The sequence below is a fragment of the Lactuca sativa genome, chromosome 4 (genome assembly GCF_002870075.4).
Source record: "Lactuca sativa cultivar Salinas chromosome 4, Lsat_Salinas_v11, whole genome shotgun sequence".
NCBI classification, from domain to species: domain Eukaryota; kingdom Viridiplantae; phylum Streptophyta; class Magnoliopsida; order Asterales; family Asteraceae; genus Lactuca; species Lactuca sativa.
The window spans coordinates 223,156,111-223,300,289 of NC_056626.2; the positions used below are offsets into that span (position 1 = coordinate 223,156,111).

General features: G+C 38.8%; 1 protein-coding gene across 1 annotated transcript; it reads right to left on the reverse strand.

Moving 5' to 3' along the window:
• Positions 1-119,327: 119,327 nt before the first annotated feature.
• LOC111912390 (uncharacterized) lies at positions 119,328-120,113 on the reverse strand. The gene has a single exon (XM_023908124.1). The coding sequence runs from the start codon at positions 120,111-120,113 to the stop codon at positions 119,328-119,330; it is 786 nt and encodes a 261-aa protein (XP_023763892.1).
• Between the last annotated feature and the right edge of the window lie 24,066 nt (positions 120,114-144,179).

Here is a 144,179-nt window from a genome sequence, read left to right on the forward strand (position 1 = left end):
AGCACTTAACCAAAGTGTTTTCCGCACTTTAGGATGTGTATACATTTTTAATTAGTATTATATTTACTAATTGTATGTAAACATATGTCATCATATGTTAATAGGTCACTAAGTGTGCTCAAGTCTTGATTTGACACCTAGCACCCAACCGGCACCTTCACCCGACCCACTTACAACAGGTGAGTTCATACCCCTGAATTAACCTTTTAAATGTTTTTACATGCTTTTATGGGGGGGGGGGGGGCGAATACAAGTTAAAACATGCCAGTTATCATATCAATCACATGTGATTGATAACCCGCATGTACAAGGATTTATTACACTGTCAGTTGTTTTACCAATAATGGTACTATAAATGGTTTTCCAAAACGTCTTTACTTGACCCTTGCGCTGTATGTTTTGCTTCAAATTCAGTTACAACGGTATTTTCAACAAATGTTTTCTTTACTCATATTGTTTTATCAAAGTTATATTCAAAAATTGTTTTATGAAAGATTGTCAAGGATTTCTAAAGGTCTTCAAACTTATTTTACAAAAGGTTACAAAGTCATGATTTTATTAAGTGTAAAGGTTTTCCAAAGTTTTCATCAAAGTTTCCTTCCATGTTTTTATACTTCTACTTCGTTAGATACTACTACTTTCTTATGCCTCTACTTCGTTAGATGGTCCTACTTAGTTAAATGCTACTACTTCGTTAGACGCTTCTACTTTATTAATGCTTCTACTTTATTAATGCTTATACTTCGTGAAATCCTCCTACTTCATTAACACTACTAATTCGTTAAACGCTTCTACTTAGTTAAATGCTTCTACGTCGTTAAATGCATGTTTGTACCTGTATAGTTATATAAATGATGTTTAAAGGACTTAGCAAGTCTAGTTCGCCCTATTTCCTTCTCCTCGTTTGGATGTGGTCTGGTGGGATCAGATATTCGTCCGAAGGTCGTTTAAACATTAATTATATATCATGTATACATGTATAGACATGAAGGTTTACATCGGTCGAGTTCTTCGATCTTAAAATTTATATTCACGTCCATCTTGTTGAGTCCTCTTCTAGACTCAACCAGATCGATCAAAAATAGAAAAGGTTAGGGAACCATAACCCGACTCGTTGAGTCCCATAAATGACTCTTCGAGTCCCCCAAAGTCCATGTGCATAAAGTTTATTTTAGTCGGCCTTAATTCTTCCAAAACCTAATTCTGAACTCCTAGGATCGATATAGCTGTTGGGTTTTGAGCATTCTAACACTTCCTAAGTGTACATGCAACCCTAAATACCTTGGATCTATGTTTTCTCTATTATACATGCAAATAAGAACTTCCAAGGTATTATTCTAATCTAGCATACAAAACAATAACTATAGCAAGATAGAATACATACCTCTTTGGTGTAGACAATCTTCATGTAGCTTGAGTGCCTAGTGCCCCAAGTGTGACACCTCAAATGGAATCACAATCATCAAAACACTTGGAATGACTTGAGAGAATTCTACATTCTTCAAAATCGGCTAGCCCTTTCTTCACTATCTCTAGTGGCCGATTTTTCCTCAATAATAAGATGCTTATATAGTTACACAATTAGGGTAAACTCTTAATTGTCATGGCTTTCCATTTCCTTGGATCCATGGGTACAAATACACCATGGAGCATCCATGGACCATCCTATGGATTTTAGCCCAACTTGATTATCCATGGAGCATTAGCCCACTATACAAGTATGGATGATTTACACAATCAACACATATATTTAATTAGTCTTCTTTTGATCACTTAATTAATCCTAGATTAATTCTTGATCAATACTAATTAAATAATCTTATTATTCTTATTATTAATATACTAGAACTTATAATATATTAATAACCATAAGTGTCTTATTTCTCTCATTCAAGTGCATGATGGTATGCAACCCAAATGGACCATGCCGGGTCGGGTCAAGTCTTACCAAATATAGTTATGGACTTAGACATTAATCCAACAGTCTCCCACTTGGATAAGTCTAAAACTATTATTGCGTATGACTTCAGGAACCAACCGGCAATCGTAGCTCTCAAAAGCTTCTGTCGAACTCTGACCTTGTAGATGAACTCTGACCTTTGTCAGTGACTTGTCCATTAGATAAGGGATCATATATTCCTCCATTCTAGATATCATATGGACTGAGACATGGATTATAATCATTCTCTCTGTCCATTTGTTGTTTCCCGATTTCCGATTTATGACAACTGACTAATTGAACAAATCAAATCAGTCCTGGCCCGGCCGAGCACTTCCATTTGTCATCATCAAATCATCGAGGGGCCCACATATATCGCTTTTATCCCGAAGGTAAAAGGAACGGATAAACTTCGACTCATATGGCTTGTTCTACTACTTGTTGAATCATACACAAAGGCACGTTTTATAGCACAGAGTTACCAAATGCGGTTTCGTGCAATCAATGTACTATCAACTCATAGTAACAACTCATATCTCTAGGTTTGAAGAATATAAGATATTATCGTCTCATGATCACTCGTGATAAAATCCATGAAGTGATTCCAATGAGCGCGGGTTGAATCCAATACTCAGAACTTATGAGCACTCATGATTGTTGTAGCCTTGTCCAACACCTTAGACCTCTACAACCCATCATGACAGTCTTAATTCATATCTACTTCCAAAATATGACCGACTGTGGATGGTTTGAATAACTTAGTCATTCCGGAAGAATAACCCAGTTTATTCGGGAAGTCAAAACATGCAAAGTGAAACACAATAATAATTGAATCCAATATGGTATCAACCCTTTGAACATAAATAAAACACCTTTTATTTATCACCATATGATTACACATTATTCATTGTACACTGTTTCAGCTATCAACTTTATTCTTGAATTTAAAACAATAGTTGTCCCATGCTCCAAGCATGTACACTATGTTTTTTTCAAAACACTAGTCATGCCACACACCAAGTATGCATACTATGTTTTTCTATGATCTTTACTTTGTGAACTAGATCAATTGAACATAACTTCAATGATTCTCTTTTCACACCCCCAAATCCTTACTGCAAATGCAAGAATTCCAAATTCATGCCATTTACTGAAATCTGTTAGATTCTAAACTTATATGCATTGATCCTCTTGTAATGATTATGTACAAAGTCATAAAGACTTGACAACAACCATTACAGAGTATTCCAAAGGAGATCAACTCCTTGGAAACATCCTTCTTGCATTAAGTTTCCTAATCTTAAACAGATTGAAAATTCTAACTTTGAAACATTTCCAGATTCCATTTTGACTATCACTTCTGAACAAGAGTTGCCTCCTTACAGACTATGTCAATATGGTCCTTCCAGAATTATCACTATACTTCCAATTGTCCTTGAGCAACCAATCTTTGGTAAACCTTAGATTGTCCTCGACAATTGTTTAATCCTTTTAGTCATATCCAGTTCTAAACCTTTTCCCTTCTTAATGCCCCAGGCATTTGGAAAATTTTAGAACGGATGAATATAGCACATGTAATCGATCCTATATCCGAAGCATATGGGACACGATTCATGATGTCTTACATAAAGACTAAACCAGTCTTTTGCTATAATATTTCCATTTCAATTTGCCAAGTTCTCATAATTCAGATTATGAAAAGGGATGCCGTAATCATAATCGAATTTTAGAACGCAAATAATGGACCCATATACAAAATTTCCTTATGTTGAGCCATTCCAACATGAAATTCATATATATCCTTGACTAAATGATTAAAACCTCACGATCTAAGCTTATAGATTTGAGATGAAGTATAATTTCCTCTCCCTTAATTATAGCAAAACAACTCTTTCCCAATTGAAACTTTTGTTTTCTATAATTAACATTGCTAACTTGCAATACTTATCATAATTATCATGCTCCCACTAACATGATGATTATTAGCATAACACTTATGCTCCCACTAGCTTTGACATGTACCCAGAAATCAGCTGGACTTCTAGAAATCAATACTTCATTGACTTTCTTACCAAAGTTCAGATTTCTGATACTAGATTATTTTGATAAGACTTTATCAAAATCATACACCTTCCCTTAGATAGCACACTTGTGGGTCTAAACAATTATGAAGAGGTATGCCGTAATCATAATGGCTAGACCTTTTTTGCCACTTCTCACAAGTCCATATTAGTGTGCCGGTTAACCACACGCGCTCCACTAACGACTTTGAGAATGCAAATATCACAATTGCTATCTAGCTAAAATCTACTTAGTGAAAGTGTTTCCTTACCATCATTTTCATGAATCAGAGAGAAACCTTATGACACTTAGATTTAATGGTGTATGAGTTCCTACCCATATGAACTGTCAAAATCATAATCATAAGACAAAGATAATGACAAATCCAAAACCATATGGATTGAACTCAATCTTAACTTCTTGCCACCTGGCAGCTCAAGGGCCTACCATTGCTTCCAAGTTGTTGTGCAACAAATTGAGAACTCTAAGAACTCATATGCAAAGCCAACTTTAACTGGAATGGGCACAGATATGTCAACACGATAGGTTATAAACCTCAAGTCGTGTGCTAGTGAAGAGCTTCAGGTTTTACTCTTGATTAGTTCTTAAGACTCCCACTGTCCTCTTGACATATAAGACTCCCTTGTCAAACATCCAAGAGATAGTGCGGATTCTAATCAAGAAAAACACTTTACCCAATTGGCCTAAGTTGGTCTTTGTTTTATCCAAAACATCACAACTTACCAATTTCAAATGTACAAGAGTAGAAAACTTTTACTCTTACATTTGACAAGTGTTTTAAACCTTCTTTTGAGACATGTCACTCAAGTTACAATCTTGGAGTATGACTCTAAGACTTGTATTGGAACCAAGTATGACTCATCTTCTTGATTTAACCATTTCAACAATTCAAGTTCCTCTTCTTAGTCATAAGAATGCACTAAGATTTCCTTAGAGAACTAATTTTGATATGGTTTCTTAATCATTAAGATGATCACAAAGCTGATACTAAAGTACTCTCCCATCTTTTCAGATTTGAGAAACTTTTATCCTTCTGCCTTATTTGATTCTTCTTATCGATCTTTTGTGGTGGACTTAATCAGTGCACAAGAATGTGTACTCGATCCCTAAGTCCTTTACTTGACTCACACATCCATGTGAACAAGTAATTAGTCTTAATTTTCCAAAACTTGAAAGTTCTCATTCATCATGCTATACAACTTACATGATTCCAAGTTCCGGTCCACTTGAAACTTGGATGATGAGAATCTTTCCTTATTTGGTAAATTTAGACATTACCACAAATGAAAGAATCAATTTCATATTTCCACTCTTGCTGTTAATGGAATCTTATAAGCAACAATTTTCTTTCCAAATGCCATTGTAAGGATATTTTAAAATAAATAAAATCAAAAATTTTCTTTTTATTTTAAAACTTTGCGGAAAAACTTATCCTTACAATCCATATGAAAACTTGTTGTTATCTATTCCTTAAGCAATATCTCATAACTCCTAAGAAGTAGCTCAAGAATCCGATTTTTCAAACTATGCGATAGAAATCCATCTACGCCATCAGATTCAGCATATTCTTTCTTTAAGTTTCTTCACTTTTTCTTTGATTCTTAAAACATCACCATGTGACCCAGTCACATCATGTATCAAGAATCTCAGAATAGAAACTTAACAGAGTTAGATAGTGGACTTTACCTGAAGTAGAGTCAAACTTATTGACTTTAACATCCTTAGGTAAATTTGGCAGCTTCGCAACCAATGCCCCTTCCTTTGGCAATATAAACATATGGACCCTTTGATAATGGTACACAGGACTATCACAGACTTAGCTTTTCTCTTTACCATTTGGTCAACCGAGTTGACTATGGCCGATCCCTATCCACTGGGAAGAGAATACTTTACTGGATAACCAATGTCATCATTATCAATGTCCATAAAGTTTTAGGAAGTTGATCTTAGCAAATAGATAAGATCATTAAGGGTCTTGTCATAGTCTGTTTCATAGGTGTCCCAAAGGAACTCACTATGTGACTTAGAAAGTGATTGAACCACCAACTTTCTCAAGACTTTGACACCCAACTCTCCCGGCTTGTCAATATGTGACTACATCTCCAAGATGTGATCACACCTAGACCTTGCCTTGCCAATAGGGCTTGAGTGACCTTAAACTTTTCAAGAACTTGTGGGTTGGGGAGAATAATTGGAGGAGGTGAAAGAAGTATGATTTCCAAAGGACATCATCTTCATTTAGGAAATCTTGTTTCACTAGATTTGGGAAGATCATAGGTGTCCAAACCAGACATCTTTTGGGAGATATTCAAGATAGTTGATTTAAAGTCCTTAATATGACACCCAATATGAAATATTAAGGCTAGGACCCAACAAACTATTTTATAACCTAGAAGAGGTATGCCGTAATCCAAGCTATAAAATATTTGAAGGTAGGTGAATGACGATTCACCAATTTCCACCAAGATAAATGAAATGCATTATTAGGTTTTAATTGGTTTTGAAACTCCTAGATCTTTGAGATTCATTGAACTTTTCAAAGGCATGTTTCAATCTCGAGTGTGCCCTTCAGGTTTTGTGACTGGGATGCCGAGGATCACAAAACAAGGTGTGAAGTAACCATGCAAATCACTTGGTACCCTTAATAAATTACCCCTCAATCGATGTGCCGGTTAACCACACACGCTCCATCGATACTATGATAAATATTAAGTCACCCTTTACCTACCTTGTTAAGTCCAAGTTAGTGTGCCGGTTAACCACACACGCTCCACTAACGACTTAGACAAAGTGTAAAGTGTAATTTCATGGATTAGCACCTTATTCACATTTTTCCTAAGTAACTAAGATTGGGTATTATTAAGAGTTTAGTTACTTATTATTTTTCATTAATACTTTTAATGAAGGGAGAATTCTAGTCCTGTCAAACCCGTTCGGCTAACGACCCTCCACCAGTCAAGCAAGCGGTGGGTGAGAGTGGACACCCATTAAGTTGCCATTTTATAGGCAACAACCTTATACCCACCTTATAGACCGGCTTCGTGAATGAGGCGTACTAGCGGTAAGACTGGCTTTACTCTTATACATATATATATATTATAAACTTATAATATTATAAAGTATAAGGTTTGAATTTTAACTCTTTAAAATTCTAAGGGCTAACTTGGAATTAAAGTATTCATTAGAGAAAACTTTACAAATTCCAAAACTTGAGGGCAAGTTTTGAAACTATTCAAAACTAATTAATTCCATAACTTATGTGTTTAAAGTAGTTTTAATCCAAAAACTCTTCAAGTTCCATAACTTGAGGACAAGTTATGGAAGACTTTAAACTAATAAAAGAATTAACTTTTCTTTATTTTATAACTTATGGAATTAATTAAGGTTACACCTTTTTTTTATTTTATTTTATTTTATTAAATGAAGAGACTCTTGGTCCTCCATAACTTGAGGACAAGTTATGGAGTCATAAAACCATTTAATTAGAACTAGACTCTTCATTTTTGTAACCTTTGCCAATTTTTATGAGTTTTATGATTCTTAAATGTGACTTTTCATATAACTTGAGGACAAGTTACAAAAACACATTTTAGAATCAATTCTTAGATTAATTTGGATTAAAACCAACTATCACATAATTTTATTCATTAATCTAAATTCACTCATAAAACAAGCTAACACAAAAAACTTTTGGTGATCCATAACTTATGGAGGTTTCAAAAAAAAATAAAACTCTTTAGATCAAACTTTTAAAACTAATAAAATAATCATATTATTTTATCTTTTATTAAATTTGACCTAATTCAACTCATAAAGCAAATTATTCAAATTTTACAAATAATTAGTTTTTCACAAGAACAAGTAATTATCTTAAAATTTGACAAACTTCATGTGTTTTTTTTTTCCAACTTTGAAAATAAAATATTTGCATCAATATAACAAAAAAAAACAACCTGGCTCTGATACCACTGTTGGGTTTTGAGCATTCTAACACTTCCTAAGTGTACATGCAACCCTAAATACCTTGGATCTATGTTTTCTCTATTATACATGCAAATAAGAACTTCCAAGGTATTATTCTAATCTAGCATACAAAACAATAACTATAGCAAGATAGAATACATACCTCTTTGGTGTAGACAATCTTCATGTAGCTTGAGTGCCTAGTGCCCCAAGTGTGACACCTCAAATGGAATCACAATCATCAAAACACTTGGAATGACTTGAGAGAATTCTACATTCTTCAAAATCGGCTAGCCCTTTCTTCACTATCTCTAGTGGCCGATTTTTCCTCAATAATAAGATGCTTATATAGTTACACAATTAGGGTAAACTCTTAATTGTCATGGCTTTCCATTTCCTTGGATCCATGGGTACAAATACACCATGGAGCATCCATGGACCATCCTATGGATTTTAGCCCAACTTGATTATCCATGGAGCATTAGCCCACTATACAAGTATGGATGATTTACACAATCAACACATATATTTAATTAGTCTTCTTTTGATCACTTAATTAATCCTAGATTAATTCTTGATCAATACTAATTAAATAATCTTATTATTCTTATTATTAATATACTAGAACTTATAATATATTAATAACCATAAGTGTCTTATTTCTCTCATTCAAGTGCATGATGGTATGCAACCCAAATGGACCATGCCGGGTCGGGTCAAGTCTTACCAAATATAGTTATGGACTTAGACATTAATCCAACAATAGCATGTAAAGTTACAAAGTTTATGTACATGCATGGATTAAATAGCTCATAAGGACCTGAAATGGAGTCTACATGGTGCATGGGACTCCCATGGCCATAAAGTTGGGACCTTTATGCCATGGGAGCCCTTAAAGGTTCAAGATCTGAGTGTATAACCCCAAAGAAGCACACAATCCCGAAAATGGTTTCATTATGACTTAGAAAAGGTAGAAACTAGCCCTAAATAGAGATCTAAGAAATAAATGGTTAAGGTTTCAACATTATACCTTTGGATCTACAGGCTTTCTCTTGATCTCTCAAGCCTCCTCTTTCTTCTCAAGCTTCAAAGACACACACAAATGGCACAAAAGCTCATGAACACACAATAATCAATTAGGGTTTCATGAAGAGAGTCTGAGGGTAATGGAGGTTGGGATGGAGACCCTATAAGTTGTTTAAATATGGCAGAAACCCTAAAATTTTAAGGTTTCATCCAGACAGGTCTACTCGTCGAGTTGGGGCTTCCGATTTGGCGAGTAGATCCTTCCACCCGTTTCTAAGTTTTGCCTTGATTCGATGAGTTAGGGCCTCCAACTCGTCGAGTCCCAGAGTAAAAGTGCAAGACTTCATATATAAAATACATATCAGGAATTGGGTGCTACAAATCTCCACCACTTATTTTAGACTTCATCCCCGAAGTCTGCTGTTGTATCTCGAAAATGCTCGGGGTAGTGCTGTCTCATATCATCCTCCGGTTCCCAGGTCCATTTGAGCCCTTGCAGTGCTACCATTGCGCCTTCACCAACTCGAACCTCTTGTTCCTCAGATCCTTTGACTTCCTGTCGAGGATAGCTACTGGTCGCTCGATGTAGTTTAGGTTGTCGTGCACCTGAATATCATCTAGAGGCACCACTACTGAATCGTCTACCAAACACTTCTGCAACTGGGAGAGAAAGGTGATGTGCATATGACTAAGCTTGGCTGGCAGATCTAGCCTATACGCCAGCTTGCCCACCTGGGCTGTAACCCTGAAAGGTTCAATGCACCTGGGGCCCAACTTACCCCGCTTCCTGAACCGGATGCCACCTATCCAAGGTGACACCTTTACGAGTACCATATCTCCGACCTGGAACTCCAGGTCCGAACGGCGCTTGTCAGCATAAGTTTTCTGCCGACTCTGAGCAGTCTGAAGCCTGCTCCGGACCTGCTGGATCCTCTCCGTCGTCTTGAGTACCACTTCGGTACTCCCCCATGACCCTTTGCCCAACCTCACCCCAACATATTAGGGTTCTGCACTTCCTCCCGTATAGCATCTCGAAGGGAGGACGATCAATACTCATGTGGTAGCTATTATTGTAGGAGAACTCTGCCAAGGGAAGGTAGGTATCCCATGCTCCCAGCTACCACAAAAGTCTTAAAAGCATGCTCGCAACATATCTTCCAAAGTCTGGATGGTCCGCTCGCTCTGACCTTCCGTCTGTGGGTGGAAAGCGGTGCTGAAATGTAGACGAGTACCCAACTCGTCGTGAAACTTCTTCCAGAATCATGAAGTGAACCACACGTCTCTATTAGAAATCACGGAGAATGGAACTCCGTGTCGAGCTACTACCTCTCGAATGTAGATGTCAGCCAACATCTCAGCCGAAATGCTCTCCTGGATCAGAATGAAATGGGTGCTCTTGGTCTATCGATCCACGATGACCCAAATCGAATCAAATCCACGTGCGGTCCTGGTAAGCTTTGTGATGAAATCTATAGTAACATCTTCCCATTTCCACGTGCGGATAACCAACGGTTGTGTCTTGCCATGAGGCCTCTAGTGCTTGGCCTTGACCTTCCTGCAGGTCAGGCATCTCTCGACATATCAGGCTACATCCCGCTTCATGCAGGGCCACCAGTAATCAGGACGAAGATCTTTGTACATCTTCGTCACCTTGGGATGGATAGAAAAACTGGATTTATGGGCCTCATCCATCAAAAATTTTCGTACTCCTCCTCAGTATGGAATCTAGACCCTCCTGTGCAGGGTTAGCAGCCCACAACTGTCATAGTCAAACGAGGCCACCTGCCTATGATTCGCTCGCACTTCCGACGCTCTTCCTTCATACCCTCAACTTGCGCCTCTCGGATCCGCTCCAAAAGTGGATTCACCACTGTCATCCTCAAACAAACATCTCTGATCAGGGTTGCCTAGTGACTAAGTGCATCGACCATTACATTGGCCTTCCCTGGGTGGTAGAGGATCTCACAATCGTAATCCTTCAACACATCTAGCCACCGACGCTGCCTCATGTTCAGATTCGACTGATCCATGAGGTACTTCAAACTCTTATGGTCCATGTATATGGTACATCGGAACCCATAGAGGTAGTGTCGCTAAATCTTGAGGGCGAAGACAACCGTCCCAACTCCAGATCATGCGTCGGGTAGTTCGCCTAGTGAGGCTTCAGCTGCCTCGAGGCATAGGCGATAACATGCCCCCACTGCATCAATACAGCGCCCAAACTCGAAATGGATGCATCGTAGTATACTACAAAATCCTCCACAACCTATGGCAGGGCTAGGATCGGCGCCTCGCATAACCTCTATCTCAATGTCTCAAACGTTGCCTGCTGCTCAGCCCCCCAATGAAAGACCATGACTTTCCTCGTCAACCGGGTCAATGGTACGACTATCTTGGAGAAGTCCTGAATGAATCTCCGATAATTGCCTGCCAATCCCAGGAAACTCCGAATCTCAGATGGAGACTTCGGAACCTCCCATCTCATCAAGACCTCTACTTTGGTTGGGTCGACCAGGAGATCGTTTTGGTTGACAAGGTGCCCAAGAAACTGCACCCCGCACAACCAGAACTCGCACTTGCAGAACTTAGCATAAAATCTCTCCCTCCTCAAGGTATCCAACACCTCCTGCAAGTGCTCCTCGTGCTGCTCCTCCGTCTTGGAATAGACCAAAAGGTCATCGATGAAATCCAGCATCGGTCTGCATACCCGGTTCATGAGATCCATGAACACGGCAGGAGCATTGGTGAGCCCGAAGGGCATCACCACGAACTTGTAGTGGCCATAGCGAGTCCGGAAAGTAGTCTTCTGTACATCCTCGTCTCAAACCCTCATCTGATGGTAGCGTGAGCGTAAATTTATCTTAGAAAACCAAGATGCCCCTGTATCTAGTCGAAGAGATCATGAATCCTCGGGAGTGGGTAACGGTTCTTCTCCGTTACCTTGTTCATCTCCCGGTAATCTATACACATCCGGTGCGACCTGTCCTTCTTCTTCACAAACTGGATCAGGAATCCGTAGGGTGAACTGCTCGGCCTAATTAATCCTTTGTCTAACAGCTCTTGTAGCTAGGTAGACAACACATACATCTCAGGAAGAGGAAACCGATATGGTACCTTGGCTATGGGAGCCGTACCAGGGACCAAGTCGATCCTGAACTCTACCTGCCTCTATGGAGGTATCCCAGGCAGCTCCTACGGGAATACTTACGCGTACTCTCGCACCACTAGTATACCACTCAAAATCGCCTTGCCCGTCTCCCGAGTATCCATAACGTAAGCGGCATACCTTGCGCAACCCTAATGTGGGTAGCACCTAGCCCTCGCTGCTAAGTATAACGTTGGTCCACGTTGTGGCCTCTCACCCTAAATCACCAGCTCTCCCCCACTTGGGGTCCTGACCCGTACCAACTGTTGCGTAAGGTCGATCACTGCCCCATTGGGGATCAACCAATCCATGCCTATGATAACCTTGTTAACACGCAACGAAATGGGAACCAAGTCTACTAGGTAGCGCTCCTTATACAGTCTCAAAAAACAATCCATGAAAACCTTTACTGCTTGTACTGATTGGTCGTCAGCAATCTCGACCTCTAAAGGGCAATCCAACATGCTCAAAGACTCAGGAAACCTCTTGCTAAGTGCGAGAGAGGCAAATGATCGGGTAGCCCCCGAATCTTATAACACCTGGACTGGGATACCATTCACATGGAACGATCCTAAACAACACATAAAACATACACATAAATATCATAAACGACATATAATAAGAGCTATGGAGAAGAAAACATACCCATTACCACATCGGGCGCAGCACACGCTTCCTCAGCAGTCAACTGGAAGGGACGACTCTGTTGGATTAGTGTCTAAGCCCGTAACTATATTTGGTATGTACTTAACCTGGTTGTGCATGGTCCTTTTGGGTTGCCTTCACCAAAGCAACTTGAAAAGGTAATTTGATGAGAAAGTGAGGATATTATGATTTACTAATATAATATATTATAAGAATAATATATTAAAGGAGAAATCATATTTATTTAGTTAGTATTAGTCATAAATTAATTAGGAATTAATTTGGTGACTAAAAGAGACTAATTGAATAAAGGGACATAAACTGTCAAATGTGTGATAGTTGAGTTTTGGGTTGGGAAACCAAATGGACTAAGGGGAAACGAAATTATGATGAAGGATCATCATATTTTCGTCCAACACCTTATTCCAGAAGGTTCCTTGGGCTGCTTGGTGACTAAGTTGTCCATCAGGGTTTAGACTGAAACCCTAGCAGCCTACAGTATAAATAAGACCCCTAGCCTTCAATTTTCGGCCACTTGCTTCCTAAGAGAGACCCTAGGCCGAAATTTAGCATCCTCCCTCCTCTCTCAAAGTTTCTTTCTTGCTTGTGGTGTTTGTAAGCTATTAGAGGAGTTACACTTGTGACTCTAAGCTCAAGAATAAGAAGATCCAAAGGATTTCAAGCCAATTGAAAGAGGTAATCTCTTAGATCTGTTCTTATAGTGTTAGTTTCGAATTATGTATGCTAGATTAGGGTTTGCAAGTATTGGATTCATTGCATGTTCAATAGAGAAACCTAGATCCAATCATTAGGGTTTGTATGAGCACATAGGATTGATATTATGCATAAAACCCATCAGTGGTATTAGAGCCTTGATTGGTTTCTGTTGTATGTGATGCAATTGTCATTTTTATGCTAAAAATCGTTTTTCTTGCCTCTGCCCGACTCCACTCGGCGAGTCAGTATCTGGACTCGGCGAGTTGGCCCTACTCGACGAGCCCGGGAGTCAGACAGAGTATGTTTCGGGATATACTTGCTGTTTTGATGTAGGATTGATGCCAAAATCGTTTTTTGAGAATAAAATCTGAATTTTATTGTATGCAAATGATTATCCATACCAAAGCAAAAGATAATTTCAAATCTTTTGAATAATAGTTTCTTTATATGATAAATATGGATTATTTAATTTATTTGGTAATTATCTTCTAACTAAAATTGGATTAGGTCAAATATAGATAATCATAAAATTAATTGTTTAATTTATCTTGTTTGTTATTTGATCCATTGTGTTTTGAAAAGTTCAAAACTTGTCCTCAAGTTTTGGAATTTAAATTTTATGATTAAAAGTTTAATCTTGAATGATTTAAATTTCAAACCCTTAGAATCTTACAAGTTTAAAATTCAACTCTATACTATTATATTATTACAAGATTAATTAATATATATGTATAAGAATAGGCTAGTCTTATCACTATTAGGCCTCATTCACGAAGCCAGTCTATAAGGTCGGCATAAGGTTACTGCCTATAAAATGGCGCTTAATGGGTGTACACTCACACCCGCCGCTTGCTTGACTGGTGGAGGGTCGTTAGCCGAATGGATAGGATAGGCCACTTTAATTCCTCGTTATAAGTATAATGAATTTACAAAGTAACTATAATGTTTTACAAATTCCCAATCTTTGTTACTTTGTGAAAATGATGCTATTCCATGGAATTACACTTTGCACCTTTGTCAATAGTTAGTGGAGCGTGCGTGGTTAATTGACACATTAATTTGGGATTGACATTAGTGGCGAAGGGTGGCTCGAAGTTTTTCATAGATCAATGGAGTGTGTGTGGTTTACCGGCACATTGATTAGGTGATAGAGACATTGGGTGCACCATGTTGATTCGTATGGTTCTTCACGACTTGTTTGCGATCCTCGGTATCCCAATCGAAAAGTTAAAGTGCATATCGAGATTTAAAGATGCCATTGAAAAATTCAATGAATCTAAAAGATGTAGGAGTTTTCAAATAGATTTAAAACATAATTTCATTTCGTTCTTCATGGTGGAAATTAGTGAATCGTCATTCACTTACCTTCAAATTATTTACTTTTAGAGTACGACATCCCTTTCTAAGTTTTAAATAATGTTGTTGGATCGTAGCCCTAATTTTTCATTTGGGGTGTTTAATTGGGGATTCTTTCTAATCAAAGTTGTCCTTTCCTATTTTCAGATGTCGAACGCAAACAACAACACTCCTGCAGCTACTGGTTGATTCTCACTCATGAATTTGTGTAGGAAAGTGATCTTTAATGGCAACAACTTCAACGAGTGGATCCAAAACATCCGAATGATCACTTGATACGAGGACAAAGAGTATGTCCTCGATGAGAATCTTGAAAAGATCAATCCAGAAACTGCCATTGCTAAAGAAATCGTTGCCTTTGAGGCTCATGAACGTAATGCAACGAAGGTTCATTGCATCATGCTCGCGACTATGAACGCAAAACTCCAGAAGTCCTATGAGGACATGCATCCATTCAAGATGCATCAATATTTAATGGATAGGTAGCACCAAAGCGTGAGGCAAGAGTGCTATGAGATCATCACTAACATGATCACTGCTAAGATGGGGAGCGGAGAATCCTTGACCTCGCATCTGGAGAAGATGCAGAGGTATGTTGATCTACTTCTAAAGTTGAATGTTAACTTTGATGAGTATTTGGATATCGACATCATTCTCCATTCCTTGCCTCCATGCTACAACTAGTTCAGAATGACCTACCACATGAACAAAAAGGAGGTCACCTTGAGCAAGCTTCAAGGGTTGTTGAGAACTGTTGAGTGCAACCTAAAGGATAAATTTATTGCATCAACTCCTACTGATTCGGCCCCTGTGTTGGCAATAGGGCAAGGAAGAGGTAAGAAGAGAAAGGCTCCGTCTAAGAGTCACCAAAAGGGAAAGTCTCAAGATGGTTCCTCTTCTAGCGGAACCAAAGCAGGTCCTGCTAAACCCTCCTTCGACCCTAAGCAAGCAGAGTGTTTTTAGTGCCACGAGAAGGGCAACTAGAAACGAACTTGCCCCAAATATCTGCAGGATATTAGAGATAGGAAGATAAAGCCGACCTATGCAGGTATGTATTCTATTAAATCTAACAACTCATCACTTGCTACTTCATGGGTTCTTGATATAGGATGTGGTTTCCACATTTGTTCTGATTTGCAGGGCCTAAAAAGAAGTAGATAGGTGGAACATGGGAAAATAAACTTGATAATCAGATACAGAAGATCGTCGCCTGTGACCAAAGTCGGAGTTTATTCTTCAGTGTTGAGTAATGGGTTAGGATTAGATTTAAACAAGTGTTGCTATTCGCCAGATATGGCAAGAAACATCATTTCTTTTCATGGATTATATAGACAAGGTTTCAGATATTCATTTGATAATAGTGATGGTTCTATTAATGTTTGTTTGAATGGTGTTTTTTATTTCAATGCATTTCCTTGTAATGGAATATATGAATCTATGTTGGTTGTACACAATTTAGGAAATGATGTGTTTAATGTTGATTTGTCTAATAGTTGAGACAAAGCATGCTTGTGGCATTGTCGCCTTGGCCATGTGAACAACAAAACGCATAGCCCAACTCCAAAAGGATGGAGTGTTGGAGTCATTCAACCTTAGGGACGATGATGTGTGTGAATCTCGTTTTCTTGGGAAGATGACCAAGTCACCCTTTACTGGCACTAGTGAAAGGGGTGAGGGTCTATTGGATCTCATACACACCGATGTGTGTGGGCCCTTTTGATCCACCACAAGGGATGCTTGCTGCTTCTACATGACTTTTACGGATGATTATAGCAGATATGGATATATCTACTTAATCAAACAAAAGTCAGAAACCTTTGAAAAATTCAAATAGTTTAAGAATGAAGTGGAGAATCAGCTGGGCAGGAAAATCAAGATGCTTCGGTCAGACTGAGGAGGAGAGTACCTAAGTCTTGAATTTCACGACTATCTAAAAGAATGCAGAATCGTTTCGCGATTGACGCCTCCGAGAATGCCACAAATGAATGGTGTGGCTGAGAGACATAATCGGACCTTGTTGGACATGGTTCGTTCTATGATGAGTCGGGCTTCATTACCAATAGCTTTCTGAGGGTACGCCTTAGAGAGGCCGCCCATATCCTGAATTTAGTTCCCACCAAGAAAGTTGCCAAAACACCTCACGAGATGTGGACAGGGAAAGCTCCCTCATTGGCACACATCAAGGTTTGGGGTTGCGAGGCTTTCGTAAGACAAGAGACTCACGACAAGCTCGAACCTCATAGTGAGAAGTGTTATTTAATCAGCTATCCACAAAAGTCTTTTGGCTATCTCTTCTATAGACTGAGTAACAATGTTGTCTTCATTGCGAGGAGAGGGGTTTTCCGAGAAGGAGAACTCATAAGCCAAGAGGAAAGTGGGAGGCAAATTGATCTTGAAGAGATTCAAGAACAAAGAGATGCAGGAGCTTCTAACACTGGCACTCAACCTGAGGAGGAAACTCCTGTTGAACCTGTTGACGAATCCTTACCTCTTCGACGTTCCAGTAGGGCTAGTGTTCCACCCCAGTTGTATGGATTCCATATTACTACTGAAGGGGATAGATTTATTAGTGATAGTACACTAGTAAATTTGGACGTACCTAGCAGCTACAAGGAAGCTATGGCATGCCCAGAGTCTACTAAATGGAAGGAGGCAATGGACAGCGAAATTCAGTGAATGTACGACAACCAAGTTTGGAATTTGGTTGATAATGTGCCGGGTCGTAAGACAGTCGGGTGCAAATGGATCTTCAAGAAGAAGATACACATGGATGGGAATGTGCACAGTTATAAAGCACGATTGGTTGCGAAGGGCTTTACTCAAACTCCTGGAGTTGACTATGATGAGACCTTCTCACCAGTTGCGAAGATAAATTCTATTAGGGTAATGCTCGCAATAGCTGCATTTCATGATTATGAAATATGGCAGATGGACATGAAAACTGCTTTTCTTAATGGAAAGTTGGATAAGCATGTTTCATGAATTAGCCAGAGGGTTATGTTGATGCGAAGCATCCAAATAGAATGTGTAAGCTTGAGAAATCCATTTATGGATTAAAGCAAGCGTCTCGCAGATGGAATCTTTGTTTTGACGAGAAGGTCAAAGAGTTTGGCTTTTTGCGAAGCGAAGATGAGTCATGTGTGTATGTCAAGGCCAGTGGGAGTATAGTAAGCTCACTTGTATTGTATGTCGATGACATACTACTCATAGGAAATGACGTCCCGACCTTACAGGAGGTCAAGTCCCTGCTAGGGAAGTGTTTCGCTATGAAGGACCTCGGAGAGGCTACATATATTCTGGGAATAAGGATAGTAAGAAACATAAGTAAAAGACTGATAGGACTCAGTCAGGATACATACATGGATAAGGTACTAAAGCGTTTTAGTATGAAAAATTCCAAGAAGGGGGAGTTGCCAATCCAAAGCAATACCAAGTTGAGTAAGACTCAATGCCCGAGTACAGAGGCAGAAATAGCTGATATGAACCGAGTACCTTACGCTTCCGCAGTTGGGTCTATCATGTACACTATGACTTGTACTCGCCCTGATGTGGCCTTCGCTTTAAGCATGGTCAGCAGATATCAAGGGAAGCGTGGTAGATGTGACAACCCGAAATTTCTATTCTGTACAAACAATATCAAGTCAATAGAAGTTAGAACAGTTGCACTAAAATTTCAGACTTTTAGTAGAAGTTTGAGTATTTCAGGATTTACACTTAAAGAGATATCAGGAGAGAGGATGCACTAGGGTTTTGTGCAACTCTATTATTCTAAAACTCTATGATATTAGAGTTTTCCGCCTGAATAAAATATTTTCTGCCAAAAACCCCAGGGGTATATATATGGTCCTTAGCCATATTTATTCATTTGTTCCATTTCAAACTAGAGAAAAATCCAAATTCTCTCTCACGGATCTTCGGCCTTTCGTCCCAAATCGTGAGTGCTTCTATCTAAGTGTATTATAGAGCTTTTTATGTGTCTAATAACCTAGAAATCATATGGAGACATGACGATCAAAGAGTTTACGGCCCAAGAACATCTTGGACCGTAAATCCTTCTTGAAGGGACAAATGAGTGCGCTAGTCCCTTCCCTTTGCAATGAAACTAGCCTAGACTCATATCTTAATGTATGTAGGACTAGAAAACACCCCAAGAACATCAAGAGTAAGGTGTTCACATCCAAAGAAGTTCTTGGACCGTGAACCCCAATCAAGAGTGCCAAAGTGTGCTTTAAACTCTTCATAAGCCTTGGACACTAGCCTAGATTCATTCTTAGTTAAGTTACGGACTTGAAAACACCAAAAACACCCTTTCCATGAGAGATTACGGCCGTAATCTATAAGGGATTTGGTTTTAGTGCTGTGAACTCCTCAAAGAAGTTAAAGAGTGCCCAAATTTCTTCCAAAGACTTTTCCATCAAGTAGAAATGATTCTTAGGGTCTTGTAAATCCTGAAAACATCAATATGTCAAGGAAGTATGAGCTTACGACCGTAAACCCATGAGTTTACGACTGTAAACTCATTTGTTGATGACCTTAGGGCCGTGAACTCCATTAGGGAGTTTTCCTTGAACCCTACACACACTAGCCTTTCCCTATAACACTTAGATGCAATCCTCGAGACTTATAACACTTGTTTAAGGTGTTTAGCATGTCCTAGGGTGTCTTGATTTTGTTTATTAGTTGTTTAAAGACTAATTTGATCCATATGTGATATTATATGTTAACTAGGATCATAGAGTGTGTTCAAGACTTCACTTGACACCTAACAATCCTACATCTTCAGTTCATCCGTACCACTCACTACAGGTGATTTCATACCCCTTAATCAATGATTTAAATGTTTTATGTGTGGGGATACAAGTTGAATCATGCTGGTTATTATATTAATCACATGTGATTAATAACTAGCATATAAAAGGATTTATTACTTCATTGTCTCTTTTACCAGACAGTTTATTTCAAACGGTTTTACAAAACTTATTTTATGCTTTTACAATGTCAATTGCATGCCTATATATGTGTATATATATATATATATATATATATATATATATATATATATAAATAAGTAATGTTTAAAGGACATAGGAAGGTTAGCCCGCTTCATTTCCTTTTCCCCGTTGGGATGTGGTCTAGTAAGTTATCGGGTATACGTCCGAAGATCGTATAAATATTAGTTATATATCATGTGTACATATATAGTCATTAAGGCGCTTCGAGTCAGTTCAATACCCTTGGGTAGCAAGGGTATACTTCCATGTTCGTACGTACCAGTTACATTACTAGTAAGCTACCATATGGGTAGTTTAGGAAGATGCTAATACGTTTACTAGAATGCGGAATCATACCACGAGTTAGTTCATTCATGAGTCTATACATGCTAGATAGAGAGAGAACACACATTAAAACTAGTACTCACAGTACATTACTATACATGCTAGATAGAGAGAGAATACACGTTACAGCTAGTACACGCAGAAAATTACAGTACATTACTATACATGCTAGATAGAGAGAGAACACACGTTACAGCTACTACACGTAGAACATTACAGTACATTAGTATACTATTACCTAGATACGTTTACATGATTCCATTTACATGAGTACATTTACATGAGTACATTTACGTGAGTACATTTACATGAGTACATTTACATGAGTACATTTACACGAGTACATTTACACGAGTACATTTAAATGAGTACATTTACATAGATACGTTTACATAGAGACTCTATACGTATAGTTATATAAGTAATGTTTAAAGGACTTAGGAAGCTTAGCCCGCTTTATTTCCTTTTCCCCGTTGGAATGTGGTCTGGTAAGATATCGGGTATCCGTCCGAAGGTCGTATAAATATTAGTTATATATCATGTGTACATATATAGTCATCAAGGTTCTTCCAGTCAGTTCAATACCCTTGGGTAGCAAGGGTATACTTCCATGTTCGTACGTACCAGTTACATTACTAGTAAGCTACCATATGGGTAGTTTAGGAAGATACTAATACGTTTACTAGAATGCGGAATCATACCACGAGTCAGTGCATTCATGAGTCTATACATGCTAGATAGAGAGAGAACACACGTTAAAACTAGTACTCACAGTACATTACTATACATGCTAGATAGAGAGAGAATACACGTTACAGCTAGTACACACAAAAAATTATAGTACATTACTATACATGCTAGATAGAGAGAGAACACACGTTACAGCTAGTACACGCAGAACATTACAGTACATTACTATACTATTACCTAGATACGTTTACATGATTCCATTTACATGAGTACATTTACATGAGTACATTTACGTGAGTACATTTACATGAGTACATTTACATGAGTACATTTACACGAGTACATTTACACAAGTACATTTACTTGAGTACATTTACATAGATACGTTTACATAGAGACTCTATACGTATAGTTATATAAGTAATGTTTAAAGGACTTAGGAAGCTTAGCCCGCTTTATTTCCTTTTCCCCTTTGGGATGTGGTCTGGTAAGATATCGGGTATCCGTCCGAAGGTCGTATAAATATTAGTTATATATCATGTGTACATATATAGTCATAAAGGTTCTTCCAGTCAGTTCAATACCCTTGGGTAGCAAGGGTATACTTTCATATACTTTTACATAGATCATATACGATGATAGGATAGACATAACTAGGTGCTATAGCATGGAACGATTTCAGGATCTAACTATACCAATCAATCACAACACATTGTGATAATTATATTGGGTATACATGATCATAGTAATATGGATGTTCACGGCTTGCAAACATGCAGGGGTCGTGTTTGGGTCCCAAAATCCCTTTGCCAGGGGAGCGTCTAGCCTGGGATCTAGCCATCACATTATGCATTATCCCTCAAATAAGGAAATATCAGTACAAAAGTAGTCACTTATTACAAATACTACAATACTTATGAGATTACAATAGGTTAAAGGTAGTTAGTATGGTTGTAGTTATTTGATACTACACCATAGTACAATTTCATTCTCCTATTACATTCACTTCGTGAACATTCACACGATGTACGGTAATGTAGAAGCTATATTTTGAATAATGATACTTGGATTTGGGAAAATACACACTCTTACAAAAGACACACACACACAGATACTAGATGCCTTGGTAGAAGGATACTTTTAGTAGGAAACATATGGTTTTCTAGGATGTTCAAAATGTTTCATACTTACGGTTCATATACATACAAATACTTACATTTCACATACATACCAATACTTACATACAAATTAAGACACTAAATAATTATGATCTCACCAGCTTTAAAGTTGATACTCGCTTTCAAAATAACTTGTATCCTCAGGTCAACAGTAGGCAGGTACTGATGCAAAGGTTTAGAGAAGATGGTGCTCGTTCAAGACTCATCTTTCAATTTTGATTTATACTTTAGTCATTATCATAATTTGACAGAACACAGTTGTATTAAAATTGTATTATTAATGCAATGGATGATGTTGTTGCTTGTTTACTACTTTTCATTGTTGTCATACTGTACATGACGTCCTCCGCCCCCAGAACGTTTCCGCCGTTCATCGTTTTGGGGTGTGATAGTAGAGCGCATTGGATTGTTGTCAAGAATATTCTTAAGTACCTTCGGAGGACTAAGGAATGGTTTCTAGTCCTCAATGGGAGTGATGAATTGAGGGTACGAGGGTACAGTGACGCTCGTTTCCAGACGGATCGGGAAAATTACCGTTCGCAGCCAGGCTGGGTCTTTACCCTTAACGGAGGAGCAGTGACTTGGAAAAGTTCCAAGCAGAAGACTGTGGCTGATTCAACGTGTGAATTAGAGTACATCGCAGCAAGTGAAGCGTCGAAAGAGGCAATATGGTTGAAGAACTTCATTGGAGACCTTGGAGTTGTGCCATCCATAAAGGAGCCCATGGAGATTTTCTGTGATAATGAAGGAGCAGTTGCCTTAACCATGGAACCAAGGGATCATGGTAGATCCAGACATGTCGACAGAAAATACCATTTCATCAGACATCGAGTAGTAGAGGGACTCCTCGTAGTGAAGAGGGTATCATCAGAAGATAACCCAGCAGATCCCCTTACGAAGGGACTGGGCAGGATTAAGCACTTACAGCACGCTAGGAGCATTGGGCTGAAGGAGGATAAAAGTTTAGATTAGATACGAAACGTGTAATGGATAAATTTGTACTTGACATTTGATGAATAAATAAAGGTGTTTTATTTATAAGCAAAGACACTATCTTGTGTTGATTATTTATCTATTGGTTTAATTTTGCATCTTTTGACTTCCTGGATAATAAGATTATTCAAACAGTCCACAGTCGCTCATATGTTGGAAGTAGATTTGAAAGAAGATTGTCATGAATTTGTTTGTAGATTGTCTAAAAGGTTTTAGACATGGAAAAGGTTTGCTTCAAAGTTCATAAGTGCTTATGAATTGTGATTTGAGCATTAGTATAAACCCGTGCTTGCTTGTATCAGTTCATGGAATTTATCACGAGTGATCGCAAGACAATAATATCCTATAATCTTTATACCTAGAGATATGTTTATTATTTATTGGTTAGTTGTGCATTGACAATGCGTAACGCATTAGTAACTGGATGTTATAAAACACATTGATGTGTATGATTTAGCCAGTGAATAATAAGTGCATATAAGTCAAAGTTTATCTGTTCCTTTTATTCTAAGAGGATAAAAGTGATGTCTGGCCACTTGATGATTTGGTTTGACTTATGTGTTGGTCCCGGTCAGGACAAAGGTGATGTGTTCAACTATGTTCTATGTCAAAAAAATCAGAGATCGAGGAACAATATGCCGAACAATAAGTATGACTATGTTCAATGTGATTGTCAGCATGATATGTAGAACAGAGGATTAGTTGATCCCTTATCTAAAGGACAAGATTTTGATCAGAGTTGATAGCAGCGTATAAGAGCTACGATTGCTAAACCAGATTCTGAATTCATATGTGAGATATAGTTACTACACTTATCCAAGTGGGAGACTGTTGGATTAATGTCTAAGCCAGTAACTATATTTTGTATGTACATGACCCGGTTGTGCATGGTCCTTTTAGGTTGCCTTCACTAAAGCAACTTGACAAGGTAATTTGATGAGAAAGAGAGGATATTATGATTTATTAATATATTATAAGAATAATATATTAAAGGAGAAATCATATTTATTTAGTTAGTATTAGTCATAAATTAATTAGGAATTAATTTGGTGACTAAAAAAGACTAATTGAATAAAGGGGCATAAAATGTCAAATGTGTGATAGTTGAGTTTTGGGCTGGGAAACCTAATGGACTAAGGGGGAACAAAATTATGATCAAGGATCATCATATTTTCATCCAAGACCTTATTCCAGAAGGTTCCTTGGGCTGCTTGGTGACTAAGCTGTCCATTAGGGTTTAGACTGAAACCCTAGCAGCCTACAATATAAATAAGTGTTGGATATAGTATAACTATATTTGGTATGTACTTGACCCGACCCGGCATGGTCCATTTGGGTTGCACTTCACCCAAACAATTTATGGATAATCCTTTGAGAATAGTATAAGTTATGATTTATTAATATGTTATAAGTTCTAATATATTAATATAAAATCATATTATTTAATTAGTATTTATCTATAATTAATCTAGAATTAATTTAGAGATCAAAAGTATTACTAATTAAATATGGTCTCTTGTATTTATATAGTGTGGGCTAATGCTTATTCGGAATGGGCTAGGCTTGCATGGAAAGTCCACGGATACTCCATGGAGATTTAACCCATGGATCTCATGGAAATGAAAATACATGCGTATTAGGGTTTACATGGATGTAACCCAAATCCACCACACTATATAAAGGAGGCTTTGGTTCTTGAAATGACACTAGTTGTGGTGAGTAAAGCAAGAGGGCCGATTTCAAGAAAGGTGATTACTATTCTCTCAAAGTTCCAAGTTTGTGGTGATTTGTGATTTCCATTTGAGACATCCACATTATTGGTGCTAGGCTCTAAAACTCCAAGCAATCAACTACAACTACAAGGTATGTAATTCTACTAGCTTTATTTGATTCAAGTTCCCCATGTCATGCTAGATAGGATAAGAACCTTGGAAAAATAAATATTTGCATGTATCTTAGTCAAACATAGATCCAAGGTTTCTAAGGTTGCATGTACACCATAGGAGTGTTAGAATGCTCAAAACCCATCAGCGATATCAGAGCCTAGGCTTGTTTACTTGATACTTGATGCAAATAGCTTAAAAATCGATTTTTTTGTTCACTGCCTTATGAACTCGCCGAGTCCATCGGGGGACTCAACGAGTCCATGAAGAAATGCATGCTACTCATCGAGTCTGCTCATGCACTCGACGAGTAGAGGCTGCAGTGTCCAATTTTTCGAGTTTAGCTGTTGGAAATGGACTAGAAACATTACCCTAAACTATTTTGGTGTTATAAAAACTTGTTTTTGATGGTGTAATGTTTATGCTAATCCATTTACAATGGCTATTATCAAAAATTACAAGTTTTATGAGGAATTTATGATTCTTGAAATGTTCATATTCATGTTCTTGAACTTATGAAGATTAGATGATCATAGGAATTGTTTGTAACCTACTTGGTAGTTTAATTTATGGTCATTATGTCTTTTAATGGAGTCCATAACTTGTCCTCAAGTTATGGAAAACCACAGGTCACACTTTAATAAAATCCATTAAAAGAACACAAGATTTAGAAAAATGAAAAGTCTTCAGTTTAATACTCAATTAAATTCATAAGTTATAAGAAATGAAAAGTTTTGAAAGTTTACAAAACTTGACCGCAAGTTTTGGAACAAGTAAATTCATAATTAAAACTTTAGTTCCAACCATTAGAATTTTAAAAGTTAAAATTCAACCCTTATACTTTATAATATTTTAAGTTAATAATATATATATGTATACGATCAAGTCGTCTTACCGCTAGTAAGCCTCATTCACGAAGCCAGTCTATAAGGGGGTATAAGGTTGTTGCCTATAAAATGGCAACTTAATGGGTGTCCACTATCACCACCGCTTCCTTGATCGGTGGAGGGACGTTAGCTGAACGAGTAGGACAAGCACTTATAAATTCTCATTACAAGTATAATGATAATACTAAAGTAACTAAATTTTATTGAATTCCCAATCTTAGTTATTTTAGGAAAATGTGAATAAGGTGCTAATCCATGAAATTACACTTTACACTTTGTTTAAGTCGTTAGTGGAGCGTGTGTGGTTAACCGGCACACAAACTTGAACTTAACAAGGTAGGTAAAGGGTGACTTAATGTTTATCAAAGTATCGATGGAGCGTGTGTGGTTAACCGGCACATCGATTGAGGGTAATACATTAAGCATACCAAGTAATTTGCATGGTTACTTCACACCTTGTTTTGTGATCCTCGGCATCCCAGTCATAAAACTTGAAGGTCACACCCGAGATTGAAACATGCCATTGAAGAAAGTTCAATGAATCTCAAAGAATCTAGGAGTTTCTAAACCAACTAGAAATTAATTAAATATTTCGTTTTTTATGGTGGAAATTGGTGAATCGTCGTTCACCTACCTTCAAATATCTTATAGCTTAGATTACGACATCCCTCTTCTAAGTTATAAAATATTGTGTTGGGTCCTAGCCTTAATATTACATTTTGGTGTCTTATTAAGGACTATCTCTAAATCTAATCAAATCTATTCCTTCTTCTTTTCAGATGTCCTCCAATAACAATGCTTTCGGCTCAAACCCTACTAGCTCCTTCTCTCTGATGAATGTTTGTGGGAGAGTCATCTTTGACGGGTCCAACTTTACAGATTGGATAAAAAACATCAGGATGGTCACTCGGTATGAGAACAAAGAATATGTTCTCGAAAAGGAGCTGAAGGTATCCGAGCCAACTGCTACTCCTAAAGAGCTTGTTGAATATGAGGTACATGAAAGAGTTGCTACAGAAGTGGCATGCATCATGACGGCCACCATGACAGCTGAGCTCCAAAAGTCCTATGAGGACTATTATCCTTCTGAGATGCACCAGGACTTGATGGACCGCTACCATCGAAGTGCTCATGAAGAGCGATATGAAATAGTCTCCTCCATGATAACAACCCGAATGAAGGATGGTGAACCCATCACGGGCTACATACAGAAAATGCAAAGGTATGTGGACCATTTACTGAAGCTAAATGTGAACTTCCCCGAGGAGTTAGCAATAGCCATCATTTTGCACTGCTTACCAATTTCGCATGACATATCACATGAACAAGGAAGAATTCACCCTCAGCAAACATCAAGGACTCTTTAAGACCGCCGAAAGTGGTCTAAAGGGTAATTCGGTTGTTACTACTCCTACTCCTACTCCAACTGCAGCCAATGTCTTGGCAATCGGGCATGACAAAGGGAAGAAGAGAAAGAACCCTTCTAAGGGTACCAAGGGTAAGACCCTTGAAGGCTCCTCTTCAAGCGAAACCATGAAATGTTTTGTCACTCCTTCTACTAACCCTAATGAGGCTGAATGCTTCTATTGTCATGAAAAGTCGCACTGGAAGCGAAATTGCCCAAAGTACCAGCAAGATTTGAAGGATGGGAAAGTAAAACCCAACCATGCAGGTATATACACTATATTGTCTAATAACTCACCTCATTCTAAGTCTTGGGTCCTTGATACAGGTTGTGGTATTCATATATGTTGTGATTTGCAGGGACTAAGAAGAAGTGAGAATGTGGAGCAGGGAAAGATAAACTTGATCATGGGAAACAGGAAAGCTTCACCTATCACAAAGATAGGAGTTTATTCCTTAGTGCTAAATAGTGGGATTACATTAGATTTGAATAAATGTTATTATTCACCAGAAATGGCAAGAAATGTTATTTCCTTTCATCCATTGTATAAACAAGGTTTACCTTTTATTTTGATAATAATAATGGTAGTATTGATGCTTTCTTTAATAATGCTCTTTATTTTAAAGCATTACCTTGTGATGGAGTGTATGAAACTGTATCCATTGTAGATAATCTAGAAAATAATGTATTGTGTGTTGACTCTTCCACTAGCTTAGATAAATCATCTTTATGGCATTGTCGTCTTGGACATGTAAGCAAGAAACGCATAGGCCAACTCCAAAAGGATGGAGTCTTGGAGTCATATGACCTAAAGTCAGATCATTTTTGTGAATCTTTTTTTCTTGGTAAAATGACAAAGTCACCTTTTACTAGCACTTGTGCTAAGGGTGAAGGTTTGTTGGACCTCATACCCACGGATGTGTGTGTACCATTCAGAACCGCCACAAGAGATGCTAATTGCTTCTTTGTGACTTTTACTAATGATTTTAGTAGATATGGATATGTCTACCTAATCAAGCATAAGTCAAAAAACTTTGAGAAATTCAAAGAGTTTAAGCAAGAAGTGGAGAATCAGTTGGGTAGGAACATTAAGATGCTTCGATCCGTTCGTGGTGGTGAGTATCTTAGTACTGAGTTCCTTGACTATCTTAAGAAATGTGGGATTGTCTCACAATTGACACCTCCTAGGACACACAAATTAAATGGTGTAGCTGAGAGGTGCAATCGGACCTTGTTGTACATGGTTCATTTCATGGTGAGTCGAGCTTCGCTACCAATCTCATTTTGGGGGTATGCCTTAGAGACTGCAGCCCATATCCTTAATCTAGTCCCTACAGAGAAGGTTGCCAAAACACCTCACGAGGTGTGGACTGGAAAAGTTCCCAATCTATACCACATCAAGATTTGGGGTTGCGAGGCTTTCATGAGATGCGAGACTCACGATAAGCTCGAACCCGAAGCGAAAGGTGTATTTTCATTGGCTACCCACAAAAATCCTTTGGCTACATCTTCTACAGACCCAATGATAATGTGGTCTTTGTAGCAAGAAGAGGATTCTTCTGAGAGAGAGAGAGAATTCATGAGCCAAGGAGACAGTGGGAGGCAAATTGACCTTGAGGGAATTCAAGAGTCAAGTGGTGAAGGAACCTCAAACCCTAGCCCTCAACCTGAGGAGGAAACTCTTGTTGAGCCAACCGAAGAATCTATACCTCTGAGGCGTTCCACCAGAGTTAGGAATGCACCTGAGTATTATTATTGTTTTCATATTACTACAGAAGGTGAGACACTTATCAGTGATAACACACTGGTAAATCTGGATGAGCCTAAAAGCTACACGGAACCATGGCAGGCCATGAGGCTGCTAAATGGAAAGCGGCTAGGGATAGTGAGATACAGTCCATGTATGACAATCAAGTTTCGAACTTGGTTGACAATGTACCTGATCGTAAGATAGTTGGCTGCAAATGGATCTTCAAGAGGAAGACCGACATGGATGGTAATGTACACACTTATAAGGCACAACTGGTTGCAAAAGGTTATTCTCAAACTCCGGGAGTTGATTATGATGAGACATTTTCACCAGTGGCCAAGATTAAGTCTATTAGGGTTCTGTTAGCCATTGCTGCATTTCATGACTATGAAATATGGCAAATGGATGTCAAAACAACTTTCCTTAATGGAAAGTTGGCTGAAGATGTTTACATGGTTCAACAGAGGGTTTTGTCAGTACAGAGTACCCTAATAGAGTGTGAAAGCTCGAGAAATCCATTTATGGATTGAGACATGCACCTCGCAGGTGGAATCTTTGCTTTGCTGAGAAAGTAAAAGAATTTGGCTTTTTAATGAGTGAAGTTGAATCATGTGTCTATATCAAGGCGAGTGGGATTATAGTAAGCTTTTTGGTACTGTATGTGGATAACATAATACTTATAGGAAATCACATACCAACCCTGCAGGAAGTAAAGTCCTGGCTTGGAAAGTGTTTCGCTATGAAGGACCTTGGTGAAGCTCCCTATATCCTAGGGATAAGGATTTTGAGAAACATGAGTAAAAGACTAATTGGACTTAGTCAAAGCACCTATGTGGACAAAGTGTTGAAAAAGTTCAACATGCATAACTCCAAGAAAGGTGAGTTACCCATCCAGAGTAACGCCAGATTGAGTAAGACACAAAGCCCTAGTACTGAGGCTGAGATAGCAGAAATGAATCGAATACCTTGATGCTTCAGCTGTAGGATCGATCATATACGCTATGACATGTACTCGACCTGATGTAGCCTTTGCTTTGAGCATGGTTAGCAGGTATCAGGGGAACCCTGGCAAGGCACATTGACTGCGGTAAGAATATCCTCAAGTACCTACGGAGGACTAAGGAATGGGTCCTTACCCTCGGTGGGAGTGATGACTTGAGAGTTGTAGGGTACAGTGATGCTCGCTTCTAGACTGATAGGGATAATTTCCGCTCTCAGTCGGGCTAGCTCTTTACCTTAAATGGAGGGGCAATTACATGGAAAAGTTCCAAGAAGGATACCTTGGAGTTGTACCAGCTATAATGGAGCAAAGGAAGCTATATGGATAAAGAACTTCATCGGAGACCTTGGAGTTGTACCAGCTATAAAGGAGCCAAATGAGATTTTTTGTGACAGCAATATTGTGGTTGCCTTATCCAAGGAACCAAGAGATCATGGGAGATCCAGACACATTGACAGAAAATATCACTTCATCAGACATCGAATAGAAGAAGGAATCCTCATAGCGAAGAGGGTATCATCGGATGAGAACCCAGCAGATCTTCTCAGGAAGGGACTAACTCGGACTACGCATCTCCAGCATGCTGGGAGCATAGGGCTGAAGGTTGATATTAGTTTTAGTAGTTAGATAACCTTGAAATTTGTAAAATGTAATTGATATTTGATGATAAATAAAAGCTGTTATTTATGAGTAAAGTGTTGCTATCACTTGTCAAACGTTTACTATTATTTCTTTTCGCATGTTTTGACTTCCAGAATAATTATGTTATGGTTTATATCATATTATTTAAACTCTCCATAGTCAATCATATGGTGGAAGTAGATATGAATCAAGATTGTCATGGGTTGGCTTGTAGATGTCTAAGATGTTAGACAAAGCGAGGCTACAACACTCATGAGTGCTCATATTTTCTGAGTACCCATGCTCACTTGAATCACTTCATGGAATTTATCTCGAAATATCATGAGACGGTAATATCATATAAGTCTTCAAACCTAGAGATATGATTTGTTGCCTATGACTTGGTTATTCATTGATTGTATGAAAATGCATTGGTAACTCGATGTTATAAAACATAACTTTGTGTGTAATTCAACAAGTAGTAGAGCAAACATATGAGTCGAAGTTTATCTGTTCCTTCTAGGATTAGAAGCGATATCTGGTCCCCTCGATGATTTTGTTTTGACCTATGTACCGGGCCCGGTCAGAACTAAATTGATGTGTTCAGTTAAGTTCTATATCAAACAAATCGGAAATCAGGAAACAAATGCTAGACAATAAGCAAGACCATGTTCCATGTATTTGTCCGGCTGATATCTAGAACAGAGGATTATATGATCACTTATCTAAAATGGTGCTTCATAGTTCAAAATAGTTTAAAGAGCTACGATTGCTAATCGGTTCCTAAAGTCATACTTGAAACTATAGTTATTAGACTTATCTAAATGGGAGACTGTTAGATATAGTGTCTAAATCCATAACTATATTTGGTATGTAGTTGACCCGACCCGGCATGGTCCATTTGGGTTGCACTTCACTCGAACAATTTATGGATAATCTTTTGAGAATAATATAAGTTATGATTTATTAATATATTATAAGCTCTAATATATTAATATAAAATCATATTATTTAATTAGTATTGATCTATAATTAATCTAGAATTAATTTAGGGATCAAAAGTATTACTAATTAAATATGGGCTCTTGTATTTATATAGTGTGGGCTAATGCTTATTTCGAATGGGCTAGGCTTGCATGGAAAGTCCATGGATACTCCATGGAAATTTAACTCATGGATCTCATGGAAATGAAAAGACATGGGTATTATGGTTTACATGGATGTAACCCTAATCCACCACACTATATAAAGGAGGCTTTGGTTCTTGAAATGACACTAGGTGTGGTGAGTAAAGCAAGAGGGACGATTTCAAGAAAGGTGATTACTATTCTCTCAAAGTTCCAAGTTTGTGGTGATTTGTGATTTCCATTTGAGGCCTCCACACTATTGGTGCTAGGCTCTAAAACTCCAAGCAATCAACTACAACTACAAGGTAGGTAATTGTACTAGCTTTATTTTATTCAAATTCCCCATGCCATGCTAGATAGGATAAGAACCTTGGAAAAATAATTATTTGCATGTATCTTAGTCAAACATAGATACAAGGTTTCTAGGGTTGCATGTACACCATAGGAGTGTTAGAATGCACAAAACCCATCAATAAAACCCCTAGCCTCAATTTTCGGCCACTTGCTTCCTAAGAGAAACCCTAGGCTGAAATTTAGCATCCTCCCTCCTCTCTCAAAGTTGCCTTCTTTCTGGTGGTCTTTGCAAGCCATTAGAGGAGTTACACTTGTGACTCTAAGCTCAAGAACAAGAAGATTCAAAGGATTTCAAGCCAATTGAAAGAGGTAATCACTTAGATCTATTCTTATAGTGTTAATTTCGAATTATGTATGCTAGATTAGGGTTTCCAAGTCTTGGATTCATTGCATGTTCAATAGAGAAACCTAGATCCAAGCATTAGGGTTTGTATGAGCACATAGGATTGATCTTATGCATAAAACCCATCAGACTCCTCACTACCGGAGTATCTGTCTTGCCTAGTCGGCCATGCATAAGCTGCAGGGTTGCTGGAGCTAGGGCCGCCACTGGCGTTGCTGTTGTTGTTAATCTCGGGCAATTAGCCTTTTTATGGTCTTTCTGATTGCAATGAAAGCAAATCAAGTATGCTTTCTGAATGGTGGGGGTAGGGGCAGTACAATATCTGCCAAAGTGCCCAATCTTTCCGCACTTATAGCAACCCGATCCCCAGTTCGACAAGCTCCCTCGTTTGATCTGCCACATTTCCCACAACAAATCCGGCCCTGTTGGCCTTCCGACCTAGAGTCGAATCCCTTGGGTTTCTTCCATGAAACCTCAGTACCCTTCTCAGTCTCCGCTTTCCTCTTCCTGATGTGCTCTATGTCAATCTCTCTCTCCCTCGCCCTCACAAACATGTCATCCAATGTCGGACACGCTGAGTAGCTGATATGTTTCTAAATTTCAGCTCTCAACACGTCATGCTAGCGAGTCTTCCTCATCTCCTCATCCCCTGCATATTGAGGCACCAATAAGGCCCTCTCTATTGGCTGTAATCTTCGTCACCGAGTAAGTCGTCTGCCTCATAACCATAAACTCCCTGGCTAGCTGCTGGAGCTCCACAGCCGGCACAAAGTCAGCCCTAAACCTGGCCACGAAGTCAGACCAGGTTATAGCCTTAATGGTTGAGGCTCCCAAAGAATCACTAACAGAATCCTACCAATCTATAGCTCTGTCCCTCAAGCAACCTCCAGCATACCGAACCTTCGACCCGTCAGGGTAGAAACTCGTCAACTGAGAAGACTCCATGTCTGCGATCCAGCTCCTGGAAACAATGGGGTCCTTTACCCGGTGGAAGTGTGACGCACCACATCCCCTGAAATCCTTGAAGGAGAGTATGCGTGTCCCTGCTTGGCTCCTGAATGCCTCGAGGCGATCCTCCATCAGCTCGATAATCCCCTCCTTGATCGACCCAAAAATCACCGAGCTCACCTTGAGGATGCCTCTCATGATCTATGATGTGATGAAGTCGTGCAGTTTCTCATCAACTGTTTCGGAACCTAAACCCGAGCCTGATCCTGATCCCGACCTTGATCCCAATCCTCATGCTCTATGACTCGTAATCATCACCATTATGAAATAAAACATATAATTATCAGGGTCATACATAATCTCTAGAGAACCTACACACTTTACAAGTTCCCTAGCTCCATCTCGGCCCTCCCTAATTCGAGTACAAATCCTCTGCTTTCATACCTTCCACATCTATTCGTACTCTCCTCAAGGATTGCTTTGACTTCACCAAGTCCATTCTACTACCGCTGCACTCTGTGCTAATCTCATCTTAGGCTTACCCTAGGGTAACTCTCCAGTCCACTCTCCGCCATCAGCTGCCTAAGAAGTCCCTGCTACCTTTTGTAACATCCTAAGTCATAATCAAGAGTTTAGGGGGTAAAGTGTAAGTTTGGAAAAGAGGAACTCGGCGAGTAGGAGTTGCAACTCGTCGAGTCTAAGCGTGTGTCGGGCACATGTTAAGTGACCGGACTCGCCGAGTCGGAAGCTGGACTCGGCGAGTCTGTGTTGCAATATGAAACCCAATTTTCAGGGTTTGCACCCTATTTAAAGAATGATATGCCTTCATTTCAGCCTCTATCTTCCCTGAGTGTTCCAGAGAAACCCTAAATGGTGAGAGGCTCCATTGTTGAGAAGATTGAAGCTTGGAAGTAGAAATTTGTGAAGAGAAGTTGGAGGAAATTGAGGATAGCATCAAGAGGGCTTGTGGATCTGAAGTCAACATCAATTTAGACTCATCTTTGGGGTAAGAAGCCACTGCCTTAAGCCTTTTTTCCTTATTTACATCCATGGTGGTTCTTTTGGGGATTCTTTAGCTTGGTTTGGATCTATTTCGGGTTTAGAGGTTGGATCTGAAGTTGCAACTTCAGATCTAGGTTGTATTGGAGCCATAAGGGCAGAAAGCATCAGTCTTTGGGCTTGTTTGAGAGTGCCTTTGTCCCAAAACCTTCTTGTAGCTTGGTTGGAGCTTGTTGAGACTTGCATGCATGTAAAGTTGGAAACCTTACGTGCGAATCTGGCCCTAGGAGTCCAGATCTATGTAATGGAAGCAATGGAATGGAATGTGATCGTCTGAATGAAGATGTCACGTTTGGACTTGGCGAGTTAGAAGAACAACTCGGCGAGTCTGTTGAAGATTGACTTGGACTCGGCAAGTCTGTTCTTGGACTCGGCGAGTCTGGTCGTGGAACCATAGCCTTTTATGGTTAAGCTGTGTCTCAGTGAGTTGAGGGGCAACCCGATGAATTGAGCAGGATGAGACTCAAAGATTGTTGGACTCGGCGAGTCTTAGGATGACTCGGCGAGTTGAGTCATGATTGGGAGTTTATGAGTAAGGAACTCAACGAGTCGACGGGTTGGCTCGGTGAGTACGGTCAACCAGGAAGGTTGACTTTGACTGAGGACTTTGACTTTGACCAATGCTTGACCAGTTGACTTCCGGGGGTATTTTGGTATTTATTGGTTTTGGTTATTTGGTAATATTCATTAGTGGAGTTCGTGTCGGTGGTCGGAGCAGCGTGATCTTATTCTTCAGTCGGGAGTTGCAGGTGAGTTATCCTCACTATACTGACAGGGTCTACGGCACCAAGGTCGGCCCTTTATCGGATAGAAATTCGGGTATTGCTATTATGTTATTGCTTTTCTATGTTTGCATCCTGGTAGTTAGGATGGTATATGTTACATATCTGGTTAAGGTCGGTCTCCTGATATTTAGGATGGTATGTGTTGTTGGATTAGTGTCTAAGTCCATAACTATTTTGGTAGGTACTTGACCCGATGGTGCATGGTCCTTTTGGGTTGCCTTCACCAAAGCAACTTGATAGGATGAATTATGGAGAGAAAGGATTAAATATGATTTATTAATATATTATGAGAATAATATATTAAAGAAGAAATGATATTGTTTAATTAATATTAGTTAAGAATTAATAAGAATTGAGTTTGTGGCTAAAAGAGATTAATTAAACTTAAGGGACTTGAACTGTCAATTGTATGATAGTTGAATATTGAGCTAATGGACTCCATAATTAAAGGGGTGGAGGAATTCTATGGGTAAACCCATTAGAAATCGTCCTAAGGCCTTTAAGGAAGGAGCCCATGGGTTGCTTAGGGCTTAAGCATCCAAATTAGGGTTTCCTTGTTAGATAACCCTAATAGCCTCACTATTTAAAGGGCCCTATAGCCCCAAAAACGTGGTGAACTTGTTCTCTAGGGTTTCCACACGTTTTGGGCCGCCTCCTTCTCTTCTCCTCTTCATCCTCTTGCTCTTGGTGTTTGTGAACCATTATAGGAGTGACATTTGTGACTCTAAGCTTTCTAAAGTCATTACAAGGAGGATTTGAGATTGTTATTGCTACATAATAATCAAGGTATGATCTAAACCCTTAATTATATGTTATATTCATTATCATATGCTAGATCTAGGGTTTATAGTCTTGGATAACTTGCATGTACAATAGAGAAACCTAGATCCAAACATTAGGGTTTGTATGAGCACATAGGATGTTCGTATGGCTAAAACCCATCCGTGGTATTAGAGCCTAGATTGGTTTCTCTTGTATTGATGCATATTTGATCCAAATCAGCACTGAAAATCGAAATGTTTTGGGTTCTGAGTGTTCGACTCACCGAGTTACTTGGTGCACTCGCCGAGTCAGGTGTACTCAACGAGTCCAAGTCCAGACTCGACGAGTCGAAACGTCTATTAGCTAATTTTCGCGATTTTCTTCCTGTTTTGGGTTTGGATAATTACTGTAAACATGTTTTAGTTATAAAATCTGAATTTTATCAATATTTGGTGATTATCCTTACCTAAATATAAGATAATTGTCAAATTTTAGATAATGATTTGTTTTATTAGATAATATTTGATTATTTGTAATTTAGATTTGAATTATCTTGTATGAAAAGTTTCAATTATCCCCTTTAGGTTTTATATTTTAAATTTGAACTTAAAAGTTTTGTTTTGAAATTTAAATAGTTGAAACCCTAATGTTTTGAAATGTTTCAAAACTTGCCCTCAAGTTTTAGAATTTAAAAGTTGATTAAAAGTTTAATTTAGGAATGTTAAATTCTAAAACCCTAGTGATGTTTTTGAAAAGATTCAAATCATACCCTTATGGTTTTATTAATTAATTAAGGCGTATAATTAAAAGAGGTTTAATAAATCCATAAAGTTTTGGTTTACAATTTAATTGAATTAAAAGTATAATTGTTAAATTTGACCACCTAGTATTTTAAAAGTGTAAAATACACCCTATACTATATATAACATTAAAAGTCTAACATTATATATATGTATGATTAAAAGTCAGTCTTACCGTTAGTAGGCCTCATTCATGAAGCTGGTCTATAAGGGGTGTTGTAACAACTCAAATTTTCAAACAAATTTTTCTTTTTAGAAATAGAGTAATTTCATTCAAAACAAGGCATAAATAATTTAAGTGTCATGTCAATTACAAACTGTCTAAACCCCAAGATCATAAAAACATTCTTCAGTGTGTATCGATCACGCCGGCGCCTTCCCACGGTCCTCGCTAGTACCTGAAACACATACATAACCACTGTAAGCATAAATGCTTAGTGAGTCCCCCAATATACACTTACGCACATACGCCTTTCCAGGCCCTGACCTTCTGGTCCTCAACACAACGCCTTCCGGCCCATAACATAATCGCCTTCCGGCCCATAACATATTGCCTTCCGGCCCACATAACATACATAGCACATACAACAATAGCTTACCATATATAGCATACATATCACATATCATATCTGACCTTCCGGTCACACAGTCAAACCCTTTCGGGTACAGTGTAGTGAGAAGACTCACCTCGTAAATGCTGAAAGCTAGCAAATCCTGAAATCACTCGTGCACAATCCGACGAGCTACAACCTCCCTATCACATCACATATCTCTCATTAACACTTATATCTTCTAAGTGTGACTATCCCTAATAAGTCAGACTTAGGTCAACTCTGGTCAACGGTTAACTCGACCGGACTCGGCGAGTGCCATGGCGACTCGGCGAGTCTAGACGTCCTCCAACTCTCTGAGAGTCCCTATCTACTCGTCGAGTATCCTCCTTGACCCGACAAGTTACTCCTGGAAGAATCGCGGGGCCACCCCGACTCAACTCGCCGAGTCTGAAGAACAACTCGACGAGTCCCAGTTAATCTTCAAGCTACTCGCCGAGTCTGTTCATTGACTCGGCGAGTCCATGCCATGCAACCGCTCAAACTGCATTCTGGGATAAGTATGGTTCCGAAATACACAAGCATGGGACCTTCTGGACCTCTAAAGGTCCTAATACATGGTTATATTCGTTTGGGTAACAAGGTAATAATTCATCTAATCACCAAATGGGTTCCATAAACCCTAGATCCATGCACACATCAATATAACAGAAATGATCCGAAATGTTACCTGAATAACGCACTCTCTGTGTCCCCAAAGTTCAGAACTCGAATCCCTTGTAGTTCCTTTAGCCAAAACTCTTCTCCTCCTTGCACCACAATTTCTTCAAGTCACCAATGGCCTACAATCTTGCTCTAGATGCCCACAGCCGCTTAGGGTTCTTCTCAATCGACTAAAAGACGAACAATGACGGCATATAGTGCGTTATATACGACCCAAACCTGAACGGTTAGGGTTTTCGCTAAAGAGCGTAGACTCGCCGAGTCCATATCTGGACTCGTCGAGTCCAGTCGCGAACCCGCGACCAAGTCTGCGATCCTACTCGGCAAGTCTAGGCTCCAACTCACCGAGTCCCCTCTTAATCACCCCAAAAAACATAATTTAACAATACCTGAGATTCCGGGCTGTTACAGGTGTTTAAGGAAATTGCCTATAAAATAGCGATTGAATGGGTATCTACTCTTACCCACCGCACTCTTGACTAGTGGAGGGTCGTTAGCCGAACGGGTAGGATAGGACAAAACCTTCCATTATAAGTATAATGAAGTACAAAAGTAACTAAATGTTTTACAAATTCCCAATCTTAGTTACTTAGGCAAAAGTGAATTGATACAATTCCATGAAATTACACTTTGTGCCCTTGCGAAGACGTTAGTGGAGCGTGTGTGGTTTACCGGCACACTAAATGGTCCTAAGCAAAGGTAGCAACTAGATTACGACATACCTTTTCTAGGTTGTAGCGTATTGTGTTGGGTCCTAGCCTTAATATCTCATTTGGGTGATTTATTAAGGACTCAATCTATCAACTAACTTGAATTTGTTTTTCTCCCGTTTTGTAGATGTCAAAGTTCGACAACTATGGTCCTCCCAAATCCTGTGAAAAAAGAATTCCACACGAAGATGATATTCCATGATTTGATCGAGGAACAAGAAATCATGCTTCACTTCCTCCACCTCCTCCAATCATTCTCCCTAACCCACAAGATCGAAGAATTGAAAGGTTCAATGTCACTAAAGCCCTATTGGAAATGAAACATGAAGATGGTAAACCCGTGTGTGCCCACGTTCTAGGAATGAAATCACACATCGATAGGTTGATAATGTTGGGTGTGTCATTCCCTGATGAGTTGGCTATAGGCTGGGTTCTACAGTCACTCCCTGAATCATATAATAAGTTCAAAAGAAAGTATTATATGATAGATCATGACGCAAACCTCATTGACCTAACTTACATGCTCATTGCTGCTGAATCAGAAATGATTTGGCAAAGCAATGGAGCATATTTGTTGGGAAAGTCAACCAACCATGCTTCCGAGGACGTTCTAGGAGAACCGACCTACGTTTGATGCCAAGAGAAAGGGCGTTGGATACAAGTCTGCCCTAAGAGCATGAAGAGTCCAGAAGATGGGAGAGTCAAAAAGTATGGTTGTGCTTCAGGTAAAATCCACTATCTAATTCCATTAAGTTCCTATTCGTTGATTCTTAATACATGATGTGATAAGATTGCATTTGAATGTTTTGCAGGATCAGTGAAAAGAAAGGAATCTTGATGAAAGAGCAAGATGAATCTAATCACGAAGAAATGGATCTCGATCGCATGGATTTGAAGATTAGATTTTGAGCTTAGAAAGTTATCATAGAATTGTTAGGAATTTTCTTTTGACTAGATAGTTTTCAGTTGATTCTGCATTGTAAGGACAAATGTTTTCCGCTGCTTTTATGAATAAAATAAATTTTTGATATGACTTACTTATTTATTTATTTCCTTGCAAAGAAATCATTTTGAAAATTGTTGTTTGCATATTTCTACAATGAATGGATAAGATTCTTAATTATGTTAATAGTGGAAATGTCAAGATTTACCAAATAGGGAGAGTTTCTCATCGCCCAAGTTTCTATTGGACAGAAACTTGGAATCATGCAACTTGGTTGCACGATGAATGAGAAATTTCATATTTAGGAATTAGACTAATTCTTTGACAAAGTGTCAAGTGAAAGACTATTAGATCGAGTACACAAAAGTTGTGTGTTGATCAAGTCCACCACAAGGGTAGCAAAGATATTCGCCATGATTTACTAAAGGATTAGTAAATATGATTATGCTTATAAGATTAAGTGTAATTCTGAATTGATTGAAAAAAGGTTTAAATCAATAGCAGAACGAATAAGAAGAATCAAGTAGGCAGAAAGATAAAAGTTTCTCTATTCTATGAAGAAGGGAGAGTACGTTTTATGCTCTATGATATGACTTAATGATTAAGAACCATATCTAAATTGATCCTCTACATAAATCTTAGTACAAGTGTATGTATAAGAAGAGGAATCAAGAATTAAAGAAATGGTTAAATCAAGAAGTCAATCATACTTCATTCCAAAACAAGTCTCAGAGTTAAGATTGTGACATTAAGTGACAAGTGTTAGGAAAGTTCATAACATTCATCAAATGTAGAATTTTGAAAAAGGCTTTCGTATTCTCACACATTCGGAACTGGAAAGTTGTCATGTCTTGGATATGACAAAGACCAACTAGGACCAATTTTATGAAATGTTTTGTCTTGATAAAGGCTACACTAACTCTTGAATATTTGTTTGTCAAGAAATGTTTATTGACAAGAGAATCTTATATGTCAAGGAGTCAGTTGGAGTCTTAATGGTCTTGAAAGGTTTCAAGAACAAATCAAGAATAAACCTTATTGATCATCACTAGCACACGAGTAGAGGCTTACAACCTAACGTGTTGACATTACCTTGTTTCTTTGTCGTTCCAATTGAGTTAATTATGCATGTGAGCCCTATGAGTTCTCATTTGAATGCATAAAAGGCAAGGACCTTGATCAATTGAAAGTACATTGATAGGAAAGGGTGAGCTGCTTAACTACTAGGAAGACATGGTGGGCAGTTGTGTCACCATCAGGCAAGAAATCAAGATTAAGAAAGTTCGGTCCATATGAGTTTGAATTTGTCGTAAACTTTGGTTTTGACAAATTCACATGGATAGAAACACATACACCATTAAAATCTAAGTGTCATAAGATTCCCTCCTTCATGAAAATGACTGTGAGGAAATGCTTTCACTAAGAAAGATTTTAAGAAGATAGTAATTGTGAAAATTGTGTTCTCAAATTCGATTATGGTTACGGTATCCCTTTCCATGATTCAAATTATGAGATTTGGCAATTTGTCTGAATTGTTTAAGACACACATATGAGCTATCTAAGGCAAAGGTGTATAAGTTTAAGAAGCATTGATAAAAGATTATCGAAGCATTGGGTATTAGAAATATGAAATTACAGAAATTCAATAGGCATTGTTTTTCTGAAAGTTAAGTTGTTTCTGAATACATGTCAAAGCTAGTAGGAGCATAAGTGTTATGTTTATAATAATCATCGTGATAGTGGGAGCATAAATGTTATGATTGCATGATTATTAAGGCAAGTATTGCAAGTTAGCAATATTAATTATAGAAAACAAGAGTTCTACTTTGCAAAGTCGCAATGGTTGTAAAGTTGTTTTGCTATAATTAAGGAAGAGAATATTATGCTTCATTTCAAATCTAAAGGCTTAGGTTATGGAATGTTAATATTTTTAGTTAATGAAACATAGTGCATTCTTAAAATTCAATTATGATTACGACTTTCCTCTTCATATTTCGAATTGAGAGAACGTAGCACATAAAATGTTATGGCAGAAGTTTGATAAAGTATCGAATCTTTATCTAAGACATTATGCATCGTGTCGCATACGCTTCGGGTATAGGATCGATGGAAAATGCTATAATATTTGACCATTCTAAAAATTTTCAAATGTCTAGTGCATTTAGAGGGAAAAGGACAAGAATCATTTTGACTAAGATAATTAGACAACTATCAAAGGACAATCCAAAGTTCGCCGAGGATTGGTCGCTTGTGAGTAGTTGGAAGCATGATATTGGATGGACCATATCAACATTATTATGAATAGATAAGATTCTATTGAGAATGAGTTGTCATATGGCAAGTATGGAAAGGTTTCCATATTGGGAATTGGATATTGAGAATCAATGTCTAGATTAGAAATTTTATGCAAAATGATGTTCAAAGGAATGTACTTTGAGTGAGAGACATCACATCTATGGAATTGTCTTGTAACAATCTCCGATATAGGACTTTCTAATTTCATTGGAAATAGTCATTGTGACTTTAGTGCAGTGACATTACAAAAGGATCATTGCATAAAATGTTAGAATCTAACATATTCCATAAGTGGCAAGAATTTGGTATTCTTTCACTTATGAAAATGGATTAGGAGTTGTGAAATGAGTATGATTGGAAATGTGTTCATTTGATCTATTTCACAAAGTAAGAACCGCAGGTAAACATTGTGTGCATGCTAAGAGCATGGGAAAAGTGTTGTAATTCAAGTAAGAAGTTGATTACCCGAAACAACAAATAATGAGTAATCGATATGGTGATAAATAAAAGGTGTTTTATTTATACTCAAAGGTTTGATGCCATATGGGATTAGTATTATTCTTGTGTTTCACTTTGCATGTTTTGACTTCCTGAATAATTTAATTGGTTAAGAACAGTCAAATTATTCAAAGGGGCCACAGTCGTTCATATGTTGGAAATAGATATGAATGAAGACTGTCATGAATTGGTGTGTGGATTGTCTAAAGAAAATTAGACATAAGCAAATGTTTGTTGCAACGTTCATGAGTGCTTATGAATATGATTTGACCATTGGATTAAACCCACGCTCACTTGGATCACATCATGGATTGTTATCATAAGTGATTAGTGAGACGATAACATCTTATATTCTTGAAACCGAGATGTGTAAGTTGTATCTGGCGAGTCGGTTGCACATTGATAATATGTAAACGCACCAGTAACTTGGTGTTATAAAACATATTGTTGTGTGTGATTTGGTGAGTAAGTGCAAGCGAGCATTGAGTAAAATTTTATCCGTTCCTTTTATCCAAAGTAGGATAAAAGCGATATATGATGGCCCCTCGATGATTTAGTGATGGCACCTAAGTGCTTGGCCAAGCCGGGACTAATTTGATGTGTTCAAATTGTAGTCTGTTGTCAGTCGTCATAAATCTGAATTCAGGAAACAACACATAGACAGAGGGAATGATTTAGATCCATGTCTCAATCTATATGATATCTAGAATGGAGGAATATATGATCCCTTATCTTAAGGAAACGCGTATCTGATAAGATCAGGGTTGACAGCGGCTTTTGAAAGCTACGATTGCAGATCAGGATCTGAAGTCATACGCAAAATAGTTATTAGACTTATCCAAGTGGGAGACTGTTGGATTAGTGTCTAAGTCCATAACTATTTTGGTAGGTACTTGACCCGATGGTGCATGGTCCTTTTGGGTTGCCTTCACCAAAGCAACTTGATAGGATGAATTATGGAAAGAAATGATTAAATATGATTTATTAGTTTATTATGAGAATAATATATTAAAGAAGAAATCATATTGTTTAATTAATATTAGTCAAGAATTAATAAGAATTAAGTTTGTGGCTAAAAGAGATTAATTAAACTTAAGGGACTTGAACTGTCAATTGTATGATAGTTGAATATTGAGCTAATGGACTCCATAAATAAAGGGGTGGAGGAATTCTATGGGGAAACCCATTTGAAATCGTCCTAAGGCCTTTAAGGAAGGAGCCCATGGGTTGCTTAGGGCTTAAGCATCCAAATTAGGGTTTCCTTGTTAGATAACCCTAATAGCCTCACTATTTAAAGGACCCTATAGCCCCAAAAACGTGGTGAACTTGTTCTCTAGGGTTTCCACACGTTTTGGGCCGCCTCCATCTCTTCTCCTCTTCATCCTCTTGCTCTTGGTGTTTGTGAACCATTACAGGAGTGACATTTGTGACTCTAAGCTTTCTAAAGTCTTTACAAGGAGGATTTGAGAATGTTATTGCTACATAACATCAAGGTATGATCTAAACCCTTATTTATACGTTATATTGATTATCATATGTTAGATCTAGGGTTTATAGTCTTGGATAAATTGCATGTACTATAGAGAAACCTAGAACCAAGGATTAGGGTTTGTATGAGCACATAGGATGTTCTTATGGCTAAAACCCATCATGTGTGTCACCGGAAGGTCTTATGTGCTATGAAGAGTATGAGATATATGTTGTTAGATGTTATGAGAGTTGTATGTGTTATGTTACGATTGACTGGAAGGTCTTATGTGCTATGAAGAGTATGAAGGTCTTATTTGCTATGAAAAGTATGAGATATATGTTGTTAGATGTTATGAGAGATGTATGTGTTATGTTACGATATGAGCAGTATGTTATGGACCGGAAGGTCATCATGTTATATGCGGTTATGTGATATATATATATATATATATATATATATATATATATATATATATATATATATATATATATATATATATATATGTGCTATGTATGTTATGTATGATAAGAACCGGAAGATTAAGATGACATTTATGTATGTGCTATGTATGCTACGTATAGTAAGGACCAGAAGGTCAAGATGATATGGACCGGAAGGTCAACAGAGTATGGACCTGAGGGTCAACAGAGTTATGGGATGGAAATCCCCTATGACATTCGGATCGGAAGATCCCATGGAGTTATGGCCTGGATGGGCGTATGTGATGTTATGGCCTGGAAGGGCGTATGTGTTGTATGTAGTATTTTGAGGGTAACTCACTAATATCGTTAATGAATATGGTTGTTTTTCAAAAGTTTAAATTGGTTGTAAATTTTATGGTTGTTACACCTTTACCTAACTAGCTCGTAAATACCGTTACGTATTACTAAGACCAGATAATTCTTCGGATGAGAGGTCCAGCCCTACAATAGTTAGACTCAAAGGAGAGCTGTGAAATAGGGCTAGACCTAACCTTCTGAAATTATTTAGCCTTCACAATATGTAATGAAATGTATTCGTTTACTAGTTACCTAAAGATAACTAGGACTCCTAATAACAGAAAGCAAACAACATTTAGGCATTATGTAACCCAAACCAAGCGTATCCTATCCAGGCTATCCTTTCATTAACTAATTAGTGGTATCATGCAGCTCAAAATCACATACAATAGGCATATCAGGCATCTTCTTAGATCCTTAACCCTAATCTGGCATACAGTTCTTATACACATACAATAGTCATAAATGGCATCCTTCCTAGGTCCTTCGCCCTAATCTAGCATGTAGTTTTCATAATCATATCATATCATAACATAAAATGTATGGGTATCTTTTGGAAAACTTACTTGACCTCGATCGGTTGCACGCACCACACACCTTGTTCTTTTCAAAGTTCTTTTCTCTTTTCAAGTTCTTTTCTCTTTTCAAGTTCTTTCCAAAATTCCTTTTTTTATAGAAATGATTTTCTTTGAAAATTTTCATACCAAGTCTTTAGTTTGAGTCCAGTCACACTCGAGAGTGTGCCTGAATCCCTCAAACCAAGGCTCTGATAATAGTAATAATATAAGAGTACAATCCCAAGAATCTCATAATTCGGAAATCCAATGTGTGTGATGCGCTGCTATCGTGCCGAATCCTTCACCCTCAATGAAGAGGTACCTAAAAACTAAACTGAAAATTGTAAGCATAAAGCTTAGTGAGTTCCCCCGTCATACCACATACATACACATATAATGCCTATCCCTCGGTATCTTTCAACCGGTATCTGGCATGCATAACTGGAAGCTGGGCTTCCTTTCGGTATCTTTCAACCGATAACCAGGAGCTGATCTCCCCTTCGGTATCTTTCAACCGGTAACCGAGAGCTGACCTCCCCTTCGGGATCTTTCAACCGGTAACATAATTGAAGGGTTTTGAGCATACTAACAATCCTTAGGTGTAAATGAAACCCTAGAAACCATGGATCTATGTTTTACTAACATACGTGTAAATTTTATTTTCCAAGGTTCTTAAGCTAACTATCAGGGCATGGGGAACTTTGAAACATAAAAGCCAGTAGAAGGACATACCTTTTTGTTGCTTGGATTCCTTGAGAACTTTGCGAGCCTAGCACGTCAAGTGTGATGCCTCAAATGTTTCACACAACACCACAACTCTTGGAATAACCTTGAGAGAATTACACTATCAATCAAAATCGGCTAGCCCTCTTGTACTACACATAGTGCCGATTTGGTAGCCCATGGGGTCCTTTTATAGTTGTGTCACAAGTAGGGTTACAACATATAAACCCTAATTGACATGGATTTTCATATTCCGTGATCCATGGGTTTATAACATCCATGAACCACCTTATGGGTTTTAGCCCAATTCAATAAAGCATGGATCATTAGCCTATTATAAAAGAATGGATGATTTACACAATCAACCACATATATTTAATTAGTCTCCTTTTGATCACCAAAGTAATTCTAAATTAATTCTTGATCAATACTAATTAAATAATCATATTAATATATTAGAACTTATAATATATTAATAAACCTTAAGTGTCCTTTCTCTCATTTAGTCTATCCAAGTGTTGCAATGCCATGCGACCCAAATGGACCATGCCAGCCGGTTCAAGTACATCTCAGAAATAGTTATTAACTTAGACACATAATCCAACAGTCTCCCACTTGGATAAGTCTAATAACTATATCTGCAAGAATAACTTCAGGAACCGATCAGTAATTGTAGCTCTTTCAAAGTCTCGCGAAACTGAGATGATGATGATACGCCATTTAAGATAAGTGATCATATAATCATTAGTTCTAGATATCAGCCGGACAAATACATGGAACAATGTCTTACTTATTGTCCAATAGTTTGTTTCCTGATTTCCGATTTGTTTGACATAAAACTTAATTGAACACATCAATTTAGTTATGACTAGAAAATCATCGAGGGGGAGTAGATATCACTTCTATTCCAAGAAGGAACATATAAAATTTGACTCATATGATTGTTCTACTACTTGTTGAATCATACAAAAAGGCATGTTTTATAACATCGAGTTACCAATGCGTTTTCGTACGATCAATGTATAACCAACTCATAGTCAATAACTCATATCTCTCGGTTTGAAGACTTATATGATATAAGTGAGCATGGGTTGAATCCAATACTCATAACTTATGAGCACTCATGAGTGTTGTAGCAACTCCTTCCATATCCAACACCTTAGACATCTACAAGCCAACTCATTACAGTCTTGATTCATATCTACATCCAACATATGACCGGCTGTGTAGAATTTGAATAATATGATATACCATAACATAATTATTCTAGAAGTCAAAACATGCAAAATGAAATTATAGTAAATGATTGAATGAAGATAGCAACACATTACTTATAAATAAACAAGAACTTTTATTTATCATCAAATGTTAATTACACTTTACAAATTCCAAAAGATATATAATTTCTACAACTAATATCATCCTTTAGCCCTATGTACCTCGCATGCTGAAGATGCTTAATCCTACCCAGTCCCTTCGTGAGGGGATCTGTTGGGTTCTCATTCGATGATACCCTCTTTGCCACGAGGAGTCCTTCTTCTATTCGATGTCTGATGAAATGGTATTTTCTATCGATGTGTCTGGATCTCCGGTGATCCCTTGGTTCCTTGGCTAAGGCAAATGCACTTTCACTATCACAGAAAATCTACATAGGCACTTTTATAGGTGGTACAACTCCAAGGTCTCCAATGAAGTTCTTCAGCCATATAGCCTCCTTTATTGCCTCGCTTGCCACGATATACTTTTATTCGCAAGTTGAATCAACCATTGTTTCCTACTTGGAACTTTTCCAAGTAATTACTCCTCCGTTTAAGGTAAATACCTAGCCTACCTGAGAGCGGAAATTATCCCTATTAGTTTGAAAGGTAGCATCACTATACCCTACTACTCTCAATTCATCACTCCCACCGAGGGTAAGGACCCAATCCTTAGTCCTCCGCAGGTACTAGAGAATGTTCTTTACCGCAGTCCGGTGAGCCTTGCCAGGGTTCCCTTGATATCTGCTGACCAGGCTCAATGCAAAGGCCACATCAGGATGAGTAAAGGTCATATGATACATGATCGAGCCTACAACAGAAGAATACAATACTCGACTCATCTCTGCTATCTCAGCCTCTGTACTCGGGCTCTGAGTCTTACTCAATCTGGCGTTACTCTGGATCGTTAATTCTCCTTTCTTGGAATTATGGATGCTAAACCTATTCCGCACCTTATCCAAGTAAGTACTCTGACTAAGTCCATTTAGTCTTTTACTCTTGTCTGTCAAAATCCTTATCCCAAGGATATAGGCAGGTTCTCCAAGGTCCTTCATTGCGAAACACTTCCCAAGCCTGGACTTCACTTCCTGCAGAGTTAGGATGTCATTTCCTATGAGTAGTATGTCATCAACATACAATACCAAAAGGCTAACTATACTCCCACTAGCCTTGACATATACACTAGATTCATCTTTGCTCCTCGAAAATCCAAACTCTTTGACTTTCTCATCGAAACAAAGATTCCATCTACGAGGTGCTTGTTTCAATCCAAATATGGATTTCTCAAGCTTACACACTCTATTAGGCTACTCTGTACAGACAAAATCCTCTAGTTGACTCATGTAAACATCCTCAGCCAACCTTCCATTCAAGAATGCAGTTTTGACATCCATTTGCCATATTTTATAATCATGAAATGCAACAATCGCTAACATAACCCTAATAGACTTAATATTTGCTACTGGTGAAAAGGCATCGTCATAATCGACTTTTGGAGTTTGAGAAAATCCCTTTGCAACCAGTCACGTCTATAAGTGTGTACATTACCATCCATGTAAGTCTTCTTCTTGAAGATCCATTAGCACCTGACTGTCTTATGACCTGGTACATTGTCAACCAAGTTCCAAGCCTATTTCCATAGCATGGACTGTATCTCGCTGTCCATAGCCTATTTCCATTTAGCAGCCTCAGGGCTTGCCATGGCTTCCATGTAGTTGTTAGTTTCATCAAGACTTACCAGTGTATTATCACTGATAAGTGTAATACCTTCCACAGTAATATGTAAACCATAGTAATGCTCAGGTGCATTCCTAACTCTTGTGGAATGCATCAGAGGTACGGACTCGTCAGTCGGACCAATCGGAGTTTCCTCCTCAGGTTGACTGCTAGGGTTTGAGGTTCCTTCACCACTTGGCTCTTGAATTTCTTCAAGGTCAATTTGCCTCCCATTGTTTCCTTGTCTTATGAACTCTCTCTAAGGAAAGACCCCTCTCCTTGCTACAAAGACCACATTATCATTGGGTGTTGAAGAGGTAACCAAAGGATTTCTGAGGGTAGCCAATGAAAATACACCTCTCACTTCAAGTTTCGATCTTATCATGAGTCTCGCATCTCACAAAAGCCTCACAACCTTAAATCTTGATGTGATCTAGATTGAGAACTTTTCTAGTCCACATCTCATGAGGTGTCTTGGAAACCTTTTTAGTAGGGACTAGATTAAGGATATGGGTGTCAATCTCTAAGGCATACCCCCAAAATGAGATTGCTAGAAAAGCTCGACTCATCATGGAACGAACCATATCCAACAAGGTTCAATTACGCCTCTAAGCCACACCGTTAAGTTGTGCTATCCTAGGAGGTGTCAATTGTGAGACAATCCCACATTACTTATGATAGTCAAGGAACTTTGTACTAAGATACTCACCACCTCGATCGGATCTAAGCATCTTAATGTTCCTGCCTAACTGATTTTCCACTTCCTATTTAAACTCTTTGAACTTTTCAAAGGTTTCTTACTTTTGCTTAATTAAGTAGACATATCCATATCTAATATAATCATCGGTAAAAGTCACATAGAAGCGGTTAGCATCCCTTGTGGTGGTTCTGAAGGATCCACACACATCAGTATGTATGAGGTCCAACAAACCCTCAACCCTAGCACAAGTACCAGTGAAGGGTGACTTTGTAATTTTCCCAAGTAAACAAGATTCACAAATATCATCCGACTTTAGGTCAAAAGACTCCAAGACTCTATCCATTTGGAGTTGTCCTATGCGTTTCTTGCTCACATATCTAAGACGATAATTCCATAATGATGCTTTATCCAAGTTAGTGGAAGAATCAATACGCAACACATTATTTCTGTCACACCCCAAAACCACGAACGGCAGAAACGTTCAGGGGTAGAGGACGTCATGTACAGTATCACAACAATGTAATATAATAAACAAGCAACAACATCATCCATTGCATTATAAGTAGAGTTTTAATACATGTGTGTTCTTTCATAATGTACAACAATAAAATGAATAATCAAAATAAGGCGAGTCTTGTCTGTGCTCCATCTTCTCAAAAACCTGACATCGGACTTGTCTTACTGATGACCTGAGAATACAAGTTATTTTGAAAGCGAGTATCAGCTTTAAAGATGGTGAATTCATAAGTACTTATGCGTTATTGTCATGTTTTGGAATGTTGTTAAGAATGTCGTATAAATCCTTAAATAGAACAGTTGATATAAGTATGAAATGTGGTCTCCTACCAAGACCCGAATGTTTTGTTATGACCAGTAAAATGATAGGTTTTCCTTTCTATTGACAAGTACTAAGAGTACTTAGTCTAACTCATCGTTTATGTGAATATGTCACAAAATAAAGTAACATAGGAAAATGATATGAATGTCTTCTACCAAGACCTAAACTTTTTTTAAGTAAAATGATAGTTTTTCCTTTGTATCGACTAGTACCTAGAGTACTTAGTGTAACTCATCGTCTATGTGAATATATCACAAAATAAAGTAAAATAGGAAAATGATATGATAGTCTTCTACCAAGACCTAATGTTCTGTAAGTAAAATGATAGTTTTTCCTTTCTATCGACTAGTACTAAGAGTACTTAGTCTAACTCATCGTCTATGTGAATATCTCACAAAATAAAGTAAAATAGGAAAATGATATGATAGCCTTCTACCAAGACCCTAATGTTCTGTTATGACTATGTAGCCTTCTACCAAGACCCGAATGTTTTGTTATGACTAAGTTGTCTTCTACCAAGACCCGAATGTTTTGTTATGACTAAGTAGTCTTCTACCAAGACCCGAATGTTTTGTAATGACTAGGTAGTCTTCTACCAAGACCCGAATGTTTTGTAAGTAATATGATAGCTTTTCCTTTCTATTGACTAGTACTAGAGTACTTAGTCTAACTCCTCGTTTATGTGAAAGTATCACAAAATAGAGTAAACAGGAAAAATATAATCATGTAAGTGTTATTGTCTTGGGTTACCAGGACAAACACGACATCGCCGAAGCGAAAGATAGACCCTATGGACATCCGAAGAGTGTCCCCTCATCCTCTGTAGCGGCAGCAGGGTGGAGGGAGGGTTAGCCCCAATATCGATCTCTTAATATAGATCGCTAACCTAATGATCCTCCGAAGATTCACATCTCATCCACTGTTGCAACAGTGGAATGAGGGATGGTTAGTCCCATGACTGACTACTAAATAAGTGACAACCTTAGACATCCATAGACGTCCATCGACCACTGGTGCTAATCAGTGGGATTTGGAATGGTAAGTCCCGCCGAATTATCCCATTGAATTGGGATAGGAAAGATAATTTACACAGTAAATACTAATAAATCATCCTCGTAGTTCTAAGTACAAGTATCCAGGTAAGTAAATACAGGAGAATGCACCTAAGTAACAGTCTTCCTGTATCGTATTCATGTAAGTGTGTTCATGTAACAGGTAAGTATATGTAAACATATTCATGTATCATGTAATCCTAAGTAAGTGTACTCATGTATCATGTAAGGTATTGGTATAGACTCATGAATGAACTGACTCTTGTGTGATTTTTTGTAATAGAAATAAATGTTTGTTTCTTCTAACTATCCCTATGATAATTAGCTGGAAAGTAATTGGTTGTTCAAGTAGATTTAAGCACCCTTGCTACCGAAGAGTATTGGAAACTAAACGAAGGGTGAAAACTATAATCTCTAACATATAAATGAACATATGCGCATAAGTATACTTTGATTCAAGAAGGTAAAATAATGGTTTTGCAAGATATCTAGGAGTTTTGAACAATAATTAAGAGTGACTTGATGTCGTTTTAATAAACATTTCAAAACTAATACTTTTGTTATCAAAGTATTTTAAGATAGAAAACCATTTCATGTGACACCTTTTGAAATATGTGAAATCTACTGAGTGAAAACACGGTTATAAAATACATAAAATTGATTTAATAACATATTGTTTTCTACTTGTATCCCCCCCCCCATTAAAGCATTTAAAATCATTTAAAACATTGATTAACGGGTATGAACTCACCTGTTGTTGGTAGGTCGGATGAACTGGACGGCGTAGGATTGCTAGGCGTCAAGTGAGGACTTATACACACACTACGATCCTAATGAACATATAATCACACATATATGCACTCAATTAGTCTCAAATCACTAATTAATAATTTTAAGACATCCTAGACAAAATAAACACATTATATAAGTGTTTTAAGCCCTTAGGGTTGCATCTAAGCTATTGTGGGACAAGGTACTTGGGTTTAGGGTTCCAAAGGACCCTATATATGAGTTTACTCCTCATATACCAACACACATGGAGTTTATGGTTGTAAACTCTTGAGTTTACGGCCGTAAACTCCCAACCATGGGTGTTTGGTGTGTTTTGAAGTTCCAAATGATTCCTAGAATTATTCCAACTTGTTGGTTAAATTCTTGGAAGGGTTTAAGGTCTAGAAACACTCCATTTAGGAGTTTACGGCCCTAATGCCAATTCCCTTAGAGTTTGCGACCGTAAACTCTTAAGTATGGGTGTTTTTGATGCTTTCAAGTCTCTTGCTCATGTGGTATAGGTTCTAGGCAATTGTTCAAGGCTTTAGGAGGAATTATGGCACCATTTGGCACCATTTATTGGAGTTCACGACCCTAGAACCTTTTGGGCCGTGAACTCTCTTTCTCCCTTGAATACTAATTGATTTGGTGGTCTAAACATGTAATGTAGGCTTCTAGTTTGAGATCCGAGGCTTTGAGGGACTTTGGGACACCATTAGGCCTTAAAATGGAGTTTACTCCCCAAGTGTTCTTGGGCAGTAAACTCCCGAATCTTTGGGTTTTGTTTGTTTTCTAGTCTCAAACACACTTATATACAAGCCTAAGTTCGTTACCTAACACGGGGAAAAGACTAGGTAGCATTTAAGCCATATATAGGAGTTTACTCTCCAAATGGAGTTTACTCTCCAAGATGTTCTTGGGGAGTAAACTCTCAAATCTTGTTGTTTGAGTTTGTTTTCTGTCCCTAAACTAGTTAGTGTACTAGTCCAAACTAGTTTCATGGCTTAAGGGAGGACTAGGCCTCATTTGGCTTTCGAAAAGGAGTTTACTCTCCAAGATGTTCTTGGGGAGTAAACTCACAGATCTTGTTGTTTTGTCGTGATTTTGATGTTATTAAGCACAATCTAAGCTATATAATACAACTAGATTGAAGTACTCACGTTTTGGGATAAAAACCTGAAGATCCGTGAGAGAGAATTTGGTTTTTCTCTAATTGGAAATGTAACTAATGAATTATTTGGTTCAGAAATCTATTTATAGTCTTGAGATATTTTTGGCATAAAATATTTTTATTCCCGAAATGATTTCTAATATAACCGAGTGTTGGAATAACAGTGTTGCACAAAACCCTAGTGCAACCACTCTCTTGATATCTCCTTAAGTGTAAATCCTAAAAAACTGCCAAACTTATACCCGAAGTCTGGAATTTCACTGAAACTGTTCTATGCTCTATTGTCTTGATATGGTTTGTTCAGAATGGAAATTTCGAGTTGTCACATCATCCCCCTGTTAAAGGGAATTTCGTCCCGAAATTAAAATTTAGACAAGGAAGTATGTACGAATGATCGAGTCGTTAGGTGAAAACTTCCTAATCGATTTGCTCTCGCGCTCCCAAGTGAAATCGGGTTCTCGGTTGGTATCCCAACGAACCTTCACTAACAGGCGACGACGTTGCTTCGTCCGCTTGACCCCTCGGTAGAGGGTCACTACGGTTCTAATACGAAGGCAAGGATCTCGTAAATCTCGATCTCGTTGAGAGGGATTACGAAAGTTCTAATGGAAGGATACTATTTCTAGATCGAGACGCGAAGGGGAAAATGTATGTTACTGAGTTTGCGGAGTAGGTCTAGTTTGTGAAACGCAGGACCGATTCTGGTAAGAATCTCGGAGGTCCTAACTATATTGGATTTTAGCTTTCCACGCTTTACGAAGTGTATTAAGCTGTTCCCAGAGTGAGGTTTCCTAAAGAATTTGGTCTCTCACTTGGAATTCCAAATGTTCTTCCTCTCGCTTACTTCCCAGTCAAGGGTCATCCCTTGCTGGGTCAAAGTCGAAAGGGTTCCTGAAGTTTACGGGGAATTCCGAATGGACTATGATAGTAGGTCTGTAAGACCTAGAATTTGGCGAATTTTCCGTCGGTGACTATGGTGCCGACAAATTCCCAACGGTTTTGGATAATTTGACAGAGTACTCAAGAATTCCCACAACACTAAAAGTGTATCTCAGGAAATTTGACTCTAAATTCCAAAACTCTTGTTCAGAGAAATTTGCGGAAAGTATCTCCGAGGGTAATGTTTCTATGGGTTCTTTCTTACTACGAGGGTGGATAAGTAGTCATTATATGGAGAAATGACGAACTGATCCGAGTAAGAAAGGCGTATTGGTCCTATCCAAGGGGTATCACTATGGACTCGAAGTGTCCGCATCGAGTTTGGAGGGTAGTCTTTAGGACATCCTTCCCTAACACTCGAACTGGTGATATTCGGATCTCAGGTCCATTTCTGAAGTAATTCTTTCCCTGTGTTTGCCCATTCAATTCGTCTATGAGAGGCAGAGACAACGATTTCTAAAGGAAATCTAAATGAAGTCTCCGGTCGTCGAGGTACATAAAATGCACTCCGTCGACTTCTGGTAAGAATAAGACCGGAGCTCTCAAGGGTGAGAAGCCTGGTCTTCTAATTCTATTGTTGAGTAGTCCGCTGTGTTGTCCGGGCTGTTCTTGTATCTTCCGTAGGTGTTTAGACTGTAAGGCGATCTAGTTAAAAGAGTCATATTGGGTTCTAAGTTTGTACCTATGCCTAATGCAATTACTCGTACTCCTGGACAGTCTCCGTCCTGATGTTCATATTAGAATTCATACGTGATTCAATGATCACAATTTCGTGTATACGAGTCGTATATAATTAGGACTGAAAAGGTAGTCGAATAACTGATTCTTCCTTAATCTCACATCCCATCGATGGAAAACAAGTTAAAGTGGAATCATCAATTCTAAACCTGTAGAACATTGATTATATCTCACTCTCATGTATACATTCTTCAGTGATAGATCAACCATATGAATCCTGGAATTGAACTTGACGTGCTACACGAGTAATACTATGGGGATTCCTTTGGAAAGGAAAAGAACTATAAGGTACTCCTTTTATGAGTACTTCGGTGTTCTGATATAACGGCTTTGCTAAAAGAGGATATAAGAGATGTACTTACGAAGCTGGTATTTCGAGGATCAAATTTACTCGAGTCGTATGATAAAGTCGGAAACATATGGAAACTAAAGACATTAGATTTGATCATAAGGAGTTACATACAAAACACAACAGTGCAACCGTTAACAGAGTTACTGTACTTAGGATTTACTACAAGACTATTGCTGCGAACAAGGTATACTACAAAAGTCAAGTATACGCAGCACGAGCATCCCTAAACGGACGAGATCCGGCAAAAGATAAGACTCTGGTTGCACTAGTTTTGGGATGATTCATAAGTCTGTTACAACGAAACGCCTAAAGTACATTAACGGGGGTCCGGAGTAGACTCTCTTGCGGCGGTGGTTGGTAGTAGACTTTCGTCTGATACTCTTGGTCTTAGGACTCGGGGTATCGTGGTAGATTGTTGCTTGCCGGGGTATTGGATTGTTACTTGGATGGGAATAGTTGTTAACAATCCCGCTAACACTTGCGTTGTTAGCCTTCAGGTGGGTCAGAATAGCTGACATGGCAGCCGAGACTGTAGCTTGAAAGGTAGCTGCATCAATCTGAAGAGTTGGTGTTGGGTTGATGGGCTGATCGTTTTTCTTGGGTGACATGATTCTGTTACACCGAAAGAAAATGAATTTGTGAGCGAGAATGGTTGAACCTAGACGTAGTTCGATCGTTCATGAAAAGAATAGAAGTATGTTCACTAAAGTTCGACCTACATCCCTATGATGCAATCCTAGTATGGAATGGAAGTATGTTAAGGAAAGTTCGACCTACATCCCTATGATGCAGTCCTAGTAAAGATCGGAAGTAAGTTCATGCAATGGTCTCAAGATGTTTGTTGTTCGAGCCGAGGTATTGTTGATTGGTGAATAACATGATCCAACCATTACCAGAGACTTGGAGATGTCTCCGAAGTTAAATTGCTATAATCCAATGACTTGACTAGAGCATGTTCCAAATAGACTCTAACGAAAGTATGATAAGAGTATTTGAACAAAGAATGACTCAGAAGTTATCCGACTGTTAATATCTTTGATATTCATGACGTACAGGTTCTGGAAAATGACCTTGTAAAAAGGTCTTACATCATAACCAGAGAAGACAGTTCCTGACAGTAAAAAGACCTAACTAATGTACTTACAATACAAGATAGTTTCATAGAAAATACCACATCGGGCATAGACAGGAGCACGATTCCTTTCTAACAAGGAATATACAGTAACGCATCTACTATTGGCGACGATCATCCCTCTGGTGAACTCTCAGTTCAGCCAGTTGACGTTCCACATCAAGTAGGTGTCTTTCGTACACTCTCTGGCGTACCCGAAGTTCCATGACTTCGGCTCGTGATTCAGCCAGTGCTTGCAGCAAGATTTCATGGTTTCTATCAGACCTCTCACGAGCATGTTCAAGGCGACTGGTGCGAAGCATATGCATTCCCCCATTTGTATCGACTTTTGCGATACGTTGTAAGGCTGTCCTGCCCTGAATTTCATTTCAGGCAACTCTTCGGGTCAGAATTGGCATGATTCTGTCTGCTAAGCCCCCATTGCTCAGGTCATAGAAGCTTCGGTCACCATTAAATGGCATGGGCTGATCTTGTCCTTGGCTCCATGTTTCCAAACATTCCACCCACTCAGGCGTCTGGCCATGAAAAGCCGAACGAGGGTTAGGAATCGGAAAGGGAGCTGCCTGAGGTAGGTTCTCAACCTCGGGCTCGGAGATGGAATCGTCTGAAAGGTCTTCAGCATGGTGATCATTCAGAGGGATTGGATGATCATTATCTGGTTCTTCTCCAAACCATCCAGCAATAACCACGTTCAGAAGGTACAGGTTGTCGTGTGGATGGAATCCAGCCATGTTATCTACGCGAGAATTTGGGGTAAGAAAATAATTATTAGACGAACTATCTAGATAATTAAATAGGAAATCTTCATTAGTTCCATCGCTATTGTAAAGTGCATACCATTTATATGTAATCAACACAGGATAGGCCTTCGAATAAGTGACCTCAACTCCAAATTCACAAGGAATACGGATAAAGAAAAAATTTCACCGATTCTAAGTCTATAACATCCTAGTTACATATAACTTTAGTGTATCCACTTAGCAATTATCAACTTAGGAATGAAGACTCCATTTTAGTTCTCAAGTATAAAGTACTTATAGTAACACAAAACACCCATATGGTATTTCAGACTTAGGTTCTGTTATAATGTTCTCATTGTGGTGATGTTGGTAAGTTTTTAGACTTGTTGCCATATCACAACCATTCTTGGGCATGTGCTAATCACTTTTTGGAACAGCATAGTTGATCAGGCTATGCCACTCCCAACACTGACCATACATCCCCGAGCTTACCTGTGATATTCAACAATCGTAATACTTTTGTTCTTGTCATTGTGACACTGATTTTAGTATGAATGCAGGCACGTATACTTTGTTAAATATTTTATTATTTAAAACTATAAACTCTTATACAGAGTGTTTTAATCTCATGTATTTATAGTTAGTATATCTTTTATGGGTTGATATACTTAATTCACTATAAACAATGCTCTGATACCAATCTGTCACACCCCAAAACCACGAACGGTGGAAACGTTCAGGGGTGGAGGACGTCATGTACAGTATCACAACAGTGTAATATAATAAACAAGCAACAACATCATCCATTGCATTATAAGTAGAGTTTTAATACATGTGTGTTCTTTCATAATGTACAACAATAAAATGAATAATCAAAATAAGGCGAGTCTTGTATGTGCTCCATCTTCTCAAAAACCTTACCATCGCACCTGTCTAACTGATGACCTGAGAATACAAGTTATTTTGAAAGCGAGTATCAGCTTTAAAGCTGGTGAATTCATAAGTATTTATGTGTTATTGTCCTGTTTTGGAATGTTGTTAAGAATGTCGTATAAATCCTTAAATAGAACGGTTGATATAAGTATGAAATGTGGTCTCCTACCAAGACCCGAATGTTTTGTTATGACCAGTAAAATGATAGGGTTTCCTTTCTATTGACAAGTACTAAGAGTACTTAGTCTAACTCATCGTTTATGTGAATATATCACAAAATAAAGTAACATAGGAAAATGATATGAAAGTCTTCTACCAAGACCTTAATGTTTTGTAATTAAAATGATAGTTTTTCCTTTCTATCGACTAGTACTTAGAGTACTTAGTCTAACTCATTGTCTATGTGAATATATCACAAAATAAAGTAAAATAGGAAAATGATATGATAGTCTTCTACCAAGACCTACACGTTTTGTAAGTAAAATGATAGTTTTTCCTTTCTATCGACTAGTACTAAGAGTACTTAGTCTAACTCATCGTCTATGTGAATATCTCACAAAATAAAGTAAAATAGGAAAATGATATGATAGCCTTCTACCAAGACCCTAATGTTCTGTTATGACTATGTAGCCTTCTACCAAGACCCGAATGTTTTGTTATGACTAAGTAGTCTTCTACCAGGACCCGAATGTTTTGTTATGACTAAGTAGTCTTCTACCAAGACCCGAATGTTTTGTAATGACTAGGTAGTCTTCTACCAAGAACCGAATGTTATGTAATATGATAGCTTTTCCTTTCTATTGACTAGTACTAGAGTACTTAGTCTAACTCCTCGTTTATTTGAAAGTATCACATAATAGAGTACTTAGTCTAAACGAAGGGTGAGAACTATAATCTCTAACATATAAATGAACATATGCGCATAAGTATAGTTTGATTCAAGAAGGTAAAATAATGGTTTTGCAAGATATCTAGGAGTTTTGAACAATAATTAAGAGTGACTTGATGTCGTTTTAATAAACGTTTCAAAACTAATACTTTTGTTATCAATGTATTTTAAGATAGAAAACCATTTCATGTGACACCTTTTGAAATATGTGAAATCTACTGAGTGAAAACACAGTTATAAAATACATAAGATTGATTTAATAACATATTGTTTTCTACTTGTATCCCCCCCCCCCCCATTAAAGCATTTAAAATCATTTAAAACATTGATTAAGGGGTATGAACTCACCTGTTGTTGGTAGTTCGGATGAACTGGACGGCGTAGGATTGCTAGGTGTCAAGTGAGGACTTGTACACACACTACGATCCTAATGAACATATATTCACACATATATGCACTCAATTAGTCTCAAATCACTAATTAATAATGTTAAGACATCCTAGACAAAATAAACACTTTATATAAGTGTTTTAAGCCCTTAGGGTTGCATCTAAGCTATTGTGGGACAAGGTACTTGAGTTTAGCGTATCATAGGACCCCGTATATGAGTTTACTCCTCATATACCAACACACATGGAGTAGGCCATTTCCCTTAGAGTTTGCGGCCGTAAACTCTTAATTATGGGTGTTTTTGATGCTTTCAAGTCTCTTGCTCATGTAGTATAGGTTCTAGGCAATTGTTCAAGGCTTTAGGAGGAATTATGGCACCATTTAGCACCATTTATTGGAGTTCACGGCCCTAGAACCTTTTAGGCCGTGAACTCTCTTTCTCCCTTGAATATTAATTGATTTGGTGGTCTAAACATGTAATGTAGGCTTCTAGTTTGAGATCCGAGGCTTTGAGGGACTTTGGGACACCTTTATCCCTTAAAATGGAGTTTACTCCCCAAGTGTTCTTGGGTGGTAAACTCTCGAATCTTTGGGTTTTGTTTGTTTTCTAGTCTCAAACACACTTATATACAAGCCTAAGTTCGTTACCTAACACGGGGAAAAGACTAGGTAGCATTTAAGCCACATATAGGAGTTTACTCTCCAAATGGAGTTTACTCTCCAAGATGTTCTTGGGGAGTAAACTCTCAAATCTTGTTGTTTGAGTTTGTTTTCTGTCCCTGAACTAGTTAGTGTACTAGTCCAAACTAGTTTCATGGCTTAAGGGAGGACTAGGCCTCATTTGGCTTTCGAAAAGAAGTTTACTCTCCAAGATGTTCTTGGGGAGTAAACTCACAGATCTTGTTGTTCTGTCGTGATTTTGATGCTATTAAGTACAATCTAAGCTATATAATACAATTAGATTGAAGTACTCACGTTTTGGGATAAAAACCCGAAGATCCGTGAGAGAGAATTTGGCTTTTCTCTAATTGGAAATGTAACTAATGAATTATTTGGTTCAGAAATCTATTTATAGTCCTCAGATATTTTTGGAAGAAAATATTTTTATTCCCGAAATGATTTCTAATATAACCGAGTGTTGGAATAACAGTGTTGCACAAAACCCTAGTGCAACCACTCTCCTGATATCTCCTTAACTGTAAATCCTGAAAAACTGCCAAACTTATACCCGAAGTCTGGAATTTCACTAAAACTGTTCTATGCTCTATTGTCTTGATATGGTTTGTTCAGAATGGAAATTTCGGGTTGTCATAATTTCCTAGGTTATCAACAATCAACACAGTTCCATATACACCATCACAAGGTAATGGTTTAAAATAAAGAACATTATTAAAGAAAGCATTAATACCACCACATTGATTATCAAACGAAAAGGTAAACTCTTGTTTGTACAAACCTTGAAAGGAAATAATATTTCTCACCATTTCAGACGAGTAACAACTTTTATTCTAATCTAATGTTAACCCACTACTTAGCAACAAAGAATAAACTCCAATCTTGGTGACAGATGAAACTTTCCTATTCCCCGTGATTAAGTTCATCTTCCCATGCTCCACATTCTCACTTCTTCTGAGTCCCTGCAAATCAGAACACATATGAATACCGCAACCTGTATCAAGGACCCAAGAATTAGAATGGGATGAGTTTTTAGACAATATAGTGTATATACCTGCATGGTTGGGTTTTACTTTGCCATCCTTAACATCTTGTAGGTACTTTGGGCAGTTTCGCTTCCAGTGCGCCTTTTCATGGCAATAGAAGCATTCAGCCTCTTTAGGGTTGGGAGAAGGAGTGACAGAACCTATTTTGGTTGTACTTGAAGAGGAGCCATCAAGGGACTTTCCCTTCGTACCCTTCGAAGGGCTCTTCCTCTTTTCCCCTTTACCTTGCCCGATAGCCAGAACATGGGAGGTGGTAGTAGTAGCAGTAGTAACAGTCGATTTACTTTTAAGACCACTTTTGGTAGTCTTCAAAAGTCCTTGAAGTTTGTTGAGTGTAACTTCCTCCTTGTCCATGTGATATTTCATTCGGAATTGATCATAACACGAAGGTAAGGAGTGAATGATGTCAATTGCCAACTCCTCGGGGAAGTTCACATTCAGTTTTAGCAAACGGTCCACATACCTTTGTATTTTCTGCCTGTGGTCCGTGATGGGTTCACCATCCTTCATTCGGGTTTTGTTATCATGGAGGAGATGCTTTCATACCGCTCTTGACAAGAACGTTGATGGTATCTGTCCATCAAGTCTTGGTGTATCTCAAAAGGGTTATAGTCCTCATAGGACTTTTGGAGCTCGGTTGTCATCGTGGCCAACATGATACATGCCACTTTGGTGGCATGTCTCTCATCAGTCCGGAATTCAGCGATCTCCTCAAGAGTAGCAAACAACTCATCAAGTTCCTTAAGCTCCTTGTGGAGGACATATTCTTTATCCTCATACCGAGTAACCATCCTGATGTTCCTGATCCAGTCCATAAAGTTGGATCCATCAAAGATGACTCTCCCATAAGGGTTCATGAGAGAGAAGGAGTCGGTAGGGTTTGAGCCAAAAGCAACATTTTTGGAAGACATCTGAAAAGGAAGAAGGACAAGTTTAGATTAGATATAAAGATAGTCCTTATTAAGACACCCAAATGTAATATTAAGGCTAGGACCCAACACAATATTTTATAACTTAGAAGAGAGATGTCGCAATCCAAGCTATAAAATATTTGAAGGCATGTGAATGATGATTCACCAATTTCTACCATGAAAAACGAAATGTATTGTTAGGTTTTAATTAATTTTGAAACTCCTGGATTCTTTTGAGATTCATTGAACGTTTTAATGGAAAGTTTCAATCTCGAGTGTGCCCTTCAAGTTTTGTAACTGGGATGCCGAGGATCACAGAACAAGGTGTGAATTAACCATGCTAATTACTTGGTACTCTTAATGTTTATCACCTAACCGATGTGCCGGTTAACCACATGCGCTCCACTAATCTATGATAAACCTTAAGCCATCCTTTTTCGACCTTGTTCAGTCCAGGTCAGTGTGCCAGTTAACCACACACGCTCCACTAACAACTTAAGCAAAGTGCAAAGTGTAATTCCATGGGTAAGCACCAAATTCACATTTTCCTAAAGTAACTAAGATTGGGAATTTATAAAAACATTTAGTTACTTTAAAATCATCATACATTTAATGAGGATTAAAGTCATTGTCCTACCCATTCGGCTGACGACCTTCCACTACTCAAGGATGCGGTGGATGAGAGTGTACACCCATTAAGCTGTCATTTTATAGGCAGCAACCGTATCCCCCTTATAGACCAGCTTCGTGAATGAGACCTACTAATAGTAAAACGACTTGTTCTTATATATATATATATATATATATATATATATATATATATATATATATATATATATATATATATATATTAATTTATAATATTATAAATGATAAGGGTTGAATTTTAACTTTTAAAATTCTAGGGATTGGAACTAAAGTTTTTAAGGTGGCTTTACATGTTCCAAAACATGAGGGAAAGTTTTGTAACTTTCAAAACTTTTCATCTTTCATAACTTATGAGTTAATGGTTTATTAAAATTAGAGACTCTTCATTTTATGTAACTTATGTGTTCATTTAATGGACTTTAAAATGAAGACTTTTGGTAATCCATAACTTTAGGACAAATTATGGATTCCATTAAATCACATCAAGATCAAGAATTAAACTAACAAAATAATTCCTATGATCTACTAAACTCATAAGGTCATGAACATTAATATCAACTATTTCAAGAATCATAAAAACACATATAAAACTTGAAATTTTGATAATAGCCATTGTAAATGGATTAGCATAACCATTACACTATCTAAAACAACTTTTATAAGACCAAAACAGTTTATGGTAATGTTTGTAGTCCATTTCCAGTAGCGAAACTCGAAAATCTACATTCAGGGCCTCCTACTCGTCGAGTGCAAGAACCTACTCGACGAGTAGGATGAATTAACACATGGACTCAGCGAGTTCGCTCTGCAGAATGCAGAAATTGTTGGCATGGTCCTTTTGGGTTGCCTTCGCCAAAGCAACTTGATAGGATGAATTATGGAGAGAAAGGACTAATTATGATTTATGAATATATTATGAGAATAATATATTAAAGGAGAAATCATATTGTTTAATTAATATTAGTCAAGAATTAATAAGAATTATGTTTGTGACTAAAAGACATTAATTAAACTTAAGGGACTAGAACTGTCAATTGTATGATAGTTGAATATTAAGCTAATGGACTCCATATTAAAGGGGTGGACGAATTCTATGGAGAAACCCATTAGAAATCGTCCTAGGCCTTTAAGGAAGGAGTCCATCGGTTGCTTAGGGCTTAAGCATCCAAATTAGGGTTTCCTTGTTAGATAACCCTAATGGCCTCTCTATTTAAAGGACCCTTATGGCTCAAAAACGTGGTGAACTTGTTGTCTAGGGTTTCCACACGTTTTGGGCAGCCTCCTTCTCTTCTCCTCTTCATCCTCTTGCTCTTGGTGTTTGTGAACCATTATAGGAGTGACATTTGTGACTCTAAGCTTTCTAAAGTCAATACAAGAAGGATTTGAGACTGTTATTGCTACATAACAATCAAGGTATGGTCTAAAACCTAATTTATATGTTATATGATTATCAGATGCTAGATCTAGGGTTTATAGTCTAAGATGAATTGCATGTACAATAGAGAAACCTAGATCCAAGCATTAGGGTTTGTATGAGCACATAGGATGTTCTTATGGCTAAAACCCATCAGTGGTATCAGAGCCTTGATTGGTTTCTATTGTATTGATGCCTTATGTGCTTTTTCAAGCTGCAAAAACGTTTTTTGGCCCATCTGCCTGATGAACTCAGTGAGTACCACAGTGTACTCGGCGAGTAGGCCTCAACTCAGCGAGTCCAGTGTGGTACTCAGCGAGTTCGAGCATAAGATGGAGCTATTTTTGGTCATTAAAATCCGATTTTATACATATTTATGAGTATATCCTTGATTAAACAAAAGATAATTACCAATTAATTAGATAACAACTTCCTTATATGATTAAAGTTTGATTATTTGTATTAATTTGGTAACTTATTTTGCAAGAAATTGAAATTAGGTCAAATATAGATAATGATAAAATTAATTGTTTAATTTATATTATTTGTTATTTGATCCTTGTGTTATGAAAAGTTTCAATTTTCCCCCTTTAGGTTTTATAGTTTAAATTTGAACTCAAAAGTTTTGTCTTGAAATTTAAATAGTTGAAACCCTAATGTTTTGAAATGGTTTCAAAACTTGCCCTCAAGTTTTGGAATTTAAATTTTGATTAAAAGTTTAATTTTAATGTATATTTAAATTCTAAACCCTAATGTTTTGAAATGTTTCAAAACATGCCCTCAAGTTTTGGAATTTAAAAGTTGATTAAAGGTTTAATTTAGGAATGTTAAATTCTAAAACCCTAGTATTGTTTTGAAAAGTTCATATCACACCCTTATAGTTTTATTAATTAATTAAGGTGTATAATTAAAAGAGGTTTAATAAATCCATAAAATTTTTGGTTTACAAATTAATTGAATTAAAAGTATAATTGTTAAATTTGACCACATAGTATTTTAAAAGTGTAAAATTCACCCTATACTATATAATATTAAAAGTCTAACATTATATATACCTATGAGTAAAAGTCAGTCTTACCGTTAGTAGGCCTCATTCACGAAGCTGGTCTATAAGGGGTGTTTAAGGAAATTGCCGATAAAATGGCGATTGAATGGGTATCCACTCTTACCCACCGCACTTTTGACTAGTGGAGGGTCGTTAGCCGAACGGGTAGGATAGGACAGAACTTTCCATTATAAGTATAATGAAGTATAAAAGTAACTAAATGTTTTACAAATTCCCAATCTTAGTTACTTTAGGCAAAAGTGAATTGATGCAATTCCATGAAATTAAATTTTGCACCCTTGCGAAGACGTTAGTGGAGCGTGTGTGGTTAACCGGCACACTAAATAGTTCTAAGCAAAGCTGGCAAAGGGTGACTCAATGTTTGTCATAGTTCGGTGGAGCGTGTGTGGTTTACCGGCACATCGAACTTGAATTTGTTTTTCTCCCATTTTGTAGATGTCAAGGTACGACAACTATAGTCTTCCCAAATCCCGTGGAACAAGCTTTCCACACGAAGATGATATTCCACGATTCAATCGACGAACAAGAGATCATGCTTCACTTCCTCCTCCTCCTCCAATTATTCTCCCTAACCCACAAGAACGAAGAATTGAAAGGTTCAATGTCTCTAAAGCCCTATGGGAAATGAAACATGAAGATGGTAAACCCGTGTGTGCCCATATTCTAGGAATGAAATCACACATTGATAGGTTGATAATGTTGGGTGCGTCATTCCCTGATAAGTTGGCTGTGAACTGGGTTCTGCAGTCACTACCTGAATCATATAATGAGTTCAAAAGAAAGTATTATATGATGGATCCTGACGAAAACCTCATTGACCAAACTTACATGCTCATTGCTGCTGAATCAGAAATGATTTGGCAAAGCGATGGAGCATATTTGTTGGGAAAGTCAACCAACCATGCTTCCAAGGACGTTCTAGGAGAACCGACCTGCGTTTGCTGCCAAGAGAAAGGGCGTTGGATACAAGTCTTCCCTAAGAGCCTGAAGAGTCCAGAAGATGGGAGAGTCAAAGAGTACGGATGTGCTTTAGGTAAAATCCACTATCTAACTCCATTAAGTTCCTATTCGTTGATTCTTAATACATGATGTGATAAGATTGCATTTGAATATTTTGCAGGATCAGTGAAAAGAGAGGAAGCTTGATGGAAAAGCAAGATAAATCTAATCACGAAGAAATGGATCTCGATCGCATGGATTTGAAGATTAGATTTTGAGCATAGAAAGTTATGATAGAGTTGTTAGGAATTTTTCTACATAGTTTTCAGTTGATTTTGCATTGTAAGGACAAATGTTTTCCGCTGCTTTTATGAATAAAATAAATTTTGGTTTGACTCATTTATTTATTTATTTATTTCCTTGCAATAAAATCGTTATGAAAAATTGATGTTTGCATATTTCTACAACGAATGGATGTGATTCTTAATTATGATAATTGTGGAAATGTCAAGAATTTACCAAATAGGGAGAGTTTCTCATCGCCCAAGTTTCAATTGGATAGAAACTTGGAATCATGCAACTTGGTTGCACGATGAATGAGAAATTTCATATTTGGAAATTAGACTAATTCGTTGACAAAGTGTCAAGTGAAGGACTAGGAGATCGAGTACACAAAGTTGTGTGTTGATCAGGTCCACCGCAAAATTAACAAAGATATTCGTCATGATTTACTAAAGGTTTAGTAAATATGATTATACTTATAAGATTAAGTGTAATTTTGAATTGATTGAAAGAGTTTAAATCAATAACAGAACGAATCAGAAGAATCAAGTAGGCAGAAAGATAAAAGTTTCTCTATTCTAAGAAGAAAGGAGAGTACCTTTTATGCTTTATGATATTTCTTAATGATTAAGAACCATATCTCAATTGATCCTCTAAGAAAATCTTAGTACAATTGTATGTCTGAGAAGAGGAATTAAGAATTGAAGAAATGGTTAAATCAAGAAGTCAATCATACTTCGTTCCAAAAAAAATCTTAGAGTTAAGATTGTGACACTGAGTGACAAGTCTTAAGAAGGTTTATAACATTCATCAAATGTGGAAAGTTGTGATCTCTTGGGTAAGACAAAGACCAACTAGGACCAATTTTATGAAGTGTCTTGTCTTGATAAAAGCTACACTAACTCTTGAATATTTTGTTTATCAAGAAATGTCTATTGACAAGAGAATCATATATGTCAAGGAGTCAGTAGGAGTCTTAATGGTCTTGAAAGGTTTCAAGAACAAATCAAAATAAACCTTATCGAACATCATTGGCACACGACTTGAGGTTTACAACCTATCGTGTTGACACTATGTTGTCTCTGTGTCGTTCCAATCGAGTTAATTATGCATGTGAGTTCTATGAGTTCTCATTTGAACGCATAAAAGGCAAGCACTTTGATCAATGGAAAGTACATTGATAGGAAAGGGTGAGCTGCTTAACTACCTGGAAGACATGGTGGGCACTGGTGTTTCCATAAGCTATGAAATCAAGATTGAGAAGGATCGGTCCATATGAGTTTGAATTTGTCGTCAACTTTGGTTTCGACAAATTCACATGGATAGGAACACATATACCATTAAAATCTAAGTGTCATAAGATTTCCTCCTTCATGAAAATGACTGTGAGGAAATGCTTTCACTAAGAGAGATTTTAAGAAGATAGTAATTGTGAAAATTGGATTCTCGAATTTGATTATGGTTACGGTATCCCTTTCCATGATTCGAATTGTGAGATTTGGCAATTAGTCTGAATTGTTTAGACACGCATATGAGCTATCTAAGGAGAAGGTGTATAAGCTTAGATAAAGGATTATCAAAGCATTAGGTATTAGAAACACGAACTTAAGAAATTCAATAGGTATTGTTTTTCTGGAAGTTAAGCTATTTTCTGAATACATGTCAAAGCTAGTGGGAGCATAAGTGTTACGCTTATATGAAAATAATCATCATGATAGTGGGAGCATAAATGTTGTGCTTGTATGATTATGGAAAGTATTCCAAGTTAGCAATATTAATTATAGAAAACAAGAGTTATACTTTGCAATGTTGCAAGGGTTGAAAACTTGTTTTGCTATAATTAAGGGAGAGAATATTATGCTTCATTTCAAATCTAAAGGCTTAGGTTGTGGAATGTTAATAAATTTAGTCAAAGATACCTAGTGCGTTCTCAAATTTTGATTATGATTATGGCATCCCTCTTCATAGTTCAAATTGTGAGAACGTGACACATAAAATATTATGGCAAAATATTGATAAAGTATTGTATTTTTGTGTAAGACATTATGCATCGTGTCCCATACGCTTCGGGTAAAGGATCGATTGGAAGTGCTATAATATTTGACCATTCTAAAATTTTCCAAATGTCTAGCGCATTTAGAGGAAAAAAGCACATGAATCGGTTTTGACTAAGATAATTAAACAACTATGAAAGGATGATCAAAAGCTCGCTGAGGATTGGTCGCTTGTGAGTAGTTGGAAGTATAGTATTGGATGGACCATATCGACATTATTATGAATAGAAAAGATTCTATTAAGAATGAGTTGTCATATGGAAAATATGGAAATGTTTCCATATTGGGAGTTGGATATTGATAGTCTATGTCTAGATTAGAAATTTTATGCAAAAGGATGTTCAAAGGAATGTACATTGAGTGAGAAACATCACGTCTATGGAATTGTATTGTAACAATATCTGATATAGGACTTTGTAATTCCATTGGCAATAGTCACTGTGACTTTTGTACTATGGCATTACGAAAGGATCATTGCATAAAATGTTAGAATCTAGCATATTCCATTAGTGGAAAGAGTTTTATATTCATTCATTTGTGAAAAGGATTAGGAGTTGTGAAATGAGTATGATTGGAAATGTGTTCATTTGAACTATTTCACAAAGTAAGAACCATAGGTTAGCATTGTGTGCATGCTGAGAGCATGGGACAAGTGTAGTTGTAATTCAAGTAAGAAGTTGATTACCCGAAACAACAAATAATGACTAATCGATATGGTGATAAATAAAAGGTGTTTTATTTATACTCAAGGGTTTGGGACCATATAGGATTAGTATTATCCTTGTGCTTCACTTTGCATATTTTGACTTCCTAAATAATTTAATTGGTTCAGAACAGTCAAATTATTCGAATGGACCACAGTCGTTCATATGTTGGAAGTAGGTATGAATGAAGACTGTCGTGAATTGGTGTGGATTGTCTAAAGAGCATTAGACATAAGCAAATGTTTGCTGCAACGTTCATGAGTGCTTATGAATATGATTTGAGCATTGGATTAAACCCACGCTCACTTGGATCACTTCATGGATTTTATCACGAGTGATTGGTGAGACGATAATATCTTATATTCTTGAAACCGAGATGTGTGAGTTGTATCTTGCGAATCGGTTGCACATTGATAATATGTAAACGCACCAGTAACTTGGTGTTATAAAACATATTGTTTTGTGTGATTCGGTGAGTAAGTGTGAGCAAGCATTGAATCAAATTTTATCCGCTCCTTTTATCCAAAGTAGGGTGAAAGTGATATATGTGGGCCCATCGATGATTTAGTGATGGCACCCAAGCGCTTGGCCAGGTCGGGACTAAATTGATGTGTTCAATTGTAGTCTGTTGTCAGTTGTCATAAATCTGAATTCGGGAAATAGCATATAGACAGAGAGAATGATTTAGATCCATGTCTCACTCTATACGATATCTAGAATGGAGGAATATATGATCTCTTATCTAAAGGACACGCGTATATGATAAGATCAGAGTTGACAACGACTTTAGAAAGCTACGATTGTAGATAAGCATCTGAAATCATACGCAGAATAGTTATTAGACTTATACAAGTGGGAGACTGTTGAATTAGTGTCTAAGTCCATAACTATTTTGGTATGTACTTGACCCGATGGTGCATGGTCCTTTTGGGTTGCCTTCACCAAAGCAACTTGATAGGATGAATTATGGAGAGAAAGGGTTAATTATGATTTATTAATATATTATGAGAATAATATATTAAAGGAGAAATCATATTTTTTAATTAATATTAGTCAAGAATTAATAAGATTTAAGTTTGTGACTAAAAGACATTAATTAAACTTAAGAGACTAGAACTGTCAATTGTATGATAGTTAAATATTGAGCTAATGGACTCCATATTAAAGGGGTGGACGAATTCTATGGGGAAACCCATTAGAATCCATCCTAGGCCATTAAGGAAGGAGTCCATGGGTTGCTTAGGGCTTAAGCATCCAAATTAGAGTTTCCTTGTTAGCTAACCCTAATAGCCTCTCTATTTAAAGGACCCTTATGGCTCAAAAACATGGTGAACTTGTTGTCTAGGGTTTCCACACATTTTGGGCAGCCTCCTTCTCTTCTCCTCTTCATCCTCTTGCTCTTGGTGTTTGTGAACCATTAGAGGAGTGACACTTGTGACTCTAAGCTTTCTTAAGTCAATACAAGAAGGATTTGAGATTGTTATTGCTACATAACAATCAAGGTATGATCTAAACCCTAATTTAAATGTTATATTGATCATCATATGCTAGATCTAGGGTTTATAGTCTTGGATGAATTGCATGTACAATATAGAAACCTAGATCCAAGCATTAGGGTTTGTATGAGCACATAGGATGTTCTTATGGCTAAAGCCCATCAGAAATCTTGAGTTTTTCTCAACAATTTGCATCAAGTATCTAGAAAATAGGCCTAGTCTCTGATACCACTGAAGGGTTTTAGCATTCTAACACTCCTAAGGTGTACATGCAAACCTAGAAACTTTGGATCTATGTTTTACTAAGATACATGTGTGGGGAACTTTAAAACATAAAAGCTAGTAAAAGAACATACCTTTTTGTTTCTTAGATTCCTTGAGAACTTTGTGAGCCTAGCACCTCAAGTGTGATGCCTCAAATATTTCACACAACACCACAACTCTTGGAATAACCTTGAGAGAAGTACACTATCACTTAAAATCGGCTAGCCCTCTTGTTCTAAACATAGTGGCGATTTTTTTAGCCCATGGGGTCCTTTTATAGTTGTTTCAAAAGTAGGGTTACAACATGTAAACCCTAATTGACATGGCTTTCCATATTCCATGATCCATGGGTTTATAACCTCCATGGACTATCCATGGAGTACCTTATGGGTTTTAGTCCAATTCAATAAACCATGGATCATTAGCCCACTATAAAAGAATGGATGGTTAACACAATCAACCCCATATATTTAATTAGTCTCCTTTTGATCACCAAATTAATTCTAAATTAATTCTTGATCAATACTAATTAAATAATATTATTAATATATTAGAACTTATAATATATTAATAAACCTTAAGTGTCCTTTCTCTCATTTAGTCTATCCAAGTGTTGCAATGCCATGCAACCCAAGTGGACCATGCCAACCGAATCAAATACATCCCAAAAATAGTTATGAACATAGACACCTAATCCAACAATAATAAAAAGTCAGGAACATATAGCTAGGCATGCATGGGTACTGTCTATCCCTTCAGTATCTTTCAACCGGTAACCGGGGATATTTCACCCCTACTATCACTAGTACATATAACATCCTAGCATATAAGCATAGTAGATACTGGCATACCAGTCAATTATCACAAAGACAAACATCTAACTACAACTCCTACTTAGTGGGCCAGCATTGTGGCCTTCGACCCATTCTATTGGAAGGCAACTCACCTCAATGTCGTGAAATGTCAGAACTGTCCTTGACACAGAGATCAACTCGTGTCAACTCCTACACATAACCACGTTCCTTAATTACCATTTCATATTCTTAACCCTTTCAAGGGTTAACTCATGTCAACGTCAAAGTCAATGTCAACACGTTGGTTAATGTCCACTTTTGGTCAAATTCAACATCTGGTTAACTCAATTCACCAAGTTGGTCCACCAACTCGTCGAGTTCCATAATCCTCAAAGTGTTGGAATTTCGATCTTACTCATCGAGTATTTCAAGAACTCGTCGAGTTCTCCTTCATACATGTGACATCCCCGAATTCACGGCCAGAAAAGACCGATTTAGTTTATGCTTTTTAAAATAAAATTAGAGTAATCTTTCAACAGATTTTGTGGAATTTGTCCCCAAAACAAAATATGATAAAAATATTTATCAAAGCATTTCTTAAAGAAATGTATTTTCATTTCATTAAAACATCGGGATGTCATGTTCGATACAAACCAAAAGCATAAACAATACAACATAGGCCTTACAAAAGTTATTGATATCAACTGGCCGATAATCCAAAATCCCTCGTCATCGTCTAACTATGCTTTGGGTCCACTACCTGTGATAAAGAAAGTTGAGTGAGTCAGGCTTGAAAGCCTAGTGAGCATATAGGGTTTTCAACCCACAATAATATAATTATTATATTTAATCATCAAACAATCAACCAAATTACCCATCCCCATTATCTTCTTTATTCTTAGGGATCTACCCTAAGAATCATCTATCCTTCATTTATTCATTCCTAAGGATTGACCTAAGGAATAGGAACGAATTCCAATGTTGCCCGAGGTTTATACAACAAGCACTAAATCCATAGCTGCCAAGGTTTATACAATAGGCACTAAGTCCATAGCTACCAACGATTATCTAATAGGCACTAAGTTCATAGCTACCAGGGTTCTTAAATTACAACTGGTGTACATGTAGTTTAAAGCATCTAGTTAACACTTAGTTCAAAAATACAATGATCTACAAGATCTAGCCTAAAGGGTTAATATGAATAACAAACTAACAACGCTGCTTTGGAAATTCCCTAGCAGCAAACGAGGATCAATAAAGACATCAAATTAGGGGAATGGAATAAGTTTCACCACAAACCTCTGTTCATAAAAACCACGAGACAGTTAAGTCAGTGGTATTTATCTAGATAACTATGCCTAGCAGTGGTCTGACATCGTGAGGTATTTTACCCCAAGACTCACCCTATCCGGCATCGAAAATTGCCTAGCAGTGGTCTGACACCGTGAGGTATTTTACCCCAGACTCATCCTATCCGGCAATATAACACCATACATACCTAGTAGTGTTCTATTACCGACACACTTTATTAGGCAGTCTACGAAGTTCCCTCAATTACTTCGTGAAAGGAAACGCATACACGTGAAGCTCGTCCGATCACTTCATAAAAGAAACGAAGACTCCAAAGCTCTTCAAAATAAAAAGTATAGGGAAATACTAATAAAGTACTCCCATACACTCCCATACCCGACACGCAATAGTGTCAAAAAGAAGAACTTTGTACATGATACTCATCAGAATAACACATAGTTCAAAAATACCTGATGAACACATAATTGAAAAATTACCATACTCCCAGATTAATAACAAATAACAATGTCTATACTACGCTAGATGACTAGATCATCCTAAACATCGAGACCTCTCATCAATTTTTATTTCATCACACATCATCTAATTTATCTACCCATGTTTTACCCAACATATTTGTAGATATAAAATTCATATACAATTTAAATCAATTAAAACATGTGTAAAATTGTTCATCGATTATAGATAGCAAGTATACAGATAATATGTACACATAGCACGTAATTTATATAAAATAATTCATATATATATATATATATATATATATATATATATATATATATATATATATATATGTGTGTGTGTGTGTGTGTGTGTAAGATGAAAATAATATGCACTAACTTGTAGCGTGCGTTGATAGAATCTAACTACAAATAGTCAGCGGCTCGTCGTTGTCAGGCTCGGGAAGGGAAACGACTTTAGCAACTGAGATAGAGAAAGAAAGTTAGGTGTAAGAAAGCTTAGCGTCAAAATGGCTATTTATATGATAATTTTTTTGGCCTCTCACATTGTGATAATTCATTGCTCACGTCGTGAGCCATGCCTAATCACCTTGTAGCATCGCCACATGCGTTCAAGGCTTGCATAGTGTCCGTTTGACTCCTCACATCATGAGAATTGGTGCTCACATCGTAAGCCCGTTGTGTAGACTTTCCATCTGCATTCTAGCATTGAAAAATTGCATTTTAACTCCTCACGTCGTGAGCCCAGTCAGATTAGGGTTTTTGACACGTGTCATGCTCTCAGACATCTACATCTTCAAAAGGTCATAACTTTTGCATACGAGCTCCGTTTTTTACGTTCTTTATATCTATGCGTAGGTGGTGACATAATCTAAAACTTTCAATTATACCCCTAAGGATAAAAAGTAGGTTATCATAAACTCACTTTTTACGATTTCCGGTGTTTTGCCGGTTTTGTCGTGAAACTTCGACAGGTCATAACATCTTTGTTATAACTTGGATTTCAGGGTTCTTTATATGTACAAAACCCTTGTGACATATACTACAAATTTTTTAAGACTATTTCTTCTAAATGGTCCTCTATCAAAAATTCATTTTTGACGCTTATCATGTATAAGTTGAGTAGCCCGAATCTGTGGGCGTTACAATTATCTCCCCTTAGGATGATTACTTCCTGGAATCATCAAAAAAATAGGGCTTGTATAATAAATCCATATGTTATTTTTTCTCCTAGGTAAATCTTAACTTCTATGTTCCTTCGAATGAGAATCTAAGTCTTGGACTTCTTGTCTGCAGGCGGTGCTAAATCTTGCACCTTCTCTTTATCCTATGTTGGACTTTCAATCGTAACCTTCGAGTTACAAAATAGATCCTTATTGGAGACCCCTAATTCTTCTTAAACAGACTTATCTTATGAGAAGTTCTTTACTTTGATTATTGTAACAGACCGATGGGTCATATTCTAATGACCCCTCATCGTATGATGCAACACTTAGACTCAGGTCTTTTAGAGTCAAATTCCATAATGGAATATACCTTCCTTCATGTTCTAATGGGATATAATCACATTTTAGCATGTAGCATTTCTAGCTATAGGCTTCTAAATTAAACAATGGTTGGGATACTTCTATTGATCGCTTCGATTATCTTCCACTTCAATCGTCCAGTTTAAGTTAGATTCTGCATCGATCTTGTTTCCCTGAACCACGTAACATACTCATCTTAGTCGGACTTGATTCAATTTTACCACTAGGGTCAGAATATCAATCATCTTCATAGTATTTTCCGAAATGATGGTAACAACATACTTGAATAAAACGGCATCAATTAATAGATTTTTGGTAACCTTTTGACTTTCCCTTATCCAAGTGTGAGTTATGTGCTTCTGGTAGTATAGGCCTCTACTACCTTTCACACTTACTCATACTCGTCCCAAGTATTGTCTCGTAGTTCTCCAAGTCATTATCACAAAAACAATTTTAACACACACAAATGTGTCCAAACAATCATATAATTTTCCCTAGATTCTACTAGGACTTCTTCCATACGTATCTTCAATCATCAATTCTGCTTCAACTCAGTTGGTGATGGAAATACTAGATGATGGGATAACTTCATGGATTATACCAAAAAAAAAATATTTCTGCAAATCGAAAGTGTACTTCTCCTGTACTAGACGTATTACTTATTAGACGCATTCTAAAGGCAAGATATCACTCCTAAAATATCTTCTATTAGGTATCATTCACTATCGTAAGCCTTCTCATTTCCTCCATTTTCTCAGTTTGCTATGAGTCCTTATCATGACATTCTATACACCATAGTAGGCGTTCAGTGTATCGAGATGAGAATATAGATAGAGGAAGATTTAGACGTGTATTCCTCTTTATTACTCCAAAAAGTTACAAACCAGTTCTAATAGTGTATTTAAACATTTAGAAATATGAACACATAAAGTTTCCAAATATCGTCGGCAACAGACGATAGATCCGATCAAACGATAACATAAATCATCATAAATCATTTAGCACATAAAAGCATTTTAGGCATCTTCCCTAATTAAGCTAGTGCTAGTGTCTATTCAAGTGTACTTACTAAAATATATTAGACACACTCCTCATGATCATCGCTTAGCATTCTAAGTTTAAGTCTAGGAATAAATCCTTATTCCTAGTTCGCTTAAACTAATGCTCTGATACCAACTGTGACATCCCCAAATTCACGGCCAGAAAAAACCGATTTAGTTTATGCTTTTTAAAATAAAATCAGAGTAATCTTTCAAAAGATGTTGCGGAATTTGTCCCCAAAACAAAATATGATAAAAATATTTATCAAAGCATTTGTTCAAGAAATGTATTTTCATTTCATTAAAACCTCGGGATGTCATATTCGATACAGATCAAAAGCATAAACAAGATAAGATAGGCCTTACAACAGTTATTTATATCAACTAGCTTATAATCCAAAATCCCTCGTCATCGTCCAACTATGATCTGGGTCCACTACCTGTAATAAAGAAAGTTGAGTGGGTCAGGATTGAAATCCTAGTGAGCATATAGGGTTTTCAACCCATAATAATATAATTATTATATTTAATCATCAAACAATCAACCCAATTACCCATCCCCATTATCTTCTTTATTCTTAGGGATCTACCCTAAGAATCATTTATCCTTCATTTCTTCATTCCTAAGGATTGACCTAGGAAAGGAATGAATTCGAACGCTGCCTGAGGTTTATACAACATGCACTAAATCCATAGCTGCCAAGGTTTATATAATAGGCACTAAGTCCATAGCTACCAAAGTTTATGTAATAGGCACTAAGTCCATAGCTGCCAGGGTTCTTAAATTACAACTGGTGAACATGTAGTTTAAAACATCTATTTAACACTCAGTTCAAAAATACAATGATCTTACAAGATCTAGCCTAAAGGGTCAATATGAACAACAAACTGACAACATTGCTTTGGAAATTCCCTAGCAGCAAACGAGTATCAATAAATATGTAACAGCCCGGATTTCCAGGTATTTTATTGTTTTGAATTTTTTTTTTAGTTTTGAGAGGGGACTCGTCGAGTTGGAGCTCAGACTCGCCGAGTAGGGTCGCGATTCTGGACGCGGGATTCGTCTGGACTCGGCGAGTCCAGGATATGGACTCGGCGAGTCCACGCTGTCTAATGAAACCCTAATTTCTCGGGTTTGGGACCTATTTAAAGGGCCTTATGGCCGTCATTTGCATCCAACAGTCCATAGAGAGAAACCCTAGAGTGCTTTAGCGATTTGAGAGAGAAAGGAAGCATTTCTTGACATTTGTGTGTTGTTTAGCAAAGAAGAGGGAGGCTCTAGCAAAGAGGAGGCAAAGGAGACTGCTATTTGGTGGATTTGAAGCTTAGCCCTTCAATCTAAATGTATGATTTCGGCTCATCTCCTGTTTTGTGAAGTATAATTGCTTTTAGGGTTTCTTGTGACCTTGTTGAGTTGATTGTATGGCCAAATAGTCCCATGCTAGTGATGAGACTTCGGATCTGGATCCATAGAGGTCCAGAGAGCCTCATTCATCAAGCTTTATAGAGAATAATGGAGGTTATGACCTTGAGTGGTGAGATTTGTTGATAATTCTCCATATATGGTCATATAGAGGTTGTTTATGCACCAAGTCTGGGGCTTTACGTGGTGAATCAGTCTAGGAGGGCCAGATCTATGAATTGTTGGAGTAGATCTGACCTTAAAAGCAAGTTTGAGTGATTGCATGGCATGGACTCGCCGAGTCCGATGAGCAGACTCGGCGAGTAGCTTGAAGATTGCCTTGGACCGGCCAGTGAGTGGTCCAGTCGAGTCAGGGGTTGACTCAGTGAGTCAGGGCGAGTTAGAGAGGGTTGTCAAAAGTGGACTGAGTCGAGCTGGGACTCGCCGAGTCGTTCTTGAGACTCGGCGAGTTGAGTCGGGGTGGCCCCACGATTTCTGCCAGGTGAAACTCGTCGAGTCAGGGGGGAGTACTCGACGTGTAGAAAGGGAATCCTAGAGAGTTGGTGAGAACGTCTAGACTCGCCGAGTTGCCGTGTGCACTCGCCGAGTCCGGTCAAAGTTGACCATTGACCGTTGACCTGTGTTGACTTCTTTAGGGATAGTCAACCTTAGAGATAAAAAGTGTTAATTAGAGTCTTGTGATGTTATAGGAGGATTAGAGCTCGGAGGATCGAGCACGAGGGATTTCCAGGGATCGTGAGATACCGAGACACGCGAGGTGAGTCTTCTCGCTATACCTTACCTTGAGTAGGTAATCAGAGTTATGTGTTAGTGTATGTATGTTATGTGTATGCCATATGTTGTACTGCATTATTTCTATGTGATTTATGCTGTGCATGATTACAGAGTTGGAACCGAAAGGTTCCTAGAGTTAGAACCTGAGGGTTCACAGAGTTGGGTGCACGGACCCATAGAGTTATAGCCTCGAGTGGCTAATATGTGTTTTATGTGGTATTTGGGGAACTCACTAAGCTTCGTGCTTACAGTGTTAGTGTTTTTGTTTCAGGTACTAGCGATGACCGTGGGAAGGCGCCGGCTTGATTTGTACACACGCAGGGGACTTTGATATATTTATGTGATCTTGGGATTTGTATGATACAGATTTGAATTTGAAACTTATTGTTTTTATGAAATTAAATGAGAAATGTTTTTTTTTATATTGCGAAAAATTATTTTGAAATTCACGGTGTTACAAGTTGGTATCAGAGCCTTGGTTTGAGGGATTCGAGTACACCTTCAGGCGTATTTGAACTCAAACTGAGGATTGAAATGTATCTTAAAATATATATATATATATATATATATATATATATATATATATATATATATATATATATATATATATATATATATATATATATATATATATATATATATATATATATATAATAATAAAAGATTTTTGAAAAACGCAGAGCAAGAGATGTGTGTACGATCAGTCAGCGCCCGAACGGTGATTTCCCAAAATGCCTTTATATATTATTATGTGATATTGATATTGATATGATGTACCCGCATGATAGAGTAGGCCAGGTATTGCTATTAGGACTAGAGTGGCCTGATTTGTGATATCTTAGCCTAGGGAGAGGTGAGTTGCTATGAGATGCTTGAGAGTGAGTAGGTAGCAGCGAGGGGATTATGAGAGACCTATTGGAGAGTGGTCTATGCATGGTAGAGTACTTGAGACCTGGCATCCAAAGGGGAGGATTTGGGGTGTATTCTGGTGCGGTGCGGACAGTAGTATTGGGCCCATACTACTGGAAGCACCGGAGCGGTGTGCAGCCCAAGTCAGAATCTTTGGAATGCCAAGAATCAAGGAGGAAAGAGTTGACGAGTGTGAGCATACTCGTGTGGATTCTAATTTATCGTATGTTGTATTTCAGAGGTAGATCATGGTGAGGACACGTTTGATGCCCGAGAGCAGTGGTACCAGTGAGGAGGAGATCCGCCGGATCATTCAGGAGGAGGTGGTTGCGGCCATCAGGGCAGAGATACCGGAGATGTTTGGGTCTATAAATACCACATTGATTGAGACGTTTGATGAGCGTTATGTCGCTCTTTCTGAGGCTGCTGCTGCAGCGGCTACCGCAGCGATTGCTGCTGCGAGGCCGCAGGGTGGGGATGCGTTGCTATTCTGTGAGTTCAGCAACACAAAACCACCAGAGTTTGATGGTACTCAGGATCCGGTGGAAGCTATGAGGTGGATATCTGATATTGAGGGGTGTTTCTTCACTTGCTCGTCTCCTGAGCATTTGAAAGTCCGGTTCGCGCTGAACCAGCTTCGCTTGGGAGCGAAGGACTGGTGGAAGTTTGTGACGGCGCATTATACGCCTGCTGAGCTGTCTGTGGTGACCTGGGAGAGGTTCAGCACCATGTTTCGGGATGAGTACGTTCCCCAGGTGGAGAGGGAGCGTTTAGCACAGGAGTTTCTGACCCTCAAGCAGGGTACTGAGTCTGTTACAGCGATCACGAGGATGTTCCATGAGAGGGCGATGTTCTGCCCAGAGCACGTGTCCACTGAGCAGGCACGTATGAGCCGCTACTTGAGCATCTTGAGGCGGGATATTCGGGAGTTCGCTGCGAACTCCTCGTACCGGACATTTGCCGAGCTTCAGGCAAATGCCCGGAAGAGGGAGATTGAGCTTGAGACTCAGGCCAGGGAGGAGGCGGAGTCTCAGGGGAGGGATCGGCGACCGGCACAGTCGCAGCCGGCTGCCAAGCGGGCCAAGCCTGCTGATCCCAGACCAGGGAGCCAGAAGGGCCGCACTTGCGGAAAGTGCGGCAAGGGTCATGACGGAGTTTGCCGAGCGGGGTCTTGCTACAAATGTGGCAAGGAGGGGCACATGGCCAAGGACTGCCCCAAGGGGTTTGCAGTGTGTTTTCACTGCAACCAGACCGGACACCGGAAGGCCGAGTGTCCGCAGTTGCACGGAGCATCTCAGGGGTCTGCTCCTGCCGCCATCAGAGCTACAGAGAGTCGACCTGTGAAGGTCGAGATGCCGAGAGCTCGAGGGAGAGCCTTCCAGCTGACTGCGGAGGAGGTCCGCGCTGCGCCCGATGTTGTGGCTGGTATGTTTCCTTTCGTGTATTTATTTTGATATATGATGTTATGCTTATATTATGTTATGTGTAGGTACCTTTCTTGTGAATTACGTACCTGCTTTAGTGTTATTTGACTCGGGTGCGAGTCGGTCTTTTGTATCTTTGGCCTTTAGTCAGCATATCAGTGTTAGTCACGAGGCACTGAGTCGGCCTCTGAGAGTTTCTATAGTTGATGATAGAGTGATTAGTGCCACGGAGGTTTTCCGGGGATGTGTGTTAGAGATTTTCGGGGTTGAGTTTCCGATTGATCTGATTCCTATTGCGATGGGTGATGTTTGTGTCATTGTGGGCATGGACTGGTTGAGCCGATTCGGCGCGGTTATCGACTGTGAGCGTCAACTGGTGACTATACGAGACCCTAGCGGGGGAGGTCTTTCGGTGTACGGCGAGGGTACCCGTTCGGGATCAGCCTTTTGTTCGGCCGCTAGGGCGAGGAAGTGTCTACAGCAGGGCTGTAAGGGTTTTGTGGCGTATGTGTTGGATACGCGGGCGACTTCCGAGAGACCGAGTTCATTTGAGGAGGTACCGGTGGTGCGTGAGTTTCCAGATGTCTTTCCCGAGGAGCTGCCGGGAGTACCTCCTGTGAGGCAAGTGGAGTTTGGTATTGATTTGATTCCGGGGGCTGCGCCTATAGCTAAGGTGCCTTATCGTCTTGCACCTCCAGAGATGCAAGAGTTATCCTCACAGCTTCAGGAGTTGCTGGGGAAGGTGTAACAACCCGAAGTTGTTCATCGCCGAAAACCCGTTCTACCCGTATAACTCGTCGAAAATCGAAATGTCCCGTTATCATTTTTGGGTTTAGTTATCTAAAATTATACATTTAGTTTCATTCAATAAGGGTCCAAATCATTTAGGAACTCATGAATTTAGCCCAAAACATTTATTTCTTAAGTTTTAGAAATATTCTCATCGGGTGACGAAAACTCAATCGGGTGCGACCCAAAGCATCGTTTAAGGCCGGTATCGGGTAGAATTCCACCGTGTCCAAATTCTAGGGACTATATAAACATGTGCTAGCACTCATTTGAAGCTTTTTCCTTCTCTCTCTACTCTCTCTCTAACCTCTCTCCAAAATCCAAAGATTAAGTGTCCAAAACTCAAATTTAAGGCTTCAAATCCTTAAGGTACCTTCCTAGCCTTAATCTATAGCATGTTTAGCTTCCAAATTAGACACTTAATCAAGAAATTGGACATTATATGTGAGTTTACGGCCCAGGAGGCAGCCTAGGCCGTAAACACCATTTTGAGGGGTTTTTAGCCCTTAAACTCCTTCCTAGACTCAAATGGACTTTAGATATGGCTAAGGGACTTCAAGATATGGACTTAGAACACCTAAAACTATAATTTCGTGGACTTTGAAGGATTTTACGTCCAAGGCATAAGCTTAGGCCGTAAACTCATGTTAATGGTGTTTTTCATGCCCTTAAACCCTTCCAAATCACCCCTACAGCTTAGATATGAATTATAGGACTTTGATTCTTGCATTTGGACACTTGAAACATTAATTTTGAGGGATTTAGGTGAGTTTACGGCCAAGGAGAGTTCTTGGGCCGTAAACTCCATAAAACTTGGCATAAATCTCATTCTAAGGTGTTAGAAAGCCATCCAACACCACCAAAAGCCTTGGAATAAATCAAGGGACCAACCAAAAAATACTTTAAGGGCCTAAAACACATCTTTTATGGGATTTCTAAGGGTTTACGGCCAAGACATGTTCTTGGGCCGTAAACTCCAAAATTTTTGGTGTTAGAATGCAAACTACACACCCCTAAGGCCCTTAGATGAATTTTAGAAGTCCATTCATGCAAGTTTTAGACCTTGAAACACCTTGTAGCTCCCTATATTAGAGTTTACGGCCATGAAGGGGGTTTCATGGGCCGTAAACTCCATAATTGCCTCATATGTCACTTGTAAACTCATTTCTAGGCTTGTGGGAATTTTTAGAATCACATGTGATTGATTTTAACAACTTAAAAACACTAAATCTTGGAGAATTGAGAGTTTACGGCCAAAGAACCCATGCCTAGGCCGTAAACTCCCTTATGTGTTGTAAATGATGTTTTTAAATTAATCCAAGCCTTAAGAAAAATTAATCCAAGCATTTCCAAGTGTCCATATCCATTTATAACCCAAATTTGCACTCTAAACCACTCTACCATGAGTTTACGGCCGTAAACTCATGGGGAATGGGTGTTTTGGACCTAAAACTCTTGTATAATTTTACTCATGGGGAGTAAACTCAAGTCCCAAGTCCCTAGTGTCATTTCACATCCTTAAACGCCACCCGGGTCCCTCCAAACATTCGTATCGGAGTGTTTTCGCGACTTGAAGCAAGTGTCCCTATCAAATGAATAAACTAAGTCCTAATTAGATACAAATGTGTATCTTTACATTATAATTAGGAACCTCGTGCATTTACAAGCCCCGGATCCACTCTTAGCATCCAAATCGTCATACTTCTCGTCCGGTGAGTTCATACCCCTACACCTTTTTCACTGTTTTTAACTGTTTTTAGGGGGGGAATACAAGCAAACCAAAACTGTTTTCAGATCATAACATCTATGTATTTCAAATAATATCTGGCAAACTTATAAACTCTTATTCTCCTTATGTATTATGTTGAGCATAAGGAATGACTTATCAATTACAACTAAATGGATTTTAGTTAAGAAAATAACCAAACTAATCAAATTATTATAGGAATAATTTGGGGTTCTATGTTTCTCATTATATCACTTACTGATATCTGTATTAAGTTATTAGATAAACTATGTCTGATTCAGTTTATCTTCGTATCATTCGAATGTTTTGCCAGATAGTCTCATTGTATGTAACTATTTTCACTGTATCATGTCTTAAAGCCTTTGTATGTTTGTTATCGTATGAGAATCCTGTGAATAATTTAATACTAGTTTGTGAGATAGTCACTACCCTTTATGGATGACCAAGTAAATCCTCTCCGGAAGTGTAACCAGAGTCTCCTGGAGGGGGAGCGAAGAGTTTGTGAATAGATCTATTCGGGACTGACAATCCCACACCTTAACTGCTAGCTACAGTTAGGCGGGCACGCCTGGGGTGACAAATTCTGGATATCATTCGACGTCTGACTAACGTCAAGGAGGTCTCGTTGTCGTATCAGTATGGTTACCCGACTCACAATACGTATTAATATAAACTTATTCACAACTAGGATCTGTTTAGAATCTATATCTTGTTCGGGATGGTAATCCCATGGTCTTGTAATCTATATCTCGTTCGGGATGGTAATCCCATGGTTTTATGTCTATATCTCGTTCGGGATGATAATCCCATGATCTTGTGTCTATATTTCGTTCGGGATGGCAATCCCATGGTTTTGAAACTAAATCTTATTCGGGATGATAATCCCATGATTTTATCAAGTTATCTTATATCTAGATTCGGGATAGTGATCCCATGGTTTATCAAACTATTTATATCTACTTTCGGGATAGTGACCCCATGGTTTTTATCGAATTATCTTATAACTGGTTCGGGATGTAGTCTCAAGGTTTTCAAAATACTTTCTATTTACAGTTCGTCTAAATTATAGTTTTGTATAATAAACTATACTATGTGTTATCAAATCAATCTTACAATTAGGAAAATATGGGATTTTCCTGGGGTTAACTTATATCTGTAATAGAACTGTAATGAAAGATATCTTAACTACTTTACATAAGAAAATATGGGATTTTCTTGGATATCAAATCCTTTCAGAAAACTAAAGGAAATCGATACATTTTCACAAAACAAACCCGCTTATGAACTCACCAGCTTTATGCTGATTTTCAAACCGCTTGTATTCTCAGGTCCAAGTTAGACAGGTACCCGGCGATATCTTTTGGTGAAGATGGAGTGCTCTGAAGACTCGTCTCTTTTGTTCATATGATATATGTATAACTTTGTACAATTTACTTATGAACCAAATGTAAACTTTCACATATATGTAATGTAATGGTTGTTTACTGTGATTACTATGTACATTGGATTTGATACACAACATGGAAGTCAACCCCGGGAACGTTTCCGCCTTTGGTTTTCGGGGTGTGACAGAAGGGATTCATTCGGCCGAGCAGCTCGCCGTGGGGAGCACCTATTATGTTCGTCAAGAAGAAGGATGGTTCACACCGGATGTGTATTGATTACCGGGAGTTGAACAAGCTGACGGTCAAGAACCGTTACCCGTTGCCGAGGATCGACGATTTATTTGATCAGTTACAGGGAGCATCTTGGTTTTCCAAGATCGACTTGAGGTCGGGACATCATCAGGTGAGAGTGCGGGATGAGGACGTCCAGAAGACAGCATTCAGGACGCGATATGGGCATTATGAGTTTGTGGTGATGCCTTTTGGGCTCACCAATGCCCCGGCGGTGTTCATGGATCTCATGAACAGGGTATGCAGGCTGATGTTGGACCGGTCGGTGATTGTATTTATCGATGATATTCTGGTGTATTGGAGATCTAGAGAGCAGCATGAGGAGCATTTGAGGGAGGTCCTTGGGGTACTGAGATCGGAGAAGCTTTATGCAAAGTTCTCCAAGTGTGATTTCTGGTTACGGGAGGTCCAGTTCCTAGGACATCTCGTTAACCAGGAAGGAATTCTGGTCGATCCGGCCAAGGTTGAGGCGGTGATGGGTTGGGAGGTGCCAAAGTCACCCTCTGAGATCAGGAGTTTCCTTGGATTAGCAGGGTATTATCGTAGATTTATCAAGGATTTCTCCAGGATCGCAGTGCCGATCACCAGATTGACCCGGAAGGGTGTCGCATTCTCATGGGGTCCCGAGCAGCAGACCTCCTTTGAGACACTTCGCCAAAGGATGTGCGAAGCCCCGGTATTAGCTCTCCTGGAAGGGATGGAGGATTTTGTAATATATTGTGATGCATCGATTTTGGGGTTGGGTGCGGTATTGATGCAGAGGGGTCATGTGATAGCATATGCATCGAGGCAGCTGAAGCCTCATGAGACGAGATATCCCACGCATGATCTAGAGTTGGGGGCAGTAGTGTTCGCCCTCAAGATTTGGCGACACTACTTATATGGGGTTCGGTGTACGATATACACGGACCATAAGAGCTTGAAGTACCTGATGGATCAGCCCAATCTAAATATGCGTCAGAGGAGGTGGTTAGACGTGGTCAAGGATTATGATTGTGAGATCCTGTACCACCCGGGCAAGGCCAATGTGGTGGCCGATGCGTTGAGCCGCAGGGCGGAGAGCACTCCATTACAAAATGTATGTTTGAGATTGACCATGATAGCTCCGGTATTGGATGCCATTCGTGGGGCACAGGCCGAGGCTGTGCAGCCGGAGATGCAGAAGAAGGAACGGGTTGTTGGTTTGGTTTCAGAGTTCGTTACGGATGGTCGAGGGCTTATGACTTTTCAGGGTCGGATTTGGGTACCGTTTGTGGGTGGTACGCGCACTTCCTTGATGGAGGAGGCTCATCGGTCGAAATTTTCGATCCATCCGGGGGCTACGAAGATGTATTTGGATTTGAGGAAAGAGTATTGGTGGCCCTGTATGAAGAGGGACGTCGCATGGTTCGTTGAGAGGTGCTTGACCTGCCGTAGGGTTAAGGCCGAGCACCAGAGACCGCATGGCAAGTTGCAGCCATTGGAGGTTCCCGAATGGAAGTGGGAACAGATCACTATGGATTTCATCACCAAATTGCCGAGAACTGCCAGAGGAGTTGATGCAATTTGGGTGATTGTGGATAGGTTGACGAAGAGCGCTCACTTCCTTGCCATCAGTGAGAGTTCTTCAGCAGAGAAGTCGGCAGAGTTATATGTGAGAGAAGTGGTATCTCGGCATGGGGTGCCGATCTCGATTGTTTCAGACCGTGATGTGCGCTTTACTTCCAGATTCTGGAAGAAATTTCATGAGGAGTTGGGTACCAGATTGCATTTTAGTACCGCATATCATCCCCAGACAGACGGTCAGAGTGAGCGGACGATTCAGACGCTTGAGGACGTGCTCGAGCATGTGTGTTGGATTTCGGGGGTAGCTGGGATGCATATTTACCCTTGGCAGAGTTTTCCTACAACAACAGCCATCATTCGAGCATTGGTATGCCACCCTTTGAGCTGTTGTATGGTAGGAGGTGTCGGACCCCCATTTGCTGGGGAGAGGTTGGGCAGAGAGTGATGGGCAGTACAGAGATCGTGCTTCAGACGACAGAGCAGATTCAGTAGGTCAGACAGAGGTTATTGACCGCCCAGAGCTGACAGAAGAGTTATGCAGACAGACGCCGGTCCGAGCTTGAGTTTCAGGTCGGCGACTTCGTTCTCCTGAAGGTCTCTCCTTGGAAAGGAGTGATTCGATTCAGGAAGGGGGGCAAGTTGGGGCCCCGGTATATTGGGCCATTTCGTGTGATTGCGAGGGTAGGCCGGGTAGCCTATCGGTTGGAATTGCCAGCAGAGTTGGGGCAAATCCACGACACTTTTCATGTGTCGCAATTGAGGAAATGTATTGCCGATGAGTCGGCAGTAGTTCCATTAGAGGATATTCAGGTGGATGCGAGCCTGAATTATGCCGAGAGGCCAGTAGCCATCAGATATCGGAAGATCAAGGTTCTGAGGAGCAAGGAGGTACCTCTGGTGTTGGTTCAGTGGCAACACCGGAAGGGATCAGAGATGACCTGGGAGCCGGAGCGCGAGATGCGGGAGCAGCATCCGGAGCTATTTTTAGAGCGAGACTTCGAGGGCGAAGTCTAGTTCTAGTGGGGGAGAGTTGTAACAGCCCGGATTTCCAGGTATTTTATTGTTTTGAATTTTTTTTTTAGTTTTGAGAGGGGACTCGGCGAGTTGGAGCTCAGACTCGCCGAGTAGGGTCGCGATTCTGGACGCGGGATTCGTCTGGACTCGGCGAGTCCAGGATATGGACTCGGCGAGTCCACGCTGTCTAATGAAACCCTAATTTCTCGGGTTTGGGACCTATTTAAAGGGCCTTATGGCCGTCATTTGCATCCAACAGTCCATAGAGAGAAACCCTAGAGTGCTTTAGTGATTTGAGAGAGAAAGGAAGCATTTCTTGACATTTGTGTGTTGTTTAGCAAAGAAGAGGGAGGCTCTAGCAAAGAGGAGGCAAAGGAGACTGCTATTTGGTGGATTTGAAGCTTAGCCCTTCAATCTAAATGTATGATTTCGGCTCATCTCCTGTTTTGTGAAGTATAATTGCTTTTAGGGTTTCTTGTGACCTTGTTGAGTTGATTGTATGGCCAAATAGTCCCATGCTAGTGATGAGACTTCGGATCTGGATCCATAGAGGTCCAGAGAGCCTCATTCATCAAGCTTTATAGAGAATAATGGAGGTTATGACCTTGAGTGGTGAGATTTGTTGATAATTCTCCATATATGGTCATATAGAGGTTGTTTATGCACCAAGTCTGGGGCTTTACGTGGTGAATCAGTCTAGGAGGGCCAGATCTATGAATTGTTGGAGTAGATCTGACCTTAAAAGCAAGTTTGAGTGATTGCATGGCATGGACTCGCCGAGTCCGATGAGCAGACTCGGCGAGTAGCTTGAAGATTGCCTTGGACCGGCCAGTGAGTGGTCCAGTCGAGTCAGGGGTTGACTCAGTGAGTCAGGGCGAGTTAGAGAGGGTTGTCAAAAGTGGACTGAGTCGAGCTGGGACTCGCCGAGTCGTTCTTGAGAATCGGCGAGTTGAGTCGGGGTGGCCCCGCGATTTCTACCAGGTGAAACTCGTCGAGTCAGGGGGGAGTACTCGACGTGTAGAAAGGGAATCCTAGAGAGTTGGTGAGAACGTCTAGACTCGCCGAGTTGCCGTGTGCACTCGCCGAGTCCGGTCAAAGTTGACCATTGACCGTTGACCTGTGTTGACTTCTTTAGGGATAGTCAACCTTAGAGATAAAAAGTGTTAATTAGAGTCTTGTGATGTTATAGGAGGATTAGAGCTCGGAGGATCGAGCACGAGGGATTTCCAGGGATCGTGAGATACCGAGACACGCGAGGTGAGTCTTCTCGCTATACCTTACCTTGAGTAGGTAATCAGAGTTATGTGTTAGTGTATGTATGTTATGTGTATGACATATGTTGTACTGCATTATTTCTATGTGATTTATGCTGTGCATGATTACAGAGTTGGAACCGAAAGGTTCCTAGAGTTAGAACCTGAGGGTTCACAGAGTTGGGTGCACGGACCCATAGAGTTATAGCCTCGAGTGGCTAATATGTGTTTTATGTGGTATTTGGGGAACTCACTAAGCTTCGTGCTTACAGTGTTAGTGTTGTTGTTTCAGGTACTAGCGATGACCGTGGGAAGGCGCCGGCTTGATCTGTACACACGCAGGGGACTTTGATATATTTATGTGATCTTGGGATTTGTATGATACAGATTTGAATTTGAAACTTACTGCTTTTATGAAATTAAATGAGAATTGTTTTTTTTTATATTGCGAAAAATTATTTTGAAATTCACGGTGTTACAAAATACATCAAATGAGGGGAATGGAATAACTCTATTACCGACACACTTTATTAGGCAGACTACGAACTTCCCACAATTACTTCGTGAAAGGAAACGCTAACACATGAAGCTCGTCCGATCACTTCATAAAAGAAACGAAGACTCCAAAGCTCTTCAAAATAAAAAGTATAGAGAAATACTAATAAAGTACCCCCCGTATGCTCCAATACCCAGACACGTAATAGTGTCAAAAAGAAGAACTTTGTACATGATACTCATCGCATGAAGACATAGTTCAAAAATAGCTGATGAACATATAGTTCAAAAATTACCATACTCCCGGATTAATAACAAATAAATATGTTTATACTCTGCTAGATGACTAGATCATCTTAAACATCGACACCTCTCATCAATTTTTATGTCATGAAACATCATCTAATTCATCTATCCCTGCTTTACCCAACATATTTGTGGATATAAAATACATATATAGTTTAAATCAATTAAAACATGTATAAAATTGTTCATCCATCATAGATAGTAAGTATATAGATAATATGCACACATAGCACCTAATTTATATAAAATAATTCATATCTATTTGTAAGATGAAAATAATATGCATTCACTTGCAGCGTGCTTTGATAGAATCTAACTAGAAATAGTCATCGGCTTGTCGTTGTCAGGCTCGGGAAGGGAAACGACTTCAGCAAACGAGAGAGAGAAAGAAAGTTAGGTGTAAGAAAGCTTAGCTTCGAAATAGATATTTATTGGATGATTTCTTTGGCCTCTCACGTCATGAGAGTTCATTCCTCACGTCGTGAGCCATGCCTGATCACCTCGTAGTTTCGCCACCTGCGTTCTAGGCTTGCATAGTGTCTGTTTGACTCCTTACGTCATGAGAATTGATGCTCACGTCGTGAGCCCATTCCGTAGAATTGACATCTACATTTTAGCCTTGAAAAGTGGCGTTTTTACTCCTCACATCGTCAAAATTAACACTCATGTCGTGAGCCCAGTCAGATTAGGGTTTCTGACACGTGTCATGCTCTCAGACAGCTGCATCTTCAGAAGGTCATAACTTTTTACATACAAGCTCCATTTTTTACGTTCTTTATATCCACGTGTAGGCGGAAACATAATATACAACTTTCATTTAGACCCCTAAGAGTAAAAATTAGTTTATCATAAACTCACATTTTACGATTCCCGGTGTGGTGTTAGTTTTGTCGCGAAACTTCGACAGGTCATAACTTCTTCGTTATAACTCGGATTCCAGCGTTCTTTATATGTACGGAAACCTTGTGACATATACTAAAACTTAGTTAAGATTATTTATTCTAAGTAATCCTCTATCAAAAAGTCATTTTTGACGCTTATCGTCTCTAAATTGAATAGCCCGAATCTGCAGCCGTTACAATACAAAATCAGGAGTTTTTGCGCTTGACTCGCTGAGTTCATCCTTGAAATCTTTGAGTCCTTCTTCATGCAAGTTGGTACGCTTAGTCCTGTACTCATCAAGTTCTCCATGAACTCATCGAGTTCTTCTTCATACAGTTGGAATAATGCCTTGAACTTGCTGAGTTTGTTCTTAAACTCACCGAGTTCTTCGATCTTCAAGTCCATATTCACGTCCATGTTGTTGACTCCTTTTCTAGACTCAACCAGATCAATCAGAAATAGAAAAGGTTGGCGAACCATAACCTGACTCCCTGAGTCCCATAAAGGAAATGTTGTGTCCCCCAAATTCCATGCCATACAGTTGATTTTAGTCGGTCTTAAAGCTTCCAGAACCTAGATCTGAACTCCTAGGATCGATATAGCACATAAAGTTACAAACTTTACGTGCATGCATGGATTAAATAGCTCATAAGGACCTAAAATGGATTCTATATGGTGCATGGGACTCCCATGGCCATAAAGTTGGCACCTTTATGCCATGGGAACTCTTAAAGGTTCAAGATTTGAGTGTACAACCCCAAATAAGCACAAAATCCCGAAAATGGCCTCATTATGACTTATAAAAGGTAGAAACTTTCCCTAAATAGAGATCTAAGAAATGAATAGTCAAGGTTTCAAGTTTATACCTCAACTAAGTTGGAAATGTGCCAAAACCTCTGGATCTACTGACTATCTCTTGATCTCACAAGCCTCCTTTTTCTTCTCAAGCTTCAAAGACACACACAAATGGCACAAAAGCTAAAGAGCACTAAATTATCAGTTATGGTTTCGCGAAGAGAGTCAAAGAGTGATGGAGGCTGGGGTGGAGACCCTATAAGTTTTTTAGTCAGTTTTACAATTATTTTTTCAATCTTTTCATGCCAAAATATCAAACAAATCAGAATCGATGGTGCACCTTATTACACCCACTGCCCAAATATTAAATAATTTTCATCCTTTTCACTAATGTTTTCTCTCCGATCCTCAAAAAATTAGGATTAAGTCATGAAGATTGATTTATAAAAAAGTGGGAATATAATCAATATATAAAAGAAATGGATAATGAATTACTCTTTCTGCAAGACTATGGTTGTCTGTAGCTTGACCCCTTCTTGCTCTAGCATACATGTGGTCTTTAGGTGGTTCCGAAGGGTTACTGCTTTCTCTATCAACTTTCAGACCACTCAATAAACCTTTAGATTCGGACATCTTTGCTCTTTTTCCATGGAAGTTGCTATGTTCATGTCACACCCCCAAACCGGAATGGCGGAAACGCTCAGGGGCGGATAACGTCATGTTTAGTATCACAACAATTGTATAATAGAAATCAAAGTACAACAACCATTACTTTGATAAAGTATAGTTTTACATTCGTGATAAAAGCAATATATACTTGACACCAAAATGTATAGAAAAACTAAAAGACATGACTATATGAAGTTTCGTCTTCTTCAAAACTTGTGATTACCTGCTTACTAATTTCCGGAAAATACAAGTAGTTTTGAAAAGAGTGTCAACAATTAAGTGGGTGAGTTCATAAGCATGTTTGTAACTGAAATATGTTATTTGTTCCTTAAAAGTGTAAGTAAACATTATTGTACTCTGAAATATAAAAATGTAGTTTTAACTTACATCAAACTATGAAAAGTATGTTTTCTCTATACTGGAATGATAATCTGTATTTGTACTTGTATGTAAGCTATGTAACTGTAAGTGCCTGGATTTACTAGTTGTATTTATAAAATACTATGTTATAGTTTTATTCTTTAATAAAACTATGTGAAGTTGTTTACTTATTCATACACTAATCGTATTGTTCAATACCACATTGTGAATTATCATAACCATGCTTTATGACCTATGATTTCTTGAACACGATGTTCTTCAGGCGTCGTAAATGGTACGACATTTGTCACCCCAGACCTGTCGGCTTAACTGTAGCTAATAGTTTAGGTGTGGGATTGTCAGTCCCATATAGATCTATACACAAGTGTCACACTCTCCCTCAAAGAGACTCTGGTTATAATTTTAGAGCTTGGTTGATACTTAGAGAAGTACCTGAAGTATGTCTCATAAATCTATATCGACGGTTACGTGTAGAATAATGAAAAATCTTTTTGAAATGAATAAATTGTATGTATGTCTCATAAACTATACCTATTATAGTTTGTTTGTTTGTTTCTGCATTGTAACTTGAAAACTATTTTAATAGTATTGATTTTTAACACAAGAATTCATTGTGTTTTACTTGTATTCCCCCCCCCCCCTTAAAAGTATAAAAATATAGTGAAAACTTAGGGGTATGAACTCACTTGATAAAGTGGTGATTTGGGTAGCGCTTCGCTACTTGAAAATCACGAGTTTCTGGTGAAAATCGGGTTCTGCGTGAGCAGCATTTCAACCAAAAAAGATTCTTTTCTTGGGACTTCGAGTGCTTCAGGTTTTATTCTAGTGTTAGGGGGGTTCCCTATGCTTCGTGGTGATTTAGAGTGGCTAGAGAGGGTGTATAGCGTTAAAGAGAGTGTAAATTAGCAGCCATTTCCGAGAGGCTTCACATCTTATTTATAGTAACCATCGGCGTTCCGGTATGTAGGGCGTACCTCATACACGGGGCGGAGGAGCGGGGTTTGTGTCCTATTTTTTGAGATTTAAAACGTTTCAACCATGCGAAGCGGGTTGGTGGCCGACTCCAGACATGGTGGCTACGAACGCGGGGCGTTCCCTCGTACGTGGGGCGTTCCCCATCGGACCAACCTCGAAATTTGAGCCTTGAATTTCAAAAATTCATAACTTTCGCATACGAGCTTCGTTTTTTACGTTATTTATACCTACGCATAGGTGAGAGGGTACTCTACAACTTTCGTTTTGACTCCGTCGGCAAATTTTGATTATGTTTTTAAAGTTATATTTTTAAAAGGTCGGGACAGGAAAAGTCCGTTAAAATTTCATAACTTCTTCATTCGACTTCTGTTTTCGTCTGACTTCTTACTGTTATACTACTATTGATGAGATCTTTGATTATCGTTTAGGTTGTGTCAGCTAAAAATCGCCCGATCTATAATTTGAATTCCGAGTTGCACACTGCTATGCCAAATCTTAGAAAATTCATAACTTCTTCATATGAAGTTAGATTTGAACGTTCTTTTTATGCACGCTCTCAGTTTAACGTATACTATGAATTTCATTTAGATTGTTAAGGCTAAAAAGCATTTTATTGTAAACTCACTTATTGCGACACACAATTTCATGTTGGTTCTGTCGCGAAACTTTGATAGACCATAACTTTTTCATTATAGCTCAGATTTCAGCATTCTTTATATTTCAGGAATCCTTGTCACGACCACTACAACTTTCTTGATAGATATCGGGTTTACCTAAACTTTTATTTTAATTTGTTATTTCTTTATTACTTTAAAACGAATTAGAAGTTGATCTAGACTATTACATTGATTTGACATAACAGGTCGTTACATTATGCCCCCGTTAGAGGGAATTTCATCCTGAAATTGTTTCTAAAATGGTACTCATGAACTAGTGAATAGATATGGGTATTTCTGTTTCATCTGATCTTCTCATTCCCAAGTGAATTCAGGTCCCCGCTTGGCATTCCAGCGAACCTTCACTATTGGTATATGACTTTGTTTTGTTCTTTTGATTTCCCTGTCCATGACCTCCACTGGTTCTTCTATGAAGTGTAGGCTCTCGTTTAACTCGATTTCGTCGAGTGGAATTACAAGAGTTTCACCAGACAATCACTTCTTTAGATTTGATACGTTAAAAATGGGATGAATGTTACTAAGTTCATGTGGTAGGTTTAGTTTATATGCTACTGGACCGATTCTACCAAGACTCTCGAATGGTCCAATGTACATTGGATTTAGTTTTCCACGTATTCCAAATTGTATCATGCCCTTCCAGGGTGAGACATTTAACATAACGTGGTCACCAACGAAGAATTTCAAGGGTTTTTGTCTCTTCTTTGCGTAGCTCTTTTCTCTGTTTCTAAAAGATTTCAATCGTTATAAGATTTGAACGATCTTCTCAGTTGTTTCTCGTATGATCTCTGGGTCAGTGAGAGTTTTGTCACGAATTTGCCCTCTAGCTAGTTGCGTGTCACCCACCTCAGCCCAACACAGAGGGCATCTGTACATACGGCCATAAAGGGCTTTAAATGGGGAAACTTGATGCTGGTGTGATAGCTCTTGTTATATGAGAATTCAACAAGAGGAAAATGGGTATCCCATGCCTTACCAAAATCGATCACGCAAGCTCTCAGCATGTCTTCCAAGGATTGAATAGTTCTCTCATTCTGCTCGTCAGTTTCTGGGTGGTAGGCTATACTCTTGTCCAACCTAGTTCCTAGATATTTTTGTATTGATTGCTAGAACCTTGAGGTGGATCTACTATCTCTATTAGAGATAACAGATATTGGCACACGATGCAGTCGAACTATCTCTCTTATGTAAGTTCTATTCAGTTTGTCCATCTTGTCTGTTTCCTTTATTGGTAAAAAGTGTGCGGACTTTGTTAATCTGTCAATGATTACCCAAATGGTGTCATGACCACTCGTGGTCTTTGGCAACTTGGTTATGAAATCCATTGTAATCCGCTCCCACTTCAACTCAGGTATTTTTGGTTGTTGTAGTAAACCTGAGGGTTTCTTGTATTCTACCTTGACTTTGGCACAAGTCAGGCACTTGCCCACATAGGTAGCAATCTCAGCTTTCATGTTCGGCTACCAATAAAGTTTATTGAGATCCAAATACATCTTATCTGAATTTAGATGAGCGGAGTACCGAGTCCTATAGGCTTCGTTAATGACAACATCTCTGTAGCCACCAAATTTTGGTGTCCAAATTCGGTTCATGAGATAATGAACTCTATCACCCTTTATTTCTAAGTTCTTCTCCATCCCTATCAAGGCTTCACCTGTCACATTTTCGGGTGGCAAGGCTTCCAGCTGAGCCTCTTTGATCTACATGGACAGGTGTGAATGGATTGTTATTGTTATGGACTTTACTCGGCAACCCGAGTACACTTTCCATTTAAGGCCATCCGCTACTACATTGGCTTTAACAGGATGATAGAGAATCTCACATCCGTAATCATTGAGTAGTTCCATCCATCGTTGTTGCCTCATGTTAAGTTCCTTCTTATCGAATATGTGCTGGAGGCTCTTGTGGTCTGTGAAGACTGTACACTTTGTACCTTAAAGATAATGCCTCCAGATTTTTAGAGCAAAAACCTATGCTCCTAGTTCTAGGTCGTGTGTGGTATACTTGATTTCGTAGATCTTAAGCTATCTCGAGGCATAAGATATGACCTTTCCTCGCTGCATAAGAACGCAGCCTAGCCCTTGCTTAGACGCATCACAGTAGACTACAAAATCTTCCGTCTCTTCTAGGAGGGACAAAATCAGTGCACTGCATAGGGCTCGCTTTAATTTTTGGAAAGTAGTTTCTTGTTTCTCCTCCCAGTTGAACGTTACACCAGTGGTTTTGTGATCTTTGAGAAGTTTTGGATTAACCTTCTGTAATAACCAATGAGACCAAGAAATTCACGAATCTCTGTTGGGGTTCGTGGGGTCGTCCAGTTTTCGATAGCTTTGATCTTAAAGGGATCAACATGTATCCCTTCTTCGTTGACTACATTACCCAAAAAGTCTACCTTCCTGATCCAAAATTCACACTTCGAGAACTTCTCATACAATTTCTCTGCCCTTAAGGTTTCCAAGACTTATTGTAAGTATTGGATGTGTTCTTCCTTACTTCGGGAATAGACTAGTATATCATCAATGAAAACTATTACGAACTTGTCTATGTAAGGTCGACACACACGGTTCATCAAGTCCATGAAAACTACAGGTGTATTTGGAGAAGAAACTTTCTCCTTGTAGTTGGTCAAAGAGGTCATCGATTCGTGGCAAAGGGTATTGATTCTTGTAGTAAGTTTATTTAATTCCCAGTAGTCTATGCACATGCAGAACGATCCATCTTTATTCTTCACGAATAAGACCGATGCTCCCCAAGGTGAGAAGCTCGGCTTGATGAATCCTTTTGCTGAGTAGTTCGTTTAGTTGGCTAGATAGTTTCCTGCATCTCTGATGGTGCTGTACGGTATGGGAATTTGGCTACAGGGGTAGCCCGGGAATCAAGTCGATTCAGAATTTGACTTGGTGTTCAGGAGGAACTACTGAAAGATCTTCAAGGAAAACATTGGGAAAATCGCAAACCTCATGGATACCCTTGATGTTTTTCACTTCTTGTTTGTTATCTACTCTGGATGCTTATCACCTGAAATAGTTAAACACTGAAAGGGATAAGTGGGCGTCTCTTAGTGAGTTCAAAAATATGTGTATCAAATGAAGGGCTTTCCAAATCAATAAACAGTTAGATTCAAGGGATTACAATCAATGAGAAACAATAATTAGGATCATAAACATCATAAATTCCAGCCCAAGAGGCACATAAAACACAATCCCTCTTTATCATGTTGGTAGAATATACAGGCTTTCAGCCCTACCTAGCCCGAAGCCAATACCAAAGTGATACAAGTCATGCTCTACATGGCCAAAGGCACAAAGCCAATACCAAAGTGATACAAGTCATGCTCTACCAAACCAAAGGCATCAAAATCAATATCAAGTAATAACCACTCATATCAATAACACAAGAAAGCACATTGCACATATAATACATAACATATAATTGTCCCTATATTCAACTCACTGTGTTGTAACCGAATGTTGCGATAAAATTCCTCTTTTTCTGATGAAATTACACCATCCTCAAGCATCTAAAACCTTAAATTATACCCTCGGAGTTCATATTTCAAATTTCATAAGCAATTACTCAACTACTCTCAAGTTATGTTTTTTTCAATTTAGAAATTTTAGTTTTTGTTCTTTGTATAATTGTCACTTACAGATCTGTTTTACCCTTCTTAAATATAAAAATAACTAATAAATTATAAATATTAACAAAATAGTCTCTTATATATTTCCAGTGCCACTGACCTCACATTTTTATCCCTTTTCTACTATGAATTTCACAAAACAGCATCCCAAAGTTGTCTAAATATCTCAATGTTGTAAAAATTCAGCCTTAATGCACTAAACATATAGCTTTTTTCACCCATCTTAAGTTCGGAATTAGATTTTGGTTTTAAAACAAAAATCCAAGTAGACATTCTCAGCTTTCTAGGGATATATAGCATATCTCCATACGATTTTTCTACAATTTTTGGTGATTTTTACAAAAACAGGACAATTATACCCTTTATGATTTCATTTTACCCTTTATATGATCAAACCGCATGATCAATATCACCAAGTTCTTATTTTACAATGATAACACTGAATATTTTAGTAATCCATTCTAATTCAAGTATAAACCATGGGTTTCATTAAATCAGTGGTAATAACACTTTGATCAAACCCTAATCTCTTAATAACTCACTAATTACAAGGGTTAATCTAAAAATTAAGAGTTCATACCTTGATTACTAGACTTGATACTTCAAGAACACTCAAAATCTTGATTTAATCTTCCAAAATTGTTCAAGATTGATCATGTAGGTGAAAATCTCCCACAGGGATGGTGAGGAACTAAAAATGGTAGAAAAATGACCCAAAATCATGTTTCAATGGGTAAAAACCCGAGTTGGGTCAAGTTTGACCCGGTTTGGGTACCCGTTTTACCCCTAAACACTAAAAATTGCATAACTTTTCGCTCGGAACTCCGTTTCGATGAGGTTTCGCCTATACGTTTCTAACGAGACAATTTACAACTTCCAATAAAAATATCATATAAAAGATCTTCCAATAAAATCAGTTTTACTTATTTCCAACATAGACGTTATACTTTCGTTAATTCCGATAGTTGACTTTTTGATCGGAATCATGTAAGACTTCCCTATCACTTCCAATACCTTCCAAATGGTTTTAAACTTAGTTTAACTTCAAATATTATAAACTAATTCGTTAGAACTCAACTCTTCAAACCATACCGAAAAATAATAATTTTTTAACGCTTACAATTCTATTTTACTGTAACTACCTACTTTAAACGTTTAAAACAACATAATATCTAATAATATTCATTTATAAACTAAGAATCATATGAAACATGATAATTAAACAAGGTTAGTAAAGTATATGTTACAAATACCTCCTCCTTTTGAGGATTTCGTACCCAAAATCACGACGATTTGAACAAGTGGGGATATTTTTCTCTTATCTCGTTCTTATTTTCCCAAGTATAATTTGGGCCTTGATGATGTTTCCACTTAACAAGCACTAACTCCACTTCTTTATTACACAAATCAATCATTCTCTCATTGATAATCTCTTCTGCTTCTTGTACATATCTTAATTTATCATCCAAATTCACCTCGGATAATGGAACTGTTTCATCATATATGCTCAAACATTTACGCAGATAACTCACATGAAACACATCACGAATACCTGCTAGATTTTCAGGCAATTCAAAATCTTATGCTTGCTTACCAATTCTCTCGAAGATTTTGAAATGGCCAATAAATCTAGGACTCAATTTTCCTTTCTTCCCAAATCGCATAATGTCTTTCCATGGGGATACCTTCATCATTATAAAACCACCCACCTAGAATTCTATGGGTCGTCTTCTCTTTTCTGCATAGGACTTTTTTCGATCCTGGGCCGCTTTCATTCTTTCTCGTACAGTTTCAATCTTATCAGTGGTGTCTTGAATAATTTCAGGCCCACCAATGATTTTCTGTCCGACATCACACCAACATAATGGAGTACGACATTTACGCCCATACAGTGCTTCATATGGTGGAATTTTAATTGAAGTGTGGTAACTGTTATTATATGACAATTAAACAAGAGGTAAGTATTTGTACCAATTACCACCAAACTCCAACACACATGCACGAAGCATATCTTCCATTGTTTGGATTGTTCTCTCCGTCTGACCATTTGTTTGGGGATGATAAGTTGTGCTGATAGTAACAAGAGATCCCAATTCACGTTGCATACTCGCCCAAAAATGAGAAGTGGAGTGAGTATCACGATCTAAAATAATATTTAGTGGCACACCATGTCTTGCAACAATTCCGTCCAAGTATACTTGTGTGTATTTCTCCATTGGAGCTGTTTCATGCATGTCAAGAAAATGTGCACTCTTAGTCAGTCGGTCGACAATTACCCAAATCCTATCGTTATGTCTTGCAGTCCTTGGCAATTTGGTAATAAAATCCATGGACAGCTCTTCCCATTTCTACACAGGGACATTAATACCTTCTGTACTTTTGTATGGCTTTTGGTGCTTTGCTTTGACTTGTAAGAATATGATACATTTATGCAAATATCTTCCAATGTCTCTCTTTAATCCAAGCCACCAATAATCAGCTCGTACATCATAGTACATTTTACTCGTACCTGGATGTATTGATAGTTTAGACTTATGGGCTTCATCTAAAATCTTCTATCTTAATCCTGCAATCTTTGGAATCCATAGCCGATTTTTAAATACTTTCAATCCGTGTGGATCGTCAATTAAGTAAAATATCAGCATAATGTACCATCCATTCCTTCTTCACATTTTCTGGCTTTAAGGCCTCTACTTGCCATTTCTCTAGCTCATCAAGAATAGTGAACTTTACTGTAGTGTGAGTAATAACATAACACACACTATTATGATAAACCTTTCTGCTAAGTGCATCTGCAACTACATTCGCCTTTCCAGGATGATACAAGATTTCACAGTCATAGTCTTTGATCAGCTCCATGGCCTGTTGTTGTCTCATATTCAAAGTTTACTGAATGAATATATATTTGAGACTTTTGTGGTCGATAAAACAGTTGGCATTTTGTACCATAAAGATAATGCCTCCAAAGTTTTAGGGCAAATACCACTACAGTGAGCTCGAGGTCATGAGTGGGATAGTTCTTTTCATAGTCTTTCAGTTGCCTTGAGGCATAGGCTATCACTCTACCACGTTGCATCAACACACAACCGAGTCCCATCCTTAAAGCATTGTTGTACACAGGAAAAATCATTATCACCTTCTAGGAGTGATAAGACTGGAGCATGAGTCAAAAGATCCTTTAAATTTGAGAAAACTTTTTCTTGGGATTCACCCCTATTCAAACTCTGCTTCTTTTCTTTTAAGAGTTGTGAGGGGTACATCTATGCATGAAAAATATTTAATGAATCTCTGGTAATACCCTGCGAGACCAAAGAAACTGTGAACATCAGAAGCATTACGGGGCACTTCCCAATTATGAATGGCTTCAATTTTGGTAGGATCTATGGATATACCATCACCAGAAATCACATGGCGAAGAAATTGAACTTGGCGAAGCCAGAATTCACACTTTGAGAATTTGGCATATAACTTCTCCTTTCGCGGAAGCTCTAACATTTCACGAATATGAATGGCATGATCAGCTTCAGACTTGGAATAAATTAGAACATCATCAATGAATACGATGAAAGATTTATCAAGCATTGGACGGCATACCCAATTCATCATATTCATGAATACAGCAGGAGCATTTGTCAAACCGAATGGCATGACAAGGAATTCAAAATGCCCATATCGAGTACGGAAATCAGTCTTCGGTACATCCAGCTTGTGTACTTTCAACTGATGATAGCCAGACCTCAAATCAATCTTCAAGAAATAGCTAGAAACCTGCAGTTTCTCCAATAGGTCATCTATGCAAGGTAGTGGGTACTTGTTTTTTATAGTTGCCTTATTTAGCTTGAGGTAATCAATACACATTCGCATCGACCCGTCCTTTTTCCTGATAAATAATACTGGAGCACCCCAAGGAGAGGTACTCGGTCGAATAAAGCCCTTGTCAAGTAATTCCTGCAATTGAATCATTATTTCCTTCATATCAGCTGGTGCAAGACGATAATGAGTCTTTGCAATCGGAGCAACACCAGGCGTAAGGTCAATTTAGAATTCTACTTGCCTATCCGGGGGAAGGCCAGGTAAATCATCGGGGAATACATCAGGATATTCATTAACAACGGGAACATCACTTACCATTTTCTTCCCCTCTTTTGAGATATCAATTGCATATCCCAAATAAGTAGAACACCCTTTCAATATAAATTTACGAGCTTTTAGGAAAGAGATTATTTTTAAGATTTTAAGTCTTTGTTCACCGTAGACATAAATAGGATCGTCCTTCGATAGGAATGTGTACCATCTTTTCGTAGCATAAGAGTTATGCACGGTTCTTTGACAACCAATCCATGCCGAGAATGATATCAAAGTTGGGCAAGGAGATTGGAATTAGGTTGGCAAGAAAATTATAACCTTCAATTTCTATGATAAAATCTCTATAGACTTAATCAGCATGTAATGATACACTTTCCACGGTATCTACATGAAACGGTTGGGCGAGTGCATAGCAAGCAATTTGAAAAGAACGTGTAAATTCAAGAGACACAAAAGAATCTGAGGCACCAGAATCAAATAAGATGTGAGCAGGTCTAGAAATTGTAACGACCCAATTTTTATCAAGAAACTTTTTCGTTTTTAATTACTCAAACAATTCCCATAATTCATAATTTCCAAACCATTTGTTTTTCCCAAATCACAATTATTACAAACTCAATGTACTTTTGAAAACATTAGATAGTCCCATCATACAAAAAGAGAGGTAGAGTGCACGCCACGTCATCACGCCTTGCCTTTCCCTTCGGCTCTAAAGTACCTGAAACAATCAACATCCTGTAAGCGAAATGCTTAATGAGTTTCCCAGAGCATACCACACATACACAAACCACATATCATATCTCATGTTAGCTATAAAAACTACACATATATCACGTAAGCCATCCATACATGAAACCTGTGAAAGTGCCATGGGCTACACCACATAGTCTTTGCCTAGGACTGCCATGGGCTCCCCCACATGGCCTTACATCCAATGCCATGGGCTACCCCACATGGTCTTCACCTAGGACAGCCATGGGCTACCCCACATGGTCTTACATCCAATGCCACGGGCTTCCCCCGGGGTCTTCATATAAAACATGCAATCACATAACAGAACACAGAATGTCTACCACATATGTCATAATCACATAATGGGTCGGCCTTGGTGCCTTAGACCCATAGGTATGGTGAGAAGACTCACCTCTCACGAATGCTGAACTGACACTTTGTGACCAAATGTACCCCACAGGCTGCTCCACGCAACTGCCTAAAAAGTGTCATAAAACTTCCAGTCATTTTCCCAAAGTCCATCCTGGTCAACTTCAGCCAAGGTCAAGTCCACGGTCCATGTTGACCCTAACTCGCCGAGTACAACTAGTGACTCGCCGATTTTCCCAAAATAATATCAACTCGCCGAATCATCGAGGCGACTCGTCGAGTTCATACAGTCATGATTGATAATCTAAGGTCATTCGTCGAGTTCCCTTGCTTGACACTCGACACATCTACGAACATCCAACCCTTGTGGAAATCTTGCTCGACTCGCCGAGTTGTTCCTTCAACTCGCCGAGTTCTTGGTAACCTTCATCCGACTTGCCAAGTTGTTCATCCAATTCATCGATTTCTAGGCAAAATTCATCGGGCTTGCCGAGTTGTTCATCCAACTCGTCGAGCCCATGCCTGCCTTCAAATGACTCGTCGAGTCACCCCCTGTGACTCGCTGAGTCCTTTCAGATCCCAAGCCATATAGACCCTTTTTGAGCCATGCAAAGCTTCCAAACTACAGATCTAGACTCCTGAGGAATGCTTTCCATGTAAAGTTGCAAAATCTACGTGCATGCAAGGCTTTAAGGCCCTAAAATAGAAAATCTAAGATTGGAATGGGGTCATACACTTGAGAGAAGGTACATGCTAAGCTCAACTGATAACTTTATGCATCTTAAGGCCAAAAGGAGTTCAGATCTGAAGTTACAACTTCAGATCTTGGCTTAAACACAAAAGCCCTTTCTTAGAATCCATTCACAAGAGGGTTTTGGGTGGAAATGAGCCAAGAGACAACTTAATACCTTCAGAAAGTGCTCCACAGAAGTAGATCTAGAATCCCCATGAGCCTTTGCTCCTTCTAGCTTGATTCCTCAAGTGATTCCTTCACCAAATCCTTCCTTCAAGCTTTAAAAATCACCAAGAACACACTCACACTCAAATCAGGGTTTTAATGAGGTATAGAGCTGTAAAGGGGAGGCCAAGGGAGGCTAATGACCCTTCAAATAGGGTGCAAGGCCCTGGAATCTAGGGTTTCATCTGCCAGCATGTACTCATTGAGTACCATAATGGACTCGGTGAGTAAATCATTAAACCCCCGCGTCCAAACCCGCTACTACTCGATGAGTAGGGAAGACAACTCGCTGAGTAGGTCCTCCAAGAATCCAAACCAAAATGTAATTATCAATACCTGAGGATCTCGGTGTTACAACTCTCCCCCACTTGAATTAGGCTTCGTCACTGAAGCCTGCTGGTCCAAAAAACTCCGGATAAAAGCCTCGCATCTCACTTTCTGGTTCCCAAGTCCATTCGGAACCCTTTCGGTGCTGCCATTGCACGTTTACCAACTTCACTTCTTTATTACAGAGCTTTTTTGTCTTCTGGTCTAGAATCGCAACTGGTCTCTCGACATAATTCAGGCTCCCATCCAACTGAATGTTGTCCAAGTATATGACTGAAGACTCGTCAACAACACACTTCCGTAGCTGAGACACGTGGAAGGTGTTGTGAATCCGACTAAGCTCCTCTGGGAGCTCTAAACGATATGCCACCTTGCCCACCCGGGCGATGATCCCGAACGGGCCTAAGAATCGAGGCCCCAATTTGCCCCTCTTGCAGAACCATATAATCCCTTTCCAGGGTGACACCTTCAGTAAGACAAAGTCTCCTTCTTGAAATTCGAGGTCTGAACGACGCCGGTCCGCATAGTTTTTCTGACGACTCTGCGCGACTCGCAATCTATCGCGCACCTGCTGAATCAATCCGGTGGTCTCGAGTACCACCTCCATGCTCCCCAAAACCCGATGTCCAACCTCATCCCAGCATACTGGGGTCCTGCACCTTCATCCATATAACATCTCAAATGGTGCTCGTTCAATACTGGCATGATAGCTGTTACTGTATGAAAACTCTGCCAGTGGGAGGTACGTATCCCAACTCCCTTCGAAATCCAGCACACATGCCCGCAGCATATCCTCCAGTGTCTGGATCGTCCTCTCACTTTGGTCGTCGGTCTGGGGGTGATATGTCGTACTAAAATGCAGCTGGGTACCCAGTTCCTCATGGAACTTCTTCCAAAACCTGGATGTAAATCGAACATCCCTATCTGAAACCACTGATATCGGCACTTCGTGCCTGGCCACCACTTCTTGAACATAAATGTACGCCAACTTCTCTGCAGATATACTCTCGGAGATCAAAATGAAGTGAGCACTCTTCATCAGTCTTTTCACAATCACCCATATGGCATTGACTCCCCTCGTTGTCTGCGGTAGTTTCATGATTAAATCCATAGTGATCTCTTCCCACTTCCACATGGGAATGGGTAATGGCTGAACCTTACCATGAGGTCGCTGGTGCTCGGCCTTGACCTTCCTACAGGTCAAGCATCGCTCCACATACCCGGCGATCTCACGCTTCATGCAGGGCCACCAATAGCTCATTCTCAAATCCCTATACATTTTTGTCGCACCTGGGTGTATAGAAAATTTGGACTTATGCGCCTCCTCTAACAATCTCTGCCTCGCTCCCCCCGACATCGGCACCCATACTCGGCCACACTGCGTCAGCAAGCCACGACTATCCTTAACAAACAAAGGATACTGTCCCCGAATTCTTTCCAATTTCCAGTTCTCCTTCTTCACCCCCACGACCTGAGCCCCTTGAATCATGTCTATCAACGGTGGGCTTACTGTCACCCTTAAACAAATATCCCTAATGGGCAACCTCGTCGCTTTGCGACTCAAGGCATCGGCCACCACGTTGGTCTTCCCTGGATTGTATAGGATCTCGCAGTCATAGTCCTTTAACACGTCCAACCATCTCCTCTGACGCATATTCAGGTTTTGCTGGTCCATCAAATACTTTAGACTCTTGTGATCGGTATACACGACAAATTTCACCCCATATAAATAGTGCCTCCAAATCTTGAGGGCAAACACCACTGCCCCCAACTCTAGGTCATGTGTGGGGTAATTTTCCTCGTGAGGCTTCAACTGCCTCAAGGAATATGCAATCACACGTCCCCTCTGCATCAGTACCGCACGCAAACCTGAAATCGATGCATCACAATATACCACGAAATCGTCCAATCCCTCGGGCAATACTAGGATCGGAGCCTCACATAACTTCTGCCTCAAAGTCTCAAAGGCCCTTTGCTGATCCTCACCCCATCGAAAAGATACATTCTTCTTGGTCAAACGGGTCAATGGCACCGCAGTCTTGGAGAAATCCTGAATAAATCTCCGATAATAACCTACTAAGCCCAGGAAGCTACGAATCTCTGAGGCATTCCTTGGTACCTCCCATCGCATCACAGCCTCCACCTTCACTGGGTCAACCAAAATACCCTCCTGATTAACGACATGACCCAAAAACTGCACTTCCTGTAACAATAAGTCACACTTAGAGAACTTCGCATACAGCTTCTCCGCCCTCAAGGTCTCCAATACCTCTCTCAAATGCTGCTCATGCTATTCCCTGGTCTTGGAGTAGACCAGGATATCATCAATAAAAACAATCACCGACTGATCCAACATCAGCCTGCACACCCGATTCATGAGATCCATGAACACGGCCGGAGCATTGGTGAGCCCGAATGGCATTACCACGAACTCGTAATGCCCATAGCGAGTCTTGAAAGATGTATTCGGTATATCCTCATCCCGGATCCTCATCTGATGATACCCTGACCGGAGGTTGATCTTAGAGAACCACGATGCTCCTTGAAGCTGATCAAACAGGTCGTCAATTCTAGGCAGAGGATAACGGTTCTTCACCGTCAGCTTATTCAGCTCTCTCTAATCGATGCACATCCTGTGCAACCTATCCTTCTTTTTCACGAAAAGGATCGGAGCTCCCTACGGAGAACTACACGGACGGATGAACCCTCGGTCTAGTAGCTCTTGAAGCTGTGCAGATAATTCCTACATCTCAGGTGGCGCCAACTGATATGGTGCCTTTGCTATCGGGGCGGCACCGGGTACCAAGTCAATACGAAACTCCACTTGCCTCCCTGGAGGCACTTCGGGTAATTCTTCGGGAAAAACGTCCCGAAAATCCCGCACCACTGGTACACCATCGATATCCGTCACTGTCTCCACTCGCGTATCTGAAACATAGGCCAAAAATCCCACGCAACCCTACTGCAGAAACCTCCTCGCCCTCGTAGCTGAACAGAGGGCCGGACCCTGCGTTGTCCTCTTTCCGTGGATAACCAGTTCTCCCCCCCCCCCTTGGGGTTCGAACCCGGACCAGCTGCCACTCGCAATCGATCATGGCCCCGTTGGCCCCCAACTAGTCCATCCCAATAATCACCTTCAATCCTCGCAATGGTATGGGAACCAAATCAACACGAAACCTTTCGCCGTGCACATTCAGGACGCAATCCTGGCACACCCTCGCAACACTCACAGTGTGATCATCTGCAATCTCCACCTCGAGCGGGATATCTAGAGTCCCTGGTGCGTCTCGGAATTTATTGCTAAGCGCAAAAGATACAAAAGATCGGGTAGCCCCCGAATCAAATAAGACATGGGCCGTCATACCATTGACCAGAAAGGTCCCTATACAAAGCATAATAAGCATTCATACAAAGATTTAACATAAAAGAGACAAAGGATAAAGAGCACATACCAGCCACAAAGTCTGGTGCGGCCCGAGCCTCCTCGGTAGTCAGCTAGAATGCACAACTCTTCACCGCTGGAACTTCCGCCTTAGGGCGGCCATCAGTAATCCTCATAGTGGCGGGCGCGGGTGCTGCCACAGATCCCCCTCCTCCTCCTCCTTTCAACCTCGGACAATCGGCCTTTTTATGGCCTGTCTGGTTGCAGTGAAAACATATCAAGCCCTTCTTGGGGCAAACCTTACTCAAGTGACCCTGCTGGCCACATGAGTAGCATCCCGACATCCCAGCTGTCTGACAAGTCCCACTATGAAATCTACTACACTTGGTGCACTGGCCCCGTCCCTGCTATCCTTTACTCGAAGAATCAGAGGTCTTAGGCTTCTTAGCCTGGGCCCCCACTGCCTGAACCTGCTCAGTCTTCCGCTTCGTGCGGGGCTCCAACTCCATCTCCCTCTCACGGGCCTTATCAACAATCTCGTTCAGGGTTTTGCACCCTGTAAAGCTCACATATTCCCGTATGTGCTCTATCAACATAAAGTGGTATCGGGTCCTGAAACAATCAACATCCTGTAAGCGAAATGCTTAGTGAGTTTCCCAAAGCATACCACACATACACAAACCACATATCATATCTCATGTTAGCTATAAAAACTACACATATATCACGTAAGCCATCCATACATGAAACCTGTGAAAGTGCCATGGGCTACCCCACATGGTCTTTGCCTAGGACTGCCATGGGCTCCCCCACATGGCCTTACATCCAATGCCATGGGCTACCCCACATGTTCTTCACCTAGGACTGCCATGGGCTACCCCACATGGTCTTACATCCAATGCCACGGGCTTCCCCCAGGGCCTTCATATATAACATGCAATCACATAACAGAACACAGAATGTCTACCACATATGTCATAATCACATAATGGGTCGGCCTTGGTGCCTTACACCCATAGGTATGGTGAGAAGACTCACCTATCACGAATGTTGAACTGACACTTTGCGACCAAATGTACCCCACAGGCTGCTCCACGCAACTGCCTAAAAAGCGTCATAAAATTTCCAGTCATTTTTCCAAAGTCCATCCTGGTCAACTTCAGCCAAGGTCAAGTCCACGGTCCATGTTGACCCTAACTCGCCGAGTACAACTAGTGACTCGCCAAGTTTCCTAGAATAATATCTACTCGCCGAGTCATCGAGGCGACTCATCGTGTTCATACACTCTTGATTGATAATCTAAGGTCATTCATCGAGTTCCCTTGCTTGACACTCGACACGTCTACGAACATCCAACCCTTGTGGAAATCTTACTCGACTCGCCGAGTTGTTCCTTCAACTCGCCGAGTTCTAGTTAACCTTCATCCGACTCGCCGAGTTGTTCATCCAACTCGCCGAGTTCTAGGCAAAATTCATCGGGCTCGCCGCGTTGTTCATCCAACTCACCGAGTCCATGCCTGCCTTCAAATGACTCGCTGAGTCACCCCCTGTGACTCGTCGAGTCCTTTCAGATCCCAAGCCATACAGACCCTTTTTGAGCCATGCAAAGCTTCCAAACTACAGATCTAGGCTCCTGAGGCATGCTTTCCACGTAAAGTTGCAAACTTTACGTGCATGTAAGGCTTTAAGGCCCTAAAATAGCAAATCTAAGCTTGGAATGGGGTCATACACTTGAGAGAAGTATACATGCTAAGCTCAACCGATAACTTTATGCATCTTAAGGCCAAAAGGAGTTTAGATCTGAAGTTACAACTTCAGATCTTGGCTTAAACACAAAAGCCCTTTCTTAGAATCCATGCACAAGAGGGTGTTGGGTGGAAATGAACCAAGAGACAGCTTAATACCTTCAGAAAGTGCTCCACAGAAGTAGATCTAGAATCCCCACGAGCCCTTGCTCCTTCTAGCTTGATTCCTCAAGTGATTCTTTCACCAAATCCTTCCTTCAAGCTTTAAAAATCACCAAGAACACACTCACACTCGAATCAGGGTTTTAAGGAGGTATAGAGTTGCAAAGGGGAGGCCAAGGGAGGCTAATGACCCTTTAAATACGGTGCAAGGCCCTGGAATCTAGGGTTTCATCTTCCAGCATCTACTCGTCAAGTACCATAATGGACTCGGCGAGTAGATCATTAAACCCCCGCGTCCAAACCCGCTACTACTCGACGAGTAGGTCCTCTAAGAATCCAAACTGAAATGTCATTAACAATACCTGAGGATCAGGGTGTTACAGAATTGACGAGAAATGTACCAGTCGCAACATTCGGGTCCTCGCGTGCCTCCTCTGGGGTGATTTGGAATGGACACCTTTGGCATTAGGCACCTTCTCCTTTTGGGTTGAAGTAGCCACGGGTTGTTGAATGGAAGCTTGACTTCCCACCATTTGGCTGGTAAGAGTAGGGCAGAAATGCTTTTTGTGGCCAGTAACACCGCAAGCATAACATGTAACATTCTTCATCAGGCAAACAGGCTTCATATGACCCGTTTCTCCGCATCCATGGCAAATCACTGATCCTTTTCTTGTCCTGCATTGACCCTGGTGTCTCTTTCCACATTTCTGGCACGATGTCGGAGCTCTCGACTAAAGAGAAAAAGATTGTGACCGACAGCGACCACGAAAGGCGCTATGAGATTGTAGTTTTGTGCTAGGATCAGATCGAGCGGATCGAGCCGATGGAATAGTGGAAACAGAAATAGTTCGATCAACACGTGCATGCTTCGGGACATAAAAAGTGGCACCATGTATCTTTAAGTTGTTCTCGCGCTTTCAGGCATACTCAACAACTTTATGGAATGATAGAATATCCCTGTTGATCACGAAATCACGAATTTCATACCGTAATCCTTCCATAAATAACTGACTTTTATCGTCTTCAGTCAGGATATACTTCGTAGCAAACAATTCCCTTTGATTGAATTGAGTTTCATATTCGGTGACGGTCATTCCTCCCTACTTAAGTTCGAGGAACTCTTTCTCCAGTTTTCTCCTCATATCTAGAGGACAATAATTTCCTAAAAAGCGAGTTTTAAACATCTCCCAAGATAAATTCTCCTGGTCATACTCGTTAATAGCTTCAAATGTTGCTTCCAACCAGACCAAGGCTTCTCCAATGAGCATCTCAAAAGCATAGTTAGCCTTGTCTTCATTAACCACATGGGAGAAATGAAATACTTTTTATGTGTTCTAGATCCAGGTAACAACAACAACGGGATCAAGGACACCTGAAAACTCTGTAACGCCACTACTCTTGAAAGTTTTGAATAAGGGACGTTTCGCTTTCTCTCTTGAAGACTCTCCGGTGACTTTCTTTTTACCCTTATCGCTATCCCTTTTGTACTGTTCGGGGGTTTTCCAAATAACACCAGTAAGTTTATCCAAAAGTTGCTCCTCATGAGGGGATACTGGAGTATCTCCCACATTAAGATGAGGATCTCCACCCACATCTGGTGTATGACTACCCTCCTGCTCAGCCATTGCTTTGAAAGTTTAGAGTAACATGGCACGTTAGAATATAAGGATTTATCGTTACCCAGCACCCCACTTAAGTCTTTCCTATGGTTTGTATCTATATACGGACAATGAATATGTTCATATATTGAACTTCCAATGGTTTAAGTCTAAATACCTGTCCGTGGTATTTAGTTCTCTTAAACCAATGCTCTGAAACCATGATTGTAAAATCCCAACACTAAAATTACTGCACTGAACATATAGCTGTTTTCACCCATCTTAAGTCCGCAATTAGATTTTTCTTTTAAAACAAAATCCAAGTAGACATTCTCAGCTTTCCAGGAATATATAGCACATCTCCATACGATTTTTCTACAATTTTTGGTGATTTTTACAAAAACAGGACAATTATACCCTTTATGATTTCATTTTATCATTTACATGATCAAACCTCATGATCAATATCACCAAGTTATTATTTTACAATGATAACACTAAATATTTTAGTAATCCATTCTAATTCAAGTATAAACCATGGGTTTCATTACTAATTTTCACTAATTACCCTTAAACCATATGATTAATTCTTAAGTTTACATGTAGTTACTTGATTTCCTTTTAAGATTCTAGGTTAATAACATAAACTCATGCCTAATTTCATTAAATCAGTGGTAAACCCACTTTAATCAAACCCTAATCTCTTAATAACTCACTAATTACAAGGGTTAATCCAAAAACTAAAAGTTCATACCTTGATCACTAGACTTGATGCTTTAAGAACACTCAAAATCTTGATTTAATCTTCAAAACTTGTTCAAGATTGATCATGTAGGTGAAAATCTCCCATAGGGATGGTGAGGAACTGAAAATGGCAGAAAAATGACCCAAAATCGTGTTTCAATGGGTAAAAACCCGAGTTGGGTCGGGTTTGACCTGGTTTGGGTACCTCTTTTACCCCTAAATACTAAAAATTGCATAACTTTTCGCTCGCAACTCCGTTTCGATGAGGTTTTCGCCTATACGTTTCTAACGAGATAATTTACAACTTCCAATAAAAGTATCATAGAAAAGATCTTCTAATAAAATCAGTTTTACTTATTTCCAACTTAGACGTTATACTTTAGTTAATTCCAATAGTTGACTTTTTGATCAGAATCACATAAGAGTTCTATGTAACTTCCAATATGTTCCAATTGATTCTAAACTTAGGTTAACTTCAAATATTATAAATCTATTTTGTTAGAACTCAACTCTTTAAACCATACAAAAAATAATAATTTTTTAACACTTATAATTCTATTTTACTATAACTACCTACTTTAAACGTTTAAAACAACATAATATCTAATAATATTCATTTTTAAACTAACAATCATATGAAACATGATAATTAAACAAGGTTTGTAAAGTGTATATTACAATATCAGCATGATGAAGACTTAACCAATCCATGCCGATGATGATGTCAAAACTTTTAATTGAGACCGGCATAAGGTCAACATGGAAAGAATAGTTGTTCAGATGAAGGGTACATCCCATGTATATATCGTTTGTGCTCTCAGTCTTTCCATTATAACATATTCTATACCAAGTCCTTCTAAATTCACTTGGTGTATACAAGTTGTATATATGTAATTAAGATTGAATAGACTGTCGAACATAATTGGTCTGCCCTAAGTTCACAACCAAACAAGGAACAGGGCCTAAAGCGGGCCTACCATTTCTAAGTCAATAGAATTTTAACTACATAACACTTTAACATATACACTAAATAATCATATATTTACCATGAGTAAACAATTGATAAGAATGTTATGATATTTCTGATAACTCCCAATGAAAATGCAATGTATGTCAATTTCGTTGATATATATATATATATATATATATATATATATATATATATATATATATATATATATATATTTGTACATAGTATTTAGGAAAACTTAACCTTGATATAGGTCTACATTATATCAACGTAACGAAAATTTTGACTGCATTACAACCCACGAATAGTGTAGTCACTTAATCGTAGGATCAGACTTACATATTGAAAAGAGTGGCACTAACGCCCACTTGGAAATATAGTCTAACATAGTGTGAGTAGTGTATGCACTACTCGTCATGGGTGTTGCTCTGTGGACCATGAAACGAGGCCATGAAATTTCGCATCGCCCTTGTCTTAGTTCTGGATTCTATCGCTTGTCGTTCTGCCTCGATCACTCGTCCCTCTAATACAACTCGATGTTCCCGAAGTTCTCTAACCTCAGCTCATGTTTCAGTCATTTGTACCTAAGGGGCCTCGATGTGATCTCGAGTATGATCGTGGTCTTCATCCAGTCGGCGATGATGAACAACTATGATTTCAGTGGTGGCGCCAACCTCCATGATGAAGTTGGTGAGTTCATAAGCATGTTTGTAACTTAAATCTATTATTTGTTCCTTAAAAGTGTAAGTATGGTTTCCCGGAAAATCCTATATTTTCTGTTGTAATATGATGTAATCAGAACGTGTAAATGTTATTGTACTCTAAAATAGAAAAATGTAGTTTTAACTTACATAAAACCATGAAAAGTATGTTTTCTCTATACTGGAATGATAATCTGTATTTGTACTTGTATGAAAGTTGTGTAATTGTAAGTGCCTGGATTTACAAGATGTATTTATAAAATACTATATTACAGTTTTATTATTTAATAAAACTATGTGAAGTTGTTTACTTATTCATACACTAGTCGTATTGTTCAATACAAAATTGTGAGTTATCATAACCATGCTTGATGACCTATGATTTCCTGAACATGACGTTCTTCAGGCGTCGTAAATGGTACGACATTTGTCACCCCAGACCTTCCGGTCTAACTGTAGCTACTAGTTTAGGTGCAGGATTGTCAGTCCCGTATAGATCTATACACTAGTGTCACGCTCTCCCTCCAGATTTCAGGCCTTGGTTGATACTTAGATAAGTACATGAAGTATGTCTCACAAAGCTATATCGACGGTTACATGTAGAAAAATGAAAAATCATTTTGAAGAATAAACTGTATGTATATCTCATAAACTATACCTATTATAATTTATTTGTTTGTTTCTGTATTGTAATCTGAAAAGTATTTGAATAGTATTGATTTTTAACAAAAGATTTCCTTATGTTTTACTTGTATCCCCCCCCCCCCCTTAAAATACAAAAAGATAGTGAGATAGTAGGGGCATGAACTCACTTGATAAAGTTGTGATTTAGGCAGCGCTTTGCTACTTGAAAATTACGAGTTGCTAGTGAAAATCGGGTTCTGTGTGGGCAGAGTTTCAACCGAAAAATATTCTTTTCTCGGGGACTTCGAGTGCTTCGAGCTATCTTCTAGTGTTAGGGGGTTCCCTATGCTTTGAGGTGATTTAGAGTGGCTAGAGAGGGTGTATAAGGCGAAAGAGAGTGTAAATTAGCAAGCATTTCCGGGAGGTTTCGCATCTTATTTATAGTAACCATCTGACCTTCGGTATGCTGCATGTTCCTACGAGGAACGTTGTGCGTTCCGGTACGCAGGGCATACCTCGTACGCAAGGAAAAGGAGCGGGGTTTCATTTCCGATTTTCCAATAGTTCAAACATGTCAACCATGTGAAACGGGTTGGTGGCCGACTACGGACAAGGTGGCTGCGAACGTGTGGCGTTCCCCTTCGGACCAGCCTTAGATTTTGAGCCTTGAATTTTAAAAATTCATAACTTTCGCATACGAGCTCCTTTTTGACGTTCTTCATATCCACGCGTAGGTGAGACCATAATCTACAACTTTCATTTTGACTCCATCGGCAAAATTTGACTTTATTTTTAAAGTTATATTTTTAACAGGCCGGGACAGGAAAAGTCCTTTAAAATTCATAACTTCTTCATCTGATGTCTGTTTTCGTCTGTCTTTTTACCGTTAAACTATTATTGATGAGATCTTTGATTCTTATTTAGGTTGTGTCGGCTAAAAATCGTTCGATCTATAATTTGAATTCCGAATTGCACACTGTTATGCCAAATCTTAGAAAAGTCATAACTTCTTCATACAAAGTTAGATTTGAATGTTCTTTTTATACACGCTCTCGGTTTAATGTATACTATGAGTTTCATTTAGGTTGTTAAGGCTAAAAGGCATTTTATTGTAAACTCTCTTTTTACGACACACAATGTCGTGCTGGTTCTGTTGTGAAACTTTGATCAGCCATAACTTCTTTGTTATAGCTCAAATTTCGGCGTTCTTTATATTTCCGGAATCCTTATCACGACCACTACAACTTTCTTGATAGGTATCGGGTTTACCTAACATTTTATTTTAATTTATTATTTCTTTATTACTTTAAAACGAATTACAAGTTGATCTAGACTATTAGATTGATTTGAAATAACAGGTCGTTACAGTTCATTATTTAGACCTGTCAATCCGTGTCTGTGTGTCGTGTATTCATGTTAGACACAAATTTACATAACAAGAATTTGTTTGACACAAAGACAACATGAATTATAAAACATGTTTGGGGTATCAAACACGAACATCACACATAAAAAATTCGTGTGACACGTGACATGACATGCATAGACACGTTTTTTAGCCGTGTTACACGAAAACATGAATAGACACGCTTTTAATGTTTTTTTTAAGCTAGGGCTATAAACTAATTATTGACTTTTATGAAATTTGTCACTAATATATTATCAATATAAAATCTAACCCTAAAGTATATATGCATAAATATGTGTTTATACGTGTTTGTACGTATCGCATGTCAAGATGAATTTGTATCGTGTGTTATACGTGTCTATATAGGAAAATTCGTGTTTGACATGTGTAAGACACGAAACATGAATTTAAAATACGTGTCATACACAAATAAACACAAACCACAAAATTCTAAAACACATACACGGAAAACTTGTATCACGTACGTCTCGTGTTAATCATGTTGTGTATCAAATTGCCAGTTCTAGTTCATATAGTGAATTAATAAAACATGTGGATGTAAATTTATTGGAAGAATCAAGAAGAGGAATATAATTGATGGTCGTGGATGGATTTAATCACGAAATAAATAGTCACAGAAGAGTCAACTCTACAAAATGATTTCGTAAAATTAAACAAATTCTTGCCAACCATCATAGCCAACATTTCGATCATTTTTCTGTTGCCACATCAAGTGATAAGAGAGACACTCGGTCTTCAACGAAAATGTCAATTTTTGCTAACAGAGGGGTGATGTCAGGGATGGTGAGTTCTTTCTGAAGTCCTTTAGTGTCTGGATGAGGCCAAAGGTGGGAGAGGATGACGGGAGGGTTTGCTAGGGTTACTGCGCTGACCTGCTATTATTGAATGGGGAATCTAAATACAATCACTAACGATGGAGCCAACAATTGATATGGAAGAGGAAGAAGTGACAATGGTGAGAGATTATGATGATGATGATGGATATGGAGGTGTGTCTGACGATTCTAGGGTTTTTGAAAATGGGGAGGGATTAAGAACGGCTGTAAATAAAAAGGAGATAAATTAGGTTAAAATTCAATGTAACTTGCATGGTTATAGGAAGTATTTGTAGAGTTATTTATCAAATTATTTAATTACCCTTATTTATATTTTTTTAAAATTTTTTGATTATTTCACAATCATTCTTATATCTACACAATACTTAGTTACAATAATTGAACCCATCTCTCTCTCTATGTGTGTGTGTGTATATATATATATATATATATATATATATATATATATATATATATAATTAAACACACACCGTTTCAAATGGAAAATTGTGAACATTAAACCAAATTGGAAAATGATGTTCGATTAGGAAAAAAATTAAAAGTTATTGTCAAAAATTGAAAAAAATGAAAACATAGTATTTCTTGTGAAAAAATTTCAAGTTTGAGATATCAACATGTCACATGATCAAAAACTAACATGACTCATGTGAGTAGGTAACCGGATTGACTGGTCAAGTAGTCAAAAATTATAACAAAACGGAAAACATATTGTCAAATTTAAGATAAAAAAAACATAGTGTCAAATTAAAATTTTGATGTAAAATTATTGACATTTGTGTTATTTACTATCATATAAACAACTATCATGTATCAATCTTCATATAAACAACTATCATGTACAACTATCTTTGTAATCTACATAAAATCATATTTCATGTTCAAAAAATCGGATTTCAAGTTCATAAAATCCAATAAACATTGATAACGGTTAGAAGAAATAAACATATAATCAAATTTAAACTATCATCGACATGTTTTAAGATTTTAGCATCTGCTTTTACTTATTTTTACTTATGTATATAGAATCAGATTTCACCTAAAATCGTATTTCAACTATCATTCGAAATTCAAACATCATAACATTGATACAAACATGAAGATGGATATGAAATTGGATATTAGATACATAAATTTCAAAAGAAAGACAGAAATTTGAACACAACAAGACCAAAGAAAAAACGGAAAAATTACATGATACAAGGTTTCGACGAAGACAGAGGCACCATCGGCGGCTACACAGGTAGAGGACGACAAAGTTGGTGCTACAAGAAGAACGCATAGAGAAGAACAAATCGGTGAGATGATGGGTCAGTGTTTGCTTTAACATGGGTTCGTATATTTTCTTTTCTTTTTACTTTTTTTTTAATTGAGGTCTGTGAGGTCTTCTCACCAGAAAACATTGGTCCAGGTCTTTTGACGCGCAAACATTTTGGCATTTGTGGATTAAAAAAAACAAATACATTTTAAGATTCTGTAGATGTAAATATCTTCCTGCCCGTAGACATAAGTACTCAAAAAAAAGTTTTTTTCCAAAAAAACAAACAACTTAGTTGGTATCGATTTAAAAGATTGCAAGTTTATTTTCACATACATTCAAACTATGATATTAAATAAACCAAACCAAAGTTATGTGTAGCAGGATAAGGAGCACCATGTGCGTGCATAGACATATCAGCATATTTGTTATTGTGCATAACTTGTTTATGCATGGTTTATGTATGCATTATCTGTCGCGTAAGATTCAGCTAAGTGTACCACAACCAAGATAATAGAAATACATCACGATACAGATTTTATGATCTCTTGTAATCATGTTATTTTATAGAATTACGCAAAAATATCTATTTGAATTTTGAAAATGGATTCTTTTCCAAAATTAAAAAATATTAGTGATTGAAAAATGCAATCTGAAAGATATGATAGGCACATGATTTAAGGGTAAAAAGCCATTGATTCCGGCCTCTTCGATCCACCGTCGCTCCATTTGTCACTCTTCTAGCGAAGATCACTTTTTTACACTCATGCTGCCTTTTACATTCCTTCTGCAGCACATTAAATAGTCCACCTATCGTTTCAAAAAATAACAATGTTAAATGGAAAAATAGTAACCTATCTTTATTGTTTTCTTGATTATAATATGTATATTTATATTTATTTATAGATCGAAATATTATATTATATATAATTCTTACTCTTACAAGAATATCATTCCCATACATATGATTTCGGTCTGCATTCAACAGGTTTATAAGTATCCGAAAGAATCAAAACATTATGAAAAATTAAATTATGAACAATAAAAAGACAGTATGTTCTACTTACTATTAAAAGATTCTAATAATTTAAAATTAAATAATTCAGTTTTACCAAATAGTCAATTGAAAAACATTTTCATCGTTTATAATTTGAAACTCATGTTTCGTAGTTAAAAGATTTTATTTTGTGATAAATGAATCAACGATAACAGTTTTAAACGTTTGTTGTGTGCAATATAAACGTGTTTATAGTTATTTACATTTAGGGTAAACTAAAGTCATGTAATGGCATAAAAAGATTAGAAGTCTTTTAACAACCACAACTAATTTCAAAAATTCCATGATTAAAACTTCCATCCATAACTGCTATATGAAAAGTTGCTGTAACATGTTCAAGTCAAAAATTAAAAGTTGGTAACATATTATAAAATACGATCTAAATAGCTTTTTACCAAGTAATCCACTTTGATTATGATTTATTTTAGTCTTTGCTTTTGATATATAAAACTGTTTATCATTATCTCGTATTTTAATTTTTATACTTACACGAATTATTGGAATTAGATATTTTATCTGGAAAATTAATATTTACCGGAAGTACATAAAAGATCCATTTTCTCTTGAAAATGAGAGAGAATCTTAGCAAGAAAAATCAAACAAGCCCTTTTTACATAGTGATAATATAGTAATGATTAATTATTAATCATTAATAATTAACAATAATAATTATTAATAACTAATAATTACTAATAATAGTATGTTTTTTTATCCAGGGTTTGCTGCTTGAGAAAGCTCTGCTGCTTTAAAATGAAAGCCTCAACGGCAAGCCGAAATTCTTCGTTGCTCAATCTCTCGACAGTCTCCGATGAAGTCGCCGGCGAGTCTCCGTCGCCGGAAGTCAACACAACGCTTCTCCGCCTCTCTGTCATCGACCTCCTCAACTCAGTACGTTGCTTCATCGAAATCTCCCGCTTCAACTTCGCCGACTGTGTTCTTTGAAATCTCTCTATCTGCTTCGCCGCCTGCTTGATTGCCATTTCCGCCGCCACTTCCGACTCTGTTTTCACTATCGAATTCTCAAACCCAATTACTTTTTCTTGAGGTTCTTCCATGGCTGTGTGAATCACCGGTAGTTCTTCCACCGGCGTCAGTAGCAATTCTCCATCCGAAGCGGCGTCACTTGTTTTATAATGATTCGTAGATCTCTTTTTATTCTCATCGGAAATTTCATGATCAATGGATTCGTTTCCGACCTCCATGTGACCGGAGAAAACGTAACAAAGAACAACGATAAAATTTCCGATAAGAAAAACGACGTGTTGATTCAATATATAAGATGAACAGGCGTACAGATACTCGCCGGATACTTTAAAAACCGTAGGAAGGCGAGTCGACGACCATGAAATCAACGCAACGGCGACAAACACTTCGATTAATTTAAATATTCTGGAAATGTTGTTAAACTGCTTGTATCTGGAAAGCGCATGTGCCTTCTCCACTTGAATACTATCAAGAAAACCATACGAATCCATGATTTTTTTTTTAATTCAAGTATTCAGAATACGATCGAATTAAAAACCCAAAAACGGTTTGAGATGTTATTCGAATTATGGGAATAAATTGTCTCGGAAAACAGAGAAAAACAGGTAGATGACATGAAAATATGTTGAAACGACAGAGGAAGAAGACAGGGAGTCGAAACCGCCGGAATATTGTGGGTGGCGGAATTGAAGGCGGAGATGGATTATGAAAAGAAGACGCAGAGTAGTCCGAAGTGTGTGTATTTGAGGATTAGTTATTGGTAAGAGAAGGGGTGGGGGGATTTGGAGTGGGGATGGGGTGAGACGATGGGGATGCCCGTGGAGAATGTTCGCATTTATAGAGGAATTGGACTTGTCAAATAATTCTGGTCCTAAAATAGCGACAATATTTTGGCATTTTGTTTTTCTATACAAAATTAAATGTCGATTGAATATTCAAGTCGACATTTGTTTCCTTTAAGATTAGAAGAGTTATTCAAAATAATAAGGATAATTAGTTGATATAACTACATTTTAATGTGCATCAACGTTACCACCAAGAAAAAACATTTTTTATTACAAGAAAATACATTTCAGTCTGTCTTATCCGGACTAACATTTCGAATTTCGGACTAATATTTTAGATTCTAAAAAAAACAAGTCTGAAATCGGATGAAGGATTATGGTATTTCGAGAAAAAAAAAAAAGTTTTTTTAACTAAATGTTGTAAAAAAAATTTAACAAGCATAGTAATGTGAACTATATACGATATTAGTATATAAAAGTAGACATTTTATTGAAAAATGATACCAATAAACACTTCCAAATATAAGATTCGGAATCCAAAAAAAAAATCAAAAAAACCTCTTCCCTCATTCCGGATAAAATAATTATTTTTCAAAAACTGAAATTAAATGGTTATTTTCTTTCAAAAATCCGTTTATAATGGTTTAGATTACTTAATTTCCCAAATAATAATAATAATAATAATTGTTGTTCAAATAATAACAGCAACAACATTTTAAACTAAAATATAGTTTTGGTACCTATTGTTTGGCCAGAATTGCAGTTTGGTCCTAGTATTGATTTTTTGTCAAGTGATCCATGTGGAAAGTTTTTGTAACATTGGTGGTCCATGGGACTGTTACCCTTACTTAAGCTCCGTTACTTGCACTATAAATCGTGTATGTCGTCTCCCATAAAACACAATAGCTCTGCACCACCCCATGACCCTATATGCCGTCTCCCATCACCAACATCACTTTATACTCTGTCTATCGCTAGCTCTCATCACTAACGTCACCGTATACACCATCTTTGGCCACTATCACTACCCTTTACAAGCCACTTTATACTCTTCTCCCCTCGAACCATCACCATCACGACCTATCGAAACCTTATACTTTGCCTCGACCACCACAGATGATTTGCCTACTTCTACCTACCATCACAACGAAAACTTTGGCTTGTCAAAATTACATGGTCTAATGGCGAGACATCATCTTGGTTTCCCTCTATTCTCATCTAATTTTTTTGAGTTTTTTCTTTTGTTAATTATTTTCTTTGAGCCTTGGTCTAGTCCTACAGTTCTTGAATATTTGGAGAAAACTTAATCACTTCATGTAAGCTAGGTCAGCTCCTCAACCAATTATCCCTAACTTTTCTAGAAAATGGAGGCCGACGAAAAATTGATCCATATCTGAGACTTGAGACTGTGAACTCTAATCTTTTCCAGAAGCATCATGTTTGAACTTCTCTACTTTTTATCTAATTATTGTGCTTTTTATTTTTTCTATTTCATTTCATTTTAGTTAGTTATTTTGTGTTCTTAACAACATCAATAAGAAGACGAGAAAGTCCATTTTACGTTGTTAGTATGAAGCGAACCTCATTTATGAATCATATAGTTTCTTTTGTATTTGGATCTTCAAATTTCTAGAAAGTAAGATTAGTTTATCATAATCATTTCTTACATAGTAGTAATTATTTATTTATTTTGATTTATTTCTTTTAGGTGTCAAAATGTAATTGAAAAGAAAATGATTGATGATCGTGAGCTAAAAAGATTATTAAGTGCATCTAACTTCTTAATGTTTGAATGGGGGTGTAATGGTGGCACAAACAGAGGGAACACGAAGGAACGTGATCAATGAATGAGAGAGAGAGAGAGAGAGAGAGAGAGAGAGAGAGAGAGAGAGAGGGGGTTGAGACATTTGTAACCATGAAGTCACTCTGAATCAGGAGCAACTTCAGCCAAGCATACGACGATTTCTCCAAAAAACTTTATGTTCCTTCTTGTCTTTCCTAATGTATGTTGAGTGTGCTTCTTTTTCTTCGTTCCTTTCATGATCAAAAATTAATGAAGCATTAACTTCACGAGAATTCTAGACAATTTATTCTTGTTGTCTTGCTTGTTCTTTCACCTTTAGATTATACTTGCAAACAGCCTTGAGACCATATCCCTTACCTAATACAAAACCTCACACAACTTAATTCCAAGATGTATGTTCTTCTTTTCCCTTCTTGTTTTCACATAATTTCGGTTGCTTTTGTATTAACCTAAATAATGTATGCAAACCCTTGAGCTTTGTATGCCGAAGTTGTTGCCAAAAGACTCATTTTGTAGTAGCCATGTAACCCATGGTTCTGTATAATAATATAATTTATACAACTAGATATTATGAGTAATGTTTCTTACTATTACTAACTACATCTAGGTAGCCTTAATTTTACCTAAAATAGTGAATAAAATGGTATTTTGTGTTCTTACTGCTATTAACTACTACTATAAGTAATGTTTCTAATATGTCATTGAGAAAAGCAGACTTTACATCCATTTGGTAAACATCGAAGTCCTTGTGTGATGTTGTAAGATGTCATTTTATGCATCTTATTGGGTAGTTTTCATTAGCATTTAGGATCATATTTTGTACATTTGCATGTAACTTATTTAAATAACGTTCAACTCATGTCTTTTGTTATAATTCTCGTACTGCTCATGTTTTTATGTCAATTTCAGATAGTTCGAGTGGAGCACTGCTTTGGGAGCAGTTGGATGTGCGTTTGGAGCTTAAAATGGAGCTTGGACTTTATGGAGTATGTTACGGAATGATTGGAAGATGCTTTGGTCAAGAACATTCGATCGAATTGATCACACGAAGATAGAATCTGCAATCTAAAGTTAAAAGATGTTGCTGGCAGCTTTGACCCCCTGTCAGTATTTTGACAATATCTCATGAACCGTAACTCTGATTGACGCGATTCAAAATGATCTGGAAAGTACATGAAATTTTGGACTTTTTAGGAACAACATGTGATCACATGTTGCCTTTATGCGATCACATGGAGCCTTTATGCGATCGTAGGTTAGGTCGCAGCATGGATTCGAGGTTTTTTAGTGCCAAAAATCCATCCGGAAGCAAAAAATGAAAACCTGCGGTCGTAGGTTGGCCAAAAAGTGCCAAAATAGCATCCTAATTCATTAAAAAGGCTCGAGACACGTTTTCATCACTACATGCGATCACAGGTTGTGCCCATGCAATCGGATGCGCGTCGCTTTTGCTGCTGGACGTATAAATAGACCCTGATAGCATTCCAGTAACCTAAGTTGGCGATTCTAGAGGTTCCAGACGACGGAAATACGATTTTGGAGGCGTTTCTTCTCTAATCTCAACGATTTCTGAAGATCTGAAGACTGTGGATCATCTCCTTCAAGTAGATTAGTAAGATTAGCTGTTTGATGTCTCTTTTCATTTGTTTTTATCAGATTTTAGCCATGTCTTGCTAAAACCCTAGTTTTCGGTTCTGCAAAGAAAAATACTTTTCATGTGATTGATCATCAGTTCTGATTTTTCGTTTGTGTTTCTATCTAGATTCTTCGGGTTTGTTCTTAATGAATGTTTGATTTTGATTCTAGTTAGTCTGATTGTAACGACCCAATTTTCACGTCCAAAAATTTCATTTTTAAATCAATACTTTGAAAAAATTTGTGAATAAACATCGTTTGACCCTATCATTTCATAAACATATTTTGTGTCTGAAAACCAAAACATAAAAACAACCATAATGTCAGAGTACAAATCCCAGAATAATTCATGGTGCAAAAAACAATGTGCGTGTATGATGTGCCGCTACCGCGCCAGCTCCTTCCCCTTCGAAGAAGAGGTACCTGAAAACAAAACTGTAAACTGTAAGCACGAAGCTTAGTGAGTTCCCCCATTGTACCACATACCATACAATCACATAACATACAAATACTGTCAGGCATATCTGGGTGCCCGACCTACCCCTTCGGTCCTTTCGACCAGACACTGCCTAGCATATCTGAGTGCTGGCCTCCCCTTCGGTCCATTCGACCGGACACTGCTTAGCATATCTGGGTGTTGGCCTCCCCTTCGGTCCTCTCGACCGGACACTGCCTGGCATATCTGGGTACCGGCCTCCCCTTCGGTCCTTTCGACCGGATACTAGGGACTATTTCACCCCTACTACTACTACTACTATCACATAACATCATAACATGCTAGCACATAAACATATCAAGTAGTAGCAACCTAGATGAATATCACAAAGAAAATCATCTAACATACAACTCCTACATGTGGGCCGGCATTGTGGCCGTGGACCAACCGCTACTGGAAGGTAACTCACCTCGAAAAGTAGCTGCTGAGAGTCTGCTTGCTAGACGACTAACTGCTGCACCGGTAATCCTCCGACTATAAATCCATAAACATAGATTAGTCACTCCTAAATACCCTTAGGTCAAATGACTGACCTACCCCAGGTCCAAGGTCAACTCCTTGGTCAAAGTCAACTTCCATTTGACTGGACTCGCCGAGTCATGGCACAGACTCGCCGAGTCCCTCTCCTACTATCCCAACACTAACTTATCAAGCCCCTCTTCCACTCACTGAGTCACCCATAACTCACTACCTGGGACGATTGGACCGACTCGCGATCCGACTCGCCGAGTCCCACGAGCAGATCTCCTACTCGATTCCAAATCCTCACCAGAGCATCCATCTAGAGGATTTGGGTTTCTGGGACAATGGCTACACGTTAAATTGCTAATTTCACGTGCAGCTACGAAGGGTTGGACCTTCTACACTTAAACCCGACTTAACTCATTAACAGTTCATATGACTCACCGAGTTTGGAGAACAACTCGTGGAGTACCAGGCAATCTTCAAAGGACTCGTCGAGTTGTTCATCCAACTCGTCGAGTCTAAGACCATCTTCATAGAACTCGCCGAGTCCACTTTTGGAACTCGCCGAGTCCCTTCCACTCTCCACCTATATAGACCAAATCTGAGACATGCAATGGTTCCAACCCATAGATCTAAGCTCCTAGGGCATGCTTATCACGTAAAGTTGCAAACTTTACGTGCATGCATGGCCCTATGAGCTCCCAAAAGGCAATTCCAAGCTTTTTATGAGGTCATACACTCAATAGGGACCTTAATCACTTCAACCATAGAGACTTTACACTTCTAAGATGTCCATAAGGTCCAGATCTGAAGTCCTTTCAGAACATAGAGCATAAACACATGGAGTTTGAGGTTTTAGGGCTTGAAAACCACTAATTTGGGACAAAAAGGGGATCTAATGAACTAATGATCAAGGTAGGAACTTTTATACCTGAATGGAAGCTTCTCACAGTGTAGATTCCGGATCTACCTCCCCTCCTTGCACTCTTCAACCTCCTCCTTCTTCTTCTAAGCTCCAAACTTCCTTCACAAAGCCAAAATCACTCACAAGAACAATATGGGGGCTAGGGTTTCGCTCTACAGCTCTCTGGAAGTGTTAGGGACAAAGGAGGCCAAGTTAGAACATTTAAATAAGGTGCAAACACCCGGATTAGGGTTTTTGCCCAGACAGGGTCTACTCGCCGAGTCCGGGAACCGACTCGCCGAGTCCACAGCTTAGACCCCGCGTCTTATCCCGCTTCTACTCAACGAGTTGGTCCTTCCACTCGTTGAGTCCAAGGCCAAAATGCAATATTTAAAGAGTTAATTACAAAGAATACGTACCAAGAACCAGGTGCTACACTGATCAACTAGGTAGGGTTTTATCATTCCAGATAATCAGTTATAGAATACATAATTATTCTTGTCAACTTGTAATAAGTAACAAGTATCAGATTGGTTCTGTGTTGGGATTTAACTCTGATATAAACTGAAAAAAAAAATCATATTTTTATGCTTCCGAGTCTGTGAGAAGTATTGGATATTGCTAGAAATTTTACAAAGAACTTAATGTAATTTTTATGATTTAATTAAGAGCTTGTTTAATTTTTTTTTTTTTTTTTGAATAGTAAAATGTTAGAGTTAATTCAAAGAGCTTGTTTTGATTAACTAATTAAGGTAAAAGAGAAATTACTATAGCTTGTAAGTTTTTCTCATAACCAACTTAGATAGAACACATGTCAAATAATCAAATCTGGATCAGTTGCATGATTAGGAAAGTCGTAGCAGAGCTGAAATCGTTTTTTATATTAATTTTCGTTTAATTTAATATCACTACATTTTTAGTTTTTAGTTTAATAAAAAGACCCCTTCTATAATTTTTGTCTTGACTAGATTGTGCCTAATGCAAAACAGCATTGACCAATAGGCTGTGTCAATGAGGATTCGACCCTGCTTCCTTGTGTTATATTTTTAGGGCAACTAGCAATGACAAATTTATTTGTTTAATACGTGCACGACAACATGTTATCAAATTGGCGCCATTGTCGGGGACACAGTACTGCTAATTGTTTTGTGCCAAAATCTTTACTTAGAGGTAATCTAGTCTTCAGACATGGTCGAGCCAACGACCTTAAAAAAGGGCGGCTTTCCGCGAGGCAACCCGATTAGTAGTTTTTAGTTTTTATTCTTTCAATAAAGAGATGGTCGCAGTTCCAAGCAAGCTTGGGGAAATCAGAGGATCTTCAAAGTCGCTGAAATTCACATTTTTCACCACATTGTCGTCAAAATCAGATTTCTACCAACTTATCAAGTACATTCATTCCTAGCTGCACCTTTTTCCCTTTTATTCTTTATTGAGCTATTCATTCCTCTCTAAGCATTGAGGACAATGCATCATTTTAGGCTTGGGGAAGGGGTTACTGTAAAAATTTGCATTTGTGTTTAAAATTTTAATTTTTCAGTTTTTTTAGTTAAATTTCTCAAAATTTTCTATTTGCTTTTTATTTTCTGCATTGCATTTGCATATAAAAATTTCAAAAAAAAAGTCCAAAAATTATTTTATTTTTCTGCATTCATAAAGAAGAGAGCAAAAAACCCAAAAATATTTTTATTTCTAGTTATTTTTTATTTTATGCATATAAAAAAATCAAAAAATTTAAAATATTTTACATGAGATGAGGATATTATTTACATTCGATAGCTCTATAAAGATGAAGTGTGATAGTTACCAAATATAACAGTCTCATTACAATCAATTTTAAGAATGATCTTTTCAACTGCTTTAAATGTTTTCAATATGAACCAACATACGAATCAAATAATTTTTACAATGAAAGTGTGAGATGGAAAACAAACAGTGTTTTCAAAATAATTTACTTGAATGCCTTAAAAAAAACTTAGAATGGATAACCCTTATCATTCCTTGAAGTACTGAACCCTATAGTTTCTATGCCTTTTGAGGTTAGGAGAAAACTCTTGTTACACCCACAATTTATTATCATTTTTTAAGTATTGAAAACATGGTGGGCCTCAAATTAAAATCCGCGCCCAGTCTATATATATATATATATATATATATATATATATATATATATATATATATATATATATATATATATATGTTAGAAATGGTAAATCAAGCAATTTGAAGAAATCTACAAGTCAAAGTCAAATCGAAGTCAAGTTCAAGTTGAAATCACGAACCAAACAAGTTAAATCTAAAGAGTTGATCAAGACAAATAATATGTGTGGTATAATGAGATTGATCCCTCGACAGTTGAATAATAGGGGTAAGCTTGGATTTTCTTTCCATAATGGAGCTTACCGCGTTTACTGGACGAGTTCGGAAAAAAAGGAGCGGTTGGTTAAGCTAAGTTTTTATAAATGAATTTTCATGAAATTATTTTTAAAAACACACCGTTTTAAAAAATTTAATTCGGTGTCAAAATTATTTGCTCAAGCTTGTTTTAACTCATTAAATATAATTATGAATCAATAATATAAGATATTGAGACTGTTGTCTACGTAGTGATTTCATTGGAGCTTCCTCATTGTGAAATCTGACCATTTAAATCAAAAAAAGAGTGAAGTACTTTAGTTTAAGTTTTTATTTTCTTTTATTTTATTCTAAAGTTCTTTTTATGTCATCTACATCTTTCCATTTGTTTATAATGTTTTATCTTTTTCTTACGTGAGGGCAAGTAAGGTTTAAGCTTGGGGGGATTTGATAGATGCCATTTTATGCATCTTATAGGGTAGTTTTCATTAGAATTTAGGATCACATTTTGTAAATTTGCATGTAATTTATTTAAATAATGTTCAACTCATGTCTTTTGTTAGAATTCTCATACTTCTCATGTTTTTATGTCAATTTCAGATAGTTCGAGTGGAGCAGTGCTTTAGGAGTAGTTGGATGTGCGTTTGGAGCTTAAAATGGAGCTTGGAACTTATGAAGTATATTGAGGAATGACTGGAAGATGCTTTAGTCAAGAAACATTCGATCGAATTGATCACATAAAGATAGAATATGCAATCTAAAGTTAAAGGATGTTGCTGGCAGCTTTGACCCCATGTCAGTATTTTGACAATATCTCATGAACCGTAACTCTGATTGACGCGATTCAAAATGATCTGGAGAGTAGACGAAATTTCGGACTTTGTAGGCAAAACATGTGATTGCATGTTGCAATTATGCGATCACATGGAGCCTTTATGCGATCGAAGGTTAGGTCGCAACATGGATTTAAGGTTTTTAGTGCCAAAAATCCATCCGGAAGTAAAAAAATGAAAACCTGCGATCGCAAGTTGTGAATATGTGATCGTAGGTTGGCCAAAAAGTGCCAAAATAGCATCCTACTTCATTAAAAAGGCCTGAGACACGTTTTCTTCAATACATGCGATCGCAGGTTGTGCCCATGAGATCGGATGCGCATCACTTTTGATGCTGGACGTATAAATAGACCCAGATAGCATTCCAGTAACCTAAGTTGGTGATTCCAGAGGTTCCAGACGGAAAAAATACGATTTTGGAGGCGTTTCTTCTCTGATCTCAATGATTTCTGAAGGTCTGAAGACTATGGATCATCTCCTTCATTTAGATTAGTAAGATTAGTTGCTTCATGTCTCTTTTCATTTGTGTTTATCATATTATAGGCATGTGCTGCTAAAACCCTAGTTTTCAGTTCTGCATAGACAAATACTTTTCATGTGATTGATCATTAGATCTAATTTTTTGATTTGTGTTTCTATCAAGATTCTTCAGTTTTGTTCGTAATGAATGTTTGATTTTGATTCTTATTAGTTTGATCACCTAGCTAGGGTTTTATCATTCCACTTAATCAGTTATAGAATACATAGCTGTTCTTGACAACTGGTAATAAGTAACAAGTATCAGATTGGTTTTGTGTTGGGATTTAACTCTGGTATAAACTGAAAAATCATATTTTTACGCCTCCTAGTCTTTGAGAAGTATTGGATATTGCTTGGAATTTTACAAAGAACTTAATGCAATTTTTATGATTTAATTAAGAGCTTGTTTAATTGAACAGTAAAAAGTTAGGGTTAATTCAAAGAGCTTGTTTTGATTAACTAATTTATGTAATAGAGAAATTACTAGAGCTTGTTAGTTTTTCTCAGTACCAGCTTTGATAGAACGCATCTCAAATAATCAAATCTGGATCAGTTGTTTGATTAGGAAAGTCGCAACAGAACTGAAATCGTTTTTTATATTGATTTTCGTTTAATTTAATATCAATGCATTTTTAGTTTTTAGTTTAAGAAAAAACCCCCTTTTATAATTTCAGTCTTGACTAGATTGTGCCTGATGCAAAAAGGCATTGACCATTAGGATGTGTCCCGAAGGATTCAACCCTGCTTCCCTATGCTATGTTTTTAGTGTAACTAGCAGGGATAAATTTATTTGCTTAACACGTGCACTTCAGCGTGTTAACAGCTACATAAGCAAGAAATATTCGACCGGCCTCGAGTCTCGTGATACGGGCAAAGGTTTCATCATAGTCAATACCTTCTTGTTGTGAATATTCTATAACAACCAACCTTGCTTTTTTTTTTCGAACAACATTACCTTATTTGTCAGTTTTGTTTTTAAAAATCCGTTTTAAGCATATGACCGAAACTTCATCAAGTTTTGGAACTAGTCTCCAAACCTTATTTCTTTTGAAGTCAGCAAGTTCAGATTTTATGGAAACAATCCAATCAGGATCTTCAAAATCAACCTTAACTGTTTTCGGTTCCATTTTCAAAATAAAAATATTAAACATGCAATATTCTTGATGCACATTCGGTACCTCATTTTTAACACGAAGTTGAGCCCTTGTCAAAACTCTAGCTTAAAGATCACCAAGAACTTGTTCTTTAGGATGATTTTGTGTCCGTCTGCATAGTGGTGGATATGTAGGATCAAAATCCAAAGGTGCATCTACAAACATTTCATCCGTTTCATAACCTTCACCTGCATTGGACACATTATCAGACACATTATGAAAAATATCAGTTTTTACTTTAGAAACATTATCTTTTAATTCACTTTTCTCCCCCTCGACAATTGGATTTGGATTATGATGCTCCTCCTCGACATCAGCATTCGAATGTCCATGATCCCCCTCGGATGAATGGTTAGTTAGACCATGCTCCCCCTCAACATTAGACTCATTGAAATGATTATGTGATTTCGAATTCAAGTGCTCCCCCTCCACTTGATCACCTTGCAATACAACTTGACGTTCGACATGCACTTGAGAGTTTGAGGTAGAATTAGAATCATCTTCTTCCCTAGTCACCGTTGAATCATTAGAATGTTTCTATGCTTCAGGATTCTGATTATCATCAACATGAACTTCTGCATCTATTTCCCTGTTTAGAACACCAAAAATTAATTCATAATCAAGATCGAAAGAATTAGCAACTTCAGACTCATCATTTGTTTATGTTATAATAAGCTTATGTTTAAAAGTCTAATCGACATGTTTGACATAGTAATCATCGAAAGTCAGATTGAAAGTTTCTTCAATCTTCCTTGTTTGTTTATTCAACACCCGATATGCTACTAAATTGTGTGAATATCCCAAGAAAATCCCTTCATCAACTTTGGACTGAAATTTCGAAAGGTTATCTTTGAGATTCATTATGAAGCACCTGCAACCAAAAACATGGAAAATTTTCACATTTGGTTTTCGATTGTTGATGATTTCATACGAGGTGATATTAAAATGACGATGAATGAAAGATTAGTTTTGAGTGAAACATGTTGTCGAAACTGCTTATGCCGAGAGATATTGAGGTAAATTTGCATAGGACAAAATTGACCTCGCTGCTTCGCATAGAGATCTGTTTCTCCTTTTGACAACACCATTTTGTTATGGTGTGTAAGGAGATGAAAATTTATGTGTAATCCCTAGTCCAACCAAAAATGAATCAAGAACATGATTGTTGAATTCTGAGCCATTATCGCTTTTGTTCTTTCGAACTTTCTTTCTCAGACTGAGCTCAATGTTCTTGATTAAAAAAAATCATCACTTAGGCAGTTTCAGACTTCTGACGAAGAAAGAAAATCCAAGTGAACATTGAAAAATCATCGACAATAACCAAGATGTACCACTTCTTATTGATAGTCTCAACAATCGAAGGTCCACAAAGGTCAATGTGAAGAAGTTCTAGCGGTTCAATGATCTTTGAGTCGATGAAGATTGGATGACCTTGATGGTTTTGCTATCCATGTTCACCAACTGCACATAATGAATCGTTATCAAATTTTAAAACAGGATGGCCATGTACACGATCATTTATAACCAATTTGTTAAGGTTCTTGAAATTCAGATGAAAGAGTCTTTGATATCACAACCAATTTAGTTCAGATGATGCCTTCAAAAGTAAGCAAACTGAGGGAACACCGACAATTGGCTTGATGTCAAGTGTGAACATATCACCTTTCCTCTTAGACTTAAGTAGGACCTCTTTTGTTTCTTTTTTTCGAGATGACGCTACCTTCCTCATCGAAGATTACTTGATTACCAGTGCCCACAACAAGTTGTGAAACACTTATAAAGTTGTGTTGAAGACCTTCGGCATATGCCACCCGGTTAACCATAAATTTTCCTTTCGTAACCTTCCCATATCCTTTAACCTTGCATTTATGGTTATTTTCGAACTTCACAACTCCAGCATTTCCAAACTTCTAAAATCAGACAGATTTTCCTTTCGGCCTGTCATGTGACGAGAACAACCACTGTCGATATACCTGTTGGATTAGGTGTGTAAGCCCATAACTATTTTGGTATGTACTTGACCCGATTATGACCATGGTCCTTTTGGGTTGCCTTCACCATAGCAACTGATAGGATGAATTATGAAAAAAATGGATTAATTATGATTTATTAATATATTATGTGAATAATATATTAAAAGAGAAATCATATTGTTTAATTAATATTGATCAAGAATTAATTTAGAATTAATTCTAAAGTCAAAAGAGATTAATTAAATTAAAGGGACTGATACTGTAATTTTAAAATAGTTACAGAGTTAGACTTAAGATCCATAAGGAAGCAATGGACAAATTCTATATGAGAGTCCATATAGAAATCGTCCAAGAGGCCTTCTAGAAGGATCTTTGGGCTGCTTAAGGATTAAGCAACTGGATTAGGGTTTCCATGTTGAAAACCCTAGTAGCCTCAACTATATAAGGACCCCTAAGGCTCCTAAAAACATGGCTAAGAATTCCTAAGAGTATCTTGGACGTTTTTGGTGCCTCTCCTTTCTCTCTTGTCCATCCTTGTTGATAATGGTGTTTGTGAGTCCATTAGAGGTGCAACATGTGACATACCCAAATTTCACGGCCAGAAAAGATCGATTTGTTTATGCTTTGTTTTAAAGTCAGAGTAATCTTTTAAAGAAAACTGTTGCGGAATTTGTTCCCAGAAAACATGATAAATACTTTATCCAAGCATCTCCGAAGAGATGTATTTTTTTCGTTTTAAATCATTTGGGATGTCCTGGTCAATATAGACATATAAGCATAAATCGAACTTACATTCATCTACACTAATGATATACATCTCTTTAATCTATCAGTGTAATGTGTCTTTGTATCGATACCTGTGATACAAAAATATTGAGTGGGTCAGGTTTGGAAAACCTGGTGAGTACATAAGGATTTCAATCCCACAATGTTATAACATATATATACTTTAGAATTTAGACAATATAAAATTTTATCCATATATATATAACCAACTCTTACCCTACCCCGTCAATCCTTTCAACGAGACTATCCATACCTTTGGACCTTAAATTTTAACTCTTACTCCCGGATCTAATCCATATTCTCGAGTCCATGATTGTGCCCATTCCATACTCCCGGATAAGGGACAATTGGCCTATGTCTAAATCCATACTCCCGGACTAATGACAGATAATATGTCCTGTCCATAGTCCCGGACTAAGGACAACTGACAATGTCTTAATCCATACTTCCGGATCAATGACAACTAACTAAGTCTTAATCCATACTCTCGGATTAATGACAATTAACTAAGGCCAATCCATACTATTGGACTAGGGACGAATAACCATGTATAATCCATGCTTCCGGATCAATGACACATTTCAAAGTTCTATTCTCCGTATATATCTCGCTCGTACTCATAAAGAGATACTACCCCATAACCATTATAACAAACCTTAAGGTTACACTTTAAGTTGATATTATCATAAAAAATCAGGTATGTTCTTTAACACATAATTCAGACATCATCAAATAACTCACACAAAATGTATATTTAATACATTCAAACAATAATTGCATTAAAACCATGTTCATGAAAGGGACTATGCACTCACTTGATAATACGATGCTCGGACAGCACTATGACTATAAATTTAGTATTCTTTGGTGAAACCGAAATGTTTTCTCCAAAATCGGGCTTCTCGCGGACAGAGTTTCGGCTCGAAAACTCTTTTTCTCGGGATCTTCAGAGCTTCGGGACTCGCTTCGGGTGTTGGGATGATACCGGGGCTTCAGGGGTATAGCTTACATGTAAAACGAGGTAAAACGGGTGAGTGAGAAGAAATTTGGCAACCAAAGTCAATTGCACTTGTGATCTATTTACAGTGCTGAAGTCTGCCGCGAACGTAGTGCGTTCCCCAAAGTAACGCAGGGCATTCCCTTCCAACGCGGTTTGTAGGAGCAGGGCTCCGATCCTATCTCCTATGCACTGAGTCAGCATCAACATGGCCACTCCGGAGCCAAGTATTGAACGCAGGGCATTCCCCAATTGAACCCAGGGTGTTCCCTCTTTGGGATGTGTGCCTCGAATTTTAGAAATTCATAACTTTCGCATACGATATCCGTTTTCGACGTTCTTTATATCCACGCATAGGTGAGACTATGCTCTACAACTCTAGTTTAGACTCCGTCGGCTAATTTTGAATTTATTTTTTTAATATTATTTTTAGTAGGCCAGGACAGAAAAACTCCGTTAGAAATTCATAACTTCTTCATCTGACGTCTATTTTCGTCTGTCTCTCTTCCGTTGCACTACTATCGACGAGATCTTCGATTCTCGTTTAGATTGTTTCGGCTAGAAACCACTCGATCTCATATTCAAACTTTGGGCTACATACCGCTAAGCTGAAACTTAGAAAAATCATAACTTCCTTAAACGAAGTCAGATTTGGATGTTCTTTTTATGAACGCTCTCGATTTAACGTATTCTACAAGTTTTGTTTACATCGGTAAGGCCAAATATCGCTCTATCCAAAATCCACTAATTACGTCGTGTCACACCCCCAAAACCGATGAACGGCGGAAACGTTCTGGGGTGGAGGACGTCATGTACAGTATCACAACAATGCAAAGTAGTAAACAAGCAACAACATCATCCATTGCATTAATAGTATAATTTCATACAAGTGTGTTCTGTCAAGTTATATAGATACCAAAAATTATATACATCAAAATAAAAGAGGAGTCTTGAAGGAGCTCCTTCTTCTCAAAACCTGGCACCTGTACCTGTCTACTGGCGACCTAATACAAGTTATTTTGAAAGCGAGTATCATCTTTAAAGCTGGTGAGATCATAAGTATATTAGTGTCTGTGTTTGTATGAAAGAATTTGTAAGGTGTTTTGTAAGATGTACTGTGTATGTTTGTAAAAGTTTTGTATTTGATTGAACTCTCCTAGAAAACCCTATGTTTTCTACTAAAAGAAGCCTTCTACAAAGGCATCTAGTATTTGTGTGTGTCTGTCTCTTGTAAAAGTGTGTATCTTCCCAAATCTGACTATCATTAATCAAAATATACTTTTTACATTATTGTTTATTGTGTGATTATCACAAAGTAAAAAGTAAAGGGAAAATGTTATAGTACTGTAATGTAGTAATTAGTAATTACTGTTGTACTAAGTACCTTAAGCCAAATGTAAATTTTAACGTAACATGTGATCGGCCTGTATCTTGCTACCGACTTAGCTGAAAACGACAATGTAAGATGTCGTAAAAATGACGTTTGGCACCCGTAGACTTGCAAGTCCCACTGTAGCGAGCAGCAAGGTGTAGGATAGTCAATCCAGTATAGATCTATACGCAAACTCAATACGCTCCCCAATGAAGGAGATTCTGATACAAAAACAGTCGTCGCAGGTAGTGCCATGCCATTCCCTGCTTATTGGCTCACATAAATGTGGTTAATGTATATGAAATGTGATTTGTGTGCTAGCTGTATTGTGTGTTCATTCTCTGTCTAGCCTGTATGTTTGTTTCTCATCATAGTGTCTATTGTTTCTTTCTCATTACTCTGTTTCGTGTTTGATTCCTATCATAATTGTAACACCCAGATTTCCAAAAACAAAATTTTTATTTAAATAATCAATGTAATATAAAAAAAACACTTGTTTAAAATCGTATTCACATTCGAATTACAAAACATGGTTTCATTTTCATTATAATAGAAGACCAGGATCCTCCAAAACACAACTCTTTCTTCGGTGTGTACAATCGAACCGTTGCCATCCCGCGTTACTGTAAGAACCTGAAACAACATAACATAAACAACGTAAGCACGAAGCTTAGTGAGTTCCCCAATATACCTTACGCACATACGCCTTCCGGCCCGGATCTTTCGATCCACATAATATCGCCTTCCGGCCCGGATCTTTCGATCCACATAACTTTGCCTTCCGGCCCGGATCTTTCGATCCACATAACGTTGCCTTCCGGCCCGGATCTTTCGATCCACATAACATCGCCTTCCGGCCCGGACCTTTCGGTCCACAAGATAATCGCCTTCCGGCCCATACACATATATAACACATAATACAAATACTCTAACACATAAAGCACATATATCACATATCATACCTGACCTTTCTGTCACATAATACCTTGCCTTCCGGCCCATATATAAGCATGTATAACACGCGTAGCAGCTAACTTTCCATTCATAGCATATAAACATAACACACAACATACTTGACCTTCCGGTCACACAATCAAACCCTTCCGGGTGAGGTATAGTGAGAAGACTCACCTCGTAGTACGCAGGCTATAACCTCTTCGAGCTACTCGCGCACAATCCGCTAGCCCGCAGGTTCCCTATAATACCACAGCCCTAGTTAATGATCTTATCAAACAAGACAACTGACCCCTCTAAGATATATACGGGTCAACGGTCAATTTTGACCGGACTCGTCGAGTACAAAGGGTAACTCGACGAGTATAGGCATCCTGACACCACTCGCCGAGTCTGAAGAACGACTCGACGAGTTCCAGTTAGTCTTCAAGCTACTCGCCGAGTCTGAAGAACAACTCGGCGAGTCCTAGTGAATCTTCAAGCTACTCGCCGAGTCTGATCATTGGACTCGGCGAGTCCTCGCCATGCAGTCAATCAACTGCCTCCTGTAATTCGCATGATTCCGCAATATATAGATATGGGACTTCCTGGACCTTTACACATACTATTACTGGGATTTAAACACTTGTAACAACTCTATAATCTATCAAATCCTTAAATGGGTTTCCTAAACCCTAGATTCGTGTACAACACCAAAACTACAGAAATGATCCGAGAATTACCTGGAAAACGTGATCCCTGCGTCCCCAACCTTCAGAGCTCAACCCCTTGATCCTCCTTTGATCACCACCTTGCTCCAGATGCCCACAGCCGTTTAGGTTATCTTCAATCGGCCAAAAGACGAGACATGACGGCCCTAAAGACATTATATACGATCCAGAATCGAAACGGCTAGGGTTTCAGCTGAACAGCGTCGACTCGCCGAGTCCCTAATGGACTCGTCGAGTCCAGTCGCGAACCCGCGACCAAATCTGCGACCCTACTCGGCGAGTCTTGCTCCAACTCGCCGAGTCTCCCCTTTAAAACACCCCAAAATGCAATTTAACAATACTTTGAGATTTTGGGCTGTTACAATTCTCCCCCACTAGAATTAGACTTCGCCCTCGAAGTCTTACTCTAAAAATAGCTCTGGCTGCTGCTCCCGCATCTCACGTTTCGGCTTCCTAGACACTACCGATCTCTCCCGAGACCGCTACTGAACCAATACCAGAGGTACCTCCTTGTTCCTCAGAACCTTGATCTTCCGATCTCCGACGGCCACTGGCCTCTCGACGTAACACAGGCTCACATCCACCTAATCGTTCTCTAGTAGAACCACTGCTGACTCATCCGCTATACACCTCTTCAACTACGACACATACCAGTGTCATGGATCCGTCCCAATTCCGTTGACAGCTCCAAACGATAGGCCACCCTTCCTACCTTCGCACCTTCACGAAAAGACCCGACATACCGGGGCCCCCCATTTACCCCTCTTCCTAAATCGAAGCACCCCGTCAGAAATACGAAGTCGCTGACCTGAATCACATGCTCGTAACGGCGTCTGCCTGCATAACTTTCCTGATAACTCTAACGATCACTAACTCTCTTTAACCTGCTGAGTCTGCTTTGTCAACTAAATACGAACTCTGAACTGCTCATCACTCTTTGTAAACGGAAATTACCCAAGATGCACTCTGCTCCAAATCTCAACGATCACTCAGCCCATAAGGGTTAGGAAACCCTGAACCACCGGATCCCCGATCCAAAGCCCACTTTGCTCATTCCGGACCGACTGAGAGATCCGTTCTCCCTCTCAGATCAACTCTCACAAGTTCCCTCTTACCAACACATACACATACTGAACTAGTCCCAACACCCGCAGGTGGAAAGACCCGATACACTGATGATATCCTCGAACATCTTTCAAGATGAACCACTACATCCACTCTAAACTCTGATCAGATTCACACTGAGAATTTAAAATTTTCTCTCTCCATGCATCCTTTCTGAGCCTCAACAGACATCCCAACCGGATGGGTTCCTACTCCACTGCTGCGAACACGATGCTCACAACCATACTCGAAATACTCTATCCATAACTCTGCTCTGCAGCTTTCACTTTCGTGAACTTGCACCCCCTTCGGAGTTACATACCCTCCTTTTTTTTTTCCTTTTCCACGGAACCCTCTTGAACATAATGCCACTCCAACCGGTGCCACGGTGCTCGCCCCAAGCGACACCACCCTTTTTGCGTAACCGCTATTCACATACTCTGGTTCTCATCGCAGGGGCTCTCAATCCCATGCACTCTCTCCACTCGTCAAAATCACTGCCTCCGCTAAACAAGATCAATAACCCGGGACCAGACCTTCCAATGCAATCACACTGCAACATACACGATCCGCAATCTCAAACTGATCCAGCAATACCAACAGAGTCTCCAGTATGACTGGACCGACTCTCACAACACATACTAACCACTCGAGGCTATATCTCTGTGGGTCCGTACACCCAACTCTGCGAACCCTTAGGTTCTAACTCTGGGAACCTTCCGGTTCCAGCTCTAGAAACATGCACAACATAATCCCGTGGGATTAATGCAGTACAACCCATCTCGTACCTCAAACGTACCAATACTCTGATCGCAAAATTCCGATTACTTACTCAAGCTTGATCCCGACCTCCTCACAGGCCTCCACAATCAAATGCCCTAGGTCTGTATCTCGCCCCGCATACTCAACACTCGCTCTCGTCGGCCTATACTTTGCGCTGACAAACACTGCTGCATCCCAACAGCTAAGCACGCTTACGTATTCATCGATCTCCCGGAGAATTTTACAATTCTCCCCCACTAAAGCACTGACTAACTGCCACCGATCGTCATTAACGACCTTTCAGAACCATCCTGCACAAAGAGAACATTTACCCACTGACTGCTTCCCACAAGCGTAAGCGACCCTCAGCAAAACACATCTCCTCCCTGATCAATCCGCTCAAAAGAATCCGATCTTTCAATTATCCACTCCACGACTGCAGATACTACCCGTCATTCAACCCAGTGTCGCACCTCCACTATCAACCCTCACGAACGATGACCAACGGAATTCCCAAGCAATAACCCATAACCAAACCCACAACCTGCCAAAGGTTGAATATCGCATCGAAAACCGCACAAAGTTACCGGCACTAAAACACCAGACTATAACCATACCAAACCATCAGGGAACAACGAATGCCAGAACGAAACCTGAAGCACCAGTCCATAACCATGCCAATCCCGCGAAACAACGACTACCGCATCGAAATCCACACTACCAGCACAAACAATACGCCACAATCAACGCAATCCACTCAAGACATCAAGAGAGCATCATACCCGCAGCTGCCTCCGGCACTGCTCCGTCTCCCTCTGTCGCAAGCCAATAAGCACGACCCTGAGCCCTTGGGCTCTGCTCCATCCTGTCCTCCTCCTGAACTCCTCAAGGTGGCCGATGCTAGAGCCTGCACCGGTTCTGCAGAAAACTGTGGACGGTTGACCCTCAAATGTCCTACCTGCCGACACTGATAATAATCCTGAAACCCCGAATTGGCACTGACTGCCGACAATCTCGTGCACCATGCCCCTCCTTTCCGCACTTGCGGCATGCACCACTGGCCAACAAGCTCCGGTGCCGTCTCTCTCACACTTCCCACAAGTGTGACCGCTCCGATCCCGCATTCTGACATCTACGGTCATGGACCGTTTCGGCGCCGACTGCGACTGCATCGGGGCCTGCCTCATCTCACGCAACTGCAACTCGACCTCTAACCCACGCCACATGGCGGCCTCCTGCGATACCAACACGGTCTCGCGCCTCTGCGTAGACACGAACTGTCTGATATACTCGGATATCGGGACATCTGAGCCTGCTCCGAAGCGAACTCAGGGCAAAACATCGCCCTCCCAATAAACATCCCGGTGCTCTCAGTCACCGACTCCAAATCCTGATTCAGCTCAAGGAACTTCCGAGCCAATTTCTCCTTTTCATCCCGCGGAACATAGCGAGTGCTGAACATTCCTCTAAATTGATCCCATGAAACTGCAGCCCTCTGCGCATCGGAAAATGACCTCGTGGTCAATCTCTACCAATCCTTCGCCCCGAGCCTCAAAAGGTTCAGAGCACCCCCACCCTCTGATCAGCAGGGCATAAACTCGTGGAGAAACACCCCTCCATGTCTGATAACCATCTCATAGCAACAATCGAGTCCTGAACTCCATCGAATGTGGGAGGCTTCGCATAATAGAAGTCCCGATACTAAAAACCTCGACTAGCCCCTTCCTTTGCCGTTGCTACAGCCGCTGTAACCGCCGCGGCAGCCGTCTCTGCGAAAGCCGCATATCGCTCATCAAACTACTTCAATCATAGTGGTCCTGATCGACCCAAACAATTCTGGCGACTCAGCCCGCAACAATGCAGCAACCTCATCACGCCGGATCTCGCGAATCCTCGCATCCCGCTCGCTCGTGCTCGTCCGATCGATAACCGGATAACAAGATAGCCACAAGCATCACCCACTACGAACCATGGTACTCATCCCATGACATCCCTCCTCAACATGCTTCGGTGTATGGTACCTGAACCATAGCACCACTCCTCAATCTGCTCCAATGTGTAGCACTCGAGCCACAACATCTACCTCAAACTGTTCCGATGTATGGTGCCCTGACCATAACATCACTCTGTATCCGATCCGATGCATGGTATCCGAACCATAACATCACCCCTCAATCTGTTCCTTAGGACCTTCAGAATGCCCCCTGTATCAAGTATGGGTCCTCTGCTTTCAGTAGTACGGGCCCATACTACCTGCCACATCTACCCATACTTTCCACACGGACCATCCCAGAGTTCCTAAGTAGCTGATAAACCTGCTCTTTCACCCATCTCATCGCGCGTGCTCGCTTTCCAGCGAAATCCTCTACTCTACCAGCGCACTCATTTGGCTAGGTTTATTCCCTAGTCCCTTCCGCCGTCCTCCCACTTCTTTGCTATCAGCTGCTGAAGAGTTCCTAATGATGCCAGCCCTCTACCTCCTGAGTATCGTCATACTCACTTAGTAGCTGACTCCCATCATCGACAACTCCACAAAGCACAAAGCAAACAGCATTCGAGCATTGAAGCATACATAGGACTCCCCATCTGTGGTAGCTCCACCTTCTCGGTTCATCCTCGGAAGTACCTCTGTACCCCGTAGCTTTACCCCTTGTGCGTTCCAACTAGATACTCTCACTCATCACATACACACCAAAAGCATAACGTACATATAACAACAAACCCTAGACTAAGGCATCACAAATCAGGCCACTCTAGTCCTAAGATATGAAATACCTAGTCTGTCTCTTGCATGCAATAATATCTCATAAAGTGCATAATAGATATTTCATAATACAAAGTAAGAGTATTTTGGGAAATCACCGTTTGGCTCTGGCTGATTGTACACACTGCTCTTTCTTGCTTTCTCTTTGAACTCTTTTTCACTTTTAGAAAACCATTTATTTGGAAAACTTTTTCTTACCTCCTCAGTTTGAGTCCAGATTTACCCGTAGGCGCGTCCGAATCCCTCAAACCAAGGCTCTGATACCAATTTGTAACACCCAGATTTCCAAAAACAAAATTTTTATTTAAATAATCAATGTAATATAAAAAAAACACTTGTTTAAAATCGTATTCACATTCGAATTACAAAACATGGTTTCATTTTCATTATAATAGAAGACCAGGATCCTCCAAAACACAACTCTTTCTTCGGTGTGTACAATCGAACCGTTGCCATCCCGCGTTACTGTAAGAACCTGAAACAACATAACATAAACAACGTAAGCACGAAGCTTAGTGAGTTCCCCAATATACCTTATGCACATACGCCTTCCGGCCCGGATCTTTCGATCCACATAATATCGCCTTCCGGCCCGGATCTTTCGATCCACATAACTTTGCCTTCCGGCCCGGATCTTTCGATCCACATAACGTTGCCTTCCGGCCCGGATCTTTCGATCCACATAACATCGCCTTCCGGCCCGGACCTTTCGGTCCACAAGATAATCGCCTTCCGGCCCATACACATATATAACACATAATACAAATACTCTAACACATAAAGCACATATATCACATATCATACCTGACCTTTCTGTCACATAATACCTTGCCTTCCGGCCCATATATAAGCATGTATAACACGCGTAGCAGCTAACTTTCCATTCATAGCATATAAACATAACACACAACATACTTGACCTTCCGGTCACACAATCAAACCCTTCCGGGTGAGGTATAGTGAGAAGACTCACCTCGTAGTACGCAGGCTATAACCTCTTCGAGCTACTCGCGCACAATCCGCTAGCCCGCAGGTTCCCTATAATACCACAGCCCTAGTTAATGATCTTATCAAACAAGACAACTGACCCCTCTAAGATATATACGGGTCAACGGTCAATTTTGACCGGACTCGTCGAGTACAAAGGGTAACTCGACGAGTATAGGCATCCTGACACCACTCGCCGAGTCTGAAGAACGACTCGACGAGTTCCAGTTAGTCTTCAAGCTACTCGCCGAGTCTGAAGAACAACTCGGCGAGTCCTAGTGAATCTTCAAGCTACTCGCCGAGTCTGATCATTGGACTCGGCGAGTCCTCGCCATGCAGTCAATCAACTGCCTCCTGTAATTCGCATGATTCCGCAATATATAGATATGGGACTTCCTGGACCTTTACACATACTATTACTGGGATTTAAACACTTGTAACAACTCTATAATCTATCAAATCCTTAAATGGGTTTCCTAAACCCTAGATTCGTGTACAACACCAAAACTACAGAAATGATCCGAGAATTACCTGGAAAACGTGATCCCTGCGTCCCCAACCTTCAGAGCTCAACCCCTTGATCCTCCTTTGATCACCACCTTGCTCCAGATGCCCACAGCCGTTTAGGTTATCTTCAATCGGCCAAAAGACGAGACATGACGGCCCTAAAGACATTATATACGATCCAGAATCGAAACGGCTAGGGTTTCAGCTGAACAGCGTCGACTCGCCGAGTCCCTAATGGACTCGTCGAGTCCAGTCGCGAACCCGCGACCAAATCTGCGACCCTACTCGGCGAGTCTTGCTCCAACTCGCCGAGTCTCCCCTTTAAAACACCCCAAAATGCAATTTAACAATACTTTGAGATTTTGGGCTGTTACAATAATATGTATTGACTCATGTATGAACTGACTCATTGTATGTTTCATTGTTCTAGTAATAGTATCTTCCTAAACTACCCCTATGGTAGCTTACTAGTAAAGTATAAACATGTTTATATACCCTTGCTACCCAAGGGCATGGGATTGAAAGAAATAACCTTTTATATCTATATACATATACATAATATATTGACATAGCTTTTCTGTCGGTCTCTAGAGGCTTTTAATCGTTCACGGATCTGAATGATCTTCTCCGTCGTTTCCCGTATGATCTCCGAACCTGTGAGAGTGCTTTCAGGAACTCGTCCTTTAGCTAACTA

What these genes read in the sequence shown, in the direction of transcription:
- LOC111912390 (XM_023908124.1), bottom strand. Translation starts at nt 120,113, where the DNA reads ATGGATTCGTATGGTTTTCTTGATAGTATTCAAGTGGAGAAGGCACAT.